Source organism: Pipistrellus hanaki (genome assembly GCF_964339955.1).
Source record: "Pipistrellus hanaki genome assembly, chromosome: 1".
Classification (NCBI taxonomy): Eukaryota; Metazoa; Chordata; class Mammalia; order Chiroptera; family Vespertilionidae; genus Pipistrellus; species Pipistrellus hanaki.
Window position 1 is genome coordinate 61957997 of NC_140503.1, and position 121896 is coordinate 62079892.

At 41.3% G+C, this 121896-nt stretch overlaps 3 protein-coding genes and 3 pseudogenes across 16 annotated transcripts; 2 read left to right on the forward strand and 4 right to left on the reverse strand.

The window, feature by feature from the left end:
• Positions 1–5571: 5571 nt before the first annotated feature.
• On the reverse strand, positions 5572–47101 carry CHP1 (calcineurin like EF-hand protein 1). Its single transcript, XM_084905003.1, has 7 exons — positions 46750–47101; positions 31444–31516; positions 25293–25373; positions 19119–19246; positions 11158–11219; positions 7340–7462; positions 5572–7194 (listed from the first exon to the last, which is right to left on the reverse strand). The coding sequence occupies exons 1-7, from the start codon at positions 46814–46816 to the stop codon at positions 7141–7143; spliced, it is 588 nt and encodes a 195-aa protein (XP_084761129.1). The 5' UTR covers positions 46817–47101; the 3' UTR covers positions 5572–7140.
• A 98-nt stretch (positions 47102–47199) lies between these two features.
• EXD1 (exonuclease 3'-5' domain containing 1) lies at positions 47200–114914 on the forward strand. Of its 11 annotated transcripts, XM_084904650.1 has the most exons (13): positions 47440–47498; positions 48771–48869; positions 52329–52514; positions 60519–60587; positions 66037–66094; positions 66694–66818; positions 70600–70658; positions 74691–74777; positions 80076–80180; positions 80263–80343; positions 83226–83369; positions 84103–84294; positions 91897–93291. In XM_084904650.1, the coding sequence occupies exons 3-13, from the start codon at positions 52382–52384 to the stop codon at positions 92551–92553; spliced, it is 1710 nt and encodes a 569-aa protein (XP_084760776.1). In that variant the 5' UTR covers positions 47440–47498; positions 48771–48869; positions 52329–52381; the 3' UTR covers positions 92554–93291. The 11 variants fall into 11 exon arrangements, with proteins under 11 accessions (XP_084760774.1, XP_084760773.1, XP_084760772.1 ...); XM_084904648.1 differs by lacking the exons at positions 48771–48869; positions 91897–93291 and adding an exon at positions 113610–114914 and having other exon boundaries at positions 47200–47498; XM_084904647.1 differs by lacking the exons at positions 48771–48869; positions 91897–93291 and adding an exon at positions 113610–113896 and having other exon boundaries at positions 47200–47669.
• Positions 57360–59855, reverse strand: LOC311631997 (large ribosomal subunit protein mL42-like; annotated as a pseudogene). Its single transcript has 2 exons — positions 59505–59855; positions 57360–57574 (listed from the first exon to the last, which is right to left on the reverse strand). The product of its transcript is annotated as a large ribosomal subunit protein mL42-like (transcript).
• Positions 63595–66026, forward strand: LOC311632928 (ribosomal RNA processing protein 36 homolog; annotated as a pseudogene). The gene has a single exon. The product of its transcript is annotated as a ribosomal RNA processing protein 36 homolog (transcript).
• LOC311611965 (large ribosomal subunit protein eL31-like) lies at positions 107024–108251 on the reverse strand (annotated as a pseudogene). Its single transcript has 2 exons — positions 108227–108251; positions 107024–107380 (listed from the first exon to the last, which is right to left on the reverse strand). The product of its transcript is annotated as a large ribosomal subunit protein eL31-like (transcript).
• Positions 114915–116109: 1195 nt separating the features above from the next.
• On the reverse strand, positions 116110–116905 carry LOC311630913 (large ribosomal subunit protein eL24-like). Its single transcript, XM_084900507.1, has 2 exons — positions 116659–116905; positions 116110–116448 (listed from the first exon to the last, which is right to left on the reverse strand). The coding sequence occupies exons 1-2, from the start codon at positions 116869–116871 to the stop codon at positions 116167–116169; spliced, it is 495 nt and encodes a 164-aa protein (XP_084756633.1). The 5' UTR covers positions 116872–116905; the 3' UTR covers positions 116110–116166.
• Positions 116906–121896: the final 4991 nt, after the last annotated feature.

The following is a 121896-nucleotide window of genomic DNA, read 5'->3' on the forward strand; positions in this document are numbered from 1 at the left end:
GATCGGTTTCTCCCTCATCGATGTTTCTAACTATCCCTCTCCCTTCCTCTCTGTAAAATATCAATAAAATATATATTTAAAAATTATCAGGAATGATTCACTTAAGGAAATCTCCATTTTACTAAAGCTTAAACCTATAAGCATCAGCACATTTTAGACCATTTAAAAAATATATTCTATTGATTTTGTACAGAGAGGAAGGGAGAGAGATAGTTAGAAACATCGATGGGAGAGAGTCATCGATCAGCTGCCTCTTGCACACCCCCTTCTGGGGATGTGCCCACAACCAAGGTACATGCCCTTGTCCGGAATCCTTCAGTCCCCAAGCTGACTCTCTATCCTTCAGTCCCCAAGCTGACTCTTTATCCATTGAGCCAAACCGGTTTCGGCAACACATTTTAGACCATTTCTTGATAACTTGAGGTCTTTTCTATAAACTCACGCTGTAATGGCTTCATGGTTAATGGACTGCTTAGGATTATTTCGTTTCGAGTGGAATGGTTGAGCTACTTGGTTTTCCTCTAGTCTTCTCCTTTGTGAGCTGTTCTTTTTTTAAGAAAAATATTTATTGATGAGAGAGAGTAGTAGTTATGTATTGGTTGTTGATTCTTGTACGAGCCCTGACTGAGGATCTAACCTGCAACCTTGGCAGATCAGGACGACACTCAAACCAACTGAGTTACCTGGCCAGGGCTCAGCTGCCCTTCTTGTCAACATACCTATTAATATAACTATTTCCAATTTGCTATTACCAAATTTATTAGAATTACTAAAAGTCCGATGCATTAAGATTTGTGCATGAGTGGGCATTCCTTTCCCTGGCTGCTGGCACCCCCTTCGCTCTGGCCTTTCCACCTTCCTTTCCACCTTCCCGCCTTTCCACCTTCCAACCTTGCGCAGAGGCCCCGAGTAGCTGGGGTAGTATGGAAAGCTATGGCAATGACACAAGTATCCTGCCCCAGCCCTGGCTGCTTGACACCTGCAAATGCAAATTAATCAGCCATCTTTATTGGGTTAATTTGCATACTCCTAATTGGCTGGTCGGTGTCGTGAAGGGTATATTCAATTAACATGTTACTTTTTTTTTTTTTTTAATATATTTTATTGATTTTTTACAGAGAGGAAGGGAGAGAGATAGAGAGTTAGAAACATCGATGAGAGTCATCGATCAGCTGCCTCTTGCACACCCCCTACTGGGAATTTGCCCGCAACCAAGGTACATGCCCTTGACCGGAATTGAACCCGGGACCCTTCAGTCCCCAAGCCGACGCTCTATCCATTGAGCCAAACCGGTTTTGGCAACATGTTACTCTTTTATTAGGTAGGTTTTTAAAGAAATTGTGTGTGTTTAGAAATAAGAAAATTTTTCTTATGAATAGTACACTGACACTGCTTAATAGTACAATATTTACCTTCTGTTGTAGTGGCCCAGAGACATTCTTTAATTCTTATTTGTCCAGCCACCTTCAGGTACTTGATATAATAATTCACCTACTTGTTTCAGTTTTTTTGTTTTGTTTGTTATTCCACTTACTTATGCATTTATTGGTTAACTCTTGTACATGTCCTGAGCAGGATCAAAACCACAACCTTGGGACAGTGCTCTAACCACCTGAGCTACCTGGCCAGAACCATATCTGGTTAGGTTCTTGAATAGACTGCAAAGGGAGGTGGAAAGTGTCAAGATCATGTCTCCAAAAAGTCTTGCTATTTTTTTTTTTAAATTGATGTCAGAGAGGAAGAGAAAGGGAGAGATAGGAACATCAATATTGAGAGAGAATCATTGATTGGCTGCTCCCTGCATGTCCCACACTGGGGATTGAGCCTGCAACCCAGACATATGCCCTTGACCGGAATCAAACCTGGGACCCTTGTCTGCAGGCCAACATTCTATCCACCGAGCCAAACCAGCTAGGGCCATCTTGCAAGATCAGAATCTAGTACTTTTAAGACTGTCTTTATTGTTCTATGTTTCCTCCAGAGCTGTGTAGAAACAGTCTGCAGTACCTCACAAACTTACCAAGTGAATCTCCCATCACTTTTTGATGTAGAGGGAAGAATAAAATCTCTAAATTGTTGTTTCTACTAAACTATTGTAGATGTTAAACACATACAGGGGCAAATACCAGCCATCTGTAGTTTGAATCGCTGGTTGATTCAAAGATCAGCTAACGTACTCTGAATTTAGAGTATCAGTCCAGTAGTAATAATTTCCTTCCAAGCTAGTCTACTCTCAAGTGTTTGAGGAAAAGGATAAATATCTAGTATGTAGCATAAGAAATCCAGTTAATAAAGATAGTCCTCTCTGAGGCATCTCTGCAGTAAATACTTGCTCTAAATCCCAATCAGCACAAACTATTCTAATACTGTTTTAAATGTAAAACTTGAAAAGATTGTAAAATCAACTTGAAAACAGGTGACTATAAAGGATATTCTAAAAAGGACATTATAAGGTAATACAGAGTAATTTGAAAGCTTGTGGCATTCATTAATTTTGGAACCTATAAAAGCTATCAGTTATGGCTCAGTAGTTGAGTATTGACTCATGAATCAGAAAGTCATGGTTCAATTCCTGGTCAGGGCACATGTCGCAGTGACAGGTTTGATCTCCAGTAGGGGGCATGCAAGAGGCAGCTGATTCATGATTCTCATCATAGATGTTTTTCTTTCTTTGCCTTCCTTCTTCTCTGAAATCAATAAAAATATATTTAAAAAGAAAAAGAGCCCTAGCTAGTTTGGCTCTGGATAGAGTGTTGGCCTGTGGACTGAAGGGTCCTAGGTTCGATTTTGGTCAAGGGCACATGCCTGGGTTGCAGGCTCAGTCCCTGGGTTGCAGCCAATCAATGATTCTTTCTCATCGATGTTTCTTTCTATCTCTCCCTCTCCCTTCCTCTCTGAAACCATAAAAATATTTTTTAAAAAGAAAAAGTTATCTGCAGAAAGGCATTCACTATCATTATTTTATAAAATTAAAATTATTTTAAAAATTAATGGTTAAGCCGGGACCGGTTTGGCTCAATGGATAGTGGTCGGCTTGGGGACTGAAGGGTACCGGGTTCGATTCCGGTCAAGGGCATGTACCTTGGTTGCGGGCATATCCCCAGTAGGGGGTGTGCAAGAGGCAGCTGATCGATGACTCTCTCTCATCGATGTTTCTAACTCTCTATCTCTCTCCTTTTCTCTCTGTATAAAAATCAATAAAATATATTTTAAAAAAAATTAATGCTTAAATATAACATTATTTGGTAAAATCTAATGCAATCATTAATATAAACTAGGAAGAACAGATAATAACATGGGGAAATGTTTTTATTTTATTTTTTTAATTGAATTTATTGGTTAATAAAATCATATGGGTTTCAGGTGTACAATTCTATAATACACCATCTGTAAATTGTGTGTTCACCAACCCAAGTCAGGTTTCCTTCCATCACCTTTTATCTCTCCTTTACCCTCTTTTACCTGCCCCCACTCTCTTTCCCGCTGGTAATAACCATAGTGTTGTCTATGAGGTTGTATCACCCCCACACACAATCTCTTCGTTAAACAATATTTTATTTTTTATATATTCTTATTGATTTCAGAGAGGAAGGGAAAGAGAAAGAACATCAATGATGAGAGAGAATCATCTGCCAGCTACCTCCAGCACACCCCACATGGGGATCTAGCCCACAACCTGGGCATATGCCTGACCAGGGATTGAACCATGACTTCCTTTTCATAAGTTGACACTCAACTACTGAGCCATGCTGGTTGGGCCTCTTCATCTTTATACAAGGTCAATTTTTAAAAGCTAGTATGATCTTGTGTTATGTTACATTTATGTTCAAATAGATAATGCATGGATAGAATAGAAAGGAGCAAGGGAAATAAAGTTGGTTAAAGAGATTCTTCTCCAGCCGGGACCGGTTTGGCTCAGTGGATAGAGCATCGGCCTGCGGACTGAAAGGTCCCGGGTTCGATTCCGGGCAAGGGCATGTACCTTGGTTGCGGGCACATCCCCGGTGGGGGGTGTGCAAGAGGCAGCTGATCGATGATTCTCTCTCATCGATGTTTCTAACTCTCTATCCCTCTCTCTTCCTCTCTCTGAAAAATCAATAAAATATATTAAAAAAAAAAAAAAAAAAAAAAAAAAAAAAAAGAGATTCTTCTCCAAACAGCGCAAACTTCAGTGGGATGGATCTGGATCCCAGCAGGCAAGGGCCTCTCAAGGCCCACCTGCCCAGAGGGCTGATTGCATCCCAGCCACCCCCCCCCCCACACACACACACACTCCACTTGGAACGGGCACCAGACGCAGGGCTTATGGCTGGGCATGAGCCCACAGCAGGCGCAGTGGGCCAGGATGAGCAGGATCAGCAGGCAGCATTGGACTGCCAGTTTTGGCCCAATCCCCGCAGGCCACACGGAGGGACCCCACCCATGCACAAGTAAGTGCACCAGGCCCCTAGTATTCTAATAACTATGCATGGTGTCAGATGGGTATTATATTTATTGGGATGATCATAATGTCTAACCACTGTGTCGTACACCTGAAAATAATATATTGTATGTCAACTGTAATAAAAAATATTTAAAGTCCCCTCCCCCCGCCCCCCCAAAAAAGACATTCTTCTCAAACTGCATCTAATGTTGTAATGGTTTTATAATTTTTTTTGCAGTATTGCTTTATTTTAGTCACAGACTGTTATACCTACAGACATTGTCAGTAACATTAATGTTCCTCCAAAATTGCCTATATAGTCACTCCATTCATTTTTTATTTTTCCAAACCCTAAAATTAGACTCAAAGTGAAGCAAAGAAGAAACATCATGCAAGTAAATTTGAATGGATTTTGGGGCAGAGGGATAGCAAAAGGAGGATTATGTTAGAATTTATATAACCATTGATTCCAGCTATTACTGCTCTGAAATCTTATGTCATACCACTAAACCTTAAAATAAGAAGAGATGCTCATACTCTGCACAGACCAAGCAGTCACTAAAGCTTGGAGATGTGAAAAGCCATGGGATAACAGCTGGGTGCAATATATCACTAAGGTTGCACATGAATGAGGGGATAGATAACTTAATAACAAGCAATAGATAGATAACCCATTTTTAGGCCTTTTCTACATTTAAGGAGCCAGACAAACCTAAGGGAAACACTGTGATTTAAAAAACTTGAAGGCAATTTAGTTATATACACTTCTTGTAAAACACATGGACAAAATCAACTAAGTTATATTGTTTTAACTACAAGAATTTATTATTGATGGATCGGAGAATACAGTTTGAATGGAACAGTAAGGCACAGCTGTGGATGAAAACAATTTGCAATACAGCCAAAAGGAGGAAACAGCCATAATCTTAGGAACTTTAAATATGCAAGTCAAGGAGCCTTTGAAGTACCTCTTTAACAGATCAGTGTCTGTCCTTCTCTTTTATATGATTCCTATAACTACATCACTTGATCTCAAAGTCAGACTGATACTTCACCAAGTATTTCTCAGTCCTTTATACTTGAGTTATTCAGCCTGGACACTCCTGTTCCCCGCTCTGCCCAAGCTCTTTGCATTTTTTAAAAAAAGCAATTTCCTTCCTAAAGTATTATGTATTCATCTTGGATAGACTTCCAAAGCAAGGAAACAAGCATGCAATGAGTCAAGACAAAATCAGCCAAAGGCAGTTATAAGGATGAGCAGACTGATAAACTTAAGAGAGATGTTAGGATGATAACAGGCTGATTCAGTGAGGTCTATACTAAGCTGACTCAAGCAGAAAACTTGCTCTGGCTTGTGCAAAGGGCTGTAATGCCACCTCAGGTTTGCCACCAGTGCCAGACCCCTTGTTTTTAAGGGATTAGCAATGGTCTGAGAGAGGAGCTGGGAAATAAATGTAAGCAGGTTGCTTATGATACAATACACTCAAAGTTTTGGGCCTTTATTAGGAGCTGACTATGGCCTCCAGCATTAACATTTGCCAAGTGTAAAATTCATAGAGAATTTTGTGCAAAACTTCAAGACACTGAGGACAATTTTTAAATATCTTGGACGGGAATAAGTAGGCACTTCTGTAACACTAACCTTTCTGTTTGGAAGTGTGAAGTGAAAAACACTGGCATAAATCATGCTGCAGAAGTGGGGCTACATGAGGCTTTTAGGGTGCCAGCCTGCTTGCTCAAAAAGCCATGGGAAAGTCCCCAAGCATATCGCCAGAGCAGTCATTCTGGTGGTGACAATGTCCCAAAACTAAGCAAACCTGCTAGCATATGGCTGTTTTCTGAAAGTCAACACTGTACAAGCAAGAGTAGCTACATAGGCATGCATGCATGTTGAGAATCGGAGACCAGAGGTAGAGTGACCCGGGCAAGTCACCTGAAAGACACTGCTCTACACCTCATCACGGCCACCACCCCTCAAGAAGAACACCTCAAATTCACAGCCCTTTGACGACAAAGCAGAGTACAGGGAACCAAGGGCGATCACATTCTTCTGAGAGCAGTGTTCAGTATTGAAAAGCTCCTAGAGAGGCAACATCCCAGAGACCTAATTAAGAGTAAAGGTAGTTCAAAACTGCCAGACCACTGAACTATCCTGCCAAGTCAGAAAAATACATTGAACAGGCATAGCTTGGGATGCTACGTAGAACAGAAGAGATCGAAACGTAATAAAAAGCAGGGAGATTGAAAGATTAATGATGTGTTGGGTAGAAACAAGATGTAGAAAAGCAAATGACATAGAAAAAAGGATGGAGGAGCATGCCAAAGCCTTGTGGGAGGGAAGACAGCATGGCTATAGTCTATATCCAATAAAAGAGCTGTGCTGGCTGGTTCTTGACATGATTTCTTCTCTGTCCGACGAGATGCACATGTGGCATTCAGCAGCTGAAGGGGAGTGGGGAGAATATTGAGAAATGGAGATAATCGGCAAATGATATGGAACAAATATAGACTGGGTGTACCATTCTGTAATGCCCTGTTTGTACACAAAAGGCAGGTTTATGTTGGCAGACATATTGGGGGTTGTCATGCAACAGTAGTAGTAGTACTCTGGGAGAAGACGAATGATGAGGTGGAGGTGGGGCTGGTGGACAGGAGGATTCCCAAGTTCCAGTTCTTAAATACTAGAAAGCAAGGAACAGTTTAGTAGTCTCAGTCCTTTAGTGAAGAAATCGGATGCTCATTTTCTGTTCTACGTCCACTTTCTCCAAAACCTGGGGAGTGAGGGGGGAAGCAGTTATAGTTATGAAGGTCATAACAGGAGACATTGTCCCATGCTCTTATCTCAATGTTTTTCTCCCTCCCTCCCTCCTTCCTGTGCAGGATTTAAGTTTTCAAACCATGAGATGACTGACTGACCTTAACAAATTCTGTGAAAGATATAGCACTGTCCCCATCTTGATCAGCCTCCTGGATGGTCCTGTCTGCGATGCTGCCCAGCTGTTCATCTGAGATATTCACTCCGACCATCATGCGTAGCACCTGCAGGACCAAAAGCCAGGCTTACAGGAGACTTGGGGTCAGGGGGACACTTAACCAAGATTAAAGATAAAACTACCCCAACCCTCTTTTCCTCTGATGTCTTTAAATGTAATGGCCAGAAAGCTGAAACCCTTATCTTCTTATGTAGGCAATTCCATTAAAAATAAATAAATAAATAAATAAATAAATAAATAAATAAATAAATATTTATTATTATTATTTTTATTATTATTACACACATATATATTTATTATTATTATTATTATTATTATTATTACACATATATATATATTTTGACTGCAGAAAGGAAGGAAAGGAGGAAGGGAGAGGAGAGAGAGAGAGAGAGAGAGAGAGAGAGAGAGAGAGGAAAGAAAGGGAGAGAGAGGGAGAGAGGAAGGGAGAGAGGAAGGGAGAGAGGAAGAGAGAGAGGGAGAGAGAGGGAGAGGGACAGGGAGAGGGAGAGAGAGAGGGAGGGAGGGAGAGAGAGAGAGAGAGAGAGAGAGAGAGAGAGAGAGAGAGAGAGAGAGAAGAACCATCAATGGCCGAAATCGGTTTGGCTCAGTGGTAGAGCGTCGGTCTGCAGACTGAAAGGTCCCAGGTTCGATTCTGGTCAGGGGCATGTACCTTGATTGTGGGCACATCCCCGGTAGGGGGTGTGTGGGAGGCAGCTGGTCGATGTTTCTCTCTCATCGATGTTTCTAGCTCTCTCTCTCCCTTCCTCTCTGTAAAAAATCAATAAAATATATTTAAAAAAAAAAAAAAGAAAGAAAAATCAATGATGAGTGAGAATCATATATTGGCTGCCTCCTGCAAAATCCCTATAGGGGATCAATCCATGTTGGGAAATGGAACTGTGACCTCCTGGTTCATAGGTCATTGTTCAACTACTGAGCACTGAGAGACACGGGCCTGGATCATTTAGGCCATTCAATGACAATGACATGAACAGAACTCTCTGGCAAGTTCATTGAACAGGAAAGCAAACCTCACTGAGAGAGAGCTCTTTGCATTTTGCTTTGCCCATTCTTGCTGCCTGGAACAGAGAGATGCCTGGTGTTGTAGCAGCCATCCTGGGATCAAGAGGTGAAAGTCATATGTGCTGTGAATGCCAGAGTAAAACAGAAGAAGTCTGGTTCCTGGACATCATTTAGTTGCTGTATCAATCTGGACAACAACTTATTTTATGAGGCAAATTAATTTCTTTCTTTTTTGCATTGAAGAAGAAAACTTTATTCACTACAAAACACTCAATTGTGATACAGCACAGCTGTGAGGCAGCCTTGGGGCCAGGCCCCTCTCCAGCTAGACAGCTCTGCTCTGCTCCTCCATGGTCTGCCAGGCTCTGCACCATGTTGGTCTGTTTTGCACTGTGCAGTTCTGCTCTGCTCCGGCGAGACATCATCAGTGTTTCAGCTCAGCCAGGGAGCAAACTAGATTCTTACTGGACGTATTAAGTTTGGAAGGGCTTTTCTGGAATCCCACCCAAATGCAGTCTCTTTGAGGTGGTGCGCTGACCCAGTATCCCTAAAGTATGGCCAAGAAACAGAAAGATCCTTGAAGGGTTAAATACTAAATCCACCCCATCCCCTTTTTAAAAACTATTTTAAAAACTGATTTCTGGGAGGGACAAAAGGAGAGAAGGAGGGAGGGAAACATCAATGATGGGAGAGAATCACTGATCAGTGCCTCCTGCAAACCCCACACTGGGGAAGGGAATCAAGCCACAACCCAGGCACCCAGGCATATTGAACATTGACCTCCTGTTTCATAGGTTGACACTCAACCACTGAGCCATGCTGGCCTGGCCTAAATCCTCCATTTTAGAAAAATAACACTCTAAGTACTATGAGAAGTGCAGTAAATTTTTAACACTATTTCACAAAATTTGTCTCAAGCAAAAAAAAAAAAAAAAATCCCCCCCCCCCCCCAATTCTGCTAACATTTTTAGATGTGAATATACTTTGAAAACTGCTACCTTAAGCAAAATAAACAACTTTGATCATATGAACCTTAGTATGAAATGGGGGAAAAGATGCTTTGTGATGCCTCACATCACTGTAGTCAGCCATCTCTGTCTTTAAAAGGTAAGAGCCTAGCTCTTCCACAAGAAAGAAAGGTCTTCTAGCCCAGCTGTTCATAGGCCTTTCTTTCCCTCACTCCTTTGCAACCCTCTCCTATCTCATGAAATGATTTTTAAAAAGTAAATTAGTTTCTCTGAAGAGTTAAAATAATGATGTGCATCAACATTAGTCATTCTAACCCCCCGCCCCCGCACTGCCCCAGCAAATCAACTGTAGAAAATTGGAAGTTGTACATTTTGGGGATAAATGTACACACACTGAAAGATTAATAAAAAGAGGCAATGCTGCTGAAACCGGTTTGGCTCAATGGATAGAGCATCGGCTTGGGGACTGAAGGGACCCGGGTTCAATTCCGGTCAAGGGCATGTACCTTGGTTGTGGGCATATCCCCAGTAGGGGGTGTGCAAGAGGCAGCTGATCGATGACTCTCTCTCATCTAGCTCTATATCTCTCTCCCTTCCTCTCTGTACAAAATCAATAAAATATATTAAAAAAAAAAGAAAAAAAAAAGGCAATGCTAGCAAAAACAAAAAGTAACCAAGCCATTTGCCATTTTTTCTGATTGTGTATGGCTGACTAGACAACTCAGTCTAACCTCAAACCTCTCTAACAGATCAGATCTCAATCAAAGGCACATACATGCCTAGGTTGCAGGCTTGATCCCCAGTGTGGGGCGTGCAGGAGGCAGCCAATCAATGATCCTCTCTCATCATTGATGTTTCTATCTCTCTTTCCCTCTCCCTTTCTCTTTGAAATCAATAAAAATATATTAAAAATAAATAAATAAAAATGAAAAAGGGAAGAATTTTCTCCCCTTCTAAATTTGTATGTATTTCGAGAAAGGGAGAGAGGAAGAATAGAAGGGCAATGACTAATAGGATGAAATCTCAGGCTCTGCTGGTAAAGGAGAGGGCAGCAACAAAAGACAATGAGCAATCAGCTTGGTGTAACCAGCCCAGCAGCAGGTCCTTGACTCTTATGTCAAGCCCAAGGTCAGACGAAACAGTGGTAATTACCCAGTGTCATCAGAATTACCCACCTGGCAATGAACTGACAGGACACTAACAGAACATTTTAATCATCTCACATATTTTAGTTCTGCCAGTCAGCACCTAAAAGAGATTTAGTTTACCCTTTTTTGGAGGGTGGGGGTGAAGGAGGGAGGTAATCCTCATCCAGTGATTTTTTTTCATTGATTTTTAGAGAAAGGAGGGGGGAGAAAGGGAGGGAGGGGGAAAAGACAGAGAGAGAGAGAGAGAGAGAGAGAGAGAGAGAGAGAGAGAGAGAGAAAGAACATCAATATGAGAGAGATATCGATTGGGGCCAGGGATCAAACCGAGAATTTTAGGTGTGGGGCCTACACTCCAACCACTGAGCAACAGTGGCCAGGGCAAACTGACTTATCTTTTAAATAGAGACATTTGTCTTTGAGAAATTAGTGAGCCATTTCAAGTTTCCCCAAATTATGTGCTCTTCCTTATTTATAGGATAGAACTCTGCACACAGCAGGAGTTAAGTAAATGCTTCTTGAAGGAAAGTATAATTCCTGCCAAATGAATAAGCAGGCAGGGCCCAAACACAAGTTCTCCATGTGCATGGGAGCTCTCCACATACCTGTAACAGCTCATCTCGGGAGATCTTGTCATCTTTATCCAAATCATATAGTCGAAAAGCAACTGAGAGGGAAAAACAAGAAGTTAGTGGAAATTCAGTAGTGTTTTTCCCCTTCTCAAGAAACTAAATATGTAGATAACTAAACCAGACAGAAAACTAAAAGTGAATTAATATTTTCCAAGAACCATTGCCATTACTTGTAGAGCTTTTAAAGACATTGTAAATTGTAACATTTAAGAAATTGAGATCCATCCCATAATAGATGGCATCTTAGCTTTGATGAAATATGGGGCCCTCCTGGAACAAAACAGAAAACTTAATGAAAAGTCAAATGTCCTTTTTCTTTTGTTGTTAATCTTCACTGGAAAATATGTTTCCATCATTTTTTAAAGAGAGTGGGAGGGAGGGCGAGAGAGAAACATCAATGTGAGAGAAACACATTGATTGGTTGCCTCCCACATGCACCTTGATTAAACCTACAACCCTTAGGTGCTAGGGCTGACCCTCTAACAACTGAGCTACTGGCCAGGAGCAAATGTCCTTTTTCTTATATTAGAATTTTAAAAAAAACACACCACCACCCAGCCTGGCCAGTGTAGCTCAGTGGCTGAGCGCCCACCTATGAAGCAGATCACGGTTCCATTCCTGGTCAGGGCACATACCCTGGGTTGTAGGCTCAATCCCCAGTAGGGGAAGTGCAGGATTGATGATTCTCTCTCATCATTGATGTTTCTATCTCTCTCTCTGTCACCCTTCCTCCTGGAAATCAATAAAAATATTTAAAAAAAAACAAACATAAAACAAACCACCACTCATAAGTGATTCTGTAAATTAGGTCATCTCACACAATCCATCAAGTCTACTGTGCACTGCTCAGGGGAAGCCAACAATCAGAGCCATATAGCTAACCAAATGGCTGACTATACCAAGTATTGCCCTGGGAAAACGGTCACTTTGGTAAATGTGAGCAAGTTTCAAATAATTTTATACTACTTGGGAGTGCTGTAGGTAAAGAGCTTCAGTTTCAAGTAGAAATGCCAAGAATTTGATGGTCTTATTCTAGAAAGCAGGCTATATAAGAGAATCCAGAAGAGCAAAAATCATTCAGCCATAGTGCTGAAGGGCTACCAAGTGAATCTTGGAGGGAAGCAGCCAGGGTCCTGGGTGCCTGCCAGTGGCCAGAGGAGGGAAGCCTGGGTCCCAGGTGCCGGAGGGAAGCTGGTGCTGCCAGCCAGGGGGAGGAAGGTCTACTCTTGCATCAGGCGGTTAGTAGTGCGATAATGATGATGTTTTTTGTTTTTACCAAAAGAGAACATTTGTTGGGTTCCTAGAAGAAATGGGTTAGGAAACAAATTACAGAGGAAGAGCGCCAAGCGTGGATGATTTTATAGGCACTGTGAGACATCCTCACCCTGAGGAAGTGACTGCCTCTGTTTTGAGGCTTTGAATCACTTCAAGTATGCCACTAAGATTTTTGGTTTTCAGTAGAGTGCTGTGAACACTAAAAGGCCAAAATTCAATGCTCGAGGCATTAAGACACACAGATTTAGAGCTTGTCTTTAATTAAGGAGCTCATGATGTAGTGGAAATCAACATGCATTTCTTACTTTATTTCTTAAAAATACTTTTATTGATTTCAGAGAGGAAGGGTGAAGGAGAGGGAGAGAATAGAAACATCAGTGATGAGAGAATCATTGATCCTGCACACCCCCTACTGGGGATTGAGCCTGCATATGCCCTGACAGGGAATTGAACTGTGACCTCCCGGTTCAAAGGTAGCTGCTCAAGCACTGAGCCACACAGGCTGGGCCACATTACTTACTTTATAAGTGCTATCATATATCTGAAATTCAGGGAGACAAAGCAAGTAGCAGATATGCCTTTCTGATTCAGTAACATTTGAACAAGTCTGACAAAGTGGCTTCCAGGCAGAGCTAGCACTAGGTAGAAATACATGAGCACATGGTTGAGCACTGACCCATGAACAACGCAGTCACAGTTCAATTCCAAGAGTTGTGGGCTCAATCCCATAGGGGGCATCAGGAGGTGATTCCCTCTTATTGATGTTTCTTTCTCCCTCTCCCTTCCTCTTTCTAAAATCAATAAAAAATATGTTTTAAAGGGTTAAATATCACACACCCCTAAAGGAGTGCATTCTCTAAAAGTCAAAGTACTCCGGTCAATGTTGCTCAATGGTTGAGCATCAAACTGTGAACCAGTAGGTCACAGTTCAATTCCCAGGCAGGGCACATGCCTGGGTTGTGGGCTCAATTCCTGGTAAGTGCAGTGCAGGAGGCAGCCGATCAATGATTCTCTCTCATCACTGATGTTTCTCTCTCTCTCTCCCTCAGAAAGCAATAAAAATAAAATTTAAAAATAAAAAAAGTAAAAAATATTTTTTTAAATCTAACTTACTCTTTGTAAGGTATATTAGAATTCTGGAGGGGGAAGATTTTCTCTAATGTTGTCTGTTCTTAATTTGGTTAGTTGGGTAACTATCTTTATCAAATTTGAAAAATATATATGGTTAGATGGTTTAGAGTTTAAGGGAAAGGAGACAAAGATCATAAGTGTTCCTCCAGGAATATATGTTTAATATATTTCCTAAACTAAACACACACACAATTCTGTATATATTGTCACATTTCAGAAATAGGATAAAATGTGTTATCTACTAAGCTATCTTCAGGATGATTTTGGGATAGAAACCCGTTTGCTATATAACCCTTTAACATCTATTTCTACATTTCTTAATTAGGTAACTGGAATACACATGCCTTTCTGTTGAAGTATTTACAGAAGCCTGAACTGCTAATTCTTTTTAAAAATTAATCAGGGTGACTGGTTAATAACATGTCTCAGGCATGCAATTCTGTACTATATCATCTACATATTGCATTGTGTGCTTACCACCCAAAGCCTAATTTCCTTTTGTGACCATTTATTTGACTCTCTTCATTCTTCCCCAACCCTTCTCCTTTTCTGGTAACCACCATATTTGCTGCCTGTATCTATGAATTGTTTGTTTGCATATTGCTTTCTGTTTTATATCCCACATATGAGTGAACTCATGTGGTTCTTGTCCTTTTCCATCTGACTTTAATTTGCTTAGCATACTTTCAATATCCATTCATGTTGTTGCAAATGGTAGTATTTCATCCTTTCACCATCCATCAAAGGACACTTAGATTGTTTTCATTTTTTGGCCACTATGAATAATGCTGCACCAGAGGAATACATATACCTTTACCAATACATGTTTCCAAAATTTTTAGGATGATACCCCAAAGAGGGACTGCTAAATCATGTGGTCTATACTTATTTTTTTGAGGAACCTTCAAATTGTTTTCCTTAGTGGCTAAACCAGTTTACTTTCCCACCAGCAGTGTATGAGGGCTCCCTTTTCTCCACATCCTCTCTAACACTTGTTATTTCTTGTTTTATTGATAACTGTCATTTTAACAAGTATGAGATGGTATCTTGTAGTTTTAATTTGCATTTCCCTTATAGCCAGTGAAGTTGAGCATCTTTTTTTTAATGTTTTTATTGCTTTCAGAGAGAGGAAGAGAGACAGGAACATCAATGATGAGGAACATCACTGATTGGCTGCCTCCTGCATGCCCCCTATTGGGGATTGAGCCCACAACCAGAGCATGTGCCCTGACTGGGAATTGAACCATGACCTCCTGGCTTATGGGTTGACACTCAATCTCTGAGCCACACCAATCAGGCAGGTTGAGCAAATTTTATAAATCTGTTGGTTTTTGTATTGAACTGCTTATTTTAAAACCAAGTGCCATGGAGTGAAGATTTGTGTGCCCCCCCCAATTCATGTTGAAGTCTTAACCTCCAATGCAATCCTATTAGGAGGTAGCGCCTTTGGGGGTAATTAGGGTTAGATTATGTCATGAGGGTAGAGTCCTCATGATGGAAGGAGACAGATCTCTCTCTCTCCCTCTCTGTCTCTATCACCCTCTCCATGTGAGGATACAGTAAGAAGATGACTATTTGTGAACAGTAGAGGGACTTCATTGGGAAACTGACCATGTGACACCCTGATCTCAGACTTCCCAGACTCCAGAACTGTGAGAAATGTCTGTTATTTCCATCACCCAGCAATGGTGTCTTGTTACAGAGCCTGAGCAGACTAAGACACCGGCAGTGTAACTGAAGAGATCACCCAGTAGTACGTTTTAGAAAAAACTGCAGCAACAGTAGTTATTTTTCAACTGACTTGGATTCCTGTCAGCCAGCTCTGTCCCTGGACCAGAAGAAACACTTTCCCAAGATAAAGAACAGTCAAGCGCACAAATGACTGAGCCATTTTGTTAGGTCTTCCCTTTCCTTTTCTACTCTCCCTTTCCTGATTCTTGGTCCTATGACTTGGACTTTTGTCTCCAAAGCAGCCTTCTGGAATTTCCAGTTCCATGGCTTCAAATGCCTCCTAATTCTGAATGCTCCCAAACATGTAGCTCTAGCTCAGACCTCTCGCTTGAGCTCCTCAGCCCAATACAATACAGAGGTTAAGACTGTCTGGGTCTGCTGAATCCTGGCTCTGAAGCTTACTAGCATTGTGACTCAGTTGCCTGAAGGGTGCAAAATAAGAACAGAATCCACCTCATAGGGTTCTGAGGACTGAATGAGTTGGCACATGAAAGACACTTTATTGTTGTTGTTCTTTAGCTAATGGTAATGTGCCTGGGCAGGGAAGGGGAAAGGGAAAGGCGTGAGATCCTGGGGGGAGAGCCAAGAAAGGCACTTTAATTAGTGTCTGGCACACAATAAGAGCTCAATCAATGCCATTTACTTGCCATCACCTCTCTAGCTTCCTCCCATACCACTCACTTCTTTCTTGATAATGCTTCTTTGTTCTCTGAATACACCAAGTACTAATTACACACAAAGGCCTTTAAACCAGTTGTTCCCTTTGCCTAGAGCTCTCCTATTTTCACATGGTTGGCACAGTCTTAGCTCATATTTCAATTCCTCAAAGAGTTCACTGACCACCCATTCTAAAGTTTGACACTTTGTAATCTCACCTTATTCATTTCCTTCATAGAACTTGCCATGCTCTTAATCTTGTTTATCCATTTGTCTTTTTCCATAGTCTGTCTCTCATATTAGATCATAAGCTCTATGAAAGCAAAAAACCTAATCTGATTTATATGCATCATTATATCCTGGGCCTAAAATAGTGTTCTGCACCTAGTAATTACTCATACATTTGCTTAATGACAGACCAAACTAATGATCTCAGTCAAACCTTTTACCTTTTAATCACTGTTTATTCTCTTAAATAAAATATACATAAAATTTACCATTTGACCCTTTGTAAGATTAGTTAAGTATTTTCACATTTTGGTATAACCATCACCATGATCCATCTCTAGAACTTTTTCAGCTCTCCCAACTGAAAGAAACTCTGACCCATTAAGCTATGACTCCCATCACCCCAAACCCCCAGCCCCTGGCAACTTTCTCTCTATAGATTTGACTACTCTAGGAACCTCATATAAGAGTATTCAAACAATATTTATCCTTTAGTGTCTGGCTTAATTTTTAATTACTTATTAACTAGAGGCCCGTTGCACGCTATTCTTGCAAGAATAGGCCTTCCTTCCCCTGGCTTCGCTTCCCGCCAAGTTCCCGCTCCTGGGCCGCCTGGGAGCTGCCAAGTCCCTGCTTCTGGCCCAGTACTGCTCCTGTAGCTCCCTCCTCTCCCCCTTCTATCCCCCTCATAGCAGGCGTCCCACCCGGCCCAGCTGCTCCATGCCTGCATATGCAACTTAACCCTCCACCTTTGTCGGGTTAATTTGCAAACTTACTCCTGATGGGCTGTGGGTATAGCAGAAGTACAGACAATTTACATGTTTGTCTATTATTAGGTAATATTTGAGAGAGAGAAAGGGGCAGAGAGAGACTGATGTGTTGTTCCACTTATTTATGCATTCACTGGTTGATTCTTATGTATGCCCTGACCAGGGAACCCACAACCTTGGCATATCCAGATGATGCTCTAACCAACTGAGCTACCCAGATAGGGCCATTCCCTTTTTTCCTTGAACAGGGAATTACTACTTTTTCTGAGACAGCCCTATCCTTACATGAGTATCTTTCTTAAAAATTCTTCCTTCTGTTGAACTGAAATATATCCATGTCCTTGTTGCATAAATTCTCCACATCATAAACTTGCATATATTTGAAGAAAAATCTCTAACCCAATCTTATCTTCTTCTGACTTTATGCCCACTTCTTTCAAAATTTTTTTATGGGGGGAAAAGGGGAATTTAGTGAGCACAGAATTTCAGCTTTGCAAAATGAAAAGTTCTGGAGATAAGTTTCACAATAATGTAAGTATTCTTAACACTACGAAACTACTCTTAAAAATATTTAAGATGGTAAATTTTGTTATGTGTTTTTTACTACAATAAAAGGACTCTCACTTACGATAATGATTCATGTGGTAATCAGTGCCTTCAAACTTCTAGTTGCTTTTTATATATATGCTCTAGTATATCTCCAGAATCCAAACTAAAATATGGTTCCCAAGATGTGTTCTCTTTAGCACAGAGTGGGATTATCACTAGTCCCATTATGATACATTTCTCTACTCAAACCTAATATTATATTACTTTGACGGTGGGGGTTGAAGGTTTGGGGAGGGGGGAGGGGTGCTACAAAGCAGACAGCTGCAGTGAATGGTGGCTTCATTTTTGTCTCAAACAGTATTGTCTTGAAAGAAGCAATTAGAATTCACCAATATAGTATTATCCAGTAAATTTGATCACAAATCATTTGAGTTCTATTTTCTTCTATATCTAGTTTTGTTTATATTCAAGTGTTCTGCTCTTCATTAAGGTACATGATCTTATGTACAGAGAAGAGCAGTATTTCATTATTTTGGTTAAAAAAATCTTCCCTAGCCTATACAACAATACTTATTTCAGTGCTTCTTAAACCCTTTTCTTGAATAAAGGAGTGAACTCATACTCCTATCCTATAGACAGCGAGACCAGGGTATGGGCCAAGGGCCACAAATAAAAAATTTATGTCTTATGCACCATATAAAAAATATATGTACATTTGGCATAATAGTCTATAATAGTCTATAATTCATCTATATTTGTTTCAATATTAAAAAGTCTTATCACAGACCTCTCTGTATACCACTGTGAATCCTTGAAGAGAAGCTTGAATTCAATCAATTCAACATAATTTCAATCCCAACTGTGACTGTGTTAAATGAAAAGAGAAATTATATTTTAATTTCTTAGAGAAGTTTTGTAAGAGATTGGGCAATATTATACATGAACCAAGAAGGACAGAGGGAAATCTAACAAACATCCAAGGAAAGGAGGCAAAAGGCAAGGGAACAAAATTTAATATTGCACAAACCCAGCTGTCCACTCCCACTTGAGTTATATCTAACACCTATCAAATTCTAAGATGAGCTGAGGATTATCATTCCTCAGAAGTGGGCCTGGGTCTTGTTCCCATCCAAGAGCTGCTTAGCTTCCAATTGAGATCGGGTACGTTTAGGGTGGTATGGCCATGGCCGTAGACGCGGCTGGATCTTTTTCACTGTTGTCATCCTAGCACTTACTACAGTTCCTGGTACACAGGAGGCATTCTATAATTTATGAGTAATATTAGTAGCCAACTCTTGCCAGGCACTAAGTACTTGACATATATTAACTCATTTAATCCTCACAAACATCCCTAGGTAAAATCTTTTAATATTCCACTTTACAAAAGAGGAAATCAAGGCCCAAAGAGTTTGAATAATTTGCCCAAAGTCACATGGTCAAAAATGGCAGAGCTGGAATTCATACCTAGCCAGTTTAGCTCCAGGGTCTGAACTCTTAACCACAATACTCTTTTTTGTTAAATAAATGAATGAGTAAGTAATCTGTAAGAAATGAAAAGCAAATGTTTTAAACCAGAAGACTTTAGCTCCTTACAGTGTAGTTTGTTGCTTCGGCTGTTGAGTGGTTCTGGTCCATTCACATCTTTACTCTTTTCATTATCCTCAATGGGTCGGAAATGAGCCAAAGTTCTCATGAATCCACGAAAGTTTACCTGGTCCTCTCTGATTGGGAAATATAACAAACAGAACACCAGTCAAACAGGGTGATAATTTCTTATGAATTCAATTCATTAGCAATAGCTTAAGCTAAAATGGCATGAAAGTCCATCCAACAGTATGCACAGTACTAGTATTTTAGTATTCTTAAAATATCTTCATTTAAGCCTCACCTCAACCTTGTGAGGTAGGCATTGATGTTTCTATCTCTCACTCCCTCACTCTCTCTCTCTGAAATCAATTTTTAAAAAAATGTATTTTTAAAAACAAACTCACTGCTTTGGAATCTGCAACAGCAACAAGTTGTCATTTCAACTGAATGACTTCCAACCATGTCCTATGTCTCCCCTGCAGTCACATATACCTAGTGATATTTTAAGGTTAAGGCATACTATGGAAAACCTTATTTTTTAATAATATATTTTTTAAAAAGATGTGTGTAGCCCTAACTGGTTTGGAGGGTCCCGGTTAGATTCCGGTCAAGGACATGTACCTTGGTTGTGGGCACATCCCCAGTAGGGGGTGTGCATGAGGCAGCTGATCGATATTTCTCTCTCATCGATGTTTCTAACTCTCTATCCCTCTCTGTAAAAAAATCAATAAAAATGTATTTTAAAAAAATGTGTTTATTGATTTCAGAGAGAAAGGAAAAGGGAGAGAGAGATAAACATCAATGATGAGAGAATCACTGATCGGCTGCCTCCTGCACACCCCTTACTGGGGAACAAGCCCAGAAACCAGGCATGTGACCTTGACTGGAATCGAACCTGGGACCCCCTTCAGTCTGCAAGGTCACGCTATATTCACTGAGCCAAACCAGCTAAGGCTGGAAAAGCTATCGTTAAAATAAATGTTATCTATATATAGGGAATATGCTAATTAGCCAGGCATCACGACTGCTCAGGAAGAGCTGCCCACATAGATGGCAGGAACTGCATGCCGCCCCCAGTCCCAGAGGCCGCAGGGAAGTTGGGGCTGGGTGCGGGCTGCGGGCTGGAGTGGAGACACAACACACAGGAGGGCTTGCACCCCCACCAGCGGACACAACACAGCGGCCCAGCTCATGGGGTGCCTCCTCGCATGGTGGGAGGTGGGGCGCCTCCTGCATTCAATATTCTTTTGAATTAGTTTTAGCTATACTGCATAGTGGTTAGACAATCATATGCTTTCTAAGTGTTCCCCCCTGATATTTCCAGTAACCACCTGGCACCACACACACAGTGGGGCAAAAGTAGATTTACAGTTGCTTGTATAGAAAACATAAGTTAATAAACACTAAACTCCGTTTCATTTACAATATCTTGTTAAAAGTGTAAGATCTGCCCTAAATGGTTTGGCTCAGTGGACAGAGCATCAACATGCAGACTGAAGGGTCCTAAGTTCAATTCCAGTCAAGGGTATATGCTGGGGTTTCAGGCTTGATCCCCAGTGGAGGGCTTGCAGAAGGCAGCCAATCAATGATTCTCTCATTGATGTTTCTCTCTCTCCCTCCCTCCCCTCTTCCTTCCTCTCTAAAATCAATAACAAATATATTTTTAAAAATAAGGTATGAGGAATCAAGTAATATGAAATAAGATTTGAGTTATATGCCTGAACAAACAGGTTAATAAGTATATATTTTACTGCCATAATGTCTCTGAGTTAAAAGTAACTAAATACCACCCTAGCCAGTTAGGCTCAGTGGATAGTGTCGGCTCTCAGACTGAAGAGCCTTGGGTTTGATTCTGGTCTAGGGTACCTACCTTGGTTGCAGGCGCCATCCCTGGCCCTGGTTGGAGCGCATACAGGAGGCAACCAATTGATGTGTCTCTCTCACATCGATGTTTCTCTCTGTCTCTCCCCATCCCTTCCCTATCTCTAAAAATCAATGGAAAAATATCCTCAGATAAGGATTAATAACAATAAAAAATTGACTATATACCAATGTTCCACTTTCAAACAGAAACAATGATTTGCTGCCTCCTATATGGCCCCCTCTGGAGATCAAATCCGCAACCCTGATATGTGCCCTGACCAGGAATCAAATCAGTGACCTCCCGGTGTGTGGATTGGATGACATTCAACCAACTGAGCCACACCGATGGGGCAAATCTCATTCTTTAAATACATTTTTTTTTTTGAGACAGGAAAAGAGAGAAACATCCATCAAATGCCTCCTACACATACCCTAACCAGGTCTCGAACCTGTAACCCAAACATGTGCCCTGACCAATTGACCTTTTCAGTGCAGAGGATGACAGTCAACCAACTGAGTCACACCAGCCAGAGCTCAAGTCTCATTGTTTAAAAACAGGATTCCAGTCCTGGCTGGTGTGGCTCAGTTGTTTGGAGCATAATCTTGTACACCGATTCCCAGTCAGGGCACATACCTGTGTTGCAGGTTAGATCCCTGGATAAGGTGTGGAATGGGAGGCAACCGATTGATGTCTCTCTTGCATCAATGTTTCTCTCTCTCCCATTCCTTCCCCTCTCTCTAAAAATCAATAAAACATATCCTCAGGTTAGAATTAAAAAAAAAAAATCCACTTGCATAAGACTAGACAAAAAGCATTCCTTATAAGCCAGATATTTATATTTTACTAGAAAGAGCAAGAAGCAGAGGTGCAGCTTGCTAAGAACTTAGCACTGCATCCCAGTGTGGGCCTCAGTTTCCTCATGTATATCTGCCTATTGTCTTTAGCAGCAGATCCCTGGGTAGGAGATTTGGCCTTACAAAACAGCTTTCCACAAGCTGCTTCTTCAAATAATCAAGGGTGACTGAGGAACTCTGAAAAAAAGTTGGCAAAATGACTCTATAGGGTTTACTTTTAATTGCAAAATATCTGAATATGAAACATAGCTGTGAAAGCTCTCTCTGGAGAAGTTCAGTGCTTTGCAAAAGCTAAAAGAAGAAGTGGGAAAACCACACCTAAAATAAACAGGGCAGTTCAGGGAGAGAAGTGGGAAATGAGGAAGGGTAGCAGATTACTCATGGTCAATATGAATCTGAAAGAGCAGGTCTGTCTTCATATTCCTACCTTCATATGAATTGGCTGCTTAGTGTTCCTCTATCACTCAGATTTACTGAGTATCCAACTTCTCAACTTTTGCAAATTCTTTTGCTCTCAATTCAGAGTTCTAAAATTTCTCCAGGCATTTTATGTGATAATGTCCTCACTGATACTTATTCTCATTACGAACTGGCAACCAAATAACTTCTTAAAGTCCTTTGGGTCATATAGACAAGCAACAAGGAACCAGGAAGAGATTGTTAACAATTACCTAAACCAAGATTATATAATTAACTTTATTCATGAAAAGGTACCTAATCAAATCAATAAATATTGACTCAGTACTTTGAAGGCAGTGTATTAGGTAGTGAAGCATATCAACAGCCTAGTTTTACATTAGACAAACCCAAATCTATTTGAGAAAGTAAGTATGTGGTAGGGATGAATGTATTCTTAGTCAAAGATTGTATTCTTTTTTTTATTATTATTATCTTTTATTGATTTTTTACAGAGAGGAAGGGAGAGAGATAGAGAGCTAAAATCGTTGAGAGAGAAACATCGACCAGCTGCCTCTTGCACACCCCCTACTGGGGATGTGCCCGCAACCAATGTACATGCCCTTGATCGCAATCGAACCTGGGACCTTTCAGTCCACAGACCGACGCTCTACCACTGAGCCAAACCGGTTTCGGCAAAAGACTATATTCTTAGTTGTAAAAAATATACTAACAAAACAAAATAAACCCACATAAAGAAACAAAGGCTGTGCAAATGATCCAAATTAAAGAAGGCTAAAGATACATGACAACTGACTCAGACTGCATTCTGTTATTAAAGGCGGGGGGGGGGGGGGGGGGGGGAGTGCTATAAAGGAGATTACTGGATGAACTGTTAAAATTGAAATATAAATAATACATTAAAACTAGAGGCCTGGTGCACAAAATTCATTCCCTCAGCCCGGCCTGCATCTTCTCGCAATCTGGGACCACTAAGTGGATGTCCGACTATCAGTTAAGGCCCAATCCCACAGGGATCCCTGAGGGATCAGGCCTAAACCAGCAGTCAGACATCCCTCTCGCAATCCAGGACCACTGGCTCCTAATTATTCGCCCACCTGCAGGCCTGCCTGATCACCCCAATTGCTTGCCTGCCTACCTGATTACCCCTAATAATTCTACTTGCCTGCCTGCCTGATTGCCCCTAACCACCTCTGCTTCAGCTCCCTCTATGGCAGATTCGTCTGAAATGACTTCCGGAAGGTCATTTGGCTGTCTGGTCTAATTGGCATATTACACTTTTATTATTATAGATAAAATAGATAATGGGAGGAATGGGTAATGGTAGTCAAAGTGTAAAACTTCCAGTAATAAGGTGAATAAGTTCTGGGATGTAATGTACAGTATGATGACTATAGTTAATAATACTATACATTTTATTTTTTAAATATATAATATATATTTAAAAATATTTTAAATATATAATATATATTTGTCTTTTTTAAAAATATTTTTTTATTGATTTCAGAGAGGAAGGGAGAGAGAAAGAGAGAAGGAAACATCAATGATGAGAGAGAATCATTGATTGGTGGCCTCCTGCATGCTCCCCACTGGGGATTCAAGCCCACAACCCGGGCATGCGCCTTGACCAGGAATCCAACCATGGCCTCCTGGTTCATAGGTCGACACTCAACCACTGAGCTATGCCAGCCGAGCTATACCATATATTTGAAAGTTGCCATGAGAGTATATTATAAAAGTTCTTACCACACACAAAAAAGTTAACTATGTGAGGTGATGAATATATTAACTAATGTCATTGTGGTAGCCGGGACCGGTTTGGCTCAATGGATAGAGCGTCGGCTTGGGGACTGAAAGGTCCCGGGTTCGATTCCGGTCAAGGGCATGTACCTTGGTTGCGGGCATATCCCCAGTGGGAGGTGTGCAAGAGGCAGCTGATCGATGACTCTCTCTCATCGATGTTTCTAACTCTCTATCTCTCTCCCTTCCTCTCTGTACAAAATCAATAAAATATATTTAAAAAAATAAAAAAATAATGTCATTGTGGTAATCATTTTTGCAATAAATCTGTAAAATCACTGTTGTATATCTTAAATTTACACTATGTTATATGCCAATCATATCTTCAATAAAGCTGGAAAACAAAGAATAAATTACCTAATATTTTTATATTACTATAGCATTTGGTAGGTGCTTAAGTGTAAATTACACAATGAATTTAAAACACGTATTTTAAAAAAGATTGTTAAAATATATTAATAATTTTAAAATACTAATTACATATGGAATGATATTTTGAATATATTAAATAAAATATATATCACTGAAGTTCATTTAACTTGTTAATTTTTACTTTTTAAATGTGGCTACTAGAAAATGCATAATTATGTATGTGTCTTGATTATATTTTTATTGGTTTGGACAGAAAGTACATGCAAATGAGGCAACATGTTAACAACATAACAACAGATGTTTCAGGGTAAAAGATATACAGGTGTCCTTTACACTATTTTCAATTTTTGCAACTTTTCTGTATATTTGAAATAATTTCCAAATAAAGTTTTTAAAGACTTTAGTTTTATATCAAAGATAAACAGGATTAGCCCTGGCAGGGTGGCTCAGTTGGTTGGAGTGTTGTCCTATATACTAAAAAGGTTGGAGGTTTGATTCCAAGTCAGGGCACGTACATAGGTTACTGGTTTGATCCTCGGTTGGGGCATGTATGGGAGGCAACTGATCAATGTTTCTCTCTTTCCCCTTTCATCTCTCTCTAAAAATCAATAAAAAGCAAACATCCTCAGGTGAGGATTTAAAAAAATAATTTATGAGTATATAAACAGGGATAAAAACAGAATTTTAAAGATGGGCTCATATACCTGTTTAAAGTTTAAAAAGGGAAGAGGGTAGAAGAAAAGGCATATTCTAGATATGACTAAGTTAGGAATGTTCAATATAATCAGGAGGATTGTGGTCTGAGATGACAGAACCAACATCATTATTCCAGATCAACCTCAGAAAGGAAGCCAAATCACTGCAGGGACTCACCCCTCTGGAAAGAAGGCATTGATGATCCGGTCCCCCAATGGGTTGATGGCAAGTTCTGGAATCCGCTGGAAATCTTCCCGGCTGCCAAGAGAATCACCTTCAGTTAGAGCCCATTGGCACTTGGCATGAACTCCTAGCAAGGATATTACCTTCTGGAATTTACTTCTGTGGCAAATTATATTGGATAACTGCAAAGAATAGCACTTTAATAGCTGCCAAGTGTTTCTTGCACCAAGTTAGGAGTGGAAGAAGCCAGATTTAACTTTGCCACATTCCAGTGAATTCAGCACACAGGTTACGTCAATAAACCACCAACCAGCAAATACTCCGTTGTCCCTGTAAATGATTCCTTGAACATTACCATTTTGTACTTAGTTATTAAGTTTGAAGAATAAACAGGAAGATCTACAGCACTATGACATACAAATAACTCTGAGGCAATGCTTAAGTCCAAGGAAAGAATAAAATGTAACAAACTGATTTCCAGACTTCCTTGCTCTGAGTCTGTTTTTTTCCTCCATTATCTTCTACAGACCAGAGTTAGAGGACTATTTAACCTTCAAACATGGCAAGAGTAGTTATCTACTCACAACTTGGGAGTTATATTTGAGTATTATTAGTTACTTTATACACATTATGTGCTGCTCTGTTTATATACATTATCTCATTTCTTAATTCTAACATTTTACCTATATCCTAGAATTGAGGAAGTTGAGTCAGTGAGATAAAGTAACTTGCCCAATGTTACAAAGCTACTGAGTAGCAGACCTGTGATTTAAATCTAAGTCTGTAAGTCAAGCATGTCTTTTTCTAAAAGCACATTTATTTCCAATATTAAACTTTTAAAAATATATATCTTTGATTTCAGAGAGGAAGGGAGAGGGAAAGAGAGATAGAAACATCAATGATGAGAGAGAATCATTGATTTGCTGCTTCCTACACTCCTCCTACTGAGGATTGAGCCTGCAATCCAGACATGTACCCTTGACTGGAATCAAACCTGGGACCCTTCATTAAGCCAAACCAGCCAGGGCTCCAATATTAAATATTTTGAAAGAAAGGTTTTCTCCCAAAAATGTTCAATAAGTATTTAAAAAAGAAAACTTGATATTCTGTACCAATATAAAGTTGTCTACAACATAACTGTGCTATACTTTTCAAAAATATCAATGTCATGAAGGACAGAGAAAGTCATGATTGTTTCAGATCCAAAGAGACTAATGAGCCATAAAACTAAACTCAATACTTGATCCTAGACTATAAGAAAATTTGCTATGAAGGACATGACGGAACCAATATGACCATACAGAATATAAAATGTTATAAAATGGTACTGCATAAAAATGCTAAATTTCTTGATTTTGGTATAGAAAGGTCCATTTTATAGGAACTACACACCGAATTATGTGGCAAAATGTTAACTGGTAAATCTAGATAATAAGTATATGAAGAAATATAAACTCAAGAAATCTGATTCCTGCCTTTAAGATGTTTACTAACAGAAGAGATAAAAGTTACTCTTCCACCCTCTTTGTACTAAATGCTAGCGTTTCTGTTTCCCCGGGAGCCTTTAATACGTTGTTTAATATTTACAGTGCTTAATTCAACAAGCTCCACTCCAGCACATCTGATGGTGACAAAGGTAGAAGTAGGAAACTGAGCACAAAGCTCTGGAACAATAATCTAGATTCTAATCTTTCTTGATCACTTAAGATAATATTTTTTATAGCAATGAATGAACCAGAACAAGTCATTCATAATATAACTTGGTGCTTAAAATGGACCTACAGGATAGTGTGCTGATTAAAGTAAGTCAGATAGAGAAAGACAAATGCCATATGATTTTACTTATACATGGAATCTAAAAAACAAAATAAGCAGAACAGAAATAGATTCATAGATACAGAAAACTTTTTGACATACAAATTAAGAAGTACAAGTTGATACTATTACAGAATAGTCCTGGGTCATAAACTACATCGTAGGGAATATAGTCAATAACATTGTGGTAACTATATATAGTGTCAGATAGATACTAGATTTATTGGGGTAATCACTTTGTAAGTTATATAAATGCCTAATCACTGGGTTGTACATCTGAAACTAATATAATATTGTATATTAACTATAACTGAAAATTTAAAAATTATCTTAACATATACACACTGCTACCACCTCAATTCAAGTTGCATCATTGTGAAAAAGGTGCATCATTGTGAAATTTCAAAACATCAACAGGAGATATCTGAAGCTTTGAGAAGAAGAAAAAAAAGACGATCTACCAAAAGAATTAGATTGGTATCATGGTTCTCATCTGTGATACCACTGTGCTTGCGCTTGTCCAAAATGTTGCAATCATCTGTCCTCTGGATAAAGTCAAATAAGAAAATGAATCTCAAAAAGGCTTAGTGTGTAAGAAGATAAATGGCTACCATTTAGGACACTATCTCCTAAAATTTACAGGTAATCATTAAGCAATATGTAACAACATAGCCACCTAGCAATTCCCAGTAATAACTTCATTGCAGAGTTTAGCTGGTTTATATTGAAGCCCCTATAGCTTTAATATCCAGGAACATTTTTCATCAAGGTATTATTTTAGAAAAGGTATTATCTGACAAAGACCCAATATCAAAATTGTTCAATGTAGAGGATATCCTAAAAGTAAACTTTTATTGAAGTATAACATATATATTGAAAAGAGCACAAACCATAAGCATGGTGAATTTTCATGGTGAAGATTGTAACTGGCACCCAAATCAAGAAACATTAATATTACCAGTACTCAGATGCTCCCTTTGTTTCTACATGTTCCCTTCCCCAAAAGGTAATCATTATTTTGACTTCTAAGACCATGGACTAGATCGGCACAGAGGGTTATTTAAACAAAGAAACCATTTTTTTTAAACAAATAATTTTGATGTTAGAGAGGAAGGGAGAGAGAAACATCAATGATGAGAGAATCACAGATCACCTGCCTCCTGCACTACCCTATTCCTACCTGGGACTGAGCCTACAAACCAGGCATGTGTCCTTGACAGGAATCAAACTCGAGACCCTTCAGTCCAAAGGCCAACACTCTATCCACTGAGCCAAACCGGCTATGGCAAGAAAATATCTTTATATGTAGATGCTGACTGAGCTCTCATCTTGATCTGTCTTACAAAAGATCATTTCAGGATCTCTTAGCAGACCCCACTGCCTTTTCAGAAAGACCAATTTCAATAGCAGTGGTATATTTCACCCAATATAATGGCATCTGAAGAAAGTAAGATTTGTGAGGTTATAGTGTATATTTATATCCCGTGAAATACCAATCTGAGGTGTTCCAGCTGACACTCCAACCATTGAGCAACGCTGTCCAGGGTGACTCAGAACTAATTTGAATCTATATCTTAGTGGTTAAATCTAAATTTATGAGGAAGATATAATCCCAAGTGAATTATTCAAGTATTAGAGCTGAAGTGAAAAAAAGTAGAGATTTCTAGTCCGGTTTATTTTTCAAGTGCAAATTTATATAGTCTTTTCAACAAATGGTGCTGGGCCAGGTGGACATCCACCCACAAAAAATGTTTCACTCTTACCTCACACCATATATACATCATACACACACATATTTGTATATATATAAAGTACATATTTTTGTGTGTATACATATATATAAAATATATATAAAATAAGTCAAAATGAATCAGAGTTAAATATAAGAACAAATTATAAAACTCTTAGAAGATCACAGAGGGGTAAATCTTCGTGACCTTAGATATTGCAATGATTTCTTAGATATGAGATCAGAAGCACATGCACCAAAAGAAAAATCAGATAAACTGGACTCACCAAAATTTCAAACTTTTGTGCTTCAAAGAACATTATAAAGAGTGAAAAAATAATCCACACAGAGAAAATATTTGCAAATCATATATTTGAAAAGGTTCTAATATCTATAGAAAGAACTCCTGCAACTCAACAACAAAAAGATAAACAATTAAGTTAAATAATAAAGGACATGCATAGGAATTTTTCCAAAGAAGATATACAAATGATCAATCAGCACATGAAAAGATGCTCAACATCATTAGCCACTAGGGAAATAAAAATCAAAACCACAGGGGGGGTAGGGGGGAAGACCAACCAAAGGACTTATATGCATGCATATAAGCCTAACCAACGGACACAGACAACAGGGGGGTGAGGGCATGAGTGAGGACGTGGGGGGGGGGGGGGAGGGCAACAGGGAAATAAGGACACATATATAACACCTTAATCAATAAAAAAAAAAATTTTTTTTCCTCCAGTGTCAGGCTGTCAACCATCCAGGTGCCCACGGCCAGGGCGCTGGGCGTAGGCGAGCCTTTGTCCTCTCTGCCACCTCATGACGCAGGCGGGCACGGCAGCCCACCTGCAACGCCTCAAGGGGCAGCAATAAAGAAATTAAAAAAAAAACTCAAAACCGCAATGATATACCACTCACACAATCACATGACATAATAAGCATTGGTGAGGAGGTAGAGAAGTTTGAACCCACATACATTGCTGGTGGAAATGTAAAATGGTACAGCTGCTTGGGAAACAGTTTGGCGGTTCCTCAGTAAATTAGGCATAAAATTACCATAGACGTAAATTCTACTCCTAGGGATATGCCCAAAAGAATTAAAACATATGCCCACACCAAAATGTTCATATTACTACTACTCACAATAGCTAGCCTAAAGGTGTACACAACCCACATGTCCACCAACTGATGCATGAATAAACAAAATGTGATATATACATACAATAGAATATTAGTCAGCCATAAAAAGGAATGAAGTACTGACAGATGCTGTAATATGGAAGAACTTTGAAGACATCATATTAATTGAAAGAAGTCAATTATAAAAGGCCACATACTGTATGATTCTATATATTATATAAAATGTCCAGAGAGAGGAAGAAAGTAGATTAGTGGTTGTCAGAGGAATGGAAACTAGACTGCTTAATAAGTAAGGGGTTTCCATCTGTGATGAAAATGTTCTAGAGCAAGATAGTGGTTATGGTTACACAACATTGTGAACATACTTAATGCCACTGGATTGTACACCTTAGAATGGTAAATTTTATATGTATTTTGCCTCAATTAAGAAAAAGCACCTAGTGTGGTCTTTGCACATGGTAGGTATTCCATAGTCATTGATTTTAATGACTGTGCAACATGGTTTTGGTCAATCCCAGCTTCTAGTAAAGGCAGACTTTGCCTTGAACAAACATAGCCCTAGGGATTTACTGAATTCTCTAGCTCTTCTGCCTGAGGATATGTACAAAGGCTTAGCAACTATATTCCTTCCCCTTTTATGCTATATCCCACATCCATACGAGAAGCCTTACAAAGAAGTTCTAAACTGCTTCCTGCCAGCCACCAGCAAGGCAAGCAGCTTCATTCTATACAGTCAATCAAAACTGAGGAACAACAGTAACAAAAGGTTGTACTGTACTGAGAGTTAGGTTGGAAGGTGGTGGTAAGGAGGTATTTTTTTCATTTGACTCTAAGACAATTACAAATATGAAATGATACACATTACATTACTCTGAGATCATATACTTACTCTAGACCAGTGGCACTTTTAACATTTAGGGCAGAACAATTATTGGTTGTGGGAGGATGTCTTGTGCATTGTACAATGTTAAGCAGCATTCCTGGACTCTACCCACTAGACAAGAGCAGCATTTCTCAGTCATGACAATTAAAAATGTCTCCAGACATTTTGCCACCCAAGGGCAAAAAAGCTCTCAGTTGAGAATCACTGCCCATTATGGGTTGTATTGGGAAATACAAAACAAACGGACCAACTTGGATTGCTATGGATCAACCTCATAAAGCTAATATTTTTTTTGGAAAGGACTGTGGGAAAACTCAAGAGCTGAAATTCTCAAATGTACATACATTCTTAGGACCAGAACAATGGCCACCCAAACTAAGGGGAGTTGGAGTAAAGCAGCAAGCACCTAGTGATAAATGTAATGTTGGTGTTCTGGTTATTTTAACTCCCTTTTCGATCAATGATGCTCAAAGAAAACTGAAGAAATGGTCCCTGCTCTGCATGCTTGATGCCTATCTCAGGAATAAAAGCACTTATTCAGACACTGCCAGAAAATAAAGAAAGGAACTGCCTACCTGAGAGTCCCATTCTCGCCTTTGTCCAGGCTGGTGAACCGGCTGTAGAGGCGGGTGATCTGACTGTGGGAAACTAAAGAACACAAAATTAGTCCCAGTTGGAGAAGTTGCCCTCCACTCAAACAGCACTCCTTTGGAAACCAGTTGACCCTTTGATCTGAGCCCATCACTGAATCTTCAAAGTGAACCAAAGGGGGAGATGTCAACTCTAACTCATCTCTAGAGTGTAAAAGAAGAAATTTTAACAACTAAAAAAAATGAAAGGAATCAGTATGCAAACTAAGTCAAGAGCAATCAAAATAGACTCTTGGGAATGAAGTTTATGCTTAATTAAAATATGTGTTAAATGGCAGGTAGTTAAGATGTAACACAAAACCAATTTTAGTTGAAAGGGAAATTGTGAAATTTTCCTTTCAGTCCTCTACCTTATAGGCTATGAAAATGCATACTTTGATTAAAAACACATACTTATTAATCAGTTTGAGGTTTCAGGTTGGCACTGTAGGGTAGGGAACTTGAACTGAATTTAAGGCTGAGCACTCAAACAGATTTTTTTGTTAATCCTCACATGAGGATATTTTTCCCACTGATTTTTAGAGAGAGTAGAAGGGAGGGAGAAACATTGTTGTGAGATTCATTGACTGGTTGGTTGCCTCCCTCACTCAGATGGAGGCAGGAATCTAACTTGCCCCAGACCAGAAATGGAACCCAAGACCCTTCAGTGCAAGGGCCGATGCTCTAACTGCTATAGGCAGTTAACCATGAGCTGAGCAAGGACAAGGGGCCGGTACAGAAGGTCACCAGGATGGAAGGCCCCAGGTGCCTAGCAATGGACAAATGTAGGATAGAACCTTATCCCCAGGATGACTTTTTCTCCCCTAGCAATTGCTGGTCAGGAGGTTTGGACCCCCTGATCTTTTCTCCTTAGAGATAACATCTAGGCTTCAGTTGTATTTCAATTCCAGGCCCAGATAAGCAACAAAACTAGCCACAGCTGACCACAGGGCCAACTGCATTGAATAATGACCCCTGCCCTGGTGCCGGCCAATCAATCAGTGGAGACCACAAACCTGAAAGGACACCTGCTTTTCCCTTCCCTCTCCATTTCCCTTTTCCTTCTTCCTCCCCAGGGATGTTACCATTAGCTTCCTCACTCCCAAGTTCCAAGGACCCTTCCTTTACCTCTATAACTTGTTTTCTAAGCCCATTTCTTCTAGGAATCACTTCTGCTACCGCTGTAATTTACCAAATAAATGTTCTCTTACAGTTTGGGTCTTGGCTCTGAATTCTTTCCTAACCAGAACCCAAGTACCGAGGTTGCTGACCCCCACCAGTCAGACACATGTGCTGATCCTACCACCTAAAACGTAACCAGTAAGAAACACTGGCCAGGGCAAACATTTTATCTTTAAAATCTGGTTCACCCCTGCACCAAGCATTAGTGGCTTTACCATTTCCCTCAGTAAAAGAACACCCAGGCCTTGGACCAGCCTCTTTTCTGTGATTGCATGATCTCCACTGAGTTCTCAGTATAGGTGTTAGGGGCAGAAATAGAATATTGGGAACTAGCTATGGTTATAAGAAACATTAATCATGCTCTGTTAACTTTGACCTGGCCTAGTTGCTCAAACAATAGAGTCCCTCCCCAGCCCGAATAGCCTACTTATCCATGCCTGTAATAATATTCATTTTGCATACCCATTATTTAAAAAATATATATTTTTATTGATTTCAGAGAAGGGAGAAGGAGAGAGACATCAATGATGAGAATTATTGATTGGCTGCCTCCTGCATGCCCCACACTGGAGATCAAGCCCACAACCCAGGCATGTGCCATGACCAGGAATCAAACTATGATTGGTTTGATTAGGTTGATGCTCAACCACTGAGCCATGCTGGCCAGGTTGCATACCCATTCTTATTCCTTTTGCCTACTTCCCCATATAATATTTGCCCTACCCAATATGAGCAGCTGGCTTGAGGGTGCGAGGGGGGGTTGAGCAGATTTTCGTGGATGAACTACCTGCTGCTCTCCCATACTGCTGACATTATTGGAATAAACGCTCATATATGATATAGCCCTGTCTCTGCCTAATTGACTCAAGTACAGGCAGCCCGGACAGGCACCCCTGACCCATTGGTTGTCCAGTTTCAAAGGAATGGGCTCCAAGAAAACAAATTAGGCAATTTGTAAAATTGGTATGTCATCATCAGCTGACATTTACTAAGAACCTATTTTGCTCATCATTTGGGAATAACCCAGACATAAACTGACAAGTAAAATGAGGTAATAAAAAATGACAAAAGGAATTTCTGGAAAATAGTCTCCTGGCAGACTAAAGGTAGAAGGGGAAAAAGTTATCAAAAGAAAAAAGACGATAGCCAATGGAGGGTGTGGCGAGAGTGGACTTTGTCCCAGGCTCTTTTCCAGGGTTTAAAGGAGAGGCTGAAAGAGTTCTGATAGTCATCCTCCTCACCTCTGCTCTAGAAACAAAAATTTACTTGCAGTTTTAGAAACAATAGGACAAAAGTAAACAGAGGCACAGCAGGAGAAGCAGGAAGTGAGTGGTCCAAAGCTAGGCTGGGAGGACACACCAGGTGCTGTGAATGCCTCAGCATCAGGTTTCATCCCCAAACTGGGCTCTGTTCTGTTCTCTAAGGAGAGCAGAGGAGGCGGAATTACCTAGCCCCAGCCAGGGCACAGCCAGTGGGATTTCAGGCACTGAGGAAGCATTGTGGACCTTTCTGCCAGCTCGGCAGATGTGAACAGCTTGGTATAAACAGTGCCCTCTTGGGAGGAGCAGGTTGACAGAAAGATTTCGTTCCTGGCACCAAAGCTTACCAGTGAGGGGTGCATAAACGGGAGGGCTGTGGAGTGAACTGTGGGAGGCAGTTAGACAGACATGAGCAGAGCGAGGACAATGGGCTAGGTACAAAAGGTCATCAGAGTGGAAGGCTGCCGGTGCCTAGCTAAGGACAAAATGTAGGGTGGGACCTTGCCACCAGGGTGACCTTTCCTCCCTAGCATATCGTTGGTCATGCAGTTTGGACCCCTGACCTTTCCTCCCTCGAGATAACATCTAGGCTTTAGTGTATTTCAGCTCTTGGGCTTAAAAGAGCAACCAAACCAACCGCAGCTGACCACGGGACCAACTGCATTGAATAATGACTCCATGCCCTGGTGCCAGCCAATCAATCAGTGGAGACCACAAACCTGAAAGGACACACCTGGAAAACTGCTGAATACCCTTTTGAGATCTTCTCCTGGGACCTCCCCTCACATTTCCACCCTTAAAACCCTTAGGATCGAGGACACAGAGGACCTAGCGCACTTTCCCTCCTGGGACCATACGCAGTCTTTTTCCTTCCCCTTCTCCGTCCCCCAGGTGCATTACCATTACCTTCCTCACTCCCAAGTTCCCAGGGCCCTTCCTTTACTCTATCACTTGTTTCCTAAGCCCATTTCTTCTAGGAATTACTTCTTCTACCGCTGTAATTTACCAAATAAATGTTGTCTTACAGTTTGGATCTTGGCTCTCAATTCTTTCCTAGCCAGAACACAAGTACCGAAGTCCAGTCTGACCTGCATGGGTCTAACAGCCAGTCCTGTTCCAGCCGCCTACAACAGAATTAATGGAGTCCGTGGGAGTGCTTGGCAAAGTGGCTGGCACATGGTAAGTATTCCAAGTCATCATCATCATCCTTACATTATGAGCCTGAAGGTACAGTTTTACTGCTGCACTAGTTAACCTCCATCTTTCTCCTGATTCTGCCAGCCACAGCCATATTCTTCAGGAGGCTGAGGAGTGTACCCTAGCATTGGCCTCGGGCCTCAAAGGCTGCTCTAAAACTCAAGTTCCTTTTAGTTTAACAAAATTAGTTAATGAATGACTAACTTTCCCAAAAGATTTTTTGAGAAAGCCAAATTTGTTCACAATCTCAACAACACTGTTTTAATTTCTTCATATATCATCTAATATCAGTTACTTGTATACTTTACCTAGTTCTGATAGCTTACTTTTCATTTATTAATTCATAATTTTTCTATACTGCTTTCGAGTCCTTTTTAATAAATGCATAATATTTAGACCACTAGATCACTTTTTAGTAGAGTAGTATATATTTCAGGTTACTTTTCTTTAACAAGAAAAACATCCAAATTGAAAAGTCTCCGTAACTACTCAGTTCCCTGTCTTACTTGCCAGAAGCAAACACTATTACCAGTTACTTGTGAATCTTTCTACAAATTCCACATGTGTATATACAAGCTATTACTGTATAATGATTTATACAATTTTTAAATGGGATGCAATCATCTAGTCCAACCCCTTCAACTAATAAGTGAACCATCAGATATCCTTCTAATACAGATCACTATCTGAAAGAACTGGGCACCTGCCCTGGCCAGTGTTGCTCAGCGGTTAGGGCATAGGCCATGCACCAAAGAGTCAACCAGTAGATGTCTCTCTCACATCTTCTCACATCTATGCCTCTCCCTCCCTTCCTCCCATTCTATCTAAAATCAATGAAAAATATTCTTGGGTGAGAACTGACAACAACAAAAAAGAACTGGCACTGAAACTTCTTAGTATCATTTTTAAAATGCCCTTAAGTAAGTACCACTATGGCACTTACACCCATATTTCAGACTAAAAGATCAGTTTAGACTGCTAGAGTTCATAATTTACCAATGTATTAAAAATAAACATGTAAATAAGTAGTCAGAACCCCACAAAACTGCTATCTTCCAGAACAAACTGGGCAATATGGAAATCAGTGGAGAAATGTACAACCAAATGTTATTTAATACATCTCAGTGTTATAAAGATATTGTTACAAAGGGCTTTTATGAGGAGGAGGAGGAAGAGGAGAACATCAGGATGAGAGGAGGAGGATAACAGGGGTGGGAAGAGGGAGAGGAAAAAGGAGGAGGAGGAGAATGAGGGGGAAAAACAAACAAACAGAGGGGAGGGAAGGAAAAAAGGAGGGAGGACTTAAAGCTGTAGTTCAGGTGTGAAATCCACCATGACCAAGAATAGAAAGCAATCTTCAAGGCATAGTGCTCAGAGCAACTTCAAGAAGCAGAAAGATCTTGGAACTACCACAAATGAAGGCAGGACAAGTTTCCGGTAAACTCTTCTCACCACGAGGCACTAAACTAGCAGGAAGGACAGGTACCCCAAATTTGCAAAAGTCTGGTAACTCAAAGGAAGTCTCAGAAGTTGCCAATTACTCTCAGAAAAAGCTGTGCACATGGACGTCTTTAATGAAGCTATATTTTTTTCCCAAAGATGGGAAAATAGTTACTTTATATTGTTGAAAGATTACTTAGAAGACCCTGCTAATATTCCAGACCTTTCTATCATCACTGCCAAAAAAAAAAGAGCATTTGCAGGAAGTTTTAATTCATTACTTTATTTTGAAGAAAAAGTTATCATATACTTTGGGAAGCTTATGGTGTACATGCTCCAACTCAAGATACTTGTGAACGCTGGTTTAAATGCTTTAAAAGTGATGATTTCGATGTGAAAGACAAAGAACATCCAGGACAACCAAAAAAGTTGGAAGACCAACGATTACAAGCACTATTGGACGAAGATGCGTGTCAAACTCAAAAACAACTTGCAAAAAGATTAAACGTTGCTCAGCAAACAATTTCCCATCGTTTACAAGCAAGGAAAGATTTTAAAGGAAGAAAAATGGGTGCCTCATCAACTGGACGAAAGACAATGGAAAACCGAAAAGTCTTCAGTAAAATGTTGCTTCAACAGCACAAAAGAAAGTCTTTTTTGCATCTAATTGTGATTGGCGATGAAAAGTGGATTTATTTTGAGAATTCCAAACGCACAAAATCATGGGTTAATCCAGGTCAACCATCAACATCAACTGCAAGGCCAATTGCTTTGGAAAGAAGACAATGCTCTGCGTTTGGTGGGATCAGGAAGGTGTGGTGTATGATGAGCTTCTAAAACCAGGTGAAACCATTAATACTGATTGCTACTGACAACAAATAATCAATTTGAACTACGCTTTGATTATGAAACGACCAGAATGTGCCAGAAGACACAGCAAAGTAATTTTGTTTATGATGATGCACCATCACACACTTCAAAACCAGTTAAAAACACATTTAAAGATCTTGCCTGGGAAGTATTAACCCACCCATTGATGCACCAGACCTTGCTCCTTTAGATTACCACTTGTTCGGATCAATGGCGCACGTACTTTCTTTTTTTTTCTTTTCTTTCTTTTTTAAAAAATATATTTTATTGATTTTTGTACAGAGAGGAAGGGAGATAGTTAGAAACATCAATGAGAGAGAGTCATCGATCAGCTGCCTCTTGCACACCCCCTACTGGGGATATGCCTGCAACCAAGGTACATGCCCTTGACCGGAATCGAACCCGGGGCCCTTCAGTCCCCAAGCCGACGCTCTATCCATTGAGCCAAACTGGTCCCGGCGGCACACGTACTTTCTGAGCAGCACTTCAAAACGTACGAAGAAGTGAAAAATTGGGTCTCTGAATGGTTTGCCTCAAAAAAAAAGAAAAGTTCTATAGGGATGGTATCCACAAATTACCTGAAAGATGGGGGAAATGTGTAGGTAGCAATGGACATAACTTTGAATAAAGCACTTCTGATGTTTCTCTTGAAATTATCATGTTTTCTTTGATTACAAAATCCACATTATTAACCGGTACACCTAGTAATCCCAAACCAGCTACAGGTGCTAAGTTATACCATCTACATTTCCATTTCTATTAAAGTCAGAAGAGTCTCCACAGTGACAGAACCTTCAGGGACTATGGCATGACAGTGAGAGCCACAACATCTTGCATTAGAAAGTAGTAGCGTCTGCTTTCTAATATAAGTTGAACTTCCACTTATATTCTAGCCTAAGAAATCATTCTCAAGCAATTGCCTTTCCCAGGCATGGGTTCTTTATTGCAACTATCCAGAAACCCACACTAGTTCTATCACTACATCCATCAAACATACACAAACCTCAACTTACTTCCTAAACCTGTTCAACACTTTCCCTATACCAATGACACATCAGAAGCTAGGGACTGTCGAAACCGGTTTCACTCAGTGGTAGAGCGTCCGTCTGCGGACTCAAAGGTCCCGGGTTCGATTCCAGTCAAGGGCATGTACCTTGGTTGTGGGCACATCCCCGGTAGGGGGTGTGCAAGAGGCAGCTGGTTGATGTTTCTCTCTCATCGACGTTTCTAGCTCTCTATCTCTCTCCCTTCCTCTCTGTAAAATAAAAATAAAAAAATAAAAAATTGGTGAAAAACCGCCATTCTCCAGAGCATTATCTCAAAACATTCAGATTCTGCTTCCTGGAAATTTTTGAGTTTAAAAAAAAAAAGAAGAAAAAAAAAAAGAAGCTAAGGACTAAAAAGAAACGAGCCCTCACTGGTTTGGCTCAGCGGATAGAGCATCGGCCCTGCAGACTGGTGTCAAGGGCAGGACCTTGGTTGCAATGTGGGAGGCAACCAATTGATGTGTCTCTCTCACATTGATGTTTCTGTCTGTCTCCCTCCACTCTCCCTAGAAATCAATGAAAAAATATCCTTGGGCGAGGATGAACAGACACACACAGAAAGAAAGAATAGAATCTATTCATTAGCACTCAGTTGGCATAAATTAATTTTCACAGATTAAATGGCTATTTTTTTCTTGTGGATGTATCTATTCTGATATTCAGGCTTTGTATTAATATCCTCTACTTATTATTATTCACAATTTGTCTTAAGTGATTTTGGAATTCAATTTTTTCCTTACTTGAATCTGTTTTTCCTTTTTATTTTGTTTCAATTACAGTTGACATCCAATATCATTCTATATTAATTTCAGGCATATAGCATAGTGATTAAACAATCATATTCTTTACAAAATATTCCCTTTGATATTTCTATTACCCAATTGGCACCCTATATTTATTACAATATTATTGACTATGTTCCCCATGCTGTACTTTATATCCCCATGACTATTTTGTAACTACCAATTTGTATTTCTTAATCCCTTCGCCTTTTTCACCCAGCCCCACAACCCTCTCCCTCTCTGGCAATCATTAGTCTGTTCTCTGTATCTATGAATCTGTTTCTATTTGGTTTTTCATTTATTTTGCCATTTAGACTCCACATATAAGTAAAATCATATGGTATTCATATTTCTCTGTCTGACTTATTTCACTTAGCAGCATAATATCCTTTAGGTCCATTGATGCTGTAGAGCAAATGTTAAGAGTTCATTCTTTTTATTGCTGAGTAATATTCCATTACATCTATATTAATAAAAGCCTAGTGGCCCTCGCGCATGACATCATCACAAGATGACCATGCGCACAGTGGAGGTGGGGCCCAGCAGCCACTCAGCACAGTGAAGCCTGGGGGTCCTACAGCCCAGAGGAGGCCAGTCTGGGCAAATCTGCCACCTTGTGCAGAGGAGGTGAGTCTCAGTGGAGGAGGCGAGTCTCAGTGGAGGAGGCAGCTCACGGCAACTGGAGGGCAGTTGTGGGCTACCGGGCTGACAGGGGAGCAGGTAGGCATCAATCAGGTCGGCAGGGAGCGGTTAGGTTGGCAGGCACAAGTAATTAGGGGCAATCAGGCAGGCAGGCAGGCAGGCAGGCAGGCAGGCAGGCAGGCGAGCATTTAGGAGAGCCAGCGGTCCTGGATTGTGAGGGATGTCCAACTGCCTGTTTAGGCTCAATCCTGCGGGATCAAACCAAAACCAGCAGTCGGCCGTCCCCCAAGGGGTCCCAGATTGGAGAGGGTGCAGGCTGGGCTGAGGACCACCCCTACCCTGTGTACCAGGCCACTAGTATATATATATTAGAGGTCTGATGCATGAAATTCATGCAAGGGGCTTGGCCCTCACAGCCCTGACTTTGTCCGGAAGTTAGTTCAGCTGTCCGGTCTAATTAGCGTATTACACATTTATTTTATACACACCACCACCACCACCACCACCACCACCACCACCACCACTTTTGTTTTTGTTAATCATCAGCAGAGGATATTTTTTTCATTAATTTTTTTTGAGAGTGGGAGTGAGGGAGAGGGAAAGAGAAACACTGATGTGACAAAGACACACTGATTGGTTGCCTCTGCAGATGCTCTGACCAAGGCCGGGGATCAAACATGCAACCTATGTACATGCCTTGACAGGGAATTGAACTAGAGACCCTTTAGTACACAGGTCAACACTCTGACCACTGAGCAACATAAGCCAGGGCTGTAACACAACTTTTTTTATCCATTGCTCTATTGACGGACACAGGTTACTTATTTTGATTAACCTATATAATAAAGATGGAATATGCAAATTGACTGTAACTCCACAACATGTGGTGGGAATATGCAAATTCCACAGCCAATAAAGAGGAAATATGCAAATTTACATGATAAGGTAAGAGGCGGAAGACGACTCCAACCCGAGTGAAGGTGATGCCGGCAGCCAGGGGAAGGAAGGCCTATTCTTGCATGAATCTTCATGCGTCGGGCCTCTGGCTGTGAATAATGCTGCAATGAACATAGAAGTGCACATATTCTAAATGGCTATTAAAAAATAAGTTTTAAATAACTCACAGCCAGATTATTGCTATGGTTAGGTGAACTAAGGGTGGAGGTTACAGAAATTCCAAAGACACTTGTGGCCTTTCCCCTAACGACAAGTTTTATTCAAATGAGCTTAAATTTATGGAATGCTAACGTGTGAAAAATGGTAACAGAACCGAGACCGGTTTGGTTCAATGGATAGAGCGTCGGCTTGGGGACTGAAGGGTCCTGGGTTCGATTCCGGTCAAGGGCATGTACCTTGGTTGCAGGCACATCCCCAGTAGAGGGTGTGCAAGAGGCAGCTGATCGATGATTCTCTCTCATCGATGTTTCTAACTCTCTATCTCCCTCCCTTCTTCTCTGTACAAAATCAATAAAATATATTAAAAAAAAAAAAAAAAGAAAAGAAAAATGGTAAAAGAATAAATAGAAAATTTTTATGCCAACACAAAGTGTTTTGGTTTTTGTTGTAAATATATTTTTGTTGATTTCAGACAGGGAGGGAGAGGAAGAGAGAGATGGAAAACACCAATGATGAGAGAGAATCATTGATCAACTATCTCCTGCATGGCCCACACTGGGGATCGAGCCCGCAACCCAGGCATGTGCCCTGACTGGAAATCGAACCGTGACCTCCTGGTTCATATGTTGACACTCAACCACTGAGCCACACCAACCAGGCTTATTACTGCTTTTTAAACTGTTAGAAACACTGGGATTTCTACTCCTTTAAAAGTTACATTTCCTGCCTAAACTGGTTTGGCTCAGTGGATAGAGCGTCGGCCTGCGGACTGAAGGGTCCCGGGTTCAATTTCGGTCAAGGGCATGTACCTTGGTTGCCAGCACATCCCAGTAGGGGGTGTGCAAGAGGCAGCTGATCAGTGATTCTCTCTCATCGATGTTTCTAACTCTCTGTCCCTCTCTCTTCCTCTCTGTAAAAAAATCAATAAATTAAAAAAAAAAAAAGTTACATATCCTGCTGAAACCGGTTTGGCTCAGTGGATGGAGCATCAGCCTGCGGACTGAAGGGTCCCGGGTTTGATTCCAGTCAGGAACATGTGCATTGGTTGCAGGTGCATGCCCAGTAAGGGGTTTGCAGGAGGCAGCTGGTCAGTGTTTCTCTCTCATCAATGTTTCTAGCTCTGTCCCTCTCCTTTCCTCTCTGTAAAATATTAACATATATATATATATATATATGTATATATATATATATATACATATATATATATATATATATACACACATATATATATATATATATATATATTTTTTTTAATTACATTTCCTTAGAATTGGGAAAACATTTGTACTTGATTCCTAATCCAATGCCCCACTGAAATTAGGAAATGTATAAAATGCTGTAATTTCCCCAATTATATAGTCCTAGACATGGTTTGTATAACTAGCACATGCAAATGGTATCTTCCCTATAAGATGATTATTATCTACTAGAGGCCTGGTGCATGGATTCGTGCACCAGTGGGGGTCCCTCAGTGTGGCCTGCAGACATCTCCCAAGGGGTCCTAGATTGCAAAGGCTGGGGAGGACCGCTGGAGGGCTCCAAGTCATGTCTGGCCCGTCTAGCCTAGTCCCAATCGGTGGGACCCCAGCAGCTACCAGTTGTAGCGACTGCCACCTTGTGGTCAGTGCATGTCATAGTGACTGGTCGAACCATCAAGACATTATCATATTAAGCTTTTATTATATACGATGGTTCAAAATAATACATGCTAACACTTACCTGGTACTTATTATACATGAAGCACTATTCTAAGTAGATTAATCCTCACAATACTCCTATAAAGTAGGTACCATTATTATTCCCTAGGTACCATTATTATTCCCATTTACAGATGATGAAACTAAGACTTACAGGTCATTCTTCCCTAGAATTATTTCCCTAGAATCACTTAGATTAAATTTCAAACACTGGCTAAGCTATTGATACATGAATTCTAATCAATTTACACTTAAGAAAAATTGTTTAAACTTTTCAATGATTGCAATGCAAAGATTTCATATAAAAATAAAGTCAATTTTTCCCAGTCTGGTGTGGCTTATTGGTTGAATCTCTTCCTGTGCACCAAAGTGTCACCAGTTTGATTCCTGGTCAGGGAACATACCCAGGTTTCAGGTTCGGTCCCCTTTCATGGTGAGTTCAGGAGGCAAATGACAGACATTTCTCTCTCAAAAAAATAAATAAATAAATAAATAAATAATAATAAAAAATATATTAAAAAATATATATATAAAGTCAGTTTTTCTCAATTACAATACATTTTCTTATACGCAAAGGGCACAATAAAACACACTTTATATTTTATATTTTTATTGACTTTTTTTTTTTTTTTTTTTTTTTACAGAGAGGGAGAGAGATAGAGAGCTAGAAACGTTGATAAGAGAGAAACATCGACCAGCTGCCTCTTGCACACCTCCTACCGGGGATGTGCCCGCAACCAATGTACATGCCCTTGACCAGAATCGAACCCGGGATCTTTGAGTCCGCAGACCGACGCTCTACAACTGAGCCAAACCAGTTTCGGCAAAACACTTACACTTTACATGTCTCTGATAGTTCCCCAAACTAAGAGCAGATGAAAAAAAGATAAATTCCACCTCTTTACCCCACCCTCAGATACCGTTTTTATTCTTCTAAACTTTTATATCATGTTAAAATTATTGCTTTAGCCGAAACCGGTTTGGCTCAGTGGTAGAGCGTCGGTCTGTGGACTGAAAGGTCCCAGGTTCGATTCCGGTCAGGGGCATGTACGTTGGTTGCGGGCACATCCCCGGTGGGGGGTGTGCAAGAGGCAGCTGGTCGGTGTTTCTCTCATTGACATTTCTAGCTCTCTATCTCTCTTCCTTCCTCTCTGTAAAAAAATCAATAAAAATATATTAAAATGTATTTTAAAATTATTGCTTTAAAAGTCAACTCTGCAATAATATTGTAATAATTATGCATGGTGTCACTAGACTTATTGGGGTAATTGTGCCATAACTTAATAACTGTCTAGTCTGATATATACCTTAAACTAATATTGTGTGTCAAATGTAATTGGAAAATTTTAAAAATATTTTTAAAAATAAAATAAAAATCAACTCTACTGATGGGCACTAACTGAATAAACTGATGGCTTAACTCCCATGGAGGAGGAATAACTGTGGAGCAAGCTTGGGGATAATGTTCCTGGAATTATCAAAAATGCCTTGAATTGTCGAAACCGGTTTGGCTCAATGGATAGAGCGTAGGCCTGCAGACTGAAAGGTCCTGGGTTGGATTCCGGTCAAGGGCATGTACCTTGGTTGCGGGCACATCCCCAGTAGGGGGTGTACAAGAGGCAGCTGATTGATGATTCTCTCTCATCGATGTTTCTAATTCTCTATCCCTCTCTCTTCCTCTCTGTAAAAAAATCAATAAAATATATATATTTTTTAAAAATGCCTTGAGTTAATTTACCCAAATGTAATCCATTCATGCATGTATAAAGGCCCAATTCCTGTCCTTTACAAGGCCAGCCCACAAGGCTTCCCTGAGTCCTGCACGTAGGTGTTACACAATTTCCGTTACCTTATGTCCTGATGCTAATCCTAACTCTTGTGGATTTATCTCCACTACCAAGTTGTGGGCATCTTTTGCCACTATCTGCTTTGAGTACCTAACACAGTACTGAATATAGACATTGAAAAAATTCAGTAAGTACTTGTTTCATTAGGCTCTCATACATTTGTACTGGTTGTGGTCAAGACTCTCCTTTAAAGTTGCTTCATTTTTTGGCAACTAGGAAAACAGCTTTTCCAGGAGTACTTAGTTCTGTGTCTTCACAAGTTACACAATAAAATAACCCAGAGTCCTATAGCATCCAGGCCCCTATCACTGGTCAAATGCAAATAAGCCAGAATGGGATTATTGTTCCCTTTATCTTGAGGCAAAACTAGCTTTTCCCAATTCTCAATATGCTTTACTCTTCCTCATTAATGTGACTCTTTATTTTAAGCACAAATGCTTTAACCCTGATGTCACCTTAGTCCTAACACAGGGGTCATGGCCCAAAATTTAATAAAATGCTTGCTAAATACAAACTGCTTATATTTCTACTCTTGGAGTTAGTGTCATAAACATAGTATAAGGTAAAGTGGCCAAACAAATACTGCACCTTATAAATAACTCCTTTCCATCATTCATCCAAAATCATGAAAAGAACAGCACTGTTATATGGTGAGCTCAACATCATTAGCCTTTATGGAGAAGCATAATGGCCAATATACACTGAGTGGCCGGATTATTATGATCTCTGAATGCATAATAATCTGGCCACTCAGTGTGTGTGTGTGTGTGTGTGTGTGTGTGTGTGTGTGTGTGTATAGATATATTAGAGGCCCGGTGCATGAATTTGTGCATGGGTGGGGGTCCTGGCCAAGGGGAGGGGACATGGGCAGTTGGCTGGCCTGCCTGTTGGTCAATTTGCATATTAGCCTTTTATTATATAGGATATACAATGAGTGACCAGTTTATTATGCGTTCAGAGATCATAATAATCTGGCAATTCAGTGTATTAGGGAACAATGAAAGCAGTAAACCACTTAGACAAGAGCTGGGACCATGTAACATTCCTTCCAAATTGAAGGTTCTAGAAAGTTGAATTTGTCAGAAAGCACTGGACAGCATTTAATTTATCTCAGGTCACCAATACCTAATTCTGTAGTTTCCCCCCAACATGCTCCAATATTACCTATATAAGACCACTGAATTACTTACTGGCCACCTCTATCAAAAACAAGTAGCAGAAAGAGACAACACTCAGATGCTTATATAACTCATGTAAAATACGAGTTGTAATGCATTACTGAGAAATAGTATATGTATTATTAAGGACTATACAAATGTATGTGATGGAGTTTTACAGAGCTTCTGAATCTCCAAAGGCCTATTGCCCTTTGTTCAGGTTAATGAAGAAGAGACTGGACTATAAAAAAAAAATAATAAAAAATCAGTTCTTAATTCAAATTCACACTGAGATTTTTGGAGCACATCCAATTGCCATAGTGACTGCTTAAAGTACACCAGCACAGTAGAAATCAACATATCTGAAATCGGGACTGCAAGCATCCCCAGTGTAAGTAAAAACTGGTGGTCACAGTCTCCATGCTTTTTCTCCACAAATTCAGAAAAAGTCTTATACCCTCAGACCCTGATTATTTCAAAGTCTCCTATCACCAGTTCACATATTTCCAAGTCTTACTATATAATCTGGCTTTCTGCGCTTCTTTTTCCAGTTGTGGCAAGTATTTGTGATTTCCCAAAAAATGTCGGTGGTTTTCAGTCCTTGCCCAGAAATGTCACCTAAGGGACTATATTTCCTTCCTTGCCCGGAAATGTCACCTAAGGGACTATATACCCAGAGCTGCTGAATTTGCGGCTGGTGAGAGGAAAGATGAAGGAGTTGGGGGGCTCTCCTTAGCAGGGAGCGGAGAAACGAGCGGTGTCCGTGCTCTACGGGAATCGCGACTCCCGCCTGTGAGGCGAAGAACAGTCCCCCAAGAGCCAGGACCCCGACCGGGGAGCCGCGGCTGGACGAGCAGGGTCTCCAGCCACCGAGCCCAAAGCGCAGTGCTGGCGGCTGCCCGGGATCCCCGCAACCTCCGGCACCCCCCGGTACCCCAGCCCCAGGCTTGGGCGACATCTGCCCTCAGTCCTCCCAGAGGCGCCCGGACGCGTTCCCACCCCCCGGCCCCGACTCACAGCCCGTCTCCTTCTTGATCTCCTCCAGCTCTTCGTCCCGCAGTAACGTGGAAGCCCGAGACCCCATCGCCGAGCCGGAAGCTCCTCCGAGAGCAGGAGCCTCTGAAGCGACGGCGGAAGCGGGAGGGAAAGAGGGAAGAGAGGGAGGGCCAGGGGTCAAGAAGGAAGAGGGCAGCGTTTCCACCGCGGCCTGGGGAGGGTACCCGGGGGTGGCGCGCGGGCGAGGGCGGCCCCGCGGGCGGCCAATGAGGAGCGGGGCTGCGCCCGGCGCAGGACACGACGTCGGCGCTGCCGGCTCCGGCCCCCGAATGAATCACCTCAGCACCGGCCGCGTCTCACTGGACACGGACCCGCCCCCGGAATTGTGACGCAACGGGCCTTAAAAGGGCAATGCCATTCTGGCTGTAGTGGCTGCAATTAAAAGGGCAACGCCATTTTACTCACTTTTCACGTTAACACCTGCGACAGGTTTCTCACAGAACTCCAACAGAAACCCCCGCCCTACGGACGGCACGGAGAAATAATAACGATAGATAAATGCTCGCTTGGGGACCGCTAGGGTGTCGCCTGAGAACGGCTTGCCGGGAGTTGCACTTCCTCGTTTTCCAGGGCGGCCCTCTCTCCTCCTGGCCGCTGGGGGCGCTCTGACAGCGGCCTCGGCGCCGCGCGCCGGTTGGCTCCGGAGGAACAGCCGGGCCTCTCGGTGGCGCCGGCCGGGCCAACGGCGGCGGCGTTCGCTGGGTCCTCAGGTAACGGCGCCGGGGCTGGGCAGTGCCCGGAGTTCCCCCCAACAGCGGTCCCTCTTCACAGTCCGAGACGGAAGCTCCAGGAACTCACCATTGGGCGAAAATTGCCACAGAATTTCCCAAACTTCCCTTTGGATAAAAACTCCTACCGACAGAGAAGAGTGGATTCCTAGCGTATGGCTCGCCTTTTATTTAAAGTTGGTTATTTTGCCTTAAAAACGAGGAATTTTGGATTTAATTCTTGTGTGTAACCCTCACCCGAAGACGCACACACACACCACACATGTCCTAAAAAATGTATGCACATTTGGAATAATTACAAAGGCAGTGTTTATTAAAGTACGTTTCATTTTCAAAATTGAGCTATCAGCTCTTAAAGTGTGTATACATTTTTTGGGGGGGGCGGGGGGAGAGACCCTGTATTATTTCTTAAATTGATTTTAGAGAGAGGAAGGGAGAGAAATAAACATCTTTCCGTCGCCTCCCATACGCCCCCCCGGGGACTGACCCGGGATCCTGGGTGCTGCCCGGATGGAGTGGCACCGGCCCCGCTTCTCTGGCTCCACCTTCCCGCCTGAGGGACCGCGAGCCAACCCACCGAGCCACGTCGGCCAGGGCTGCATGTTATCCTTACGACATGTTTTGTTTTCTTGAAAACAAATGCACTCGGTAAATGAGTCGCAGGTGAACTAGTTCTTTGCCTGTGGCTTCAGTGCCTTTATCTCCCTCCCCCTCCCCCCATGTTGTTTTGTTCGGAGCCGGTTGAGAGGTGGTTAGAACAAATTCTGCCCTCCATCACTTAGGACCTGAGCACTGGGGGACTCAGCAAGCTGCCCAAGTGAGCTTGGCTTACTAGTTTTACGCTTCAGCTAAGGCTCTGCCGGCTTAGCATGAGACCGAGGGAGGTCCTCCTCCCACTGACTTGCTTTCAGGACTGATTTGCTCTTGTAGGTAGAGACTGGTGTCTGCCTCTGGATGCAGAGTGTGATCTTTGGGATATGCCGGTCTGTCTTGCAAGTATAGGTGTGGTAGAAAAGGCTTGATGTCAGCCAAGTGAAGGTCCTTTTTCTGAGTCTGCCCTGAAGCCCATCTCCGGATTTTGACCTTAGTTTTTCCTTCCTAATCCTGAATCTACCATTTGCAGCTGTCCTCTGGAAAAACTCTTTGCGTTAATGTTTTTTTCTTACTTTACTGTTTTTTAAGCTTCCTTACACTTCAAGCATTTCACAAACTTTTATTTCTTTTTTTTAAATATATTTTATTGATTTTTTACAGAGAGAAGAGAGAGGGATAGAGTCAGAAACATCAATGAGAGAGAATCATCAATCAGCTGCCTCCCGCACACCCCCCACCAGGGATGTGCGGGCAACCAAGGTACATGCCCCCGGACCCGAACCCGGGACCCCTCAGTCCACAGGCCAATGCTCCATCCACTGAGCCAAACCGGTCTTGGCAAACTTTTATTTCTTATGTATCATTTAAACATAAATTATTTTTTTACCTCTATGAAGGGCTGTTTTTTTCCAGTTTCATGCCCTTTTTTGTGTCTGTAAAAATTCCCCTTTTGCCTCTTTGGATTGACTCCAGTGTTTCCCAACCTTCTCTCATGATGAGAATCACCTGGTGGAGTTGTTAAAACACAGATTCCTGAATCCCAACTAAGAAGTGCTAAACTAGAATTTTTGGGAACATATAGGTAAAATTGTATACTTAACTAGTGCTCTAAGACAGATTTTATATACAGAGCACTAAGTTGTTAAAACACAGTTTTAACAACTTAGTCCAGAGTTGTTAAAACACAGATTTAAAAACTTAGTCCAGAGTTGTTAAAACACAGATTCCTGAATCCCAACTAAGAAGTGCTAAACTAGAATTTTTGAGAACATATAGGTAAAATTGCATACCTAACTTAGTGCTCTGTATATAACATCTGTGTTAGAGCACTAGTTAAGTATACAATTTTACCTATATGTTCCCAAAAATTCTAGTTTAGCACTTCTTAGTTGGGATTCAGGAATCTGTGTTTTAACAACTCCACCAGGTGATTCTCATCATGAGAGAAGGTTGGGAAACACTGGACTAGACAATGAAAGAAGATTTTCTCATCAGACACTCTGGTGACATGTTTTCCCTGGATGCTTAACACCTGGTCTTGCCCTACATGTGCTCTTCACTAAGGGCCTGGTTTTAGGAGAGTTCAAGTTCCATTATCATCTTAATGTGTGCCTTCGGTCAAGTGCTCTAAATGTTTAAGCCTCAGTTTCTGCAAGTGTAAATTAGGTAACAGTTGTTGTAGGCAACAAATAACATTTGTGAAAGTACTTGCTAGACCTTAAAATATAAAAATATAGGTAATTTATCTGACTAAAATTGCTATGTATTTTCTCTCCTTCTTCCTAGTTGAATTATACCTTAATAATTCCATCAATGTTTTATTTCATAGTTAAACTAGAGGCTTGGTACACGAAATTTGTGCATGGGTAGGGTCTCTAGGCCTGGCAGGCGATCAGGGCCAATTGGGACCTTCCAGCTGCTGGCCAGTGCCTTCCTTCTTTCCATGCCACCACCTGATAGCGCATGACTTAGTGAGTCATTGAACTCCCAGTTGAAGAGTGGACAATTTGGATGTTAGGCTTTTATATAGAGAGACTAGAGGCCTGGTGCACAAATTCATGCATAGTGGGGGCTCCTCGGCCTGGCCAAAGGTCAGAGCCAATGGGGGCTGAGCTGTCGGCCAGAGGAAGTTTGCTGTGGGAGTGCACTGACTACCAGGGGGCCGCTCCTACATTGAGCGTCTGCCCCCTGGTGGTCAGTGTGTATCATAGCAACCAGTCTTAAAGGTAAAGTTTTTTTTCTTTTTTCTTTTATTTTTTTAAATAAATCTTTATTGTTCATATTATTACAAAGGTTCCTCATTTCTTCCCCCCTCCACCAGGTTCCCACCCCACCCTCCGCCCCCTTCCCATCCCCCATTGTCCTCATCCATAGGTGCAGTTTATGTTCAGTCTCTTCCTCCCTCCCTTTCCCCGATAGTAAATCCGTTTTCAGATAGTAAATCAGTTACTTATCATTTTCTCATATCAATAATACCTCCACATGCCCAATGATACATTTCACACAAAAGACATTTCCAAATAGGTCAACCAGCCTCATTCAGGCCCCACCCAAGGCACTCACAGATCAACACCCCAGCCCTATACTAACTCAACACATCCAGATCTAAGCCTTCATCACTTGATTCATCAGACCCTCAAGTTCCCACAAAAGTTTCCAGCCATGTCTGAGAGGCAGCCGTGGGGCATGGGCAGGCGAGGAGCGAGCTGTTTCGGGCCTGGCTGCTCTGGGCCTGGCTTCTGTTGCTCTGGTTCGTTCCACAACCAGCTGCTCCGGGTCTGGTAACCGCCGCTCCCGACCTAGTTGCTCTGGACTTGGCTGCTGCTGCTCCGGGCCTGGCCGCACCAGACCCGGCTGCTCCGGGCCTGGCCGCTCCTACATTGAACGTCTGCCCCCTGGTGGTCAGTGTGTATCATAGCAACCAGTCTTAAAGGTAAAGTTTTTTTGTACATTTCTGCATTAGCATCTCTATACTAATAAAAGAAAGATGCAAATTGACTGTACCTTTGTGACACCCTCCAGCCAATCAGGAGTGAGTATACAAATTAGCCCAAGGAAACTGATGGGCTAATTTGCATACACAGGCTCCGAGCGGCCAGGGGCAGAATGCAGGCGTTTTGCACCGCCTCATCCACTCTGGGCCTCTGGGCAGCACGGGAAGGCAGAAAGGCAACTCCGGGCTAGAGCAAAGGCGGAAAGGTAGCTCCAGCCAGAGTGAAGGCTGTATTGGCAGCCAGGGGAAGGAAGACTCATTCTTGCACAAATCTTCGTGCATTGAGCTTCTAGTTTTATATGATGAGCATGCATCATTTTCACAAAAACAGTGGAATTTTCCAAAACTAGTGTGTGGTATTTGGCAGTTTAATCTTTTAGGCTGCAAATGACTGACTGGTGATACTACATCAACCCAGTGCCTGAGCTGTGGCCAGAGTGGGATTGAATGGCCCTTGCAGTGAAATGGCAATTTCACTAGAGTGGTAATGAATAAATTTTGATAGTTTTAAATCACTTATACTTTGGTTGGTTAGAATGTTAAATCCTGGCCTGGCAAGTGTGGCTTCAGTGGTTGAGCATCGACCTATGAACCAAGAGGTCCCGGGTCGATTCCCAGTTAGGGCACATGCCTGGGTTGTGGGCTCGATCCCCAGTGTGGGGTGTGCAGGAGACAGCAAATCAATGATTCTCCTTCATCATTGATTTGCTGTCTCTCTCTCGCACTCCCCTCCTTCTGAAATCAATAAAAATATTTTTTTTTAATGAAATGTCAAACTGCAAATGTTACTAACCTAGAAGAGGATAGAGTAGAGACATTTCTGGGGTAAACAGTTTGTATTGCAAATGTTTTGCCAGAATCAATTTTTATCATTTGTTCTTTTAGTTTTTATGGTTGATATTAAAAAATATATATGTATCTGCCATTAAACAGTTTATAAATATTCTGCTTATTCAATTAGCTAAGGAAGGGAATGTGATATTACCCCATTTTATAGTTGAAGTCATCAAGCCTACCTTATCTTAAGTCCTATGGTTTTCATTTCCCCAGGTAAATAAATTAGAGTTGGTGCTTCCAATGATCATTTTTCTCATCATTGTAAAAAGATAAAACTTAATTACTGTTAAATTTTCTTTTTCTTGTATCTTACAGGTATAGAGAAAGAAAACATAACCTCACTCCCCCACAAAATATTTTTAAAGTCATGGATCTCTTTTATTTTCAAGTGCTTAGATACTTAAAGAAGATTTCTTGAAGACTGCTTTTGGAGTAAAAAAGCATGGATCCCAGCAGTGACTACCATTACCTCAATCAGATTTTGTGGAGAAGGGTGAAACTCACATTGGTTTGTGGCATCTTTGAGGGAGTGCTCCAGCATGTGGACCCTAACAAGATTGTTATCTTGAAGAAAGGTCTCTTTTTATTTCTCATACGTAATCTTCTGCCTTTTAAGAAATTCATAGCTTAGTTTGGGTGATGACTCTGGGCTCCTCTAGGATTGTTAGTAGGCATCATTCCTATTTTAGGAAAGGGTAGGAGGAAGATTAGAATGCTATTTTCCCTAACAACAACATGGCTGCATATGCTAGCTTGTCCCACTTCTATACTTTTATTGACATGATAGTAGAAAATTTTAATATATTTATTTAATTGGGTAGTTCTTTTAATTTTTCTCTGTATGCATCTTGAAATTTAAAATAACTGCTCTATTAGAATTGCTTTTGGCTTTTTTTTTTTTAATTTCTTTATTGATTAAGTTGTTACATATGTGTCCTTATTCCTCCATTACTCCCCCTCATTCCCCCCCCCCCACTCATGCCCTCACCCCCATTGTCCGTGTCCATTGGTTAGGCTTATATGTGTGCATACAGTTCTTTGGTTGATCTCTCCCCCTTACCCCCACCCTCCCCTACCTTCGTTCTGAGGTTTGATGGTCTGATCCATGTTTCTCTGTCTCTGGATCTATTTTTGTTCGTCAGTTATGTTGTTCATTATATTCCATAAATGAGTGAGATCATGTGATATTTATCTTTCTCTGACTGGCTTATTTTACTTAGTATAATGCTAAGTCCATCTATGCTATTGCAAATGGTAAGAACTCTTTTTTTATAGCAGCGTAGTATTCCATTGTGTAGATGTACTACAGTTATTTAATCCACTCATCTGCTGATGGGCACTTAGGCTGTTTCCAAATCTAAGCTATGGTGAATTGTGCTGCTATGAACATAGGGGTGTATATATTCTTTCTGATTGGTGTTTCTAGTTTCTTGGGATATATTCCTAGAAGTGAATCACTGGGTCAAATGGCAGTTCCATTTTTAGTTTTTTGAGGAAACTCCACACTGTTCTCCTCAGTGGCTGCACCAGTCTGCATTCCCACCAGGAGTGAAGGAGGGTTCCTTTTTCTCCGCATTCTTGCCAGCACTTGTCATTTGTTGATTTGTTGATGATAGCCATTCTGACAGGTGTGAGATTGGAAAGGGTAGGAGGAAGATTAGAATGCTATTTTCCCTAACAACAACATGGCTGCATATGCTAGCTTGTCCCACTTCTATACTTTTATTGACATGATAGTAGAAAATTTTAATATATTTATTTAATTGGGTAGTTCTTTTAATTTTTCTCTGTATGCATCTTGAAATTTAACTGCTCTATTGAGATTGTTGTTTTGATTTGCATCTCTCGGATGATTTGTGACTTTGATCATGTTTTCATGTGCCTCTTGACCTTCCTTCTGTCTTTTGAAAGTATTTATTTAGGTCCATTGCCCATTTTTTGATTGGGTTATTTATCTTCCTTTTGTTAAGTTGTATGAGTTCCCTGTAAATGTTGGAGATTAAACCCTTATTGGTAATAACATTGGCAAATATGTTCTCCCATGCAGTGGGCTTTCTTGTTGTTTTGCTGATGGTTTCTTTCGCTGTGAAAAAAGCTTTTTATTTTTATGTAGTTCCATTTGTTTATTTTCTCTTTAGTTTTCACTGCCCTAGGAGCAGTATCAGTGAAGAAATTGCTTCGGCATATGTCTGAGATTTTGTTGCTTATGGATTCCTCTAGTATTTTTATGGTTTCCTGTTTTGTGTTTAAGTCCTTTATCAAACTTGTGTGTGTGTTTTTGTTTTTTTGTGGTTTTTTTTGTAAGGTGTAAATTGGTGGTCTAGTTTCATTTTTTTACATGCATCTGTCCAACTTTCCCAATACCATTTATTGAAGATACTGTCTTGACTCCATTGTATGTTCATGCATCCTTTGTCAAATATTAATTGAGCATAGTGGCTTGGGTTAATTTCTGGGTTCTCTATTCTATTCCATTGGTCTGTATGTCTGTTCTTGTGCCAGTACCAGGCAGTTTTGGGAACAGTGGCTTTGTAATACAGCTTGATATCTGGTATTGAGATCCCACCTACTTTGTTCTTCCTTCACAGGATTGCTGAGACTATTCAAGATCTTGTTTGTTTGTTTTTTTATTCCAGATGAATTTAAAAAAAAAATACATTTTATTGATTTTGTACAGAGAGGAAGGGAGAAAGAGAGTTAGAAACATCGACGAGAGAGAGTCATCGATCAGCTGCCTCTTGCACACTCCCTACTAGGGATGTGCCCGCAACCAAGGTACATGCCCTTGACCGGAATCGAACCCGGGACCCTTCAGTCCCCAAGCCGACGCTCTGTCCATTGAGCCAATCCAGTTTCAGCCAGATGAATTTTTGGAGTGTTCGTTCTAGGTCTGTGAAATACGCCGTTGGCATTTTAATGGAGAATGCATTGAATCTATAGATTGCTTTGCGTAGTATAGACATTTTAATGATGTTGATTCTACCAATTCATGAAAATGGTATGTTCTTCTACCTGTTTATGTCTTCCTCTATCTCTTTTTTCAGTGTCCTGTAGTTTTCCACATATAGGTCTTTTACATCCTTGATTAAAAAAAAAAGATGAGTAAGAATTATTGATTGGCTGCCTCCTGTACACCCCACACTGGGAATTGAGTCCTGGTACAACCTGGGCATGTACCCTGAACGGAAATAGAACCATGACCTCCTGGTTCATAAGGCAAAACTCAACCATTGAGCCACACTGGCTAGGGAGAGTTTAATTTCTTTTTTAGATTAAATTTTTTTTTTTTTTTTTTTTTTTTTAATTTCAGGGAGGGAGAGAGAGATGAAAACATCAATGATGAGAGACAGTCATTGACAGGTTGCCTTCTGCATGCCCCATACTGGGTATCTAGTCCGCAACCTGGACATGTGCTTTTGACCTGAATTTAACCTGGGACCCTTTAGTCTGCAGGCTGACGCTATATCCATTGAGCCAAACTGGGTAGGGCAGTTTAAATGTTTTTGATGCATATTTCCAAATAGTTTTTCGAAAGGGTTGGGTATTATTTTGCTTCTGATAACGTATGAGTAAATTACGTTAAACAATCTAGCATTTAATTAAAAAAAAATCTTTCCTTTATTTTTGCTAGTTTTATAGACAAGTGATATTTCATTTTGGCATGTTTTAAAATATTTCTAGAGAGATTGAACATATTTCTTTACACCTGTTTCCTGACTTTATGTACTATTTGAACAAAATCAGCATGTGACATCACTGTGTCAGCAGTGTGAAGGAATGATTGAAGCAGGGAGAAACTAAACACAAAGCGAATAGACAGGAACTATTCAGACAATCAAAGGACCCAATGCAGGAGAAATGATGGGGCGTGGCAAGGAATGGAAAAGAGAAGACAGATTCTATAAATGATGGGATGAGTAACCGAGTAATCATTAGGTAAAGAGCAATGGAAAATGACTCCTACTTTTATGACTCAGAAAATTAGGTGTATAGTAGTTATTAATTGATAGAAATGGGAAGAGGAGCAGGTTTATTGGTTACTAGGAGAAGATATGATTCAGTTTGAAAATCTTAAGTAAGTATTTTAGTTGAAAATGTGAGTGGGATTCAGAGAAATATTCCATATTGGAGAAATAATGCATGTGAGGACAGCTACAGCTAGGAAGTCGATGTGATCATTCAAGGAGAAGGAGAAAAGATGAAGAACATAACCCTGGAGACTATCAATGTGCAAGCAGAGATGGTAGAGGCAGCTAAGTAAGCTGGAAGCAAACCAGGGTGACAGAGCAACACTGGTTACGAGATGCATATTAAAATCATTGAGACCTGGGTTTGAACTCTGTCTCTGTCTTTTACTAGCAGTGTGACTTGAAGCAAATTATTCAACCTTTCTGAGCCTTCGATTCCTCCATAATAGAGATAATGAAATGCCTGACTTACTGTTACTGGATAATTAAATGTAGGCAAATAATCAGCATAGTGCTTGGCGCGGAGTGGGTGCTCAGTATGGTACTTCTAGGTCACTAGTAGGAAAGAACTAAACAAAGAGTGTCCTGTAAAGCCAAGAAGAAAGGAGAGAACAGTATCAAAGGATGTGTGGGAGCCAAGTATGTTAATACTATAAATGTTTTGGGGGGATTTGAGAAATAGGCAGCTGGTGATCTTTGACCTCAGTAAAAATATATTCTGTAGAATCATGAGGGTGAAACTCAATTATTTTGGATTGCTGAGAAGTGTGGAAATATACAACTGCTGTGAGCACTTCCTTCTAGAAAAATAACACCGTACTGTAGACATGAGATCTCTTCTCCTAATTCCCCTATCTGCTCAGAAAAGAGCCCTGTATTAAGGCCAGGAATTTTATTGTTATCCCTGACAATTAGTATTTTTGAGCATGTAGCGTAAAACAGAGTGTGGACTCTAGAAATAACTACCTGAAAATTTTTCTGGAGTTAGGTGGACTAAAATCCAATGGAAATATAGTAAATATATATAATTCTTAGCCCTAAAGGCTCTTGCATATTCTTGGTAGAAGTTTAAGTTTTTACTTATTATTGATTTTTATTTATTTTTAAAAAATATTTTATTGATTTTAGAGAGGGAGAGAGAGATAGAAACATTAATGATGAGAATCATTGATCGGCTGTCTCCCACACGCCCCCTCCTGGGGATGGAGCCTGCAACCCAGGAATGTGCCCTTGGCTGGAATCAAACCCAGGACCCCTCAGTCTGCAGGCAAACACTCTATCCATTGAGCCAAATCACCTAGGGCTTATTATTGATTTTTAGAGAAAGAGGGGAAGGGGGAGAGAGAAACATCAATTTGTTGTTCCACTTATTTATGCATTCACTGTTTGATTCTTTTTTTTTTTTTTTTTTAGATGAAAAGACATTATTTTACTGTATAAATTAGTGAATATACCTGATTGCATCTTCTCAAAAGGCAAATTGAGACACATGACAGCATTTCTCTTTGAGTACTGAAAACCTCAATATCATCTGTCTTTTGGAGGATTCAGTTTCTTATGACATGTATGATACTGTCCATGAGGATACCAGCGGTGCTTAGTAGTAAAGAACATTTTGCTAAGTTGTTCTATCATGGGTCCTTGCTCAAAGTGTTTATCTTTTTCTTCTAATCTGTTTTTCTTTTTTTTTTTTAAATAAGTTTTTATTTTTCATATTATTACAAATGTTCCTTTTCCCCCCCCCCCACACCATTGCTCTCCTCCACCAGGTTCCCACCCCACCCTCTGCCCTTTCCCCTCTCCCCATTGTCCTCATCCATAGGTGCACAGTTTATGTTCAGTCTCTTCCCACGTCCCCCTCTCCCCTTTTCCCCGAGAATGGTCAGTCCACTCCCTTCCATACCTCTGATTCTATTATATTCAACAGTTAATATTGTTTATCAGATTTTTTAATTCCCTTGGTTTTTAGATTCACTTGTTGATAATTACGTATTTGTTGTTCATAATTTTTATCTTTGTTTACTTTCTCTTCTGAAAGAACCCCCTTCAGCAATTCATATAATTCTGGTTTGGTGGTGATGAACTCCTTTAGCTTTTTTTTATCAGTGAAGCTCTTTATCTGGCCTTTGATTCTGAGTGATAGCTTTGCTGGGTAGATTATCTTTGGCTGTAGGTTCTTGCTATTCATCACCTTGAATATTTCTTGCCATTCCCTTCTGGCCTGCATGGTTTCTGTTGAGAAGTCAGCTGACAATCGTATAGGTGCTCCTTTATAAGTTACTACCTTCTTTGCTCTTGCTTCTTTTAGTATTCTCTCTTTGTCTTTTGCTCTTGGAATTTTAATAATGATGTGTCTCGGTGTGGTCCTCTTTGGATTCCTTTTGTTTGGAGTTCTGTGCGCTTCCTGGACTTGTAAGTCTAATTCTTTCACCAGGTGGGAGAAGTTTTCTGTCACTATTTCTTTCAGTATGTTTTCGATATCTTGCTCTCTCTCATCTTCTGGGACCCCCATAATTCTGATGTTGGTTCGCTTGAAGTTGTCCCAGAGGTTTCTTACATTATCTTCAATTTTCTGGATTCTCTTGCCTTCTAGCTTCTGTGGAGGAGTGTCTTCTGGCTCTTTATGTTCCAAATCTTTGACTTGATTCTTGCGATCTTCCCTTCTGTTTTTAGGACTCTGTAAAATATTTTTTATTTCAGACAATGTATTCTTTATTTCTTGTTGATCCCTTATCATTTCTTGTTGACTCCTTATTAATTCTAGTTGATCTCTTTTCATATCCTCATAGGCCTTATCCATTTTTTCTAGGAAATTCTTAAAAAACGTTATAAGCGTAGATTTGAACTCTATATCCAGACGCTTTTTGTCCTCCATTTCTTTCGTTTGTGATCTATTTTGTTGTCGCATTTCGCAGTTACATATGGGACGGGGTTTCAGGGTGGAGCCTGCAGCTTTGGCTCCCGTCAGCCCCGCCCTATGCGGGTCCTTCAGTGCTCGCTGCCGGCACCTCTGAGAGAAAGGTGCCCTCGATTTTCGCCTGCTGCCAAACAGTCTATGCTCTCCCACAATGAGCCCGGTATTGGGGTTCAGTTCAGTTGGAAGTGGAGTTGGAGGTGGCGTTCAGAGCAGTCTGGAGCCCCAGTCTCCTTCCCGTCAGGGCAATCCCGCGGCACAGCCGACCGTCTTTTCTCTGGGGGCAGCGTGCGCGCCTCCGGGACCTCCTTTCTCTGCTACCCCGGGGTTCCGCCTTACAGCCCAGCTCCCTATGGCTGAGCCTGAGTCCCCGGGGTCTGGCCCAGAACTGGGGTTCAGAGCAGTCGGGGGCCCAGCACAGTCGGAGTTTTATCTCCTTTCCGCTAGGGAACGCCCGCCAGGCACTTGGCCTCCCTCCTCTCCGGCTCCGTCCTCTCCGTGCGCGCCGCGTCTCTGTACCTTGGGCTTTTCCAGCTCCTCCGCGCCTCCTTCTGGTTTTCTCCTTGCTTCTCGCTGTAGAATTTCCAGTCAGTCAACCTTCCTGTAGTTCTGGGCAATGTCCGTTTTATATTTTAGTTGTATTTTATTGAAATTGTTGTGTGCGGTTGCGGCTAGGCGTTCACCTGGGCGCAGCCATCTTCCTAATCTGTTTTTCAGTATTTGTTCCTGTGTTTCTTCATAGTTATAGGCACAGGATCTGACTGAGGGATAGGCTTGGTGTGTTCCTATGGAATATCCACGGAAGGATGGTAGCAGACTATCATCCTGCCATCAGATGTCAAAGCAAGTTCTACTTGGCAATTATAGTCATCTGGAAGAGAAGAGTATGTGGATTTATGACAAACACAGTATAAAGTTCCATTTTGAACTGGAAATAAATATTTCAAGATAGTTTTGCTTGATACTGCCCATTTCACTGCTGAAATGGCCATAGTGAATCAAGATGCTTATCAGGTGGTATAGAAAAAGATTTGAAGAGGAAATGCTTTTAAAATTTGCTTCTAGGCAGCCGAAACCGGTTTGGCTCAGTGGATAGAACCTTGGCCTGCGAACTAAAAGGTCCCTGATTCGATTGCAGTCAAGGGCATCTACCTGGGTTGTGGGCACATCCCCAGTAGCAGGTGTGCAAGAGGCAGCTGATTGATGATTCTCTCTCATCGATGTTTCTGACTCTCTATCCCTTTCCTTTTCTCTCTGTAAAAAATCAATAATATATATATTTTTAAAATTTGCTTCTAGGCATACCTATTTTCATCCCTTGACAGCTGCTCACTACAGCTGCCATTTTGCCTCCCACAGTTTGATTCTTGTATGTGCCCCGATGGAGATTGAACCCAGAACCTTAGTGTGTCAGGATGATGCTCTAACCAACTGAGCTACCTAGTCAAGGCTTCTTTGGAGAAGTTTAAATTCACTACCATTGCCCTTTTAGTTTCTCTGGGGTTCCCTTTGTTCTTTATATTGCTGTTTCAAGGCTATAGCTTTGCAATTTGTTACTGACTCTTCATTCTTTGGGGGAAAATAACTTGGGGATTTTTATAAAACTCAGATTGAGCACTTTTGAGAGGTATCATATTTTCTTACGGTTTTAGGGAGTATTATTTTTTATTAACCATTTGAATTATTTTCTATAACAGTGAAGAATGTGGAGACTGGTCGAAGTGTCCCAGGAGTGAAGATGTTTTTTGGACATGAGATTGTGAATGGTGAGAGCTTCATTGTCATTGAATGCTGGTATTGGGATTTGCAGGGGTAAATTCACTGCACTGCCGCATTCCAATATTTGAAAAAAATGATTGTTATCTTGCCTTTAAGATTGCATTTATGAACTCTTAAAGTTTGTATTTGAGAATTGATACTTACCTTACTGATTCAGTGGATATTATGAGCAAAAATAGTCTTAGAGAATTTTAGTTATCCTGGTTTTTACAGTGTGAGGATTGCTAGTGCTCATTACTAGAAACCCAGCCAGAGGCACAGTTAGGAATCTGAACAGAAAGGAATTGTCTTGCTACAGGTTCACAGTACATTATCTGAAACCTTGGGACCACATTTTTCAGAATCCAGAATTGTACTGGACATTTGGAAAACCTAACACAGAGTATATATTGTTCATATTACATAACACCTCAAGCAGATCTAGGCAGCAGTCTGTAATAAAACACATTTCTACAGAGAAATGGGTGGATAATCATACTACTAAGTGGAATAAAATAGGACTATAAGTAGTATGTCAGTTCATGTTTGCTGCCAAAAGAATCACAGAAAAACAATTTTCCCCCCCAAGCTTTTTGGGTTTCGGAATCACAGGAAGCAGCTCTGTTCTTTATTTCTGCCAAAAAAAGCCAGTTAGCAAGAGTAGCTCCAATTGTTTGCCTGAAATAGTATAGAAGCTCATCTGGTCAGTGTGTCTCAAACAAGCGATATGGGCTAAGAAAAGGGCTGGGAGCAAGAACTGTTTTTGCTTTCAAGAACTCAAAAGCAGAAATCCCTCCCAGGAGGAATAAAGTTCAGGCAGGGAAGAGAAGGTGGTGGAGCTGGAGATCTGGGTCTGCATAGAGCTCTGCATTTCTTACCATTGGGGCAAATAGGAGTAAAGGAAAGGACTTCTGTAAATGAGAAATTACTGCTGCTTGAAAGTTTGCTTTGTTTTGTGAGAGAAGTAGAATTTAGGGAGAGATGAAAATCTCACCAAATTAAATGACTGCCATTCCAGATCCACTTCTAGCCAGCTATCTAACTGTCCTTAGTCACTGAGTATGCTACTGTAAAACTCTGTCCCTTGAACTACTTTTTACAATGTCAGTGATGGTGGTGGCAGCAGTGGGATTCTTTCTTTTCTTTTCTTTTTTTTTTTTTTCGGGGTGGTGGTGGTGGTGGTGGTGGTGGTGGTGGTTAATCTTCATCCAAGGATATTTTTTTCCATTGAATTTTAGAGAGAGTGGAAGGGAGGGATAAGGACAGAGAGAAACTTTAGTGACCCCTGAGAGCCTTTTTCCCTCAGAAGTAACTAAGTATACACAATTGAATCTAAGATGCCATTAATTGTAAGGTACACTATTATTTTCCCACTCTAAGGAAAAAAAAAAAAAAGGCTTTCAATTGTCAGTCATATCCAATTTCAGAGCTGTTTAAAATGTGCATCTTAGCCAAAACCAGTTTGGCTCAGAGCGTCAGCCTGCAGACTGAAGGGTCTCAGGTTTGATTCCAGTCAAGGGCATGTACCTTGGTTGTGGGCACATCCCCAATAGGAGGTATGCAGGAGAAAGCTGATCGATGTTTTTCTCTCATTGATGTTTCTAACTCTCTATCTCTCTCCCTTACTCTCTGTAAAAAAAATCAATAAAATATATTAAAAAATAAATAAAATGTGCATCTTAGAATCAATGATCCTATCTAATAAAAGAATAATATGCAAATTAACCATCACTCCACTACACCCTCAAGCCACGATCAATATGCAAATCAACAATCACTCTGCCACACCCACAAACCACACCCACCAGCCAATCAGGAGCTAGTATGCAAATTAACCAACCAAAATGGTTGAGGCCAAGTAGAGAGCAGGAGGGAGGCTTGGGTTTTTCCGGTGATGGATGAAGCCAAGCTTTCCACACACCCTGGCCATCCCAGGCCTCCTCTTAAGGCTACAAAGTTTCAATTATAGAAGATAAATAAATCCCAACAAAATGGCGGCAGCCCCGGAGCTGGAGACAGCAGGAGGCTAAGGTTGCTCCTGGTGATGGAGGAAGCCAAGCTTCTGCAGCCCTGGCCTGCTTTGGCCTCTGCTTAAGGTTACAAAATTTCAATTATAGAAGATAGATAAACCCCAACAGAAATGGCTGCCACCACAGAGCCAGCAGAAGGCGTGGCTCTGCTCCAGGATACAAAGTTTCAGTTGTAGAAGATAAATAAATCCCAGATACCAGGACCTCTGCTTGGGTCACTAGGGGTCATGGCCGGCCTGCAAACCACCACAGGACCCTTGCCAAGGCCGCCCCATTCCCCAAGGGAACCCCCACTCTGATCCAGGACACCCTTCAGGGCAAACCAGCTGGCTCCCACCTGTGCACCAGGCCTCTATCCTTTCTAACAAAAGAGTAATATGCAGATTGACCATCTCTCCAACACACAAGATGGCTGCCCCCATGTGGTCAAAGATCCTGCCCCCATGTGGACACAAGATGGCCACCACAGGATGGCCAGCAGGGGAGGGCAGTTGGGGGTGATCAAGCCTGCAAAGGAGGGCAGTTAGGGGTGACCAGGCTGGCAGAGGAGGGAAATTGGGGGCAAACAGACTGGTAAGGGAGCAGTTAGACATCAGTCACGCTGACAGGGGAGTGGTTGGGGGTGATCAGGTTGGCAAGCAGAAGTGGTTAGGGGCAATCAGGAAGGCAGGCAGGTGAGCAGTTGGGAGTCAGCAGTCCTGGATTGAGAGAGGAATATCCAACTGCCTGTTTAGGCCCAATCCCCATCAGGATCGGGTCTAAAAAGGCAGTCAAACATCCCCCAAGGGGATCCAGATTGGAGAGGGTGCAGCCTTGGCTGAGGGACACCCCTCCCCCTGTGCACCAATTTCAGGCCTCTAGTCTATAATATTTCCTTACATTCCTGCAGTGCTAGGTTAAAAATAAATTGTTTCAGAATCTCATGGAATGTTTTTTCTCATATTTCTTTTGTGATTTTGAATCTAGCTTTTATTTTCCTGTCACTGAAATATTAATGTACTAGCCTCTGAGAGTGTGAAAGGGATAGATTTGTATGTGGTTTCATAGAAAACCCCAAACAGGTTCACGCTGTGCGTGCTGATGTCTAGAGTGAGGTCCCGCTCCAGGTCCGCCGCCGGCTCTCCCCGCGGGGCCAGGGATAGCAGAGATGACAGCGGGGGTGGGGGCCTGTGGAAGGACACATCTGAGAGGTCATTTGAGGAGCTGTTGGAATTGCAGAGCCAAGTGGGGACTAAGACATACAAACAATTGGTAGCTGGAAGCAGCACTAAGCAGCAAGGCTCCAGACCACCTGTCCAAAATGCATGTGTTACAGATAAGCACAGGCCTCTGGAAATGTCAGCGAAGGTTTGAGTGCCATTTTTGTGTTAAGTTGTCCCCATCAGTAAGAAGGTAGCCTGAGACCTCCACTTTGACTATTTGTCAGGGGAATATAATCCTGAAGTGTTTGACAAAACATATCAATTCCTAAATGACATCCGAGCCAAAGAGAAAGCTTGTGAAAAAGCAGTTGAAGAAGCATCGTGCAGGGGAGAAACATGAGAAGCTGCAGCAGCTGCTTCAGCAAATGGAGCAGCAAGAAATGGCACAGCAGGAATGAAAGTGGCAGCAGGAGCTGTGCCTGGCTCTGAAGCAGGAGCGGCGGGCTCAGGCCCAGCAGGGCCATCGCCCATACTTCCTGAAGGAATCTGAACGGCGCCAGTTGGTCCTAGCTGAGAAGTTCAAGGCGTCGAAACCCAGGCCAAGAAAGGCGAATCTTCCTTTGAATAAAGACTAGTAAGACACTGACCTCAGCTCTGCCACTGCCCCAGTGAGAAATGGATCTGTGGGGACAGACTTGGGCTTGGCCTGTTCTGGATCTTTCCCGTTCAAGGACAAGGATCACAGCTGCCCTTGAACTAGATTGGCTCAGCGATGACTAGAGGGTTCTTGGGCTGCCCCAGGGATGGACAAGAACAGCTCAGCCTTCTGCCAGGCCACACTTCCTCTGCTTGGACTGGTTCCTCCCATCATGTACTCGTGTCCTCCCATCCTTGCCTTAAACTAAGGCTGGGGAACCTTTTTTTAGCCAAGGGCCACTGTATATTTATAACATCATTTGTGGGCCATACAATATTAACTGCCATATTTAATCAAATATTTAATTAACTCGCCCCTAATGTCTTGGCAGGGCCAAACCAAATGATGCCATGGGCCTTATTGGCCCACAGGCCAGACATTCCTCACCCCTGTGAAATCAATGATTCTGATAGAGAAGAAAAAAGGTCAGTGACCTTAAGGCTAGTGAAGGCCATGGAGTCTGTTGATGGCTTCCAGGACTGGGACTTTATGTAGGAGCCAGTTAATAAACATTCTTGTCACACAAAAAAAAGAAAAAAGAAAAAAACCTCCAAACAGTATGCAGGGTGAAGAAAGATGCATTGGAAATGGAATGAACAGAAAAGAAAAGATATTTCTAGAACCAATCTGTATGACCACAGAATGCCCTGGAACAACAACAACAAAAAAAAGGTAAACAGAACAGTTAGAGAGGTTCCTAATCCTGCTGAATGGCCAAGGAAGCTACAAAGGGACATAAGAGTTAGGAGTCTTTGCAACCTAAGTGTCCATCAATATACATTTGGATAAAGAAGATGTGGTACATATACACAATGGAATATTACTTGCCTATAAGAAAGAATAAAATCTTACCATTTGCAACAATAGAAACAAATTCAGAGAACCCAACTGATGGTTGCCTGATGGGGTTGGATTCGGGAACTGGGTGAAAAAAATTGTGAAAAGATTAAGAAGTACAGATTGGCAGTTACAAAATAGTCATGGGGAATGTAAATTACAGCATAGAAAATATAGTCAATGATATTGTAATAACTAGAGGCCAGGTGCGTGAAATTTGTGCATGGGTAGGGCCCCTAGGCCTGGCCGGCCATCAGGGCCGATCGATTGGGGCCTTCCTTCCCCTGGCTGCTGGCTGCCAGCTGCCATCTGGGGCCTTCCTTTATTCCGCACTGCCCCCTGGTGGTAATCGCATGTCATAGTGGGCAGTTGAACTCCTGGTTGGTCAAACTCCCGAGGGGACAATTTGCTTTTTAGCCTTTTATTATATAGGATTATGTATGGTGCCAGGTGGGTACTAGACTAATTGGGGTAAACACTTCATAAGATATAATATCTAACCACTATACTATACATCTGAAACTAATATAATATTGAATATCAACTGTAATTGAAAAATAAAAATATTAGGAGTGATGAGTACTTTGGATAGTCTTTTCTACTCTGTTGCTAGCATATAAAGGCCTCTGGGGACTAATATTTTATTTCCAATCACTGTTTTGGTACATGGACAAACTGTGGGCAGGTGCAGATGGAGGTGTTAATTGCTTTTAGATTGGAAACTGTTGGAAGCCATTTGTTTCTTTTACAGTGGAACTACTGGATGAAGTGGAACAAGGCACAGTGGGAGAAAAAGCATCCTCTGTTAGGTATGATGGAATACTTTTCTTAATTATTATGTACACATTAGAGTAGAATGCATTGACTAATTCACTAGTTGGGTAATAGAAATGAGAAAAAAATAGATGGATATTTTCTTCCATATGTATTTTATTATTTTTCAAAAAAAAAATTTTTTTTTAATCCTCACCTAAGGAGTGAGGGTATTTTTTCCATCGATTTTTTTTTTTTTTTTTTTTTTTTAAGAGAGAGAGTGGAAGGGAGTGGGGAGAGGAAGAGGAAGAGAAAGAGAGACGAACATCAATGTGTCACATTGATTGGTTGCCTCCTACACACACCCCGTCCAGGTTGGGGATGGGACCTGTTGCCCAGCCAGGTACATGCCCTAAATTGAGAATAGAACTGGCAACCCTCTGGTGCCCAGGCTGAGGTTCTAACTTCAGAGCAATGCTGGCTAGGGCTTCTTCCATCTTTAGATGGTATATTCACATCAGTGTAAGCAGTGGATGAATGGGGTCCTCTATGAAATGGAGATCTAGAGTTCTTATTATTGATGTGCGGCAAAATCTGTGTATGGCATTAGCAACAAAGAACAATTCACCCGAGTATTGTTTTTTTGTAAGCATAGTCTAAATACAGAAAGAACCAGTTTGGGTAAAATGAAAGACGAAGACTTAAATGTATGTGAGCCTCCTCCTGCCCCTGAGGCACCAACCACCTCTCTTCTGAGTGACCTCAAGTACAGCCCATCAGGTGAGTACTGGGCTTCTATTTGTTTGTTTTTTGTTAATCCTTCCCAAAGAATATTTTTTCCATGATTTTTTAGAGAGAATGGAGGGAAGTAATGAGGTAAGGGGAAGAGAGAGGAAGAGAGAGAAAAACGTCACTGTGAAAGAGACGCATGGATTGGTTGCCTCCTAACATGCCCAGACCGGGGCCAGGGATCATACCTGCAACCCAGGTACATGCCCTTTACCAGGATTCAAACCTAAGACCTTCTGGTCCCAAGGCTGATGCTCTAAACACTGAGCAAAACTGGCCAGAGCTGGGCTTTCTTTTTCTTTTTCTTTCTTTTTTTTTTAATACATTTTTATTGATTTTTTACAGAGAGGAAGAGCGAGGGATAGAGAGCTAGAAACATCGATGAGAGAGAAACATCGACCAGCTGCCTCCTGCATACCCCCTACCGGGGATGTGCCCGCAACCAAGGTACATGCCCTTAATCGGAATCGAACCCGGGACCTTTCAGTCCGCAGACTGACGCTTTATCCACTGAGCCAAACCGGTTTCAGCTGGGCTTTCTTTATTGTGGTTCAGCACTCTTCAGAATTGGCATAACCCTAAGTTAGAGTTCCATATGGAATGCTCAGCTAAGCCATTGCTTCTTGGTCCTAAATTAACATAAAATATAATGATTCAATTATTTATTTAATACTTGAGTACACCCTATATTCATACATTGGGTATACTGTTACCTCATTGAAACCTGTTGGAGAAAATAGACACTAAATAATTAAGATAAATGGTTTAATATATATATAGTATGCCAGTGCCAAATGCCATAGAGAGAAAAAAACAGAAGAAAGAGTAGAAGTCTGGCCTGGCCAGTGTGGCTCAGTGGTTGAGCATTGACCTGTGAACCACAAGGTCATGGTTCGATTCTTGTTTAGGGCATATGCCTGAGTTGCAGGCTCAGTCCTCAGAGTGGAGTGTGCAGGAGGCAGCTGATCAATAACTTTTTCATCATTGATGTTTCTTTCTCTCTCCCCTTCTTCATCTCTGAGATCAATAAAAATAAAAAATAAAAAGAGTAGCCTGACTGGTTTGGCTCAGTGGATAGAGCGTCTGCCTGCGAACTGAAGGGTCCCAGGTTCGATTCCAGTCAAGGGCATGTACCTTGGCTGCGGGCACATCCCCAGTAGTAGGTGTGCAAGAGGCAGCTGATCAATGTTTCTTTCTCATCGATGTTTCTAACTCTGTTCCTCTCCCTTTTACTCTGCAAAAAAATCAATAAAGTGTTTTGTGTTTTTTTTTTAAATAGAAAGAAAGGAAGAAAAAAAGAAAGAAATTGTTTTTTTGTAAACATAGTCTAAATACAGAAAGAACCAGTTTGGATAAAATGAAAGACAAAGGAGAGAGTAGAGTCTGTGAAGAGAGTGGTTTTACAATTTAGGGTTTCCAGAACAGGCCTTATCGAAATGGTGACATTTGAGTATTGGGCTGGAGAAGGTGAGGGATAGAGCTGTATAGATATCTATGGGAAATATTTTTTAGGCAGAATAAAGAACAAATACAAAGGCCTTGAGAAAGAAACCTGTCAGGATGGAGCAAGGAGAGCAGTAGGAGATGAAGTGGGGCCAGTGGATCATAGAGGAAGTTGTAGGTCACTGGGGGGACTTGTACTCTGAAGTGAGAAGCTACTGGAGGATTTCTTGGATTTATCATTTCCCTAATGGGTAAGGATGTAAGGATTTTTAATGTGCTTATTTGCCATTGACTATCTTTGGTAAAATGTCTGTTCATATCTTTTGCTCATCTTCTTATTGAAGCACTAGGGCCCCAGTGCACGAATTTGTGTACCTTGAAAGGAACTGTGGGCCGTGAGGCTGCAGTGGGTTCAGGGGCAGGTTTTTGACCCATCCTCTAATGCCCCTGCCCGGCCCCTCCCACCATGGCCCCTGGACCCCTATCTGCACTTCCTGCTGATCCCACACGTTGATGGTGCCAGCCCCGCTCATACCCACTGATGGCATGGAGTGATTGGGGCCGGCGCCAGCAGCTGGTACAAACTGGGCAATCACTGTCAGCAGGAGGGAGTGGCAGTTGCTGCCCCATTTGCTGCTCAGGAGCAGAAGGAAGTAGAGAAGCCCTCAGGGGCGATCAAAGCTGGCAGCTGCTGCTCGCACCTCCTGATGGTGCCAAGCGATCGGGACTGGTGCCAGGCAATGGCAGCGGGTGTGAGCAGCAGCTCTGATGCTGATTGGAGGTGTGAGTAGGGTTGGCACCGGCAGAAGGTGCGAGCGCTGGTGGGACTGCGGTGAGCAGGAGAAAAGAAGTTTCAGTAACCACCAGAGGCTCGCTCTGATGACAGCAACCAGTGCCCGCCTTAGTCTGGCGCCCTCGCTCACCTGCTCCACCATCCCACTGCAGCCAATGCCCCCCATGTTCTGCACCTCCCCTCCCCCATTGGTCAGTGCAAATGATAGCAACTGGTTGCTTGGTTGTTCTGCCATTTGGTCTATTTGCATAGACCTCCTGCATTGAGCGTCTGTCCTCTGGTGGTCAGTGCACATCATAGCGACAGGTTGGATGGTGGAAAGGACACTTAGCATATTAGTCTTTTATATAAATAGATACTGAAAGGAAGACAAGGGTGAAAGCATGAATACCCCTTAGGAGGCTATTGAAATAATTTTATAATTAATGAGTATGGTGAAACTTTTATCCTAGTGGTGGCAGTATGATTGGTAAGAAGTGATGGAATTCTGGGTGTATGTTGAGGTGAAGCATACACGATTTACTGGTAGACCAGATATGGATGTGAAAGAAAGAGAGGAATCAAGGATGATTTCAGGGGTTTGGGCCTGAGTATCCTGAAGTATGTTGTTGCTGAAACTGAGATGGGAAAGACTGGATGGAAAAGGTTTGGGAAAAATAAGAGTTTAGTTTTTGTTTACCTAAGTTTGAATATAAATCTAGAGATGAGAGATAGGTCTGAAATGGAGATACATATTTAAGAGTTAGCCTATAAATGATATTTAAAGCCTTGAGATTAGATGAGTCACCGAGGGAGTGAGTATGGATAGAAAAAAATAAAGAGATGCATGGACTGTATCCTATGCCACCCCAAAGATTCAGAGGTTGAGAGATGAAGAACTATATGTTATACTATGTCTGCAATCTTTTAAACATTTTAAAATAGGTTTTTATTGAATTCAGAAAGGAAGGGAGAGGGAGAAAGAGATAGAAACATCAATGATGAGAGAATCATTGATTGGCTGCCTCCTACATGCCCCCTAATGGGGATGGAGCCCGCAACCCTAGCATGTGCACTGACCAGGAATCCAACCCCGACCTCCTGGCTCACCACTGAGCCACACTGGCTGGGCTATCCCAATAATCTTTTAAATGACATAATTAAAAAGTAATTCACTTTCAGAACCCAGAGAATCTCAAATGTGTGGACATTGGCCCATCTCCAGGATTAATTTATTTAAACTCTTATTTTTTTTAAATTATGAGCATGCTTTTAAAAAGTGTGTGTTGAAGTATCTAAGACATAAACCTAAGAGGAGGGAAACATTACTGGGTTATTAAAAAAAGTGACTAAATTGTCCAATATATAAGATAATCACTAGTGAGGCTTTTGTTTATTCTCAGTTGATAAACAGGATGCTAATAGTGCTCACTATGTGATGGGCTGATGCAGGTGATAATGAAATAACATTAAACATTTGAGTTGCAATAGAGTAGTGGGAGAGCTATTTTATTTCCAAGAAAGACAAATATATCTAATACCATCATTTCCATGTAGAGGAAGAAGAGGTGACATACACAGTCATTGATCAGTTCCAGCAGAAGTTTGGTGCTGCAGTAAGTTACCTTCAATCATTCCCAGTATTGTCTCCATATGAGTATCATGTCTGTGTCTCACAAATTTTTCTCTTATAAGATCATTGATGTTTTATCTAATAATTCAACAAAATATTTGAGTGCCTGATGTATGCCAGGCACTGTACTGAGGTGTGGGGTAAAACAGTCTTCAAATCCCAGCCCTCAAGAAGCTTACATTTTAGTGTAAGGAAACAAATAATTGTATATAATCTGGTGATAAGTGTTTTTTTTTTAAAATATATTTTATTGATTTTTTATAGAGAGGAAGGGAGAAAGATAGAGAGCTAGAAACGTCGATGAGAGAGAATCATCGACCAGCTGCCTCCTGCACACCCCCTACCGGGGATGTGCCCACAACCAATGTACATGCCCCTGACCGGAATCGAACCTGGGACCCTTCAGTCCGCAGACCGACACTCTACTGCTGAGCCAAACCGGTTTCAGCTGGTGATAAGTTTTATGAAGAAAAATAATATGTAGTGTAGTGAATAGAATTCCTAGTTTTAGAGAAAATCTCTATGAAGAGGTGAGTTGGGGACACAGACCTGAAAGAAGGGAGCCAGTGATGTGGCTATCTAGGTAAGAAACTTAAAGAAGATATAATTTGCAAGTGCCAAACCCTAAGACTAAGGTACACTTGGCTTTTGTGAAGAAACAGCAGGGATCACAATGAAGAAGAGTGATAGGAAATGAGAGAAGAGAGGAGGTATATCAGTTAGGGCTTTTATAGACATTATAAGATTTTAAGTTTGACTTGAGTGAGATGGACAGCCATTCATACTTTTTTCTTTTTTAATATTTTTTATTGATTTCAGGAATGGAGAGGGAGAGAGAGATAGAAACATCAATGATGAGAGAGAATCATGGAATGGTCGCCTCCTGCATGCCCCCAACTGGGGATTGAGCCCGTAATCCCAGGCACATGCCCTGACTGGGACCCTTCAGTCCACAGGCCAATCTCTATCTACTGAGCCAAGCCTGTCAGGGCCATTTGTATGTTTAATTATTTACTTATTTACATTTTATTAACTGATTTTAGAGAGAGGAAGGGAGACAGAGACATCTATTTGTTGATCCTGGTGGGATCGGGCCTAAAGGGGTAGCCGGACACCCCCCAAGGGGTCCCGTATTGGAGAAGGTGCAGGCTGGGCTGAGGGACACCCCCTCCCCTGTGCACGAATTTCGTGCACGGGGCCTCTAGTTGTAAATAATGCTATGAACAGTCATGTACAGGTTTTTGTGTGGACATATGTTTTGTGTGGACAGGTTTTTGATGGGTCATATTGTAACTATGTTTAATTTTCTTTTTAAATATGTTTTTATTGATTTTAGAGAGAGAGGAAGGGAGAGAAAGATAGAAACATTGATGAAAGAGGGGGGAGGATTGGAATAGGGAGTTGAGGACAAATATGTGATACCTTAATCAATAAAGAAATTTTTTAAAAAAGAAAAAGAAACATTGATGAAAGAGAAATATCAACATTGAATGGCTGCTTCCTGCATGCCCCCTTCTGGGGATCAAGCCACAACCCGAGCATGTGCACTGCTTAGGAATCGAACTGGTGACCTCTTGGTGCATGGGTTGACCCTCAACCACTGAGCCATACCAGCCGGGTTCTATGTTTAATTTTTTATTTTTCATACTGTTTTCCAAAGTTATATTCCCACCGACAGGATATGAGGGTTTCAATTTCTCCACATTCTTCACTGAAATGTGGTGTGGCTATTAAACTCAGATGGGAAAGACTATGGGTAGGAAAGTATTGGAGATAATTAGGAGTTTAGTTTCTGTCAACCTAAGTCTAGAGATGAGGAGAAAGGTCTGAGATGGAGATATAAATTCAAGTGATTCTAATGATATTTAAAGCTTTGAGATTATGTTGTCACTTTAATTATAGTAGGTCCTCAGGTTATGTCAGAGAACCTTCCTATGGCGAGACTTACAGTGATTTTCCGGAACTCAACTACATAAGCACTTAGGTCACTCACATGGAGCACATGATAGCAGTTACGAAGTGAAACAGTAAAAAAAACATTTAAAAGAAAGATAACAATTCCTGACCTTTACTTGCAGTAAATAAATGATAAAAAACATAAAGCACATATGTACATATGTCAAAATGACGGAACTTTTCTTTTAATTATAAATAAATGGGAGATGGCAACGTAACCATGAAACGAGGTACATCTAGTCCTACATAGCCCGAGGACTGCCTGTATAGCCATGCTAGTACTATAAAATGGTATCTGGTGGTTTTGATTTACATTTCTCTGATAGCTAATAATGTTGACTGTGTTTTCAGTTCCTTTTTGGCTACTTGTATATCTTCTTCAGAGAAATATCCTCTTGCCCACTTTTAAATTCATTATAAGAATTCTTTTTTTTTTTTTTTAATATATTTTATTGATTTTCATACAGAGAGAAAGGGAGAGAGATAGAAAGTTAGAAACATCAAAGAGAGAGAGTCATCGATCAGCTGCCTCTTGCAAACCCCCTACTGGGGATATGCCCGCAACCAAGGTACCTGCCCTCGACCGGAATCAAACCCGGGACCCTTCAGTCCCCAAGCCGACGCTCTATCCATTGAGCCAAACTGGTCCCGGCTTCATTATAAGAATTCTTTATAGTTAAAAGATGCTTGATTCTTTAAAGGGTCTATGACAACAAAAATGGGATAAGAACTTTTGCTTTGGAGATTTAGAGAGATAGTTGGAAATTCTTATCAATAGGGAAATACAGTTTTTATTCTCGGTTCTGCAGCCTTCTTGTTGTTTGATGATGGAATTAACCTTCATTCCCCTTTTTTTCATCAGTGATAAGAGAAACTCAGTATGTAGAACACTATGTTCTCTAAAGGAAGATATTGCCAAAACTGGGTTGGCTCAGTGGTAGAGCGTTGGTCTGTGGACTGAAGGGTCCCAGGTTCGATTCCGGTCAAGGGCATGTACCTTGGTTGCGGGCACATCCCCGGTGGGGGGTGTACAAGAGGCAGCTGGTCGATGTTTCTCTCTCATCGACGTTTCTAGCTCTCTATCTCTCTCCCTTCCTCTCTGTAAAAAATCAATAAAAAAAAATATATACTTTAAAAAAAAGAAAAAAGGAAGATATTGTGTTTAGTGTATAGTAGTTACCATGCCCTTGTATTCTTAAGTAATTTACCTACCTATAAAATGGAGAGAATGTTGTATCATGTAGATATTTTAATATTGTGGATTAAGTATCTTAGACTTATGTAATGTTTTGGAATAGGATAATATTGTAGATAGTCAAAGGACTAGCATATGTACCAGACATACCACTTTTCAATTTTGAGTAATTGAATGAATCCAGGACTTAAAGGGACCTGTTGAGTCCTTGTTTCTCTGAACAGTAGGTGCTGTGAAACTCAGCCACTAGGTGAGTTCCCGTCAGGAACAATAAATTGCTCTGTGTTAGGGTGCCATTCTTTGATGTGGAGTTTGGCCATAAAGACTAGAAATCTGCTGAAACCGGTTTGGCTCAGTGGTAGAGCGTCGGCCTGCAGACTGAAAGGTCCCAGGTTTGATTCTGGTCAAGGGCATGTACCTTGGTTGCGGTAGGGAGTGTGCAAGAGACAGCTGATCGATGATTCTCTCCCATCGATGTTTCTAACTATCCCTCTCTCTTCCTCTCTGTAAAAAAATCAATAAAATATATTTAAAAAAAACAACACTAGAAGTCTTTCTCTGTAACATCATTGGTAACATAAGGTATCTGAGTTTTTAATTCTTACTCATATTGGGATATGAGTGATTTATTTTCCAGTTGTGGAATAATTTTGTGAAAGCTAAAAAGAGAATCAGAAGTGTTCAGTGATGGTGTGTAAGTATGTGTGTGTGTGGCAGACATCTGTTTTGGATCAGTCACATTTTATAAGTTTAAAAAATATGATCCACTTTGTTCACTGCTAGCTATTTTACTTGTGCCATTCATGATGTTATAATTGCAAAATTAACTCCCTGGAAAATTCTATTTTCTTCTTTTATTACCAGATGCTCCACATCAAGAAGCAGAGTGTTTTGAGTGTGACTGCAGAAGGAGCTAATGTGTGTCGTCATGGGAAACTATGTTGGCTTCAGGTAAAACATAGTTATAAAAAACTTTTTATTTTGAAAATAATTATAGATCACTTGGAAATTTATATTAATTGTCTTCATTGTATCACCCAAGTGTCACTGTACTAAAACTTGTTTGGGATGTCTTTCATTCTTCTTACTACTCAGTTTATTATTTTCAAAAGAAAAGAGCTTCTGTCTCTTTATTGATTCACTTTTATAATCATTACTAGAGGTTCAGTGCATGAAATTCACTGGGCCTCAGCCTGGCCTGCACCCTCTTGCTCCTAAACACTGGCCTGCCTTCCTACCTGATTGTCCCTAAACCGCTCTTCTGCCTGCCTGATCACCCCTAACCATTCTGCCTGCCTGCCTGATCGGCCCTAACCGCTCACCTGCCTGCCTGATCACCCCTAACTGCTTGCCTGCCTGCCTGCCTGATCACCCCTAACCGACTCTGCCTTGGCCCTGGCTGCTGTGGCTTCGTTCGGAAGGTCATTTAGCTGTCAGGTCTAATTAATATATTATGCTTTTATTATTACAGATTGCTGTCTTAGAGATTCTGCTTGAGATTTTCTTTCCCAGCTTTATTCTCTTGCTTTAGCTATATGAAGAATTTCTCATCTTTCCTGTTGTATCCTAACTTTCCACAGCAGGTTTCTACCACATCATTTTTATTTTCCTGGACCTTAGAGATGTCAGGTGAGGGTCCCCACTATATCCAAAGAACTTTATAATGAGCTTTTACATAGCTAAGTTGGGTAGCCACCTTTGGATCACACTCAGCAGCATCAGCATTTAAGGAACTAATACCCAAACAATGTCTTCTATCTTTTGAGTAGACACCTACCTCCAGCTACTGAAAAGATATTTTTTTTTTATTAGGATTGGCAGTCTTCTCTCTTAACCTTCTCTCTCTGAAGTATTCATCTTCTTAAAGGAAAAGAAATGGAGTGGGAGGGAGGGGGGGCAAAAAAACAAAACAAAACAAACAAACAAAAAAAGCAAAAAAAAAAAAGAGAAAAAAAAAAAAGAAAAGAAATGGAGATATCAAATCCAGTTTTGCTCAAGGATTAGATTACCTCTTTCATTTCATGCACTTTCATGGCAAACTTTAGTTTTTAGGCGACTAAGTTTGAGTTAGCAGCACAAATGCAAATTTCTTTCTTTTTTACATATATATATTTATTTTTTTTAAATATATTTTATTGATTTTTTTTTTTTTTTTTTTTTTTTTTTTTTTTTTTTTTTTTACAGAGATGAAGGAAGAGGGATAGAGAGTTAAAACATCAATAAGAGCCGGGACCGGTTTGGCTCAATGGATAGAGCGTCGGCTTGGGGACTGAAGGGTCCCGGGTTCGATTCCAGTCAAGGCCATGTACCTTGGTTGCGGGCGCATCCCCGGTAGGGGGTGTGCAAGAGGCAGCTGATCGATGACTCCCTCTCATCGATGTTTCTAACTCTCTATCTCTCTCCCTTCCTCTCTGTACAAAATCAATAAAATATATATTTTTTAAAAATGTTTTTTTTTTAAAAAAAGAAACATCAATAAGAGAGAAACATCAATCAGCTGCCTCCTGCACACCCTCCACTGGGGATGTGCCCGAAACCAAGGTACATGCCCTTGACCAGAATTGAACCAGGAACCCTTCAGTCCGCCGGTCGACATTCTATCCACTAAGCCAAACTGGCTAGGGCTACGTATATTTTTATTGATTTCAGAGAGAAAGGGAGAAGGATAAAGAGATAGAAACATCAATGATGAGAGAGAATCATTTATCGACCGACTGCCTTTTTCATGACCCCTACTGGGGACTGAGCCCATAATTGAGGCATGTGCCCTGGATCAGAAGTGAATCCAGGATCCTTCAGTTCCAGGCCAACTTTTTTTTTTTTTTTAATCAATCTTTATTGTTCATATTATTACAAAGGTTCCTCATTTCTTCCCCCCTCCACCAGGTTCCTACCCCACCCTCTTCTCCCTCCCCACCCCCCATTGTCCTCATCCATAGGTGCACAGTTTATGTTTAGTCTCTTCCCGCATCCACCACTCCCTCTTTCCCCGAGAACTGTCAGTCCACTCCCCTCCCATATCTCCGACTCTACTACAATCAACAGCTAATATTTTTCATCAGGTTTTTCAATCTCCTTTTTTTTTTTTAATTAATAAATTTTTACACTTCTAAGAATAAATTTTAAAATCTAATAGTTTTAAACCTTGTTTTTTTTCTGCCCTGGGAATTGAGGAGCAAACTTGTTTACATGTAAACTTGCCCTTAGGCTATCAAAAGGTGTAGCCATTCAAATGTAAATGAACACATTGTTTAAAGATAGCTGCTGGTTGGAATTGGATTACTTGTTCTGGGTGGGAAGGGCTTGTCCTCCCCTTTCTCCATTAAAATTAAGGTGGTAGCTTTAAAACCTCTTTTTGGCAAGAGACCTTAAACTTTCAGAACTTTAAATTTTTCAGATAGTAAATCAGTTACTTAGCATTTTCTCATATCAATAATACCTCCACATGCCCAATGATACACTTCACACAAAAGACATTTCCAAATAGATCAACCAACCTCATCCAGACCCCACACAAGGCACTCACAGATCAACACCCCAGAGCTATACTAATTCAACACATCCAGATCTAAGCCTTCATCACTTGATTCAGCAGACCCTCAAGTTCCCGCAAAAGTTTCCAACCATGTCTGAGAGGCAGCACTGGGGCGTGGGCAGGCGAGGAGGGAGCTGTTCCGGGCCTGGCTCAGGGCCTGGCCTCTGTTGCTCTGGCCCATTCCACAACCAGCTGCTCTGGGTCTGGCCACTGCCGCTCCCGGCCTGGCTGCTGCTTCTCTGGGCCTGGCTGCTCCTGACCTGGCTGCTCTGGGCCCGGCAGCTCTCGACCCGGCTGCTCTGGGCTCCATTGCTCCAGGCACCGCCACTCCGGGCCCAGCTGCTCCCTGCCTGGCTGTTCCGGGCCTGGCCGCTGCTGCTCTGGGCCCGGCTGCTCCCGGCCTGGCTGCTGCTGCTCTGGGCCTGGCTGCTCCCGACCCAGCTGCTCTGGGCCCCCAGGCCAACTCTTTATCCTCTGAGCCAAACCAGCTGGGGCACAAATCCAAATTTCTTAAAATAAAATTACATAAGCAACAAAAACAAAAATAAACAAAGTTAACTATATCTAACTAAAAGGCTTCTGCACAGCAAAAGAAAAATCAATAAAATGAAAAGGCAACTCATGGAATGAGAGAAAATATTTGCAAGCCATATATGTGATAAAGGGGTTAATATCCACAGTATATAAGGAATTCATACAATTTGATAGCAAAAAATCCAATTTAATATTGGGCAAAGGGCCTGAATATAAATTTTCCCAAAGAAGATACATTAAAAGATTCTCAGCATCAGTAATCATCAGGGAAATGCAAATCAAAACCACGATATGAGCCGAAGCTGGTTTGGCTCAGTGGTAGAGCGTCAGTCTGCAGACTGAAAGGTCCCAGGTTCGATTCCCATCAGGGGCATGTACATTGGTTGCGGGCACATCCCCGGTAGGGGGTGTGCAGGAGGCAGCTGGTCGATGTTTCTCTCATTGACGTTTCTAGCTCTCTATATCTCTCCCTTCCTCTCTGTAAAAAATCAATAAAATATATTAAAAACAAAACAAAACAAAACAACCACAATATAACCTCACACCTGTTAGGATGGCTGTTATAAAAAAGGACAAAAAATAACAAGTACTGGAGAAGATGTGGAAAAAAGGAAATTCTTTGCACTGTTTCTGGGAAGTAAAGATGTAAAGTATAGGTAGTATAGGGAATATAGTCAATAACTATGTATGTTGTCAGATGGGTACTAGATGTATCAGGGTAATCACTTCATAAGTTATATAAATGTCTAATCACTGAATTGTACACCTAAAATTAATATATATATATATATATATATATATATATATATATATATATATATCAACTGTAATTGAAAATATAAAATTATTTAAATTTAAAAAAGATAATAAGATGAAAGTAGCAAATCTTTGTTGAGATACAAAGATTTTTTTATATCCTTTGGCCTACTTCTCAGGGCCACTCTAGGAATCTATCTTCAAAATATAAAGGAAAATATGTGATGATCTGTTCATCCTGGCATCATTTATGACGACAAAAAGTCAGAAACTACTTAAATAGTTAATAATAGAAGTTACAGTATATCTTATAACTTCTTTATGGATGCCAGAAACTGATGACAAATGCAATATAGAAAAATATTTGAAAGTTCATGAATGGAAAAAGCAGGATATAGATTTGAATGCATATTATTGTGGCCATATACATATTTTGCATATGAAAAAAATCAAAAGGAGAATTGTACGGCATGTGTTGATTTGCTGAAGAAATGTGTAACAGCCATCCATGTGCCTGACTGTGTTCTAGTTGCATGTATAATGGTGAATTTGACCTAATCTCTTCTCTCATAGAGCTTAAAGTCTAGCAGAGAATTATTTTCAAAACTTTTAGTGTCTATTCTAAATTTTTATGTTTAAAGATGTAGGGGAAAGAGCAGGGATTAATTACTTATGTGTCAAATTCTAGCAAATATCATGAAGGATCTGAGAATGGGTACAGGTAGGCCTGGCAAGTAGCTGTAACAACCGTTAGCTCTTGAAATGACAAAGATGGTATCAGAATGTCATGTGTCTGCCTCTGTAGACCGACTCAGATCTTTTTTGGCCTTGTACTCTCTGACTCAGTAGATTTTTCAGTTGTATAGTTTTTGTGGCTTTTATGAACAAAAACTACCTAGAATTCTTATGATTGTATAAAATTGATCTATAAAGCAGTGTTTCATATCCTGCCATTTGTGCCAGTATATTTGTTGCCTGTTTTATACTGATGAGGAACAGGGATCTTCTCTATGAGTAACTTCATGTGATACCTAACACATTCATGCTTACTATGGAACTAAAAAAATAAAATGCACTTTGTGTTGTTAACAACAAAATATATAGTTCATATTCCCCTTAAACCTGGAATCCCTGGGGCATTAGAATGCCATAGGGGAGACTGGTAAAAATTAAGTTGGGACAGTAAAATGTGAAAAGCTAAATTACCAAATTGTTTCTTTTCTTTTGAAAAATCACAGTTGTAGTGTCTTTTTTTTAAACTTAAGATCAATGTAAACCCATTTTTCTCTAAGAATATTGAATGCCTATTGTTTACTTTAAAAGTGAAGATGTTAAATATTTTATCACGTTTTTCTTGATCTTCAGATCCCTTTCCCTAGTTCTTCCTTATTCTATAACATGTGTGACTGGATGATTTATTGTAGGTGGCCACAAACAGCCGTGTCTACTTATTTGACATTTTCCTTCTTGGAAATCGTGCTTTCAACAATGGACTCCAGATGGTATTAGAAGACAAGAAGATTTTGAAGGTGCGTGTGTAAGCTGATTCCTCTGCTAATAAAACTAGTAGCCAGGTTCTAATTACTCTGTCTCTGTCTTCTGATGCCTTAGGTTATCCATGATTGTCGTTGGCTTTCTGATTGCCTCTCTCATCAGTATGGAATTTTGCTGAATAATGTCTTTGACACACAGGTACATGAAGGGAAATACTGGGTTTAATCTACATAGCGCCTGTAGAAAATAGGCCTTGTCTGATGAGTTGTTGAAAGTCTTTATGTGTGTGTGCGCCCCATTTCTGCTCATTTCTCATGTAAGATGTTTGTACAATATGTGAGATCATTTGATGAAATGTAAAATCACTGAAAAAAGTTACCTAAAAGTATTCAGTATTTTGCTCCAGAATTTGCTCCGTACTCTAGTATATAATATTCAGAAACAAACAATTTGGGGTCATTCAAAAGTCTGAGATGAGACCTTAGTATGAGGTGAACAATCACATCTCTGCCTTTACCCACATTTGTACCAGTTAAGGCTAGTGGCTAGTTGGCATCTAGCTCAGGGATGCAGGTCATCCTAGATATGTTCAAAAAACCTCTTTTGGTCCAACATAACTTGAAGATATATTATTTTTCTCTGCTCTAAAGGACCCTAGAGAAATGAGAACTTCTTAGACGATACTACCTCTTAGAGCTGGTTTGGCTGTGAGAGCAGGAAAACCATTAGGAGAGCCTTTGGAGAGGGGTGAAAGTAATGAGTTGGCCAATTATTTCTTATTGAATTCCTAAAAGTTTATTTTTATTATTATTACTTTTGTGATTCAGTTTGCCCTGTATGTATCTCCTCATTTTACATGTTCTTTGGGCCTTCTTTCAGGTTCTTTCAATCTAGAGAGATTACTTTTGTGCTTATTCCAAAACATAAGAGAATTGCTCATTGTTCCCTTGAGGCCATCAGGATTCTTGATTATGTATTGTGTAATGAAGACACTGGCATATCTTTCCATTTTTTCTTCTCAGATTTTCATAGTGAAAGAAGCAGGTATTAAAGAGTTTTTCTAATTTGTTTTCCTTAGCACTAGCACTAAGTGCACCTAGCAACTAGCACTGTTGCTGTTGTAAGAAATCACAAATTTAGTAGCTTAAAACATTAATTTGCCCTGGCCAGTGTGGCTCAATTGGATGGGTGTTGTCCCTTGCATGAAGAATTGCCAGTTTGATTCCCAGTCAAGGCACATGCCTGGGTTGTGGGTTAGAGTTTAGGATTAGGATTAGGTCCCCAGTGGGGGGCATTCAGGAGGCAGTAGATAGATGCTATGTTCTCACATTGTTTCTTTCCCTCTCCCTTTCTCTCTTTAAAAATCAGTTTTTTAAAATCTTAAAAACAACAACATTAATTTGCTCTCTTACAGTTAGGCGTCTGAAATAATTTTTATTGGGCTATAGTCAAGGTGTCAGCAAGGCTGGTTTCTTCTGGAGACTGATGGGAAAAGAGTCTGATTTCTTGCTTTTTCAGTTTTCACTTATATTGTTTGGATTGTTCTTATTCCATCTTCAAAGTGCATCACTCCAAAGTCTGCTGCCATAGTAAAATCTCCCTCTGTTTCCCTCTCATAAGGACATGTGATTACATTTAGAGCCCATCCTGATAATTCAAGATGATATTCCCATCTCAAGATCCTTAACTTATTACAGCTTCAAAGTCCATTTGTTCCATAAAATAACATTCATATTTTCCAGGAATTAGGATGTAGATATTACCTAGCCTATCACATACAGGTAAATAATTATTTCACATTTTTAAAAATATGGTTTTTTAAAATTGATTTTAGAGAGAGGGAGAGAGAATTAAAAGCATCAATAATGAGAGAGAATCATCTATTGGCTGCCACCTGCACGCCCAGGCATGTGCCCTGACTAGGCATTGAACTGTGACCTATTGTTCATGAGTTGACGCTCAATCACTGAGTCACACCAGCAGGGCTTAATTCTTAATTTTATTAGCTTTTCTTACCAAAACTTTACTACAGTTGCTAATCTATATATATAAAAGCCTAAGTGACCATCCAGCCATTTGACTCTCCAACTGGTAGCTATTATGTGCAATGATCACCAGGGGGCAGACACTCAACACAGGAGCTGCCAAGCTGCAGTAACTTGGCAGCTGCGGTTCTTGGGTTATGCACCTGGAAGAGAAGAGGGAGCCCAATTCTGGGATGCATCACCTGAGAATCACCCTCTTGCAATCCAGGACTCCTTGGGGGATGTCAGAGAGTTGGTTTTGACCCAATCCCACAGGCCAGGCCCAGGGACCCCACAGTGCATGAATCTACACTGGGCCTCTAGTATGTAATAAAAATAATTCTGTTTTTGAAATCCTCACCTGAGGACATGCTCAGAGGGAGGGAGGGAGGGGGAGAGAGGTTGCCGAGAGATTGCCTTCCATATGAGACAGAGAGAGAGAGAGAGAGAGAGAGAGAGAGAGAGAGAGAGAGAGAGGTTGCCGAGAGATTGCCTTCCATATGTTCCCCAACATTGGACCAAACCCGCAACTCAGGTATGTGCCCTGATCAGGAATACAACCAGAACCAGCATAGAACACTCAACCAACTGAGCCACTGTGGCCTGGCAAAATAATTCTTGGATTTTATCTTCCTTTCCCCATTTCCTAAAATCACCAAAAAATAATAAATAACCATAAGGCAGGCAAATAAAAGAAGTGGAAAAGAAAGTAGACGAGTATACATTAAAATTGGGTGATCAGCCAAAACCGGCTTGGCTCAGTGGATAGAGCATCGGCCTGCAGACTCAAGGGTCCCAGGTTCGATTCCAATCAAGGGCATGTACCTTGGTTGCAGGCACATCCCTAGTGGCAGGTGTGCGGGAGGCATCTGATCGGTGTTTCTCTCTCATCGATGTTTCTAAATCTCTCTCCCTCTCCCTTCCTCTCTGTAAAAAATTAATAAAATATATATTTAAAAAGACATTATCTAAATATGCTTCTGCTATTTCTGCCAGGTGTTAGCTCTGTGTATATATTCTACAGACTGGTCTGTGTGTCTTTTTTTAATGCCACAGGTGGCAGATGTCCTTCAGTTTTCCATGGAAACAGGTGGCTTTCTTCCAAACTGCATCAGTACTTTGCAGGAGAGTTTAATCAGACACCTTAAAGTAGCCCCTAAATATCTCTCCTTTCTGGAAGAGAAACAGAAACTGATTCAGGTGAGTATTAAAGGATGTCCCATATGATATTAGTTTTTTTCAAGTGCTTTCTGAGTGAGGCTATTAGCATATTCTATAGAGAAATGACAGATGCCATGTAAGCAGTTGAGCATTGCTAAAATCTTAGTTGTTCCAAATGGCACCAGTTTGTTTGTGGGCTCAAGTTGGTAAGAGCCAGGATCCAGATCTGTTGTCTGTCAATTAAAAAGCATTCTGAAATACATTGTTAAATTGGGACAAGAGGGTAATTAGATTGGAAATTTGGACTAAGCAATAGAACAAAAATAATCCCAATTATTTATCCCTAAGTAAGGTAGATTTTATTTAGCTCCTGATAGTCTCTCATGATAAACTGGGATCTAGATCATTTGGCTATAATTTTGGCCATATAACCAAATATGCTGCCTTCAGTTTTAAATAAATTCTGATTTATTTTTCTCTCCCCCTCCCTCCTTCCTTCTCGTCTTCTCTTTCTTCTTCTCTCTCTTCTTCCCTCCCTCCCTCTCTCTCCTTTTTCCTGTCTTTCCTAAATCATAAAGTGTGTATGTATGTGTGTGTGTTCTCAGAAACCTAGCCATAGTGTGAAAGTAGAAGGTAATAATAATTGAGGAAAATGACAGTAATAGTGTTTTAAGTTCAACAGCACTTACATAAACAGTTATTTTCTTTTTTTACAGTTATTTCCTTTAATGTTTTGTTTACTATTCAGAGAAAATTGTTTTGGTGTCTATAGGAAAATACAGAAGTGTGGTTCACACGACCTCTTTCACCCTCCTTGCTGAAAATTTTGGCCCTAGAAGCCACCTACCTGCTACTCCTTCGCACGGTACTCCTGGATGAGATGATGTCTGACCTAACCACCCTGGTGGATGGCTACCTAAACACCTACCGAGAAGGGTCTGCAGACTGGCTGGGAGGCATGGAGGTAGGTGCAGCTGTCTGTGGCTGTGTCTTAAGGACTTCTGCTTCTGCTTTATTCCTGTAGAGTGATATCCACAGCAAATTTCACGAGGCAGACTTGGTAATAAATATTTTTTTAAATATATATTTTATTGACTTCAGAAAGGAAGGGAGAGAGAGAGAAACATCAATGATGAGAGAGAATCACTGATCGGCTGCTTCCTGCACTCCCCACACTGGGGATTGAGCCCACAGCCTGGGCAAATGCCCTTGACCGGAATTGAACCTGGGACTAGTCAGTCCACGGGCCAATGCTCAATCCACTGAGCCAAACCGGCTAGGCTCATTAGTTATTTTTATGATGCCAGTACAATATAAGAAAAATTATAGACCAGGAGTTGAGAAACTATTGCCCTTAAGGCCTAACCTGTCCCCAGCCTATTTTGGTATAGCTCACAAACTAAGAATGGTTTTTACAGTTTTAAGGAATTATTAAAAAAAAAAAAAAAAAAAAAAAAAAGTTTGCAGTGGAGATGATTTGATGGTTTGTAGCTTAAAAAGGCTAAAATATTTACTATTTGGTTCCTTACATAAAAAGTTTGCAGGTTGTTGGATTTTCCATTAGAAATTCTAATGCAGAATCTTAAATACAATATTATCATTTCGGTTATGAACCCCATAGATGTATTTCACTTTTCTTTTAATGTGCTGCAGGATTCTATTTGCAAGCATAGTTTAATGTTGGGAAATTCTCCATTTTACTAGAGCCAAGAAAGTCTCATGTTTATCGCATAAATGCCAAAAAAAATAACTTTTTCGTATTCTGCTCTCACTGTATAACAGCAACAACAGTAACAAAACATAAAAATCTTTGCATACCTTATTTGACTGGAGGATTTAATGTTTTTTTATTTATTATTGAAAAACCAATGACAATTTTATAACTTTTTTGTATTTTGCTCTCACTGTTTAATGCTAGAAACATTTAATTAATTAATTAATTAATTAATTAATTAATAATATATTTTTATAGATTCCAGAGAGGAAGAGAGAGGGAGAAAGAAATAGAAACATCAATGATGAGAGAGAATCATTGATCTGCTGCCTCCTGCATGCCCCCCACTGAGGATTGAGTCTGCAACTCAGGCATGTGCCCTTGACCAGAATTGAACCTGGGACCTTTCAGTCCGCAGGCTGATGATGCTCTATCCACTGAGCCAAACTGGTTAGGGCAATGCTAGAAACATTTATATTATTTCACATACAATATTAGTTAAAGTTGGAACAGATATGTCAACATGGTAAAATATTTCTCAAGCAAGACTACATAATGTTTAGGAACACTAAAAGCGTTCCCATTAATATAAAGAAAAAAAATTAAATGTTGAATATTACCACTACTTTAATATTTTTAAAGCTTTTTTAAAATACATTTTTAAATTGATTTTAGAGAAGAAGGGGGGAGAGAGAGAGAGAGAAACATCAATAATGGGAAGAGTTTTTGATCTGATGCCTCTTGCCTGCCCCCTACTAGGGACTGAAACCTAAACCCAGGCCTGTGCCCTGACTGGGAGTCAAACCATGACCTCCTGATTCAGAGGTTGGTGCTCAACCCTGAACTACACCAGCTAGACTACTTTAATATTTTTTGAAGTTATTAGGCAATTGAATATTTTTTAAAAGATGAACTATAAAAATTGAATAGGAGGAATTAGAATTATGACATGCCTATGATACACAGGAAAACTGAAGAGAATCAATATCCCAAAGAAAAACAGAATTTAGTAAAGTGGGAAAAAATATGACATAAAAGTTAATAGCTTTCCTATACCCATATACACAGCTAGAAAATGAAAGAAAACATCAATTTGTAATTGTAACAAAAAAGGTAGATTACCTAGAAATAAGTCTAACAAGAAATATGGAATATAGAGATGAAGAAAATGTTAAAATATTACTGAATGAGAGGATCCAAGATGGCTGCTCGGGTAGACACCTAGTCGCAGCAGCTCACAACAATTTCAAGGGAATACAACTAAAATGTAGAGTGAACATTGCCCAGAGCTACAGGTGGTCGACTGACTGAAAACTCTACAATAGGAAGGAGGGAGAAAACCAGAAGGAAAATCAGAGGAGCTGAAAAAAAGCCTAAGGTACGGAGACATGCTGCGCGCTCGCACGCACGCACGCGCGCTCGGAGAGGTCACAACCGGAGAGGAGGAGAGGGCTGGGTGCTGCCTGGCGTTCCCTAGCAGGAAGGAAATAGAACCCCCCAGCCTGGGTTGAACCCCCGAACCAGCAGCGCTGAGCCCCAAGTTATGGGCCAGACCCTGGGGACCCAGGCTCCGGCAGGGGGAGACAATCCCGGGGGCCGGCGAAAGGCGGGGCCACCCGGAGTCGCGCGCACATGGCGCGCAGAGAACTGAATGTTGACTCTGATGCTGGATTACCCTAGCTGGAAGAAACAAAGCCTCCGGCGGCAGCTCTGAGCCTCAGTCCAGACCGCCCCGAACTCCAGGTCTGGGCCAGTCCCTGGGGACCCAGGCTCGGGCATGGGGAGACGGAGCTGTGAGGTGGAGTCCTGGGAGCGCGGTGAAAGGCCGAGCCCCCGGAGTCGCGCACACTGTGCACAGAGGACAGTCTGTTGACTCTGATCCTGGACTCCCCTAGTGGGAGGGAGAAAGAAAGCTCCAGACTGGAGGAACGCCACGAGGAGCAGGAGCCCCTGCCGGACACCGGCCAGCCGGGCGCCAGCAAGGAGCCGGGCGACGGGGCCCCCAGGGGGGGGGTGCCCCTGAGCCTTCGACTGCTGAGCGCGGGCAATGGAGCCAAGGATGGGGGCTGCTTCCTGGGCGGCGCCGACCCCGGCAACAGGCTGGAGCAGCGCGGGAGCCCGTGGAGAACAAAGGGGTGCCACAGGCCAACCTGCTGAGCTCCCAGGACAAGGAGGAAGAAACCAAAGAAGTTCTCAATGTGAAGAAATCAAGTGAGAGCAAATGATAGTAAAATTACTTAAGAAAGAATACAAAGAAGATCTTGAAAAATCAAAGACTAAGTCAGAACTCAACGCACCAGCCAACATTGCAACATAAATGCGTGTTGTTTTTTTTTAAAAAAAAGAGAAAAAAGGGACAGAATGTTGGAACAGCGGCGACCAGGCCTAGAGTGGCCAGGCACAAGGCAGTGGCAGCTGGGCCCGGAGCAGCAGTGGCCAGGCCCCAGAGCAGCAGCAGCCAGAACAAGAGCATCAACGGCCAGCACTGGAGCAGCCAGACCTGGGGCAGTGGCAGCCAGGCCTGAGGCAGAGGCGGCCAAGCCCAGGGTGGCCAGTCCAGGAACACCCAGACACGGAGTGGCTGGGCCCGGAGAAGCCGGGCCCAGAGCAGCCGGGCTGGGAGCAGCCAGGCCCAGAACAGCAGTAGCCAAGCACGGAGCATCCAGGCTGGGAGCGGCCAGGCTCGGAGCAGCCGGGTCGGGTGCGGCCAGGCCCGGAGCAGCGGCTGCCAGGCGGGGAGCGGCCAGGCCCGGAGCAGCTGGGTCTGGTGTGGCCAGGCCTGGAGCAGCGGCTGCCAGGCTAGGAGCGGCCAGACCCAGAGCAGCAGCTGCCAGGCTGGGAGCAGCCAGGCCCGGAGCAGCTGGGTCTGGTGTGGCCAGGCCCGGAGCAGCGGCTGCCAGGCTGGGAGCGGCCAGGCCCAGAGCAGCCGGGTCTGGTGCGGCCAGGCCCGGAGCAGTGGCTGCCAGGCTGGGAGTGGCCAGGCCCGGAGCAGCCAGGTCTGGTGCGGCCAGGCCAGGAGCAGCGGCTGCCAGGCTGGGAGCGGCCAGGCCCGGAGCAGCGGCTGCCAGGCTGGGAGCGGCCAGGCCCGGAGCAGCCGGGTCTGGTGCGGCCAGGCCCGGAGCAGTGGCTGCCAGGCTGGGAGTGGCCAGGCCTGGAGAAGCGGCTGCCAGGCTGGGAGCGGCCAGGCCCAGAGCAGCCGGGTCTGGTGCGGCCAGGCCCGGAGCAGCAGCTGCCAGGCTGGGAGCGGCCAGGCCTGGAGCGGCTGGGACCGGAGCAACCGGGCCCAGAGCAGCCGGGCCTGGCGGCCAGGCTTGTAGCAGCAACAGCCAAGTCCAGAGCAACTAGGTCGGGAGCGGCAGTGACCAGACCCGGAGCAGCTGGTTGTGGAACGAACCAGAGCAACAGAGGCCAGGCCCGGAGCAGCCAGGCCCGAAACAGCTCGCTCCTCGCCTGTACCTGCCCACGGCTGCCTCTCAGACATGGCTGGAAACTTTTGCGGGAACTTGAGGGTCTGCTGAATCAAGTGATGAAGGCTTAGATCTGGATGTGTTGAGTTAGTATAGCGCTGGGGTGTTGATCTGTGAGTGCCTTGGGTGGGGCCTGGATGAGGCTCGTTGACCTATTTGAAAATGTCTTTTGTGTGAAGTGTATCATTGGGCATGTGGAGGTATTATTGATATGAGAAAATGCTAAGTAACAGATTTACTATCTGAAAAGGGATTTACTATCGGGGAAAGGGAGGGAGGAAGAGACTGAACATAAACTGTGCACCTATGGATGAGGACAATGGGGGATGGGGAGGGGGCAGAGGGTGGGGTGGGAACCTGGTGGAGGGGGGAAGAAATGAGGAACCTTTGTAATAATATGAACAATAAAGATTGATTAAAAAAAAAATATTACTGAATGACATAAAGGAGAACTTGAACAGAGACACTAAATATTTTTAGCTATCTAATAAATTAACTTATAGATTTAACTATTCCAATAAAAATATTAACACCAGCATTATTTAGGCAAACTGTAATTATAGAGTTTATAGAGATCAATAACCATAGTAAAACATATAAGTCTACAGTAAATAAAACAGTTTGCAACTGGTACCAGTGTAGGAAGACCAATGAAAAAGAGTAGAAAACCCAAAATAGATCCAATATATATTTGCCAAGATGGTTGTAATAAAGGTAGACTTTTCAATCCATGAGATAAAAGATAATGATTCTGAAAATGACCTTAGGCAATTGATTAACGATTGTGGGGGAGGAGAATTCAGAGTTGAATTGCTGTCTCTTTCATTACACTGAAACAAACTCTGTGAATCAAGTATTTTTGTAAAAAATGGAATTATAAAATTAGTGTGGGGTGGAAAAACAATTTAAAAAATTATCTCACAGTAGGGAATGCTTTTCTTTCTTTCCCCTAATTTTACTGAGGAATAATTGAAAAAATTAATTGTATATATTTAAAGTATCCATATACATTGGTGGAATGCTTCTGAGACCAAGATAACTAACACATCCTTCACCTCACATTGTTACTTTGTGTGTGTGTGTATGTGGGTGTGTGTGCTGAGAAGGCTTAAGAGCTACTCTCAGCAAATTTCAAGTATACAATAACAAATTATTAACTATAATAAATAATCATGCTCTCCATTAATTAGAAATTACTTATAACTAAAAGTTGTACCTTTTGAACTATCTCTCCATTTCCCCCAACTCCTGGCAACCACCATTCTGTTCTCTGTTTCTATAAAATTTAGCTTTTTTTAAGGATTCCAATATTTGTCTTTCTCTGTCTGGCTTATTTTACTTAGCATAATACTCTCCTTGTTCATTCATATTGTCACAAATGGCAGGATTTCCTTCTTTTCATTGTATGTACATATAGACACATCATCTTAATTCGTTCATCCCTTGATAGACCCTTAGCTATTGTGAATAATGCAATGTAAACAAGATTGCTGATATCTCTTCAAAACAGTGATTTTATTTCCTTTGGCTATATACAGATATGGGATTGCTGGACCATATGGTAGTTTTAGTTTTAATTTTTTGAGGTACTGCCAATACTGCTTTTGATCATGGCTATTCCAATTTACATCCCCATGAACACTGTCTGAGAGTTCCCTTTTCTCCACATACTCGCCCCCCAAGCACTATTATTTCTTATCTTTTAAAAGTTTTGAGTATTTCTTTGTTGCATAAAAAAACACATACACCTACAACTCCATAGCAAAAGAACAAATAATCCTAATAAAAATGAGCAAAAACCCTGGCCAGGTGGCTCAGATGGTATGAGATGATATCTTTTTAAAAATATATATTTTATTGATTTGTTTTACAGAGAGGAAGGGAAAGGGAGAGTTAGAAACACCGATGAGAGCGAATCATCAATCAGCTGCCTCCGGCACACTGCCCACTAGGGATGTGCCCGCAACAAGGTACGTGCCCTTGACCGGAATTGAACCTGGGACCCTCAAGTCTACAGGCCAACGCTCCATTCAGACTAGTTAGGGCTGAGGTGATATCTTATTGTGATTTTGATTTGCATTTTCCTGATGATGAATGTTATCAGAGCATCTTTTCATATACTTGCTGGCCATTTGAATGCCTTCTTTGGGAAAATGTCAGTTCAGGTATTTTGTTCATTTTTTTTTTTTAATCCTCATCCAAGGATATGTTCTATTGTTTTGTTGATGAGAGAGAGAGAGAGAGAGAGAGAGAGAGAGAGAGAGAGAGAGAAAGAGAGAGAGAGAGAGAGCAATGTGAGAGGAAAACATTGATCTGTTGCTTCCCATACACTCCCTGACTGGGATTGAACCTGAAACCAAGGTATGTGCCCTGACCTGGAATGAAACTTACAACCTTTTGGTGTACAGGACAATGTCCCAACCAACTGAGCCACCTGGCCAGGGTCTTTGCTCATTTTTTATTTGGATTATTTGCTCTTTTGCTATGGAGTTGTAGGTATATGTGTTTTTCTTTCTTTTTCTTTTTCTTTTTCTTTTTAATATATTTTATTGACTTTTTACAGAGAGGAAGGGAGAGAGATAGAGAGTTAGAAACATCAATGAGAGAGAGTCATCGATCAGCTGCCTCTTGCACATCCCCTACTGGGGATATGCCTGCAACCAAGGTACATGCCCTTGACTGGAATCAAACCCGGGACCCTTCAGTCCGCAGGCTGATGCTCTATCCACTGAGCCAAACCGGCAGTATGTGTGTTTTTCTATGCAACAAAGAAATACTCAGAACTCTTAAAAATTAATAAATTAGACTTAAATTTTTTTTTGTATGGCAAAAAGATAGTGAACAAAGGCAAAGGTAGGCAACCTGGGAAAATTATTTACCTCTTGCAACAAAGAGGGCATTTTCTTTTTCTTTTAAAAAAAAATATTTTTATTGATTTCAGAGAACAGAAGGGGGAGGAAGAGAGAGAGAGAGAGAGAGAGAGAGAGAGAGAGAGAGAGAGACATCAATGATGAGAGAGAATCATTGATTGGTTGCCTCCTGCACACCCCTTACTGGGCATAGAGCCCACAACCCGGGTATGTGCCCCGATCGAGAATCGAACCTTGACCACCTGGTTCATAAGTCGATGCTCAACCATTGAGCCACACCAGCCGGGCTCACTGTATAATCTTGATACATACACACACAAAGTTATACACAGAACTGGATTCAAAATATGTTATTCGAAAAGTAGTACTACTACAGTTAAAGACACTAGAGGGTACTATAAGAATACATTTGAATAGAACTTCTCTTGCCAAATAGTGTTAAGTATAGCAGAAGTGATGTTAAGGCATGATCAGAAATTTAATTATGGAGATTTGTGTTCAATTTCTTTTCTTAGCCTACATGTATGGAACTTCCGGAGGAACTGCTTCAACTCAGGGACTTCCAGAAACAGCGCAGAGAGAAAGCTGCAAAAGAATATAGGATGAATGCACAGGGACTCCTTATAAGGACACTGCCATGTCCAAAGAAATCCGTGACAGAGACAACAAAGAAAGAGGAAAAATTAAGAGGTGTCTTACTTTGTGAAAAAGCTAGGCTAGATAAAGCTCAAAGTTTTACATCTCTTGAGGATGTAAATTTGCTGAAAGAAGAAGCTAATGGTAAACAAATTACAACAGAACCTCCACATTTACCTCCCATAAAGCAGGAAATCCATGAGGATTCCAGTAACAAAGTCATTTGCCCTGAATTAGAGGGGTTGGAGGGCAAGGGAATAAGCCAGAAAGAACACCTTAAGACACCCAAACAGGAATTTCAAGCAAGTTTATCTCTGAAAGAGGAGATAGAACAGTTACTAATGGTGGAAAACAAGGAAGATCTAAAACGCACAAAACAAGATGTCCCAGTGTCTCCTTTCCTTCCTCAGGAAGCCAGACTGTCTCCAAGCGGCACCTTCCATCCTTTCAGAAAAGCTGTGTTTCCCACCCTTCCTCCCTGTCCCGCGTTGGAGGAGACTGACTCCTGGATAAACTCTTCTTCCAGTCTGCCTTAAAGATCTACAGTGTGTTCTGTAGGCCAACAGTGGCTCATTTCCCCCTCCCATCAGGGCTTTCCTCGGTGCCTACATTTCTCATGTAAATTTAGTTATGCCTCAGTCATAGGCTTCAGGGGAAATTATATCCTCTTGCTTATTCCTGGGAGTGAATAAGTTAAATAATAGAAGAAGTAAATTTTCTGATTATAGCACTGGGCAGAAGAAATGTTCCCAGTGGCTAGAGTGAATTATTTCTCATAATTTGAATTTAGAGGATTTGAAGAAGGGAAAAATCTTGGGATTAATGTCTTGAAGAATCTATACTTTTAAAATTTTGTTGTGCTTTTTGGTTTAAAGAGTGTTGGTAAAACTCTTAGCTGTAAGTTTAAAAATAATTGGTACCTGACAACTTTATTAGTTCTTTTTGACTTTTTTTTTATGCCTCATAATTCTTTTTAAAAATTATTAATTTATTTTAGAGAGAGAAAAACATCATTTTGTTATTCAAATTTATGCATGCGTTGGTTGATTCCTGTACGTGCCCTGATGGTGGATTGAACCCTAAACCTTGGCATCTCAGAACAACGCTCTAACCAACTGAGCTACCTGGCCAGGGCTCTTTTTACCTTTTCAAGATATTTAAGTTGTCAATTGGAAAATGAAGATACATCTGAACTAAAAAACAAAACAAAACAACAACAACAAAAAAACTACACCCAAAATATTTAAGTTGTCAATGATATGTCAATAAAGCTGAAAAAATATGAACTGTTTTTGAATTTTGAAAGTTTTATCTGTCTTATGTCATAAACAAACAATAGTTAATGTTATCGGAAGCACTATTCCAGTTTTAATTTCGGCCCATTTACTTTTAGAAGATTCTGTCTATTTTCTAAAAAAGCTAGGGCTTTCTTTGAGTATGTCTGTTATGTAAACTTGAAGTTTGGTTCTACTCTATTGGTTTGGAATTGGTATACTTTTTAGGCTGAAAGGAAGGCAGCTTTTTACTATATTTACTAGAGGCCCAGTGCATGAAATCCATACACTGGGGGTGGAGGGGCCCTTCAGCCCCACCTGGGGGATGTTCCACTGCTGGCTATGGCCCGATCCCCTGGGGGGCAGTTGGACATCTCTTGCAATCTGGGATCCCTTGCTCCTTACCACCTTGCCTGCTCACCCCTTACCACTCGGCTTGCTGCTCCTTAGTGGCAGGCTTCTTACCGGTGAGCTCGCTGCTCCTTAGTGCTGCCGTGGAGGCAGGAGAGGCTCCCATCACTGCACTGCCAGCAGCCAGGAGCCCAGCTTCTGGCTGAGTGGCACTCTCTCTGTGGGAGCGCACTGACCACCAGGGGTCAGCCCCTGCGATGAGCATCTGCCCCCTGATGGTCAGTGTGCATCATAGTGATCAGTTATTCTGCTTGTTCCATCATAACAGTAGCTTAGGCTTTTGTTATATAGGCTAGAGGCCCAGTGTGAAACTGCGCCACCCTGCCCACCCATGCACACCCTGCCCACCTACCTGCTGCCCCTCCTTGACACCCTAACCTCCACCCAGAGCTGGAGCATGCCTTGCACCGACCCCAACCCCCCCCCAGCCTTCTCTGGCCACTTCAAGTCCCCCCTCAATAATGCGAGTTGCCTCAGGCTGGTCCTGCCTCCTGCAGGCACCTCCCCATTCTGCTCGAGTGGCTCTGCCCCATCATGGCGCCGGAGGAGAGCTTGGAAGCCTTGTGCCTGCTGCAGAGTTTTGAGCACCCGCTTCCTGGTGGCATGCGTGCTGCACTCCTTCCCCTGGCAGGTGGGGGGTGGAACACTCTTGAGTGCAAGCAATGGGTGGCGAAGGACTAGTGAGGGGGTTGCTACGGGCTCTCACCCCACCCTCCCCACCATGGATGGTCCCGCCTCCTCTGGGTGCCTCCCCACTTCTGCCCTGTCTCCAGGGCAACACGGTGGTTCCTCCCTGCCATGCACGCAGCCTCCTGCTGAATGGTCACTATGGCATGAGGGCGTCACGGCCATTAGCATATTAGCTCTTTATTATGTAGCATACTTGCAAGTTGCTCACATTCTTTTGTGTACAATAACCAGTAAACCTGTTTTTACCTTAGGTTATCTCTTACATTTCCTAATTGGGTCAGGGTAAATAAATTGGAATATGTTTGGATTTATAGGTTCAGAGTCCAGTTTAGAAATATGTAATTAGATTTTTACAGGGCTCTATTATTTATTTCGCTTAGGGAAAACTTAGGGACAATCTATGATTAGGAACCTCCTTGTCTGCATCAGCTGATTCAATTATGAATTTCACTGGGAACAGAGCTGTGCCCTTCCAAACTCCAGAGCCCAGATCTAGTCTAAGGTTAAGATGAAGGAAGGCTAGTGTTGGTCAGTAGTTACTACATCAGCCCTCAAACCCAAGGGTCATGGGTTCAATTCCCAGTCAAGGGCATCTACCTGTGTTGTCAGTAAGGGCTTGGGCAGGAGGAGACACAGTATTTTGACTCCCAGACTAAATGAATCTTTGGGCTTTATTATAGTATTTTGTCAGAGAAACACAGTCCTGAAATTGCATTTTCTCCACATCCTCATCTAGTGTGAAATGCCTACCTAAATTCCATAAGTACTGTCAGATCCTACTCTCTAGTGTTCATGCCCTATTGCTAATACTCTGTACCATTACTCAGATATCTAAAATATGCCCAGAATTTGCCGAGACCGGTTTGGCTCAATGGATAGAGCGTTGGCTTGGGGACTGAAGGGTCCTGGGTTCGATTCCGGTCAAGGGCATGTACCTTGGTTGCGGGCATATCCCCAGTAGGGGGTGTGCAGGAGGCAGCTGATCGATGACTCTCTCTCTCTCATCGATGTTTCTAACTCTCTATCTCTCTCCCTTCCTCTCTGTACAAAATCAATAAAATATATATATTTTTTAAAAATGCCCAGATTTTATCCCAACCCCTGGTCAAGTTCTTTACTGACTGTACTTTTCTACTTGAGAGCTCATGAACCACACTGCTTGCTTTCTCAAATGGGGAGAGCGGCTACAGTGTTTGGACAGGTTCAAGCCTCAGACTAATGAGAGGGCACGGACCTCTCATGGCAAAGTCACGTGCAAGTCCCAGCTTGGAGGGCAAAGCCCTCCCAGCACAATTATAACCAAAAGTTATAGTTGTAAGCTTGAACTTATGGTCTGAACATGTGGGGATGTGCCTGAATGATGTGGGTTTGGAAGAATTCAGGTGCATGTAATTGAGTACATTTGAAACCCACGAGGACGTTATAACCATGCCCTTACTTTGCATCATGGGATCTGGCTATAAAATAAAGAGACAGCTCACAGGCTGCGGCCCTGTCTCTCTCCATCAGAGAGGGCAGCGTCCCACCCAGACCCAGCTTTCTTCTCTCGTCTGTCTTTTCTTTTCTTTTTTTTTTCTTTTTTTTTTTTTCTTTTATTTTCTTTTATTTATTTTTTTAAAAATCAATCTTCATTGTTCATACTATTACAAAGGTTCCCCATTTCTTCCCCCCTCCACCAGGTTCCCACCCCACCCTCTGCCCCCTCCCCATCCCCCACCGTCCTCATCCATAGGTGCACAGTTTATGTTCAGTCTCTTCCTCCCTCCCTTTCCCCGATAGTAAATCCCTTTTCAGATAGTAAATCTGTTACTTAGCATTTTCTCATATCAATAATACCTCCACATGCCCAATGATACACTTCACACAAAAGACATTTTCAAATAGGTCAACCAGCCTCATCCAGGCCCCACCCAAGGCACTCACAGATCAACACCCCAGCGCTATACTAACTCAACACATCCAGATCTAAGCCTTCATCACTTGATTCAGCAGACCCTCAAGTTTCCGCAAAAGTTTCCAGCCATGTCTGAGAGGCAGCCGTGGGCAGGTACAGGTGAGGAGCGAGCTGTTTCGGGCCTGGCTGCTCCGGGCCTGGCCTCTGTTGTTCTGGTTCATTCCACAACCAGCTGCTCCGGGTCTGGTCACTGCCGCTCCCGACCTAGTTGCTCTGGACTTGGCTGTTGCTGCTACAGGCCTGGCCGCACCCGACCCGGCTGCTCTGGGACCGGTTACTCCGGTCCCAGCCGCTCCAGGCCTGGCCGCTCCCAGCCCGTCAGCCGCTGCTCCGGGCCTGGCTGCTCCCAGCCTGGCAGCCACTGCTCCTGGCCTGGCCGCACCAGACCCGGCTGCTCCGGGCCTGGCCGCTCCCAGCCTGGCAGCTGCTGCTCCGGGCCTGGCCGCTCCCAGCCTGGCAGCCGTTGCTCCTGGCCTGGCCGCACCAGACCCGGCTGCTCGTCTGTCTTTTCTAACTCCTTCACCGTCCCCACTCAGGTTCACCCTTGGCCATGCTGGTGCAGCACACTCAAACTCTTGGGGTTTTGCTTTAGTCTATAAAAACTTCTTGAATCCTACTCAACTCTGACCTTTCCATACATGAACCACAATTAGAGATTCTTACAAATAATATGACCTTTTAGTTTGGGATTTAGAAAATGGAGATAAATGACTTCCCTGAACAAAGATGCACCACTGAGAATAGAACCAGTGTTTCTTGCTACTTTGTTCATTAAATGTTCTTTCAACTATTGTAAGAAAAATCACTGCAGCAGCTTTGCCTCCAATCTGGCTGTGGGCTTGATAAATATTAACACAATAGAATTTAAGCTCACTATTGGTGTGTCATTGTTTTGTCACAAGGTAAGTGCCAACAGCAAACTGAGATGAGGCCTAGGGCAAACCCAGAGTGCTGGGGGTTTATAGCTGTGTACACTTATCAAAAGGCATTCATCGCTCCACTGTTGCGCTCAATGGTTGAGCGTCCACCCATGAACCAGGAGGTCATGATTTGATTCCTGGTCAGGGCACTTGGCTGAGTTTCGGTTTGATACCTAGGAGGGCATGTATAGGAGGCAGCAGATAGATGATTCTCATCAGTGATGTTTCTTACTCTTCCTCTCCCTCTCTCTGAAATAAAAACATTTTTAAAAGGCATTTGTACTGCCGAGGCCTCGGTGGATAGAGTGTCGCCCTGTGGACTGAAGGGTCACAGGTTCGATTCCGGTCAGGGGCATATATGTATCTTGGTTGCAGGCACATCCCCAGTGTGGGGTGTGCAGGAGGCAGCTGATCCATGTTTCTAGTTCTCTGTCCCTCTCTCTTCCTTTCTGTAAAAACTCAATAAAAATATATTTTTAAAAAATGTATTTGTACTGTTATAAAAATAAAATACCTTACATAAAATTTAGAAAATAAAGAGAAGAATGACTTAACTATCATCCCACATTATACAGTCCTTCGTAGCATTTTGGTATTTTCTTTGAATTTTCTCATTCTCCCTCTCTCCACATACACATATCTGAAATATAATCACTATTATACAGTAAATACACTTAAAAGTGCTTTTTATATCATGTATTTTTCCTTTTTATAATCCTAACACCTAGCATATTTAATAGATTTTAAAAAATATATTTTTATTGATTTCAGAGAGAGAGGTCGAGGGAGAAAGACAGAAACATCAATGATGAGAGAGAGAATCATTGATTGGCTGCTTCCTGCATGCCCCTGACAAAGGATGGTCTGAAATTAAACTTTAACTAAAAGCAGTGATGGTGGGCAGTTACGTCCTAGGCCGGTATCTTCACTGATGAGGTCAATCTTTACCTTAACTGAGCCTATCTGTCCTTTTGCATCTATGAAAACACACCCTTGAAATGTCTGGGTAACTTGTAACTTCCCTTTTTCTGGATCCCTAGGAGCACAACCTAAGGTGCTGGGTGCCAGTACAGATACCACAAACTCCTCCAGCACCCACCGAAATATGTGTCTATCAGATATTTTACTTATTATCCAATCTCGGGGGTTTCTCTTCCTACCCCCCCCCCCCTTTTCCTTTAGTTACAATGTATAAATATAAATATAACCTGCCTTTCTCTGGAGCATTATCTCAATTCATTGAGGTTCAAATAAACTCACAAAATTCTTTTTTTTATACATATATTTTATTTATTTTTTACAGAGAGGAAAGGAGAGGGATAGAGAGAAACATTGATGAGAGAGAATCAATCATCAATCAGCTGCCTCTTGCACACCTCCCACTGGGGATATGCCCTCAACCCAGGTACATGCCCTTGACTGGAATTGAACCCGGGACCTTTCAGTCCGCAGGCTGATGCTCTATCCACTGAGCCAAACCGGTTTCGGCTAAACTCACAAAATTCTTTACAGGTTTCAATGTTTTTTTCTCTTAACATACCCTGTTAACAACTGACACTCTGTCCACTGAGCCAACCCAGCTAGGGCTAGATGCTTTATTTTAAAATTCATATGCTATTAAGTAGAATTTGAAAAATATGAACAATAGAGAGAGAATCCAAGATGGCTGCTCGGGTAGACACCTAGCCGCAGCCGCACGCAACAATTTCAATAAAATACAACTAAAATATAAAATGGACATTACCCAGAACTACAGGAAAGTCAACTGACTGGAAATTCTACAACGAGAAGCAAGGAGAAAACCAGAAGGAAGCACGGAGGAGCTGTAAAAGCCCAAGGTACGGAGACACTCGGCGCGCGCGGAGAGGACGGAGCCGGAGAGGAGGGAGGCCGAGTGCCTGGCGGGCGTTCCCTAGCGGAAAGGAGATAAACACTCGGACTGTGCTGGGCCCCCAACTGCTCTGAACCCCCGTTCTAGGCCAGACCCTGGGGACCCAGGCTCATCCAGAGGGAGCTGGGCTGTAAGGCGGTACTCGGGGAAGCAGCGAAAGGAGGTCCCGGAGGCGCACACAGCGCGCAGAGAAGGGCCGGCCGGCTGTGCCGTAGGACTGCCCTGGCGGGAAGGAGACAGGCTCCAGACTGCTCTGAACACCACCTCCAACTCCACTTCCAACTGAACTGAACCCCAGTTTCGGGCCCATTGCGGGAGAGCTTACACTGTTTGGTAGCAGGCGAAAATCGAGGGCACCTTTCTCTCAGAGGCGCTTGCAACAAGTACTGAAGGACCCTGAGTCTCAGGAGTCGCATAGGGCGGGGCTGACGGAAGCCAAGGCTGTAGGCTCCACCCTCAAACTCCGCCCCATCAGAAAAGCTGCCTGCGAAAATGCCTAAACCAAATAGATCACAAACGAAAGAAATGGAGGACAAAAAGCGACTGGATATAGAGTTCAAAACCACACTTATAGGGTTTTTCAAGAGACTCCTAGAAAAGGCCGATAAAATAAATGAGACCTATGAGGATATGAAAAGGGATCAACAAGAAATGCTAAGGGATCAACAAGAAATAAAGAATACATTGTCTGAAATAAAAAATATTCTACAGATTCCTAAAAACAGAATAGAAGATCGCAAGAATCAAGTCAAAGATTTGGAACATAAAGAGCCAGAAGACACTCCTCTGCAGAAGCTAGAAGGCAAGAGAATCCAGAAAATTGAAGATAATGTAAGAAACCTCTGGGACAACTTCAAACGATCCAACATCAGAATCATGGGGGTCCCAGAAGATGAGAGAGAGCAAGATATCGAAAACATACTGAAAGAAATAGTGACAGAAAACTTCCCCCACCTGGGGAAAGAATTGGACTTACAAGTCCAGGAAGCACACAGAACTCCAAATAAGAGGAATCCAAAGAGGACCACACCAAGACAAATCATAATTAAGATTCCAAGAGCAAAGGACAAAGAGAGAATATTAAAAGCAGCAAGAGCTAAGCAGGTGGTTACCTATAAAGGAGCACCTATACGATTGTCAGCTGATTTCTCAACAGAAACCATGCAGGCCAGACGGGAATGGCAAGAAATATTCAAGGTGATGAATAGCAAGAACCTACAGCCAAAAATAATCTACCCAGCAAAGCTATCACTCAGAATCGAAGGCCAGATAAAGAGCTTCACTGATAAAAAAAAGCTAAAGGAGTTCATCACCACCAAACCAGAATTATATGAATTGCTGAAGGGGGTTCTTTCAGAAGAGAAAGTAAATAAAGATAAAAATTATGAACAACAAATACGTAACTATCAACAAGTGAATCTAAAAACCAAGGAAATTAAAAAAACAAATCTGATGAACAATATTAACTGTTGAATATAATATTGTAGAATCAGAGGTATGGAAGGGGAGTGAACTGATGATTCTTGGGGAAAAGGGGAGAGGGGAATGTGGGAAGAGACTGAACATATAAACTGTGCACCTATGGATGAGGACAATGGGGAGTGGGGAAAGGGCAGAGGGTGGGGTGGGAAGGCGGGGGGGGGGGAAAGGAACACTTGTAATAATATGAACAATAAAAATTTATTAAAAAAAAAAAAAAAGAAAAAAAAAAAAGAAAAATATGAACAATAAGAAAAATTACTCTTATTTCTCTAACCTGACAAAAAGGTAACATTTTTGTTAATTCCAGTGTCTATATATATGTGTTTCTCCCCCCCTACATGGTTGTATTCATACATGCATGTATATATCCTGGCTTATGAATATTTTCTTATGCTGTTACACAATCTTAGTAAAGATTTTTAATGACTGACTACAAAATATTTCTTAGAGGATGCAGTACAGTTTATGTAACTGTATTTTGGCATTTTGAAATTGTTTTCAATTCCTTACTTTATGCTTTTTTTCAAAGCTTATTTAAAAGTTTTTTTCCCATGTTTTAAATCATTTCCTTAGAATGAAATTCCAGAAATAGAAATAGCAGGTCAAAGAAGTTTTCTTGTTTTGGTTTCTATAAAAGTTTTATAGCTCTTGCTAAGTTACTTTACAAAAAAGCTAGTAAATTAAATACCTACCACTAATTTTTGTGGTAATGATGCACCATTGAGAGCATTAAATTTTTATCTTGAGTGGCATGGCATGCTTTTTTGACTTTCAAAAATCTTCATCCATAAATCTGTAGGTTTCTTATCATTTTCTGTAGCTTATCTGCATTGAATACTATGGTGATTAATAAGAATATAAATATTGGGAACACTTGAATCTCTGATGTCTAAGTTAAGGACAATACCATGGGTAAAATATTTAACCATAGAAACACTAAAATAAAACCAAAGTCTAATATACTCATGATAAATATCTTCAGAGCTCTCATCAGGAATAGCATAGAAAATTATATTGTTATATAAAATAAGAATCTTAACTAAATTGCTAGGTTCACCCTAAGATAAAGTTTAATATATATTTTATTCTACATACTCATAGGATTTGAGCTTTTGGCTCTACAACTTAATAGCCCTCTTCAAACAGGAAGTGCTGTTAAATTGTAATGAGGGCATAATGAGCAACCAAATTAAAATTACATGTCGCCCTAGCTGGTTTGGCTCAGTGTATAGTGCGTCTGCCTGTGGACGCAAGGGTCCTGGGCTTGATTGCCATCAGGGGCACATGCCTGGGTTCTGGGCTCTGTCTCCATTGGGGGGCGTGCAGGAGGCAAACAATTAATGATTCCTTCTCATTGATGTTCTATCTCTCCCTCTCCTTTCCTCTCTGAAATCAATAAAAATACATTTAAAGTAAAATAACATGTCATTGCAAAAAATAAGTCTAAACTATGCTTTCATTTAATCAGTCATGAACAGCATTCCTTAACAGAACAGAAAATATCAGAGTACATTGCAAATATTAAGAAAAAGTATTGCTCTGTGAAACTTTTTCTTCTCGTTTGTATGCCTGGGGCATGTGTGCTTTTGTGTTGGTTGCAGTAAAATCAGCTCAAGACAAGCATAGAAGGCCCTAGGCAGTTTGGGTCAGTGGTTACTACCCTTAGAGCATTGGCCCTCACACTAAGGGTCAATAGTTCAAACCCTTGACTGGAATGGAACTTCATCAATTGGTTGCCTCCAGCAATGCTCCCATGCTGGAGGGAGCATTGCTGGAGGCAACCAATTGATGAAGTGAAGTGTTTCTGCCTGACTCTTCCCCACCCTTCCATTCTCTCTGAAAACCAGTGGAAAGAATATCCTCGGGTGATATTCAACAACAAAAAGATAAGCATAGATGGAAATTTATATCTTTAAATACTGATACAATAAAGTAAAATCTAAAACCAGTGATCTCAGCTGTATCTTAAGGTAGAAAAAGAAAAGTAAATTAAACTTGGAGTAAGTAGGAGGTGAATTGAATAATGATAAGAATGGAAACAAAATTAAAAGTAGATGGATAAAGTGAATAAAACCAAAACCTGGTTCTTCGAAAAGCTCAGTGAAATTGCCAAGCCTTTAATCATATAGACCAAGAGGAGAAAATAGACACAAATTACTAATATCAAGAATGAGAGATTATCTTTATAGAAACTATCCTATACAATCCTATATAATAAAGGCTAATATGCAAATCAACCTAAAGGTAGAATTACTGGTCCCTATGACGCACACTGACCACCAGGGGGCAGACGCTGAATGCAGGAGCTGCCTCCTGGTGGTCAGTGCACTTCCACAGGGGGAGTGCCACTCAGCCAGAAGCTAGGCTCAAGGAAGTGCAGCAGAGGCACTAATGGGACCTCTCCTGACTCCATGGCAGTCGGACATCACCTGAGGCTCCAGGACTATGAGAGGCTGCAGGCCAGGCTGAGGGGACCCCCCCCAACCCCAAGTGCATGAATGTCATGCACTGGACCTCTAGTATATATTAAAGGGATAACAAGGGGCTACTTTAACAATTCTATACTGTCAAATTGAAAAAGAGTTGAAATAGACAAAAATTATTGAAACACAAATGACCAAAACTGATTCAGGAAGAAATAGATACCTGAATAGCCCTAAATCAAATTGAATGCATAATTTAAAATCTTTCCTAAAGCAAATTTTGTACCAAGATGGCTTTACTGGTGAATTTCTATTTAGGAAAGAGTAATAGCAATTTTTCCATGAAATAAAAAAGGAAGGGTCACTTCCCAACTAACTTGATGAGACCATCATTACCCTAATACCAAAACCAGAAAATGACATTTCAAGAAAACTATAGACCAATATCACTTGTGAAAATAGATATAGAAGTCCTTAACAAAATATTAGCAAATGGGATCCAGAAACATGGAAAAAGGATAATACTTAATGACCAAATGAAGTTTATTCCAGCAATACAACTGTGGTTTAAAATGAAAATGTGATGCATCATATTAATAGAATAAAGGGAAAAGACCACGTGGTTATCTCAACATCTACCAAAATGTGTTTTGTGTTTTTTTTTCTGTTCTGGTTTAAAATATATATATATATATATATATATATATATATATATATATATATATATATATATATTTTCTAAAGAGGAAGGAAGAGGGAGAAAGGATAGAAACATCAATGATCAGAGAGAATAATTGATTGGCTGTCTCCTGTTCGTCCCCTACTGGGAATTGAGCCCTCAACCTGGGCATGTGCCCTAACAGGGAATTAAGTCCTGACCTCATGGTTAATGGGTCAACGCTCAACCAATGAGCTACACTGGCAGGGCAAAAAATCTTTTCTTGACAAAATTATATATCCATTCATGGTTAAAATATATATATATATATATATATATATATATATATATATATATAAATATATATATAAATATATAATAAAATCAGTTAGCAAACTAGGACTAGCTAGGGACTTTCTTTACCTAATAAAGGTCTTTTAAAAAATCCTATAATTAACACTGAAGGCATAGGCAACAAAAGAAAATATAGATTAACTGGACTACTAAAAAATTTATGCTTTGAAATACTACAAAGATAACCAACAGAATGAAAGAATATATTTACAAATCAAGCCGAGCACAGAGGCTTTTGCAAGTCTTCTCCCATAAGGGTGTCTACAGCACAGAAGTTCTCCAAGCATAATCACAGCTGATCATCACAGCCAATTGGCCTGGAGGTCAATTCCTTCCAGTGATACCAACAACAATCAGGGCTTAACTACAACAAGACTGTGCACACAGCCCACAAAGGGGTGCACCAAGAGTGTCTGGGCCCTGGGCCCTATAGGACACCTAGCACACAAAGCCATTCTATCAACTCAGGTAAGCAGCCAAAATGTGGAGACAAAGAAACAGGTCACAAATGAGAGAAATGGAGGAAAGCAAATGACTGGATATAGCATTCAAGACCATGGTTATAAGTTTTTTCAAGAATTTCCTAGAAAAGGCTGATAAATTTAACAAGACCCTCAGGATATGAAAAAATACCAACCAGAAATTAAGCATACACTGACTGAAGTAAAAAATATTATACAGAGATCTAACAGCAGACTAGAGGAACACAAGAATCAACTCAAAGATTTTGAATATGAAGAAGCAAAAAACACCCAACTGAAAAAGCAAAAAGAAAAAAGAATCCAAAAATATGAAGATAGTGTAAGGAGCCTCTGGGACAACTTTAAGTGTACCAACATCTGAATTGTGGGGATGCCAGAAGAAGAGAGAGAGCAAGATACTGAAAACTTATTTGAAGAAATAATGACAGAAAACTTTCACCTGGTGAAAGAAATAGACTTACAAGTCCAGGAAGCGCACAGAACCCCAAACAAAAGGAATCCAAAGAGGACCACACCAAGACACATTGTAATTAAAATGCCAAGAGCAAAAGACAAAGAGAGAATATTAAAAGCAGCAAGAGAAAAACAGTTAGTTACCTACAATGGAGCACCCATTTGATTGTCAGCTGATTTCTCAACAAAAAGTATGCAGGCCAGATGGGAATGGCAAGAAATATTCAAAGTGATGAATAGCAAGAACCTACAACCAAGATTACTCTACCCAGCAAAGCTATTACTCAGAATTGAAGGTCAGATAAAGAGTTTCACAGATAAGAAAAAGCTAAAGGAGTTCATCACTGCCAAACCAATATTATATGAAATGCTGAAAGGTATTTTTTAAGAAGAGAAAGAAGAAGAAAAATGTAAATTAAAAAAATTATTAAAAAAAAATTATGAACAACAAATACATATCTATCAAAAAGTGAATCTAAAAATCAAGTGAGCCGAAACCGGTTTGGCTCAGTGGATAGAGCGTCGGCCTGAGGACTGAAAGGTCCCAGGTTCGATTCTGGTCAGGGGCATGTACCTTGGTTGCGGGCACATCCCCAGTGGGGGTTGTGCAAGAGGCAACGGATCGATGATTCTCTCTCATCGATGTTTCTAACTCTCTATCCCTCTCTCTTCCTCTCTGTTAAAAAAGTAAAATAAAATAAAAATCAAGTGAATAAAAAATCTGATGAACAGAATAAACTGGTGAATATAATAGAATCAGGCGCATAGAAAGGGAGTGGACTGACATTTCTCAGGGAGAAAGGAGTGTGGAGGGTGCAGGAAGAGACTGGTCTAAAATTGTATATCTAGCCGAAACCGGTTTGTCTCAGTGGTAGAGCGTCAGTCTGCAGACTGAAAGGTCCCAGGTTCGATTCCGGTCAAGGGCATGTACATTGGTTTAGGGCACATCCCCGGTAGGGGGTGTGCAAGAGGTAGCTGGTCGATGTTTCTCTCTCATTGATGTTTCTAGTTCTCTATCCCTCTCTCCTCCTTTCTGTAAAAAATCAATAAAATATATTTTAAAATAAATAAATAAATAAAATAAAATAAAATCGTATACCTATGGATGAGGACAGTGGGGGGTGGTAAGGGCAGAGGGTGGGGTGGGAACTGGGTGGAGGGAAGCTATGGGGGTAAAAAAGAGGAACAATTTTAATAATCTGAACAATAAAGATTAAAAAAAGAAAGAAATATATTTTAATAAATAAAAATGGGCAAAAAATATGAAATACTAAGATAATCAGAATATATATCACAAAAGAAGATATAAGATGGCCAGGAAGTATATAAAATGATGTTCAGTATTATTCATTATCAAAGAATGCAAAATAAAACTGCAATGAAATAACACCACGCATGCACTATAGTGGATGATATTTAAAAGATCGACACCATCAAATGTAGGTGAGGATAGCAACTGAAGCTCTTACATTGTTGGTGGGAGTGTAAAAAGTACAATCAGCTGAAACCAGTTTGGCTCAGTGTATAGAGTGTCAGCCTGCGGTTCGATTCCGGTCAATGGAATGTACCTTGGTTGCGGGCACATCCCCAGGTTGGGGTGTGCAGAAGGCGGCTAATGGATGTCTCTATCTCATCCATATTTCTAACTTTCTATCCTTCTTCCTTCCTGTCTGCAAAAAAAAATCAATAAAATATATGGGGGGGAAAAAAGTACAATCACTTGCCGAAGCCGGTTTTGCTCAGTGGATAGAGCGTCGGTCTGCAGACTGAAGAGTTCCAGGTTCGATTCCGGGTCAAGGGCATGTACCTTGGTTGTGAGCACATCCCCGGTGGGGGGTGTGCAGGAGGCAGCTGATTGATGTTTCTCTCTCACCGATGTTTCTGGCTCTGTATCTCTCTCCCTTCCTCTCTGTAAAAAAAATTTTTTAAACTACAATCACTTTGAAAAAAGTTTTGGCTATTTCTTTTTTCTTCTTTTTTTTGGCAGTTTTGTAACTTTATTCGACCCTCAGCATTAGTTCTCATCCACATTAACGGTCTGTAGATTTTTGAAAGTGGTAAAGGTACATAGATGACCAATGTATACAGCTTGTTTGGTGAATCTTCATTATCCTTACATTTCCTGGACCAACGTACCCAGATAGGACACCAGACAGCTCTGTTCAGCCCGGTGTCAATGCGCATGTCTGGAGTCCCTAACTCCTTCAAGGCAAACTTCTGGATCTCCCTGAGTGCCTGAGGGGCACGCTTCCTGAAAGCCAAGCCATGAATGCGCTTTGAATGTGGATGGTGTCCTCCCTGGTCCCCACCTCGTTCATGGCTGGGCGGCCCTTCTTCATCTCGCCACCTTTCTTTGCGGGAGCCACTGTCCCTGGCAAATCGGAAAGAAAGAGCCCGGGTTATTCTTGGCTATTTCTTAAAAGTTCAATATTCACTTACCCTACCATCCACGAATTCCACTCCTACGTGGTTATGCATTAATGAAGTTCATTTTTTTTAGTTGAAAGATTGGCAATACCAAGGGTTTCAGGATGTGGAGCAACCAGAACTATAAAATACACAACCACTTTATTTTTTATTTTTATTTTTTTAAATATATTTTATTTATTTTTTACAGAGAGGAAGGGAGAGGGATAGAAAGTTAGAAACATCGATGAGAGAGAGTCATCGACCAGCTGCCTCTTGCCCAACCCCCACTGGGGATGTGCCCGCAACCAAGGTACATGCCTTTGACCAGAATCGAACCTGGGACCTTTCAGTCCGCAGCTCTATCCACTGAGCGAAACTGGTTTCAGCAATACAACCACTTTAGAAGACTGTCTATTTCTTATGAATTTATCATCCCATAATCCACTCCTAGGAATTTATACCAAGAGTAATGAAAACATATATTTACACAAACACTTGGACACAAATGCTCATGATGGCTTTATTCTTTTCTTTTCCTTTATTTTTTTAATATTATTTTTTTAAACATCGATCAGCTACCTCCTGCACACCCCCTACTGGGGATGTACCCGCAACCAAGGTACATGCCCTTGACCAGAATTGAACCTGGGATCTTTCAGTCCGAAGGCTGATGCTCTATCCACTGAGCCAAACCAGTTTCGGCTCTATTCTTTTTTTATAAGTTTTATTTTTTAATTGCAGTTTGCATTCAATATTATTTTGTATTAGTTTCAAGTGTACAGCATAGTGGTTAAACAGTCAGACTTACCAGGCAGGGGAGATACCATGATCATGCTTAATTCTTAATGGTCCTAAACTGGAATCCAAATTTCCCAACAATAGGAAATGGGTAAATAAACAGTCTGTTAGTACTCAGCAATAAAAAGGAACAAACCATGACGTGCAGAACATGGATAATTCTCAAAAACGTTTGCTGAGCAAAATAAGCCAGATGCAAAAGCGGACAGAGTGCTATTATATTACGTGAAACTCCACTAAAAACAAAACTAATCTATTGTGGTAGAAGGCAGGTCAGTGGTTGCTTGGGGCTAGGGACACAAGGGAATTTTTTCAGGTGATATGAATGTCCTGTATCTTGATTGTTGTGGTATTTAAACCTGATGCCCATGTTCATCAAAACTCATTGAACTGTATATGCATTTTATTGTGCATAAATCACATCAATAAAGTTTATTTTATTTTTTATAAAACATTTTTACTGATTTCGGAGAGCAAGGGAGAGGAAGAGAGAGAGACATCAATGATGAGAGAGAATCATTGAATGGCTGCCTTCTGCATGCCCCCACTTGGGATTGAGCCCCAACCCCAGGCATGTTTCCTTGACCGGACTCGAACCTGGGACCTTTCAGTCCACAGGCTGACACCCTATCCACTGAGCCAAACCAGCTAGGGCAATAAAGTTTATTTTCAAAGCATTTGGAAGCCACTGATCTCATGTGCCTATGGGAAATAATAGTTAGAATTATAGCATTTTGTTAAATGCTATCAATGAACAGAAGAAGCAAATATATGTTGCTAATATAGTCAGATAAAGTTTAATCAAAATTTAAGAAGAAACAGTAATACATGAACATGGTCATAAAATAAATAGTACAGAAGGGATTATAATGAAAATAAATATCCCTTTCCCCTCTTCTCTCCCAACCTCAGTAATTTCCCCCAGAGGTACCCACTTTTAATATTTTAACCCCTTCCCCTCATTTTCCTCAAAGAAGTGGAGTATAAACTGCTAGATATGGATGAAAGGCATTTAATTGTGATATAAACCAAGAGGGCCAGTAACTTAAGCTGAAGGCTGCTGATCTCTCCACATGGCAACAGCAGCTTCTCTGGTTTGTATGAGATACTTCCACATTCTGGAGTTCTCAAATTCCCCAAAGTACATTTTTGTTTATAACTTGAAAGCCACCTGATGGCCAAACCCTAAATGTTTTAAATAAAAATCTTTGTAATGGAAACAAATTCTAATTAAAACATCCCTTAGGAAATGCCAAATCTGCAAGTTCCAGGAATGAGGGAAATAAGAGAGAGAAGTTCTGTTCATTATTGTGTAACTTGTTGGGATGCCATCCATAGTTTGTTTTTTGACAAGCTATTGAAATAGGAAAATCTTTATAGAGGAAAGGAAACCCTTCTTCAGTTCTTTTTTTTTTTTTTTTTTTTTTTTTTGAGAAAGTGATCTTAAAAGAAGTAAAATGTAAATGAAAATATTATGTGTATGAGGAGCATGTACTCATATTTGCCTTTAAAATAGAGAACACTGAACTGTGGATGTAAAGCTGCCTCACTGCAGTGTCTTGCATAGTAGGCTTCATTTGTGCATTCATTAGCAACTATTTTGAAGCCCCTTTTTGGAGCCAGGTACTGGCTTGGAGAACAAGAGATAAAAAGACACTGTCCCTGTTTGGACAGTGTGGCTCAATGTTTGAGTGTTCAACCATGAACCAAGAAGTCAGGATTCAATTCCTGGTCAAGGCACATGCCCAGATTGTGGACTCCATCCCCAGTAGAGGATGTTCAGGAGGCAGCTGATCAATGTCTCTCATCGATATTTCTATCTCTCAAACCCTCTCCCTTTCTTCCTCTCTAAAATCAATTTTTTTTTAGAAAAGTAAGTACTTTATAAGGGTTGATGATTATTCCACTTAACAGTGGTGGTCTTGGTCCAGCATCTGGAAGGGTTAAGCCCTCTGGAGAAGGGGCTATGCCTAAATTAATCAGGAGTCCAGAGACGAAACATTATTTTGAAAGGTATTATAGGGAGTCAGGGGAGCTTGGCTGAAGAAACCAAGTTTTCTTTGTCTCTGGACCCCTTGCTTTTTTATTAGCACAACTTGTCCTAAGGCAAGGTGGAGATATACACATCAAAGGGTAGGGTTAAGTAGAGAATCCATTGTCAGATTGGAAGAATTACCTCCAGCAGTTTGGCCAGGAGGAGGCAATAACATGTAGATTAAGATGCTCTGAGCTCTCTGGCAGCAAGCAAGCAATTCATGTGTCCTTTTCAGGTTTGGGGAAATGCCTTTCAGCCATTCCCAGCAGGCGATAACATGTGACTCAGCCCTTGTTGAGTCCCCAAGTTGCATCAACCTTTCGATGAAACTCTTGCAATTATGACATGCTGGAATTGGCTTTCAGCACCCACATTGTGCACACCCTATTAAAAAAAGAGAAGAAGAAAAAAAAAAAAGACACAGTCCCTCTTCTCAAAAAACTTAGTCTAGTGGGAGACATACACAAAAAATTAAAATAGAAACAATAGTTAGGTTCAGGGTGTACCGTGTATTGTTTAGAAGGATCAGGGCCAGACAGGGGAGGTAGAGTAGCCTTGGAGAGGATAAAGCACTTGGCCTATAACTGAGGTGTGTGTCAATAGGCTTCTTAAGAGATAGAGTAAAGGTGTGTTTTGGGTAAGACTGTGGTTGACAAACTGAGGCTCGTGAGTAGTTATCTACTCACAACTTGGAAGTTATATTTGAGTATTATTAGTTACTTTATACATATTATGTGCTGCTCTGTTTATATACATTATCTCATTTTTAAAAAAATATATATTTAATTGATTTTTTTACAGAGAGGAAAAGAGAGGGACAGAGAGCTAGAAACATCGATGAGAGAGAATCATCGATCAGCTGCCTCATGCACACTCACTACTGGGGATGTGCCCACAACCAAGTACATGCCCTTGGCCGGAATGGAACCCGGGACCTTTCAGTCCGCAGGCCGACGCTCTATCCACTGAGCCAAACTGGTTTCGGCAGTGCTTGTGTTTTTACTGGTGGGTTTTGTGACTGTCATTCTCATGCATGTGCTTTGGAATGACCTGGCTCGGTACAACTTGGATGAGGAGACAACCTCTGCAGGTTTTGGTGATGACTTTGATCAAGGTGACAATGGCTGGAAAATCATCCATACAGATGTCTTCCATTTCCCTCCATACCGTGGTCTGCTCTGCGCTGTGCTTGGTGTGGGTGCCCAGTTCCTGGCCCTTGGCATTATTTCCAGTTGTCAGGGGAAGATTACCACTGGTGGTGGCAATCTGTACTGAGTGTTGGCTCCACTCTACTTTATCATCCTCTACTCAGGCTTCTACTATGCCAGGTGCTCCAACATGTCAGGGCCGGTACAGACTGGAGTTCTTTGGCTACTCCTTACTCACTGGTTACATCTTCATCCTCATGCTGAGCACCACCTCCTTTTCCACCCCCCTGCTTCCTCGTCCCAGATCCGCCAGTTCGCAGCCTTGCTGATCCAAAGACGACTCCAGAAATGTAGATTTTAGATCGTCCTGATTTAAATTGGAGGATGGACTGAAATGATGACAAGAATAGGATGAGGCTAACTTGGATAAAAACTCTTACTTTGATTCAAATGGGAGGTGGTGAATGCTTGAATTTGATCAGGATACAGAAGTTGTTAACATGGAGAGGAATAAATAAATGAACAAGATTTAATCTACTACATACTATAATCTCTCTTTTTAATCTTCATTTAGTCTTTGTTCTATAAGGAGCTTTATTAAGGTTTACCACTGGTTATAATGCCAATGACTCTTTATCATTTTGATCATCTCCAACTCTTCCTCTAGTAGATTCATTATCAGAGGCTCAAAGGAACAATATTCCTTGACTACTTTCATGATGTAAAAATTTATCTGTGCTCTTTATATATAAAGGTTAGTTTTGCTAGATATGAAATCCTTGATTTGTATTTTCTTTCCTTGAGTATCTTAAATATGTTATTCCATTTCCTTCTGGCATAAAATGTTGCCAGTGAATCAAAATATACAAATCTAATTTTATTTCAAATTTTATGTCATGTAGTCCTATATAGACTCTTCAAAGATTTTTTTCCTTTTCTTTTTCTTTTTTTTTTTTTTTTAAAGCCATATAATTTTACTAGGTTATATTTTTGTGTTGGTCCTTCTGTATCACCATTTTTAAGATGTACAATGTGCTTTTTCAATATGTAGTTTTAAGAAGTTTTTTACATGTTAGGAAAACTTTTTTGAATTATATTTTTAGTATTTATTCTTTTTTCTGTTTTTATGCTGTAAGGACATCTGTTTTCCATGTGTCGAATTTTCTTTGCCTGTCTTCAATATTTGCAACTTTCTCTCAAATTCTTTAGTTTTCTTCATTTCTTTTTTATTCAAAGAATGCTCTTCCTTTTCATCTTCTTTTTCTTACACGGTGTTCATTTGCTCTTGGGTTCATCCTCATCTATATATATAAAAGTCTAAGTGACTGATCCCACGACTGGAAGACCGGACGGCTGGCCAGTAACTATGATGCTCACTGACCACCAGGGGGCAGCGCTCGACCCAGGAGCTGCCCCTGGTGGTCACTGCACTCCCATAGTGGGAGCATTGCTCAGCTGACCAATGGGCACCAGGCACCGGGCTCATAGCTGGCTGGCAAGCACAGCTGCTGGTCTCTAATCAATCTGGACTGGGACCAGGATCGGCACCAGCATCCAGACTGACTGGGCGCAAGCCTGTGGCTGCTTTTCTGGTGCCATGCTAGGAGTGAGGCTGCAATGACAAGCAGCAGCTGCATGGTCATGGGCACGCCAGTATCACCCTAGGATGGGCGCAGTGGGCTGGGATGAGCAGGAGTGGTGTGGTGCCCGGCCTGGGCCCGGCTTCTCCCCTGCTGCCTGCAGCTTCACACGCTACTTTGTGTGGGATTGACCGGGACAATGGGCTGGAGCCCCACAAGCTGGTGGGTAAGGCTGGGCTGTGGCGGTACAAGGGTCCACTGATCCCAGCAGGTCAGGCCAAGGGACCTCACTGGTGCACGAATTCGTGCACTGGGCCTCTAGTAGTAATAATAATAATAATAATAATAATAATAATAACTGGAGCTGCCGAAACCGGTTTGGCTCAGTGGATAGAGCATTGGTCTTTGGACTGAAAGGTCCCAGGATCGATTCTGGTCAAGGGCATGTACCTTGATTGCAGGCACATCCCCAGTAGGGGGTGTGCAAGAGGCAGCTGATCGATGATTCTTTCTCATCGATGTTTCTAACTCTCTATCCTTCTCTCTTCCTCTCTGTAAAAAAAAAAAAATCAATAAAATATATTTTAAAAAATACTGGAGCTTCCTTCATGGGTTTACTCTATCTTTCAGATCACTTGTTCCGAAGGAAGTCAGCTGCTATGTTGGGAGAATACTCAGGCAGCCGGTGGGGAGGTCAACCTGGCAAAGAACTGAGGACTCCAGCCAACATCCTATGAGGAACTTTGTCCTGCCAGCAACATTCGTGAGTTTGGAAGTGCATCCTTCCCAGTCAAGCCTGCAGATGATTGCTGGCCAAGAGTGACTGAAACATCATAAGAGACTGAACCAGAACTACCCAGCTAAATGGATGCTGGCTTCCTGATCTTCAGAAACCGTGAGATAAATGTTTGCTGCTTTAAGTGCTAAGTTTGGGAGTAATTTCCTACATTTATGAACAAATGATCCCACTTTGTAGACCTATGTTTTGCTGACTTCAGTGATGGTTTTTCAACATTTTATTATAGGAAATTTCAAATATGCAACAAAATCATAGGATTTTACAGTGAACAGACATATACCCACTACCTAGATTCTATCAAAAAATTTCTATGGCTTTTAATGGCATCACATAGAACTTGAAGGAAAACATTTCAAAAAAACTTAAACAGTTATAGACTCCAAGTTTGTCTCTTTTCAAGGCAATTGTCCCCCTTTTCAGGCAGTTCTGTTTATTCAAATATTCTTCCTTATTTTGAGTTTAGATTTGTTTTACTAAACTTCTCATCTGTTGATCCTCCCATGGTGCCATGGAACATCAATTTCTTCCCTCTCCCAAGTGATAGTCATTTGACTATTTGGAGACAAGTGTTACAATTTCTCTAAATCCCCTTTTCTCTAGTCCCTTTATTTCTCAAGCTTCCCCTGTCCTCCCACTTTGGCTGTTTTTCCAACTGACTCCAGCTAGTGGGACACACTGGTAGAAGAGTAGAGGGAGGGAGAAACCAGGATATTCACACCGCACCCACTCTTTCTGTCCCGGTTGAAATCTCCAACAGAGACTGTGTCTGCTCCATGGCTCCATTATCAGCCAGACAGTTCTGCCATGGTGTCAGCTTTTTTAGGGAACCCTGGCCTCAGTAATACCACTTCCTCTCTTTGTTCCTCCAGTGTAGGTATAGCAGAGTCTGTTGGCGAGCTCTGGACTGCCTCACCATCCATTGTGGGCTTCTCTACTCCTCCATCAGCTATGTCATTAACTTCCTACATTAAATTTCCTCTGTTTCACATACTTGGAGTGCTTTCTGTTTTCCTGGTTAGATCCTGACCGATAAAGGGATACCCCCACATAATTTTTGAGGAAAATATATCATAAGAGAGTACCTGTAGTGTTGATTAATTCATCTGTGATTTCTGGCAGAGACAGGAAATTATATTGCATGGATAAGTTGGCTTATCTGTTTCCTGCCATCCAAGTAACACCTGGAGGTATAAGAGAAACCATGTTTTCAAAGAAGCAGCAGGAATTAGATGATGAAAACTTACAATAATGATATTTTGGAAAATGACTTATTAATGAGTTGTAACTATAGGAAAGGAAGTGTGTGGTCTTTGGAATGATATCCTGTAAATGAGATTAGAAAAAAACTTGATCCCCAAGGAGGAACTGGGAAATTAAAGTCAGGCAGATGACTGAAAAGCTGAATGTACATTGAAAGGCTCCTTCCCGTTAGAAAAAAAGAGGCCCAGTCATGATGGAATATAAGCACTAGTAATGAATGCTGTCTGACTCATTGCTAATGTTTAAATAAAAAACAGGAAAAATCAAAGTATTGTTCATTAGTAGTGCTCCTCATTATATCCATGAGTTAAATATTCTATTTATGGTAATTTTTCTAAAATTTCAACAGGATGTCATTGTGATTTTCATGTATTTCCATCTACACTGCAGGTCCTGAATACATTTAAGAATTAGAGAAGAATGAGAAATAAATACGTGAATTTCAAAAAATAATTCTGGAAATCACCATCATGCAATGATGATGTCAACATTAAATAGTGGAATAAATATTTAAAAACAAAAAAATGCATAAGCCTCTAAAGGATGAAGGAATTCTTGACTAGTCAACAGCAATGATGAATTATAAATAGCAGGCCTTGCCAGATTGGCGTGAATGGTTTTCTGGGGGGTTTTTGGATTATGAATTCCAGGAACAAGAGAAGAAACGTGTTGAATATTCTACACTGACTATCCGTAAAGCATTTTGATCTAGCATCTTGTGAAATCTCAATTACGAAATTAATTAATAGCAATTTCCAGGTGAGAGTGGTAACTGGAAACTTTCAAGGAAGATTTAGAGGAACAAATGAGCAATGACAGGGGATTTTTTTAAAAACTTTTTTATTGTGAAATATACATAGAAGTTCATATAATGAAAATGCACTATTTAAAGAAAATCTAAAGTGAACACTAAGTTCAAGAACTAGAACATTGCCAGTACCATAGAATCTTATGTTGTATTTGTTTTCCATCACAACTTCCTTCTAACTCTCCAACTCCAGAGACATCATTATCCTAACTTTTATGGCAATCATGTCCTTGTTTGTTGTGTTTGTTTGTTTTTGCTTTTTAATTTTTAATTTTTTTTTTTTATAGTCAGGTCTTTATTTAAGAATCTCATCTGCCAACTTAGCGTTTTCCACCAACACGGGGAACAGAAACCTTCACAGGCTTCACAATCTTTTGCTTAGGCGCTGCCTTTGTGGGAGCCTTAGCAGCAGCCATTGCTATCTTTTTAGATGCCTGCTTAGTCTTTTTTGCTTCCTTGGCAGCCCTGAGAGCTTGTTCTCGCTGAGCTTTCCAAACTTCAGGCTTCTGGTTCCTCTGGGCCATTATATCAGCAAGAGATGCACCAGTGATGGCCCTCTGGAACGTGACTGCACAGCGGGTTCTTTTCTTTTGAATTTCTTCCTACCGCCCCCCCCCCCCGCCTTTTTTAATATATATTTTTAATATATATATATTTTTATTTTTAACAGAGAGGAAGGGAGAGAGCTAGAGAGCTAGAAACGTCGATGAGAGAGAAACATCGACCAGCTGCCTCTTGCACACCCCCTTGACATGCCCTTGACCGGAATCGAACCTGGGACCTTTCAGTCCGCAGACTGACGCTCTATCCACTGAGCCAAACAGGCTTCGGCCGACTGCCCCTTTTTTGTGCTTCCTTCTGTAGAGCACAGTCCAGTTTATCTGCCGAGGATTCCTCTTGGAAAGGAATGCCGACTTGCAATTTGCATTAAGAAATTGGAAAACCTTCCCGTCAGTCCTGGCATAGCGCCTCCCATGTCCGGGGTAGATCTTGTACCCACTGAAACTGCACAGCTCGACCTTCATGGCCGCGGCCGCCGGACAGCAGGAAGGATGGTGAAGAAGCTGTTTTTGCTTTTTAAACAGTATTATCATCCATCTATGAATTCCCCAACAGGAAAGTAGCTTTGCCTATTTTGAACTTTATTTATTTATTTATTTATTTATTTATTTATTTATTTATTTATTTATTTTAAAATATATTTTTATTGATTTAGAGGGAAATGAAGGGAGAAGTATAAAGAGATCGAAACATCGACGAGAGAAAAATATTGACTGGTTGCCTCCTGCATGCCCCTACTGGGGATGGATCTAGCAACCTGGGCATGTGTCCTGGCCAGGAATCAAACTAGGTTCATAGGTTGATGCTCAACCACTGAGCCATACCAGCCAGGCTGTATATATTAGAGGCCTGGTGCATGAAATTTGTGCATGGGGAGGGGTGTCCCTTTGCCCAGCCTGCACTTTCTTCAATCTGGGACCCCTCGAGGGATATCCAACTGCCCAGTGGGATCAGGCCTAAACTGGCAGTCAGACATCCCTCTCACAATCCAGGACTGCTGGCTCCCAACTGCTCCCCTGCCTGCCTTCCTAATTGCCCCTAACCACTTCTGCCTGCCAGCCTGATCACCCCTAACCACTCCCCTACCAGCTTGATTGATGTCTAACTGCTCCCCTGCCAGCCTATTTGCCCCTAACTTCCCTCCTCTCCTGACCTGGTCACCCCTAACTACCCTCCCCTGCAGGCTTGATCACCCCCAACTGTCCTTACTTGCAGGCCTGGTCCCTCCCAACTGCCCTCCCCTGCTGGCCTGATCACCCACAACTTCCCTTCCTTGAAGGCCTGGTTCCTCCCAAGTGCCTTCCCCTGCAGGCCATCTTGTGGTGGCCATCTTGTGTCCACATGGGACAGCAATAGCTCTGAGAGAAGCTCATCAAGACTCTTACGGATGTTACATATAATACTAGTGGCCCAGTGCACAAAATTCGTGAATTGGCAGGATGGGGGTCCCCTCAGCCAGCCTGCACCCTCTCCAATCTGGGATCCCTCAGGGATGTCCGACTGCCCTATGGGATTAGGTCTAAACCAGCAGATGGATAACCCTCTCACAATCCAGGACCGCTGAATCCTAACCGCTCACCTGCCTGCCTGCCTGATTGCCCAGAACCACTCTGCCTGCCAGCCTTCTCACCCCCAACTCCCCCCTGCCCCCCTCCCCCCGCCACTGCCAGCCTGCTCGCCTCCAACTGTCCTCCCCTCTTGGCCTGATTGCCCCTAACTGCCTCTGTCTTGTCCCCGCCACCATGGCTTTGTCCGAAAGACATTTGGAAGATCTCCCAGTCTAATTAGAATATTACTCTTTTATTAGTATAGATGTCTGCTCTGCACACACTCTATTGGTCAAAGCATGTCTCAAGTTCAAGCCAAAAGTCAATTAGGTAGAATGTATACTCCGCCCACAGGAGGCATGGCAAGTCACATGGTATGGAAAGATATATAGTTCTTTTCAAAGGAAAGGTGGTGCAATTTGTCACTACTATCAGTGTTCCCAACTTTGGTTATCATAGGTGTTATTATAAGTTTTCTTATGCAAATATCCTGATGTAAACATGCATGAATTTATCCAGCAGTGGAATTGCTAGTTATGTGTTTTCAACTTTATTAGATGATGTCAAATTGTTTTACAAAATGGTTTCACTGATTTATATACCAACCGTGTATGAGAGTTCCAAATATGCCACATTTTCATTGTATTAGGTATAATCTTTTAAAATTTTAGGTAATATAATCTGGTGAATAAGTGGTTGTAGCTTGGTAGTACTTACATTTCTGCAAGTACTAATGAGATTGAATATTCTTTTATATATTAACTAGAGGCCAAGTGCATAAAATTCGTGCACATGTAGGGTTCCTAGTGGCTGCTGGCTGTCACTGCTGCAGGCTGCCGGGACAGGGCCGGGGGGAGGGGCCATGGGTGGTTGGCTGACTTGCCCCATCCTTGGTTGAGCTCTGGTTGAACTCCCGGTCAAACTTCAGGTCAAGAAGACAGTTTGCCTACTAGGCTTTTATTATATAGGATTGACTAGGAATTTTAAAGTGCCTGTTCAAATCTTTTGTCCATTTTTCTGTTGAGTATGTGTCTTTTGCTTAATGAATTTTGGGAATTCTTTATTCTACATACCCTGTTTTCCCAAAAATAAGACAGTGTCTTATATTAAGTTTTGCTCCCAAAGATGCGCTAGGTCTTATTTTCAGGGGATGTTTTATTTTTCCATGAAGAAGAATATGGTAAACATTTATTGTTAAATGAAAATAAAGGAAATTTATTACCTGTATACGGTACACTAGTACGGTAGTTGTCAACACAAACCAGACAAACTGTGAATCCTACAGTATCAAGAATTTACTCATTTAGCCGAAACCGGTTTGGCTCAATGGATAGAGCGTCAACTTGGGGACTGAAGGGTCCCGGGTTCGATTCCGGTCAAGGGCATGTACCTTGGTTGTGGGCATATCCCCAGTGGGGGGTGTGCAAGAGGCAGCTGGTCGATGATTCTCTCTCATCGACGTTTCTAGCTCTCTATCTCTCTCCCTTCCTCTCTGTAAAAAATCAATAAAATATATTTTTTAAAAAAAGAAAGAAAGAAAGAAAGAAAGAAAAAGAATATGACTGACAACTTTAAAAAAAAAAAAGAATTTACTCAATGACAATCATGTCATCATCTTCTGGAACATCATCATAACAATCCAATTCCTGAATTTCCTGATGAATTTCTTGTGACTCCATTTCTTTCAGAATCAGTGGACCAAATCTCTCATGTTTAGCAATAGCACTGTCTTTAAATGAGTACTTCTTGTCAAGGTAGCCTGGTCACAGTGCATTTGCAATGCAACTGTCAGTGATTTTCTTCCATGAATTCTTCACCCAAGTTACAACTTCTTGCAGTTTAGGTTTCACAAAGTTTACAGTAAATTAATTTTCATTCTGAGACAGAGCCTAGGGGGCGCCTTATTTTCGGGGGATGCCTTATATTTCACTCAGAAGGAAACCTGTAAGTAGGTCTTATTTTCGGAGGATGTCTTATTTTCGGGGAAACACGGTTCTTTCTCAGATATAGTATTACAAATATCCTCTCCTGCTCTTTTTACTTCCTTTTTCACTTGTAATGATATCCTTTGTTAAATATAAGTTTTTAACCTCGATGATGTTCAGTATATTATTGCTTTCTTTCATAGTCAGTGTGGGTTTTTTTGTCTTGTTTAATAACTTTTTTTTGCCCTGGCCAGTGATCTCAATGGTTAGACCACTGGCCTGCCCATCAAAGAGTCCTGGGTTTGATTCCTAGTTAAGGGCACATATTTAGGTTTCAGATTTGATCCCAGGCCTGGAGTGTGTGCAGGAAGCAACCAGTCAATGTGTCTCTCTCCATCTACATTTCTCTCTCTCCCCTTCCCTTCCACCCTCTCTAAAAATTAATGGGAAACATATCTTTGGGTGAGGATTAACAAAACAAAACAAAAAAGAGAATGAAAGAAAAAGAAATAACTTTTTTTATTGCAAGAGTCTGAAAATATTTCTTTTCTTTTCCTTCCTTTTCTTTATTATCCTCACCTGAGGATATTTTCCCCATTGCTTTTCAGAGTGGAAAGGAGGTAGGTAGGGAGGGAGAGAGAGAGAGAGAGAAACATCTAGATGAGAGAGATATATAGACTGGTTGCCTCCCCTTGACCAGAATCAAACCCGAGTCCCTGGCCAATGAGCTAACCCCGTGGTCAGCAAACTGCGGCTCACGAGCCACTTGTGGCTCTTTGGCCCCTTGAGTGTGGCTCTTCCACAAAATACCACGGCCTGGGCTAGTCTATTTTAAAGAAGTGTCGTTAGAAGAAGTTTAAGTTTAAAAAATTTGGCTCTCAAAAGAAATTTCAATCGTTGTTCTGCTGATATTTGGCTCTGTTGACTAATGAGTTTGCAGACCACTGCGCAACCACGCCGGCCAGGGCTGAAGATATTTCTTTTGTTATGTTCTTTTTGTTTTGCACTCACATTTAGGTCTATAACACACCTGAGATTGACTTTTAAGTACAGTACAAGATATGGATCAAATTTTACCAGTTTCTGTATATAATTACTTAGTTGTTTGGTGACATTTATTGAAAAACAAAAGTGTTCCCATTATCAGATAAATAGTGTTGCTACGAGCTGTGCAACCAGAGCCAGGTCTGCTGCTGGGATCTCCTGTTTTGGGTTTTTGTCTGTCTTATGTCAATAACACATTGTCTTAATTATTGTAGCTTTATAATAGATCTTGATATCCAAAAACAACTCATTCTTCTTCTTCAAAAATATCTTGGCTCTTCTTGGCCTTTTGTATACCCATAGAAGGGTTAAACATATAAATTCCACAAATCTTTTAGAGTGTTGATTTGGGAGAATAGTGAATCTACAAATTACTTTTGGGGGACTTGACATTGTTACTAAATCATGAATTCTAAACCATGAATTTGGAATACTTCTCTATTCATTTTGTGTTTTATCTAAAATTCTTGGTGTAGTGCTAGTCTATTTCCTATAGAGGTCTTATATATCTTTGTATTTCGAAGATTGTGTGGCATGTACAGGGTGTTCCATAAATGTTTGTTTAATATTTGTTCCATAAATGAATAGGCAAATCCATAGAAACAAAAAGTAGATTAGTGATTGCCAGGGGTTGTGGGGAGGAAGAATGAGGAGTAACTGCAAATGGTCACAGGGTTTCTCTGTGGGGGTGGGGGATGGTGATCAAAATGTTCAGGATTTAGCCAGGACCTGTTTGGCTCAGTGGATAGAGCGTCGGCCTGCGGACTGATAGGTCCCGGGTTCGATTCCAGGCAAGGGCATGTACCTTGGTTGCGGGCACATCCCCAGTGGGGGGGTGTGCAAGAGGCAGCTGATCGATGATTCTCTCTCATTGATGTTTCTAACTCTCTGTCTCTCTCTTCCTCTCTGTGAAAAATCAATAAAATATATTTTTAAAAAAAATGTTCAGGATTTAGATAGAGATGATAGTTGC

Bases quoted from the DNA above. Each gene is read 5' to 3' on its own strand.
- CHP1 (XM_084905003.1), bottom strand. From the start codon at position 46,816: ATGGGGTCTCGGGCTTCCACGTTACTGCGGGACGAAGAGCTGGAGGAG. The intron at 25,374-31,443 runs GTAGGCAGTTCC...TTCTCTTGGCAG, and splicing joins GGCGAGAATGGGACTCTCAG to CCGGGAAGATTTCCAGCGGA. The intron at 7,195-7,339 runs GTCAGTCAGTCA...CTCACTCCCCAG, and splicing joins CTTTCACAGAATTTGTTAAG to GTTTTGGAGAAAGTGGACGT.
- EXD1 (XM_084904646.1), top strand. From the start codon at position 52,382: ATGGATCCCAGCAGTGACTACCATTACCTCAATCAGATTTTGTGGAGA. The intron at 66,819-70,599 runs GTGAGTACTGGG...ATTTCCATGTAG, and splicing joins CCTCAAGTACAGCCCATCAG to AGGAAGAAGAGGTGACATAC. The intron at 84,295-91,896 runs GTAGGTGCAGCT...TTCTTTTCTTAG, and splicing joins ACTGGCTGGGAGGCATGGAG to CCTACATGTATGGAACTTCC.
- LOC311630913 (XM_084900507.1), bottom strand. From the start codon at position 116,871: ATGAAGGTCGAGCTGTGCAGTTTCAGTGGGTACAAGATCTACCCCGGA. The intron at 116,449-116,658 runs GTGGATAGAGCG...GGGGGGCGGTAG, and splicing joins GCCGAAGCCTGTTTGGCTCA to GAAGAAATTCAAAAGAAAAG.